Source organism: Falco rusticolus, chromosome 13 (genome assembly GCF_015220075.1).
Source record: "Falco rusticolus isolate bFalRus1 chromosome 13, bFalRus1.pri, whole genome shotgun sequence".
In the NCBI taxonomy this organism is placed as follows: domain Eukaryota; kingdom Metazoa; phylum Chordata; class Aves; order Falconiformes; family Falconidae; genus Falco; species Falco rusticolus.
The window spans coordinates 28275793-28419971 of NC_051199.1; the positions used below are offsets into that span (position 1 = coordinate 28275793).

At 42.6% G+C, this 144179-nt stretch overlaps 5 protein-coding genes and 1 long non-coding RNA gene across 8 annotated transcripts in view; 2 read left to right on the plus strand and 4 right to left on the minus strand.

Annotated features, from left to right (window-relative positions):
- Nucleotides 1–10927: 10927 nt before the first annotated feature.
- Nucleotides 10928–23515, minus strand: LOC119156550. 2 transcript variants are annotated; one of them, XR_005107191.1, is made up of 3 exons: nucleotides 23325–23515; nucleotides 11938–12184; nucleotides 10928–11813 (listed from the first exon to the last, which is right to left on the minus strand). It is a non-coding gene; the product is annotated as an uncharacterized LOC119156550 (long non-coding RNA). The 2 variants fall into 2 exon arrangements; XR_005107190.1 differs by having other exon boundaries at nucleotides 10928–12184.
- Nucleotides 23516–23619: 104 nt separating this feature from the next.
- On the plus strand, nucleotides 23620–35444 carry RARRES1 (retinoic acid receptor responder 1). The gene is made up of 6 exons (XM_037406386.1): nucleotides 23620–23952; nucleotides 30934–30996; nucleotides 31891–32065; nucleotides 32757–32893; nucleotides 33728–33790; nucleotides 33880–35444. The coding sequence occupies exons 1-6, from the start codon at nucleotides 23713–23715 to the stop codon at nucleotides 34036–34038; spliced, it is 837 nt and encodes a 278-aa protein (XP_037262283.1). The 5' UTR covers nucleotides 23620–23712; the 3' UTR covers nucleotides 34039–35444.
- Nucleotides 35445–37478: 2034 nt separating this feature from the next.
- GFM1 (G elongation factor mitochondrial 1) lies at nucleotides 37479–61404 on the minus strand. The gene is made up of 18 exons (XM_037406378.1): nucleotides 61302–61404; nucleotides 60557–60697; nucleotides 59762–59894; nucleotides 59338–59542; nucleotides 58500–58616; nucleotides 57765–57915; nucleotides 53459–53613; nucleotides 52448–52532; nucleotides 51591–51728; nucleotides 50806–50907; nucleotides 50080–50136; nucleotides 49536–49673; nucleotides 48490–48572; nucleotides 41489–41651; nucleotides 40260–40404; nucleotides 39595–39755; nucleotides 38701–38754; nucleotides 37479–37890 (listed from the first exon to the last, which is right to left on the minus strand). Exons 1-18 carry the CDS (start codon nucleotides 61362–61364, stop codon nucleotides 37759–37761), a joined length of 2223 nt encoding a protein of 740 aa, XP_037262275.1. The 5' UTR covers nucleotides 61365–61404; the 3' UTR covers nucleotides 37479–37758.
- LXN (latexin) lies at nucleotides 41660–48483 on the plus strand. The gene is made up of 6 exons (XM_037406387.1): nucleotides 41660–42390; nucleotides 43337–43399; nucleotides 44004–44178; nucleotides 44769–44905; nucleotides 46954–47016; nucleotides 48148–48483. The coding sequence occupies exons 1-6, from the start codon at nucleotides 42235–42237 to the stop codon at nucleotides 48241–48243; spliced, it is 690 nt and encodes a 229-aa protein (XP_037262284.1). The 5' UTR covers nucleotides 41660–42234; the 3' UTR covers nucleotides 48244–48483.
- An 832-nt stretch (nucleotides 61405–62236) lies between the features above and the next one.
- On the minus strand, nucleotides 62237–79169 carry MLF1 (myeloid leukemia factor 1). Of its 2 annotated transcripts, none has more exons than XM_037407084.1 (7): nucleotides 79042–79169; nucleotides 73664–73826; nucleotides 68289–68375; nucleotides 67270–67398; nucleotides 66029–66188; nucleotides 65302–65434; nucleotides 62237–64353 (listed from the first exon to the last, which is right to left on the minus strand). In XM_037407084.1, exons 1-7 carry the CDS (start codon nucleotides 79086–79088, stop codon nucleotides 64251–64253), a joined length of 822 nt encoding a protein of 273 aa, XP_037262981.1. In that variant the 5' UTR covers nucleotides 79089–79169; the 3' UTR covers nucleotides 62237–64250. The 2 variants fall into 2 exon arrangements, with proteins under 2 accessions (XP_037262981.1, XP_037262980.1); XM_037407083.1 differs by having other exon boundaries at nucleotides 68289–68378.
- An 11120-nt stretch (nucleotides 79170–90289) lies between these two features.
- The window catches only part of RSRC1 (arginine and serine rich coiled-coil 1), a 168588-nt gene continuing 114698 nt past the window's right edge, over nucleotides 90290–144179 (minus strand). Inside the window, exons 7-11 of the mRNA XM_037406974.1 lie at nucleotides 120896–120964; nucleotides 107370–107408; nucleotides 93301–93407; nucleotides 92225–92371; nucleotides 90290–91406 (exon numbers count right to left, since the gene is read on the minus strand). Of these exons, the coding sequence (XP_037262871.1) occupies nucleotides 91314–91406; nucleotides 92225–92371; nucleotides 93301–93407; nucleotides 107370–107408; nucleotides 120896–120964 (455 nt within the window). The 3' untranslated portion in view covers nucleotides 90290–91313. The remainder of the gene's footprint in view (nucleotides 91407–92224; nucleotides 92372–93300; nucleotides 93408–107369; nucleotides 107409–120895; nucleotides 120965–144179) is intronic.

Consider the following 144179-nt stretch of genomic DNA (forward strand, 5'->3'; position numbering starts at 1 on the left):
CTAGTCTAGAATCCTTGAAACCACAGCGGCTCGTTCAGTTGCTATAGTTGCTCTTAAAAACAGGGGCTTAAACTGCAAGGCTTTGTCGTGAGAGCACCCGTGCGACAAACTTGAGGGTTTCCTTGCCGCTTGAGGGAGCTCAAAGGTAACGCGTGGCCATGCAGAGCACCTTGCGTTTCATAGGGGGCATAATTAAAGGCAGATCCTTTATATACACAGATAAAAGGGATAACTTTGGAAAGCAAAGGTGTCTCTAGCAAAAGCTTGTGTACGGCAGAAAAGTGTAGCCTTTTATCCTGGCTAACTAGCCCCATTATTCCAGGAAACCACTGTCATATCGCCCAGTACTTTCCTAATCTCTGTGATCCATAGAAAATGGGTTTTGTTTATGCACACACTCTAGTTTCCCTCCAGGACACAAATACAGCTGTTGCAAAAGGTCAGAGTCCCCAGACTACTCTCTCACCGTCATTCTCCGAAAGAAAATGTTGAGAAACCTCAGGACACTGCTGGATCCATCGCTGGTGAGGGTGAAGGCAGAAGCCCCAGCCTGCTCTGATCATGAAGTACAGAGCCAGAGTCAACAGAACAGTGTTCTCTGTGGCTCACAGCTGCTTCCCCAAGGCTCTGCTGCTCCATTTCACAGATAATCTTAACCACAGGAACTTCAGACACATTATCTTGTGGGTCAGGGAAGAGAACCCTCACCAACAAGAAACGAACTGCACAGCCTGTTCAATAAAACGATAGGTACCAGTTCCAGGCTGTTGTACCCAGCAAAGTTCAGCTTAACAAATCTGCAGAGGGCCAGAATAGTATCACCCAACAGATGTCCCTGTAACAAGTTTTAAATGTCAGTTCAGAAGGCACAAGTAAATTACGGAGAAGTGGTAGTTAAAGCTGAAAGAGAGGTAATTGGCACACACTCAGAGGTGCTGGTTTAGTGCTTTGTTATTGCCTTATGCAGTAGTCCTTTGACTCTGTTCTTTATAATATTCTCATAACAATTTCAAATTAACCTCACATTTAACTGATATGGGCACTGACACAATGCCAGCACTCTGACAAAAGAATCCCAGTCTCCTCTAACTTTTGATCAATTTTATTGGTGAGAATATTTAAAGGAAGATCTAGAAAACCAGATTTTATTTCCTAAGTCTCAAAAAGGCTTTCTAGCCCCATAATCAAAGTGAGAGGCGAAAACATATAGCAAGTAAACATATTAAACTGCACTTTCTGATGTGGGATGCTCATATCATGGCCCGGATTCAGCTGTATATGCCGATGGGAAGAATGGAAGTGAACAGCTTTCAGAGGCTCTAGGAATATTGTCACCAAAGCTCTAGTTTGGGTGACTTCAGTTAATCAATTAACAACCACAAAAAATTCTGCAATCTTTCAAGCTGACTTGTGGATCAGAATTTCATCCTGGGTACTTTTGTGGCAGTGTTTTGTACACTAAGGACCAAAAAAATGCGCTCTGCAAAAGTATTTTTGAGAGCTTCTGACAAGCGTGGCAGATTGTCTCTGCCAAGTATGGTGACAAAGGATTCCTGGAAAAATAAATATTCAGCAAAGAATATCATCTTGACTCTCTGCAAACTGTGAGATTTTAAGCACCAGTTTGCCACCTTCTTGTCCCATTTTAGTTTATGTAAATCTCTGTAGCACTACAGTCCAGGTGTTCCTTACTGTAAGAAACTCAGTGTGCCACTGTTCCATAAATATGTAACAAACATGAAAAGACAGTGTCTCCTCCGTATTCCTGTAAAATCAGTGAGGCAAGGCTAGGTCACCACATACGACCTCAGAGGTTGAATACTGTTTAGTAATCTCTCTCTAATTTTTTTATTTAAACTAAAGAATCCTTTTCTTTAGTTTAAATATTTTAAAAATATATTTTTATTTAATTTATATAATATATATAATTAATAATTAATCTATTTAAATAGTAAATATAAATGTCTTTTCTATTTAAGTCCTTACCCAAATGAGCTGTGTTACCCTGAAAACTTCAAGACTTTGTAATGTGTTTTGCTTTTTCTTGTCCTCTCTACTGCCTGCTCTTGGGAGACCAGAGATCCATCTGAATTCACTTATTCTATGATTTTCTGAGAAATAAAGACATGACTGTTAACGTCTCACTCTGCCAATGAAGCTTTGTCATTCTTTCCTGATAGTATCAATTACATGATTGCCGCTTTCCAACACTCTATTACTATCATACAAATATATGCAAAGATGGAAGCTGTTTAAGCTAAAAGATACCTAAATCATTTTAAAATTAGTACTTTATGTTACTTTCAAGCAGGTTCCACTGAGCATAATCTATTCAATACCAAAACAGCAAATGTAATGTTGGGAGGAGTCCTCACATGGAGCACAGCCTTGGCAGGTTCCTGTACAACAAAGGGTTTCTGTGCTCTCTTTCATACATGGGGGAGTTTTCAAAAACCTGAAACACATGCAGTTTTATTATACTTAATTTCAAAGATGTCAGTGGGGTTTTCATTTTATTTTCATGGCTGTGTGCTTAAATATTTCATATTAAAAAGACTGGATTTGTACTTTATCTAGATCGGTATAACATAGGACTCTCTATAGTAAAGTAAGAAATTACTGCCACGTATCTGGAATATTTAACAGGAGAAAAAGAATATTTTTCCATTTGCTATTTCAAAATATTTGCCATGCCACCTCTTTCTTCCCAGCCACTTCCGTCTTCACCTTGGATATGACCTTGCTGTGCCTGAAACTTAATGGCTGTAATGTGCAGTGTGAGTTAAGTCTAAGATGATTCTCAAATGCATTGCAGGTGAGTGTTTATGTCACAAATAAATACAGTAGATGGCTCTTAAACTCATACTTTAGAATGTTTATTACAGATGCAATTTCTGTCTTAGCATAAATCAAAGTACTTAAAGTGCCATATGATACCAAATGCTTAGTTTAACAGCATAAAATTGAGCAAAAACTGTATACAGTACTTTATAGGTGCTATAAAATTCGTGTGCTTGTGGCCTCACCTTTTTGCATTGCCCAGATCAATCAAGTCCACTGAACACTGGATAGTAAATACTCACGTGAAACAACGATTAGCTTTCAGAGTTTAGTTCTTCTAAGTTATTACTGTCTTCAGTGAAGATGCTTCAAAATATGACAAAATTGCAAAGAAGCAGGAACCGCATTTAACATGATTAAATTTACTTCACCATCATTAGACTATTATCTATTCTTTGAAAGAAAAATCTTGTGCTTTGCCTCCAAGATGCATTAGCAACCTATTATGAAAATCTGTCACACACAGGCATGCAAACATGTGTTTTAATCACCTCATGAGGTGAGGAATGTGTTATTGTAAAGCTCTCTGTGTCCTGTATCACACATTCCCTGTCTCACTCAAATATTATTGGACTTGTGTACAATCTCCCTAAGACACGTCTGATTTCTGTAAACAGCTGGGAAAAGGCTAAGGAAGCATTTTTGCACCATAAATCTATCTGACACCAAAGATCTTGGCCTAAGGAACCTCTTGAGGTTTGAAAGGATACTCCGCCAAAGCAAACACCTCCTCCCCTCTCAGCTGAGTCAGACAACAGACCATGGCACTGAGCGTTGTGTGTTTATTGCTTTCTTTTCCAAGTGCTCTCATCAAGAAAGATTGCTCCTCTTCGTATTTCCCAAAATTACTTAAAGCCCCTAGCTGTTCCCTAAGGCAAGTGGGCACCAGGCTGTATCTCTGATAGTTGAATCTGCTCAGGTAATTACAAAAAAATACCTGCAGTGAGAGTGTAAGAGCATCATTAACGATGTGTAGCTTCTCAGCCAAACCAGTACTTACAGGAGGCTTTCTTTTAGTATTACTGTCTGGGTACTTTGACACAGCAGGATGTAAAAAAAAAAAAAAAGAAAAAAAAAGGAATTGGAGCACATTGCTGAAATACTTACTAATTTACTTTAACTTCCTGTGAACAGGCTGTCATTTGAAATAATACAATGCAGGAGACCTCTAAACCTTCACGTGCCGTTTCCTTTCTGGACCACGTTGCCCTAAGTGCTCACTTTCGACCCCTGGGGACCCGCTCCTCTTGTTGTCCACACTGCCCCTTCATAAAGAGGTGGGTGCTCAGTGCCTGCACTTCTGCAGGTGCTAATGTACCAAAGCGAGAGGCACTGACCGTGGGACTGCCTCACTGCCTGAGCCCCAGGGGCCAGCAGAAACCCCAGCAGATGCTGGTACCTGACTTCCAGCGAGGACACATGGGCCAAAGCATTGCTGAGTGGTGTAACTCTGAGTGTGGTGGCCACAGCACACATATGTAATAGCTTCTCCCTATAAAAGGATCATGGAATCACAAAACAGTTTGTGTTGGCAGGGCCCTTAAAGCCCACCTAGCCCCAGCCCCCTGCCCCGGGCAGGGCCACCTCCCCCCAGCCCAGGTTGCCCAGAGCCCCGTCCAGCCTGGCCTTGAGCCCTGCCAGGGACGGGGCACCCACAGCTGCTCTGGGCAGCCTGGGCCAGTGCCTCCCACCCCCACAGCACAGAATTTCTTCCTTTAACCTGAATTTCTTGCTACCCTCAATGTAAAAATTTCTTCCTAATATCTAGTCTCAATGTCCCCTCCTTCAGCTGAAAGCCATTCCCCTTTGTCCTGTCACTCACACCCCTGTACGCAGCCCCCCTCCAGCTTTCTTGTCAGCCCCTTCAGGCACTGGAAGCTGCTCTAAGGTGTCCCCGGAGCCTTCCCTTCTCCAGGCTGGACAACCCCAACCCTCAGCCTGTCGCACACCAGAGGGGCTTCAGCCCTCCGAGCATCTTCCTGGGCTCCTCTGGGCTCGCCCCAGCAGCTCCGTGTCCTCCTTATGCTGGGGGCAGAGCTGGACGCAGGGCTGCAGGGGGTCTCACCAGAGCAGAGCAGAGGGGAAGAATCACCAAATCACCTCCCTCTACCTGCTGGCCACGCTACTTTTAATGTAGCCCACGATGTGTTTGGCTTTCTGGGCTAAAAGCGCACATTGCCAGGTCATGTTGAGGCCTCTGGAACTATCACCTTCCCTCAGAAATCACCATTTCTGCATAGTTTTTCTGCTGTTTTCCACAAGTTCATCTGCACAGGTGTAATTTTTGAAGCCAGCCCATTTCTCAGCTGCTGGGTCTGGTTGCTTTATTGCATTGCTCTGATAGATCATTTCCCGGTTTCCCTGTGCATCCCGGTGGAGCCAGGAGTCAGCAGAGCTGTGCCATTTCAAGCAGCCTGCGGGAGGGCACTGCATGTGTACTCCATAGCTTAATTCAGCTCTCTCATCTGGTTGCTTTTCTAAACATAACCTAGAGAAATTCAAAATATTTTTCACTTTGGAACCAGCTATTATGTCTAACAAGCCTTCTAAGGGGAAAAAAAAATTATCAGAGGCTGCTCAGCACATACGTATGGGTCTAGAGCCAAATAATAAAGTGTCTAGAGCTGGGTGAGAGGGGAATTCAGAACTTTTGGCTTTTGGGCAATAGTTGAATTACTAGATAACGCTTCTGCCTCACTCAATGTACAATTTTCCCTTTGTGCCTACAAATGTTTTCCTCAGCATACACATATTCCTGTCTCTCACCACAGTAGCATCATACGTTAACAGTGCTAAGTTTTAAAAATCTCCAGGTTACTTGATTGAAATACTGAACCACAGATGCCTGAGCGACACTGAACTGAAGCATTTACTGGAGAGTTCATCATTGGAAGGACGCGTTCTCGTAACATTTTTTAAAACTCTACTGTTCCTTTCAGTGGGATGGACATGAAGCATTTTATAACAAAGACCAGCAGTTTCAGAAGGAAGCTTTGATTCTGAATCAAATGCTCAACAGTTGGTGCGACACGCTGGCCCAGCTGCCCTGGGAATGAAGGAAGTTCACACCCTTGACAAGGGCTTTGTTTCCCTCCCTCTGTCTGAAGACCAAGTGAAAGCGGTGCAAAGGCACCGTCACTAGGGCTGGACTTTTCATTCTTTTGAAATGAAAGCATATAGAAACACAGAAACAGATGGGAGAAAAATCAGTTCCCACCAACTCCATTGCAGCCCTTGCAGTGTACCTTTAAGAGCTCTGTAAATACAGAACGTGCATAGTTCACCGCATAGGTATCATTCTGTTCTTAAATTGTTGTGTATTACTACCACCCAAAAATTTGGCTAACAGGCTGTCATACATTCTAAGTATCTGACAAGAACCTCCTCTTTCAAACTGCAGCATAAAGCCTCATGGTGTCCCCACCTAGCTCTGTATTTATCTCCCTTAGCTACTTGTATTCCAAAAGCAGATCTCCTGTCAAGCTCACCCCCCGGCCTGCCCCACCCCCCCCAAGGCTGAGTATTTTATGCACATCAAGCAGTTCCTCATCAGGCATTTCCTCCGCCCTCAAGTCATTGAACTTTTCTGGAGAGTTTCCAAGGCATGGGTAAGGTGGGCGGTTTTTCTTTCCTTCTCTCTCTCGGCTGCAGCCCAGACTTGAGCAGAACTTTCCAAGCAAACAGATTTTATTCAGTGGCACCATCATTCCCTGAACTTTGTGATTAATTCCTTTGCCAATACACCTGATCACCCACTTTCCTTTCCTTGCAAATGAACCTCCTCACCTTTGTGCAATTCGCTTCTTGCCATCTCTCCTAGGCCCCGAATTGAGGAACTGCTTTCCACTTTTCACCTGTATGAGTGTTTGTTTAAAACATCTCTCCCATTTCTGCTTGAGGTCCCGTTTGTCTCCGTACAACCTGCTTCAGAGCATGAGCTCTTTCCTGACAACGCCCTGATAACTATTGCCCCGCTTTACACACAGTCTTATCCAGCAATTGTTATTCCAGGAGACACCCTGCCATCAGTTTTCAGTTTTCTGATTTATGGTCACTTCCTCTTTGTTCCATTGCTCCAGCATTTACATGAATTCTTATCCTAGCTGCAGCACTTTTAGCAGGTGGCACAGCACCAGTGGATATTTCATCCACTGCAGGAATTCTCAAGATTCAGTGGTCTTGCATGATTGTCCACAAAAAGCAGCAACTAATCAAGATGACATGACGTAGTTTTACCTATTAGTTTCTAAATATATATATATATTCTATACCCGTAGTTGACATGGTTATGTTAAATGTTCTTACTTGATTGAGACATTTCAAAATAAAACCAAGAAATGCCAAATCAGTACCATTCCAATAATTTGGAGTCATCTCCACATACCTAGCTTTATCTCTGAGAATATGAGGCTCTGCCCTGTTTCACGACCCCAAGAACGTGACACCATGGGGAAAAAAAAATATCACTAAAAGCTCTCATTTAGAAGAAAAAAAAGAGAAGGTGGGGGTTAAGCATAATGCTTTCCTCATTGGCAAAGAACTGGAAACTAGCAGTTTATCTGTCTGGAGAAGAGAGGAAAAAATTTCACAAACCAATAATCAAAAATAAAATGAGGACAAGGTATTCTGCCTAAGCATTTGTAAAGTAAGGGGCTGGAGATGGGGATGAAATGCATGATTTTCTTTTTTACTTTCCTTCAAAGAGTGAATGAAAAATTATTGTGCATAGCAAGAAAATAACTTGTAATATAATTCAGAAAATATATTGTTTCCTTTAGAAGCATCTTGCTCAACACTTGATTTCACATTTTCATTCCTTAGAGATTACAATTCTTTGCATTTTTATATCTCTGAGTTCACCACCTTGTGGTTTTGAAGTACAAACAACTTCATAAATATTATTCATAGCATCAGAAAAAAAATCAAGTAGATTCATGTTCTTCCACATAAATGACAAGTGAATAAATACAAGTTATATGGGTGACTAACTGAAATATTACACTAAAATTTCCTGCACTAGAGGCATATCATGAGTGCTGTACACAGAGATAACCAATACTGAGTAAATGTGTATTAAAGTTAACATTGTCCCTAGGCCAGAGTTTCAGTGAAAGGTCATTCTAGCTTTTTCAGTTTGGAAAATTTTACCTTGTGTTAAGACCTTTTGTTTCTTATGAGGCCTACAGGATTCCTTTCTATGGCACAGGGACAGATAGAGAGGATGATTTAGTGGCATGCATGCATCCCTTCATTGCATATACTGTATGCTTTGCATATACTGCTATCTTGTTATGTGCATGTCCATAGATGGTAAGTAAAATCTGTATATCTTTCTGTCTGAAGTTTTTAAATACTCTTGTTCTACACTGGAGACGTGAGTTCATATGCATATAACTGTCCGAAGAAGCAAACGCCACAGCCCCAAAGCCAAGCAAACACCATAGCTCCTGTACACCCGCTGGCGGAAAGTCACGGTCCCTCTCTCCCTCCTGCCTGGCTGGAGCTTGGGAACTGCCGGGCACCCAGAGCCAGGGAACATCCCCGGCACTGTCCGAGCTCGGGGCTGAGCTGGGAGGGCACACGCTCCTCACCCCGCAGCCAAGCAAGGTTTCCTTCCTTGACTTGGGCAGGGAGGAAGAACCATGCTGTACCTGTCGGCTGGTTGCAGCCTGAGTCAGAGCTACCCACAGCAAAGCACACGTGTTCTGGGCTCTGGGTGGTTCTTTTTGGAAAGGAGGAAAAGAACGACTTCTTTGAAAATAACCTTATTTGAGCATAAGCAAATGGGTGAAGCAAAGTTCTGGGATGGTTCTTATTGGAAATTATGCTATGCTTGTGTAACCTTTCACTTACAACTTTTTTTTATTTATATATTAAATTCTTCCACTAATCCTAAATTACATCCATATCTTAACCCCAGCAGTAGGGCAACACAACAAGAAACAGATCCCAGTGACCTTGGAAGGCTGCAACCTTGCTTCTCCCTGCTTCTACCAGGAACAAAATTCCCAATAATTGTAATTTCTATGTTACTGTAACTGGACATATAAACCATGATTTCACTTGAATGAGTAAGGCAAATTGCACTAAGCTGAACTGGCTGTGGACATCTCCTGCAGACTCTGTTTTGGTTACACACTGTTCAGACATTGCGGATACTCTTCCAAGCTGTAACAAGTTGTTTGCTTTTTTTAAACAGCGCACAGGGATGAAAAGAAAGCTAACCTTCAGAGAAGAGATGACACGGCACAGCCTGGATGGGAAGCTTCTGGGCACTCTTCTTGGTCCTTTGAACATCCTCAGTGGTCCCCATCGGCCTAGGAGGGAAGGCTCAGAAGGGCCTTGTACTGGCTTCACCTATCCCGAGCTGCTGGAATTCCTTCAGTCTCAGGCACTCCGTGTGTAAGTGGCTGCATGTTCCATGAGTAACAGCTTCAGCTTCCTCTCCTGCCCTGCCTGCATGCTCTGCACCTGCACAGAGCTTGGATGGGCACCAGCTCTCTGTTCAGAGAGTTCCCTCGCACATCCAGCGCCTTGCTCACACAGATCTAGCCCAGGGTCTGCATGGTAACCATTAGATGAAGTCTTAGTCTAGAAGAAATTGAAGAGAAGAAAAAAAAAAAAAAAAAGAAGTTTTCTTCTTTTATCTGGAAAGAAAATGCAAATTTTTTTTCTGGAAACTTGAGCAGTCAGTTCATGCGATATACCTACAATGAGATCCACAACCACAAAGCATTCAAATAAAATACAAGACAGTGAACTGCTGCGACACTTTTATTTCAAATATCTAACATCTAACAACAAATGCCAAGCGTACTGCTTTGTAAAATTATAGGGAATGTAAAATGGAAAGAGAAAACTGAAGTCAGGAAAGGGATCAGATAAAAATCCTGCTTTTGCGAGTGACGCCAAGTAATAACATCCCATCCTGGCCCCCACACAAGATCTGGAGTGTTTGCTTCCCTTGGCAAACTGCATGAAATCACACTCCTTCCAGCTTATAGTTACACTCCAAACAATAAGTGCTTTGGGGCAGACTTAGACTCCAAGATCTCCAATTAAATGCCCTGCTGTCCAATTTACATATAACCCGCTGGTGAACAAGGACTGACTCTTAATTTCTTTGGGGAATGCGTCCCTTGGAGTCTTTCCAAGCACTGATAACGACTGTTATTTTGGATGGCTTTTCTGTGCTGCATGGGAGTCAGGATCATATAGGTGGGTTTTTTTGCAAAAAAAAAAAAAAAAAAGGAACATTTTGCAATGATGTTTTTGATGTCATTAGATTTCATAAGAGGTGACATTGTCCTTGGTCATTTCTCAGCCCAAAGTAGCGTGTATATACTTCCCAAAGATTACATTTTTCTCCAACAATTCAGTCCTGGACCCTGAAAGGCACCTCAGTGTGACTGCAAGTCTGAGTAAGATATTTGATTAGATTAAGATGATTTAATGAACAAACATCACAACTATTCACACTGAGCAAAAACATAGCTATGACAGTCAGGTGTCCAAAATCTGCAGCACTTCGGAGTCAAAAATCTCATTTTCTGAAGTCAGTTCACATGTACCAAAGTCACACTGCAAGCTAATCATAGTTCTTCATCTTCATATAAATTTTTGCCTAGAATCTACATTTCCAAATTTTCTCTTTCTTTAAAGGCTGCCTATTACTATGCCCAGCTCTGCTTTTCTTGCTAGGCATTGATCAAATTCTTGTCGATATATTAGTATGCTCGAACAGATCCATTAAAGTCATTAAAAGTATTACACATGCCAAAATATTTTGACTGACAAAGTGAAAAACATTTCCAGCACTCTGAGATCCCTGTCTGCGGTAAGCCTTGTGAATAACTGGCCCAAAATAAAATTACGTTGGTGGTTATTACCACTACGAGACTGCTAATTTGGTAATTACTAGGAAGCACATCAGCCTGGGCAGAGCTACAGCATAAAAAATCCCCAGCGTGAGGGGTGGGATGCAATACCAATCCCTGGGCAGCAGCAGTGCTTTAGGCAAGACATGCATGACACACAGCACTTGGGTACAGCCTGGATGCAGGTGACATGAACATTACTTACTGGCTGCTGAAAACTACTTTGCCCCACAGAAAAAGAAAGCAAAGCCAGGAACCCTGCACTCATAACAATAACCCGAGGAGGACTCTACAAAAGAGGCTCTAGCAGAAAACAGAGCCTCTGAGTTTAGGCTTCCACGCTTTCCAGACTTTGCTTTTTCATGAATGCAAATAACAGCAAAACAAAGCACTTCAATATAAGCTCTCACTCAAGTGTGACTTCTTACATGGATCTTTCATAAAGGACCCTCCTGCCTCCATCCCTAGCTGTCCCAACATCGCTGCAGCTTCTACTCCAGTTTTCCCTAGCCCTGGCTCCCATTTTACTGCACTTTCTGCTCAACAAGCAAGAACAAAATTTTATGTTTTTTTATTCTGACACGTGAAAGAGCAATGCTGCTCTCAGTACACTCCCAGCCTTTATTCCCTGGGAATACTTCCCACAGCCAGCCTCACACCCTGTGTCCTCCATAGGAAAGGTAATTTTCCTACAAAACTGAAAGGCTGGGATTTTCAGGGGGATTGTCATGGACGTTACACCCAGCAGATAACATTTTGATAGTGGCTGTGGAAGGCGTCCAGCAGTGCCTTGTAGCCCAGCAACCTGTCCCCAACAGCAAGTGCTTCACAGGAAATGGAAAAGAAACACAGCAATTTTAACAATGCTTTCACAGGTCCCACGGGACTTGGAAGAACTGGTGGATGAATCACTGCTCATAACACATCTTCAAGGAAGTCAACAGAAAAATAAACGGACTCCAAATGTCATAATTGGCTCTCCAGGGGCTAACGGGGACCTTTCGCTGAAGTCTCCAACACGTTTCAGCCTCCAACCATACCACCCCAAGCTTGATGTACGCAGCAACTGGCATAGTCAGAGTTTGGGCAGGGGCTCTGTAAGAAAAGAAACAGCGCCCGGCAGTAAACAGACAACCATGCTGATGCAACACAATGTGTTGAATCTGTAAGAATATCTGTGTGCTGTTGCAATGCTTGCCTCACTTATGTGTGCATTTACCCAGTACTCAGCAAATAGATTTAGCAACCAGGCATTGTTAGACTAAGATATGCTCCTCCTTCAAGATTTATTTTGTATTCTTACTATTAACATCTGCCACAGCAATCTTTTGTCTTAGGACAAGCCACGGAGCTCAACAATGGTTCATCAGAAGTCCAGCTCTCAAACAGCAGCTCACTCCTAGGGCTTGTCAGATGCTCCTGTGCTCTTATCTGAGGCGCTGCTGGTTGTTCTCATCATCTCTCAGCTAAGGGATAAGCAAGAAAAAACAGGGGTAAAACCAAAGAGTTAAGGACTGCAATTCCTTTCCTGATCAACACCTGCAAAGCTGCTTCAGACCCTGGATGTATGCTGGCTTCATAAACAGAACTTTGTTTTAGTCTGAGAAAATTCTACCACAGCCTGCTTCAGAAAAATGCAAAAACATCCAACATCTTTTTCAAGTCTCTGTTTTTATTTAATAAAACAGGTTGATTGGGGAAACCTGAATTGCTTAAAGCATCAGCAAGACTGTCCAAAATTCATGCTCCCTCTTCACTTTGCTGGCAGAGGGAAACACAGCAAAAATAACTGAAGGGAAAACAATTTGTTTCCCTAATATTTCAAAAACTAGTGGAAAGTATTATCAGCTAATATTGAAGATGGATTCTAAATATCTCGACAGGTTAGATTGTACCTTTGTTTTCACTGCTTTGCATTCCCTTCTCAAGCTCTCTGATGACCCCATGGTTGAAAGTGGGCTTTTAGAACAGGACATTGTCACACAAAATCCTCACATCACAAACCTCATGAACAAAGCAGGGAGGAATCGTATTGGCAGGTATAATTGTACAGTGTCTAACAAAGAATATAAACAGCCATGGCTGCCTACAGACTTGACAGTACCTGTAGTATCTGGTATATCCATATATATATGTTTACAAACATGCACAAACACCCATATGCAGATCACGCCAGAATCACACAAACTGTGGGCCAAGGTCAGGTGCTGTATCATGAGTGAAGGTTTTTATAACTTTTAACTTGACAAAACCATGGCTTTTCCTGTGTTAAACAGTAAACTTTATTCTCAGGAGAGTCAGTCAGTGAGAGATTGACTACATGACTTCTCCAGGTGCATTCCCATCCCAATGGCTGTGATTCTTGGCATTGATCTTCCACCATTTCTTTTTTTTTTTATATATATATATATAAGAGCAGATTTCTGTTACCTTCTGTAGCTTATGTAAACTTTAATTTCAGTGATGTCATTTCATGATATGGTATTCTATTTTCAGGTACCTTTGTTATTTGTATAAGAAAATGTTTTCTACAACTTACCATGAGCAGTTAGACCATTCCTGCCAAAAATCTGTTTGAGTTAAGAGCAGGTGCTTGTGACTTTTTCAGTGGGATTGCCAAGCATTTCCTCGTTCAATCAATAAGCTGCCTTCATAAGGGAAATATTAATATCAAAACCCCTTCCATGTTAAGAAATGAGTTTTTATGCCTAAGTCAAATTTGCTCTGCTCCTTCTAAAATTCTGCATTCACTACAAATATGCAGAGTTGCTTATTAGCATCCAGAAGGCTAAAAAAAAAAAAAAAATCATTAAAGGTAAATACCTAAATCATAACACCTCTATAATCTCAGCAAAAACTAACCTATTCCAGTAGATCTTGTTTCTCTTTATAATTTCAAGGTTGCATACAGAAAAATATTTTTTGTCTACACCAAAGTTAGTAAGGGCACCTAGTTTGTAACGTCACTTGTGAAAACTGGCTAGAGGTGTTTACTTCCACCTTTGTATGTAGTGTGTTTCTTTGTGCCTTTTTGTTCCTAATTCCTCAGTTATGGTAAAACACATGCAGGTTTGAGAATCCACCCTGCCACTACAACCAGGCCCCTGAGCAGTGCCAGCATTCACAAGGCACTTGCACAACTGAGCCTTTGGGTTTTTTTTATCCAGGTCACACACTTCACCGATTTAATACTACAAAACCACATAATTACACTGGACTCCACCTAGAAGGCTGAATGAAAGCTCTGCATGAGCAATATGAGGTTAAATCTGTAGTCTTCTGCACTGACAAATGTTCAGAGTGCAAAATAGGGATTGCATTTATGCCCATGAGGAAAACATGGGTTAAAAGTACCGTCCTCCCTGCTTTTGCTGTCTCCAGTGATGCATTACCAAGCAAAACTACATCACTCTTGCAAGTGCTTTATAAAATCCCCTGCCTTCTCCTCTGTCCATTAACGCATTTTGCCTTGCCCATGCTTTATCTGTGCAAACTTGCAATCTGCACAGGGTCAAGCACCGACTGCTGAAAATGCTCAGCTGCTATGAAAGTACTTTATTTTCTCCATCTCCGTCTGCAGTTTGTGCATTATGGCAAAGTTATAACAGTTAAAAATATATGTTTAACCTTCTGAAGAAAGCCTCTAGCCTATGGTGTAGCAGAACACACAGAATCCAGAGCAATAAAAGCACTTGTATTCAGCTTCTCAATTTAAATCATGACTGTGCTACATCAAGTTACTTTGGAAAACACTTTCACTTTAACTCAGGACAGTACAAAAGACCAGTTATTAAAATTAAAATTGATCTAGTATCATATAGAAGCCAATATATAGCAGACTTCTTGAACCTGATCTCATTTCCCAAAAACATGAGGAAAAATCCAAGAACTATACTATCAGCAGTGGTTTTATTCAAAGTGAGCATTAGCAGTATTTAACCAAGCTTTCATTAGAAATTAGACTGGAAGATGCTGCTGAGAGAAACCTGCCGTTAAAAATGAGTGCACCTGCGTCATAAGCAGTGACCTATGAATGCATTAAGAAAGCCTATCTTAGCCTTGCTGTTGTGAGATTTCATTGTGTCCTTAAAATGTTACCACTAGAATATATGTGGTTTTAATACAGATAACAGTTATTGTAGAGGCTCACGGAACCAGAGGCCAGTAGTGCAGTGGTGGGGACAAGCCATAGGTTTTCCCAGGGGAAGGAAAAGGACCCAGTGGCAACAGGAGCATTTCCCATTATTGTGCTTTAAATATGCTCAGCATTCACCCCCCTGCTATTGTTTTTCACATTTGCATTTGGAAGCAAGGTCAGCCAGGACTATTTTTAAAAAGTCAAAACAAAATGTCAATATAGGTTTGAGCTATCTGCATAGGAAACTTCAATAATCATCATATCTTACACAGAAAAAAAAAAGTAAAATTTCTCCTTTTTCCTTCATGCAGTAATTTCCCTTAAATCTAGATTTTTTTGGACAAGACCATGACTGGAATACTACCCCCAGTTAAGAAGTCTTTCAAAAGGAAAGGGTGGATGTGATCAGGGATTCAGGAAGGAAATCTTAGCCGCAATATTCACAGCAATACTTCAATCATGTGTTACACCTCTGTCAATACATACATTTTTTTGCTTCAAATACATCTAGCAATATGTTTCATTTGTGAACATATTACAGATCTGAAACCCAGTGCTGCCTAATAGAAGATTATAGCATCAAGTTTTTAAACTGCCAGTAAATAATTTCATCCGAGACGTTGATACAAATATTTCAGCTCGTTATAACAATGCCTAAACCACTGATATCGGGAAGAATAAAATTCCACAACTGTAAATGTAGGATTTTTCCTTTAAAAAAAATTAGCCAAACCATCCTGAACATAGTTTTATATTGTAACCCAAGCTCCACATCTCCTTCTAACCTTGATTCAGTACAGACAGTCTGACATTAAAAAGCAACTCCCCCAAAAGAGGAAAATGGCATACAGTTTTGTTTGATGCATCACATACAACTTCCGATCAGAACTTGCCCTATCCCAGGCTTTCATTGCTAATGTATTAGTGTCAACAGGAGAACCAGAGATCTTCCAACAGAAAATGTCAAATTTGCATCTGTAAAATAGAAAATATTAATCTGGGTTCTGCCATAAATTGCATTTTCTTAAATACTGGGGAGGGTATCAAACCAAATCCCTGACATTTCAGTTTCATTTAGCGAAAAGGCAGAACAATTTCCCAGATCACATTGTCCCTGTCAGAAGAAGCTTAGCTAATGAGTTAGATGTTTTTTTCTGGTGATAACAGTGCTGGAAAGGCTGGTCACCAGGTAAACAATATTATGTTCTACAAATTGCAGGAGAAAGCTGGTGAGTGCTCAGTGCCTTTATGTGTGGATCTAGATATGAAAAAACCCAAACCCAACAACAACCAAACAAAAAAACTCGGGTCTGTGGTTTGTGCTGGAGCTGCACATAAATATCTCCTGATCCGTACTAATATGCCAGTCAGTTCCACCGAAACTGATTTAATATCACATTCCCCATTATTAAAACATCAGTAAAAATCCGTAACATTCTTAGGTCTTGCTCTATCAACCTGCTGATGTGTAAAAGTTGAGACCAGGGTGTAAATTTTAAAAAAAAAATAATCTGATAAAACATATTGAATGTTTGAATATACCAAAGGCTTATTTTCCCAGACCAAAACTACTGTTTAGACTATACATGACACTAAACGTTTCCCATTTTCATTTGCTCTGTTTCTTATAGAAACTTTTAACATAAAAGAAAACCACCAAATGGTAATGCCCATTTATGCCAGCATTTTTGACCAAATGCATAAAATCCATTTTTACGATGTCATAAAGCCCTTTTTTACAATGGCATGTAGTGAGAGCTGATGGCACAAGTGGTGAGTTCACCAGCCCCACCCACCCCTTGTAGCACGATGCAGTTGTGCAGCATTCAGCTTGTGGCAGTGGAGGTTTGCCAGATTACACAAATTCACTTAGATTTAATGGCAATGAAAGTTGAAGAACTTTCTCCTTGTAGTCTCTCCAACTGGAATTAATGTCACTGAAAATTACTGTTTAGTGCTCCTCTACTGTTCTTCACAAACTGTTTTTTCCTTGAGCTTTGAACGGCTGAAAGTCTTTTAGTCAGTCATTACAGGATCAAAGCCACCGCTGAGATCATAGCTTTCGGTTGTCACTTGGATTTTTTTCAGTATAAACAGTTTTTCAGTGACTATAATGCTCATGAGAAGTACCACGTTGGCCACACTAAAGTCTGTGCTTTGTAAGCAATGTTATTTCTCCATTTTTCCTTTAATCCTTTAACCTAACAGAGAGATTTTCATTTTGACTCCACCATCATCCTGCTGATTAAGCCCTCTACACAAGATGAAGAAATAAACGCAATAGTTCTTATTCATTTACGTGAGGAAACAAGTACGTATTTGTCAAAACAGTATGACTAAGCAAGAAAAAAAAATCGTTTTCTCAGAAGTTCTGGGAACATACGGTGATGCAGAAAAGGAAGAAGAAGGAATTCTTCCTAATCAGAACTGAGAAAATGAGATTATCATGACATGGAGCAATGATAAGAAAACTGTCATTGACCAATGAGAGACATGCTGAGAAAACAAACCATCCGTTGGTATATAAAGGAGATAATAAATATATGAATTACTTAAAGAACTGGAGACAGTTGCTCTATCAATTTTAGTCCATATTCATCTAATGCTCAGGGTAAAAACCTAACTCCAGTTTGTTAAGGCACATAAGTAATATCTGCAATAACCAAATATGAACCTCACAATGGGGGAGTGGGAATCATAATATGGATTTTGATTTGTTCTCTGAGGTAGTTTAGAAGCTACGGTAAAGTAACCTGCCTTTGTTGCTATCAAGGTGGTCAGTCTGCCTTGGGACTGTGTCATCTGGTGTTACAGGAAACCCTGCAGAAGGCTAAAATCAGTGACCTGCAATTTGTTACCATACTGACTTATCAGTGTAAGCTGCAAACTGGGTAATATATCTACTAACATAAAAACAGATTATAATATTTAACTTCGAGCAAATCTTAAGAAAAAGCAAGTACAAAATTCAGTAGGTGAAGATAAAATGCCACACATAAATCAATTTAATCTCTGAACTGTCTCCCTGCGACAAAACTTTGTCTTACCAAAGAATTAACAATAAATTCTACCTATTTTCCAGCCTAAATAACATCCCTAGCTAATAAAGAAAACCCTTCAATAAGGAATACTTTTTGAGTGTGTATCATCTTTTGTCTGAGAGGTGTCATAAATTGGGGGGGGGGGGGGGGGGGGAGCAGAAAAAAATATCAGGATCATCTTTTAGGTCTGTCTGCTCAGAATGGTCTGTTCAGCAGTGACAGCGTGGGACTGGCCCTAGCTGTGCTTCTACCAGTGTTTTCCCTGTTATGGCTTTCAATCATAGGAGCCAGGGACCTTAGAGCTCAGCATCCATGGCCCCTGGGGAGAGCAGAACCTTGGAAACAGTCTCTGCAAAGGACAGAGAGAACAGCGGTCACAAAAGAGAGGGTAAATGAGAGGACACAGTGAGCAAGCCATGGAAAATGTTTCCTCTCAATTGTTGCTTCTGATGGATCCTTTCAAACATGTCACCTTGCAAGGAAGATAGTTTGTGATACAATGTTGTGGAATTTATATAAGAATTCACTCATTTGTCCTCACCTTACTTAAAGCACTAACTGAGCCGTCCTTCCCTTAGTGTGCAAATATTTAATGCCTTGTTTAAACATTGTGCAACTAAACACTTCAAAAATTATTGTTCTGTTGCAATAGTTATTTAACAGTGACATACACTGAATCTTTATGAAACCAGTATCCAAAAAAAAAAAAGCTGGTATTTCAAGGGGATTTCTATTGCTATCAGCTTGAGTAAACTTTACCCTCAAACAAGTTAAGATGGTTTATGTGGGTTGAGGGGTGATGACTTAGATCCACGTGGGATGCAATTAATATAAACAGTGCTTTAGAGGCTTCATTTTAGACCCCATCTTTTGGAGATCTGGAGCGCTGTCCAAACACCTCTGGAGAGTCAGCATGGCTGTAAGAGCTGTACAAAGGAAGGGAAGACTCTAATAGGGTTACTCCTGTACTGACCCAAATAACTTGCATTTAAGTGATGGCTTTCAAGTCCTTTCACTGTTCTCCATTTCCTCCATCCCATAAGTTTAACAGGAGACCACGTCAAAGGCCTTGAAGGTAATTCACCTCACAGTGAATATTTATTGGCTTCAACTGCTTTCTCTCTTTTGTTTATTTTTCTGTTAGTTCCTTATGGAACTATTACAGCTAAACAGCAGACTTCCCCATAGGCCAACTGACACATAGGATACACAGGTTTTTAGAAAACTCACCTACTGTACACTCACTCAAAATGTTAAGAGACTTCATTTTGGCTTTAATGTAGCCTGCTCTTTTGTAAAAATGCATCATACCATGCATTTTGAGTACTAACACCTGCAGGAAACACAGTCTGTGTTGGGTCACATCTATAAAATCCATTGGGAAAATTCTGTCACCTAAATGTGCAAGAACAGCATCTGTTGCCACTGGTGCTGAACATATAAGTTTGCCTTTTAAAAAGAACCCTGTCCATAACCAGAAAGATTTAAGAGTAGCCAGAAGCTTTCAAAACCAAATTTCCCTGAAAAAAAGCGAGCCACACTAAAACAACATACATATTTTTATGCCTATGCTTAATGGCAGGCAAGGTCAGCCCAGCAATGCATTAAAAGATCACCTATCCAAAGCTTGATTTATCCAGCAAAAAAATTTGGAGACCAATTACACAGAAAATAAACTCTTGTGAGTAATTATCTGGAATAAAATCAAGCCATAATTATTGATAGCAGGGGGGAAAAGCCATAAACAATTCACTTAAAATCAAGTAACACAGCTTGTTTTTAACTGCAGCAAGATGCTGAGGTTAGAACGGGAAAAGTTGCAAAACAATGTAAACTGAAGTTTGTCCAAATTCATTGTATTATATTACAGTCATCTGTTAGTGATTATGAGCCAGTGAGGTCTGCTGTATACAAAGGATATAGAAATAGTCTTCAAATATAAAACAAATTAGGAATAACTGGCCTCTAAGCAAGCATTTGAAGTATGAAAAAAGATGGTAAGAAAATGAAAAGATCAGAATGCTGTTTAGACCAGCTGCCTGAAACAACCCTCATTTCCATCTCTAAAGGGTCCAAGTCAGATGTGACGTTAGTGTGATGCAAACTGCCACACAGTCTTAAAGTTGGGAAATTTGCCATAAAGTACAATTTGCTAAAGTAGAACAGAGAAGGGAAGAGTGAGAGAGGTTTATTAACACGTAACTTACATCACCACCATCTTCTTTGAATCTGGACCAAGTTAACTAGGATCAGAGGTAGACAGATACAGAAGGACGAAACCTACATGCACCACACTCAAACTAACTAGAATATATACAACACACTCAAGCTAGATCACTCACTGTTGTTCATTTTGTTCAGATGTTACATGCTGTAGAGTTTTGGTTTTACTATCACTAGAAAGTCTGAAGCAAATAAGCAGAGCCTATCTTGAAGCCCAGCTGTTAGAGGATGCACTTTTAAGGGCCCCATAAAATCAGGGCTTAAAAGAAATACATTTTCTAAATGCTGTGGAAGCAGCAAATGCCTGTGTTTGAACGTATTTGAGAACATCCCCGCAGCCCTGACCTGGACCAGTTCAGCATTTGAGCTTTTACTTTCCCCAAGTCAAAATGCTTTGTAAATTCAGAGTCATGTTTGATCAACAGCAAATTACAGCAACATAATCTCTGCAGCAATTTAGGAAATCTCCATGGAATGGTCCCTGCTTTGTGATACAGGTTCTCTGCCCTTGCCGTACTGACCCTTGGGGTCTTGCCTACTCACAGCCTCTTTGTTGCACTTGGGAGGAAGGAAACAACCGTATCACTCACAGCAATGCTGACCGAGAAAGCAGGAAAAGGAGGAGAACATAAGAGGGAAAAGGAAGTACATAGAAAGTCAAGGATAGGGTCGGAGCCTCACAGCTCAGTACCGAGGCATCAGGGGATTACAGGCTTTTCCAGCACAAGTGACAAAGATCCAGATTTATCTCTTTTACCAGCTTTTACCTCTTTTTAAGCACTTACCTCTCAACTAAGCTGCTGAACGCCCACAAAACCTAAGGTACCCAAACAGTAAGCGTGAAAGCTCTGTGCAGGGTAGTTTTACCTTCTCTCCTTGAACAGGGATAGCTGCAGCACATGAGTAACACTAATGCCATGAGTTGGAGAAGCCGGCCCCTAGCCTCCTCCCTCCCCACCCTCTGTTACACAGCCTGCACCAAAGCTTTTCTCACCAGCAATCCCTGCTTCATCTTGCTGCTTGCCCTTCCACAGCCTGCGCTTCCTCCACTCCCATCATGTCCTCAGCCACTCGTTCTACCTCCAGAGTGCTGCTGTGAGAAATGAAGTGCGTGCAGCAAACTGATAGCATCAGGAAACAATTGGCACTGCTCAGACCCCTCCAGTGTCAGCTAAGGGGAATCATGCTTTGTATTTCATTTGAAAAGTAACACTGGAGCTGTCATCACGGTAAGGGTAAATGAGGAAAGACTGGATCTTGGTTTCTTCCAGCTAAACAGAAAATACTGCAGACAAACATGGCAAGTGTCCCAGTAAGGAAAAAATTAGCCTGCTCCCTCTGCAAAAATGTATAAACACTTTCCCCTTTAAAATATATGAAAAATGCCATTACCCTCTAATAAGCAGCTGTGTGACTGCAGATATGATGTTAAGTAAAGCAGTGCATTGTAAAACTAGGAGAGATGTCAAATTAATCTCAAGTTAACCTTTCTGTATAGAATATAACCCAGGTGCAGAGGAGCAGCTTGGTCTCTAAATTAGATAAAAGAAACTTAATTTGCTGCATAAGTTATTGACAGTTTCAATTAAAACTGAAGTAAAAAAAAAAAGCAAACTGCATAGCTGCACACTTTCTCTTGGATGCTGAACTTACTGAAATTGAATTTACTAAAACTTTACCATCTTCTAGTATGAATGGTATCTACCATCTTCTAGTATGAATGAGAACAAACTTTTATTTTTTTCCTAATACAAGTCCTGGATGAAACTGCCACACAAGTTACACAGACTCTCTGAGGATGAAGACAGAAAGCTAAATAACATCAAAAGAAGGGATGGGAAAAGAACATGTTTGTACTTCTGTCTGGAACAAAACATAGTGTATCACAGGAAAACAATCATTAGACTAGGGTAGGAGTACAGTCACAAAAAAATATATAAAAATTAAATAGTGTTCAGAGCCTTGCCTGTGCCTGACATGGGCTTATGGGGAAACTGCGGAACAGAAATCTACTGAAAGTTTACTAACAACTCAGAAAGTACCTCTGCCGTCTCAGGAAATCAGGGAGCTGTACATGGCGGGAAGCTGTGAGAGCACTCCTGAGAAGCATCACTTATTCTTGCCTTGTTCTCATAGTCTTTGCAAAGCAAAGGCACTGTCAAAGGATACTGGGCTAGATGAGCTCTTGGCTTGACCCAATACGGCTGTCTTTGTCTTACATTTTCACTCAAAACACGGCCCATTTCTCTTGAGGTACTTCAGTATTTGTAATAAAGAATTTGTTAACAAGCAACATAAAGGAATAAAGCAAGCTGCAGAAGGGACAAAACAGAAACCGCACAGAGTTTCTGGGAAGGAAAGGAAAAAAGAAAAGAACTACATTTGCATCGGCTACCCCAATGGAAAGAAAGAAAACAGCACACCACAGAACGTGAAGATACAAACTATTATTTATTGAAAATATTTCAGGTAGGAAAATCATAATCACCAACAGAGTCAGGGCAATTAAATGCATTGGGTAGCACAGAAAACAGCGTAGTAAAGAATGTTACTATGCCTTTTTCGTAATAATTCTTTCCCTCACTTAGGAAAGCATCAAAGATACTGAATTTCAAGCTCTATGAAAAAGCGTTACAGTAATAAAGGTAACCTAATGCTCCATGAGAGACAGTTTGAGTCTCTAACTGGAGTTCTGATTTACCTCTCTCCCAGCCCAGAAGCGTGCCCCAAAACACATGCAGAAGTGTAAAAACAGATCCCCAGCTGCGCATACTAATACCCATCTGCTCGAATGGTAATGGAGTAGGTCATTAAAAAAACCAATGCTTTAACCCAGGAAACATTGCTGCCTTTTATGTTGTACCACATTCAGTCTCTCCGAAAGAGATGCTTCCAGGAGCAGCAAGGCAGCAAGCCCATTTCTGTTCTAAAAATCACCTTAAGGGAATCAGGCTACCGGGCTGCTGTCTGGGTTCATTTTCTTCACCGTATGAGAGATGTGACCATACCGGTCCCAAAAAACTTCACTTTGTGAGACTTACTGAATGGAGGGATGCTTCCTTCTGCTTTTCATGCATCGTTTTTGGAATATTTCAGCTGCATCTCAGGGAAAGCATGTCTCTCTCTAAGCAGGTCTTTAGTTGTGGGAGGTGTTGAGTTGTCAAAACGCTAAGCAGATAATTAGGGGTTTTCCCACATAATTACCTGTATCTGTGCTGATATGTGGTGTTGAGATGGTACATCTCCCTCGGAGCAGCCGTCTCACCTCACACGGCACCTCTCCTGGCTGAGGGGGCCGGGGGTTGTCTGAGGGGAGCCGGGGGGCCTGAGGCTCCCCTCAGACAACCCCCGGCCCCCCTCAGCCCCCCTCAGACAACCCCCCCGGTCCCTCTCAAGCCCCCAGCCAGGCTGCAGCAGGTGGGAGGGATGGGGAAGGGGAGCAGCCGACACGCCCGGAGTTTCCCCGAGCGCTTCCCGGCACTGACAGCAGGCGGAGGGAGGGCGGGAGGTAGCGGGCCGGGCCCCCCCTGCTATTAGTACCGGCCCTCAGCGGAGCCCGCCTCAGTGCGGTCACTCACCGCTTCTCAGCACCATGCAGGGGCTCAGCGCCGCGCCGCCCGCCGCCTTCCTCAACCTCCTCCTCCTCCTCCTCCTCCCCCTCGGCGCCCTGCTGCTGCCGGCGGCCGCGGCGCCCGGCGCCGAGCGGGAGCTGAACCCCAGCAGCCGGCTGGCCGCGGGCACGGCGCGGCTGGCGCTGCACTACCTCAACTCCCGGGAGGCGTCCCCCGGCGCGCTGCAGGCGCTGGGGCAGGTCCGCAAGGCCACGCTGAAGGTAAGGGGGAGCCGGAGGGGAAACGGGGCGGCTGCAGCTCCGTGGGAGGGGGTGGCTCCCCAGGTGGGGTCTTTAAAGTCACCCTGGGAAAAGGACAATTAGCAATAATTATTATAATAAATCAGTGGGACGGTGAGTTAAGCCGCCCTGAGGTTAGTGCGGCCCCGCGCTGGGCACCGGGCGCCTTCCCTCTTCCCTCAGGGGGCTGCTGTCCCGCTGCCACTTCCCTCAGCGGGTCCCTGGCTCCCCTCAGGGGGCTTGGTGTCCGGCCGCCCCTTCCCTCAGGCGGCTCGGGGTCCCCTCGGCGGGGTGCTGCTCCCCTGCCCCTTCCCTCAGCGGGCGCCAGGCACCCGGGTCCCCTCAGAGGGGAGTGGGGACCCACCTCTAAAAGCCGTGGTTTAAATGTCCCCCAAGTCCTGCGCCATGCATGTTGGTGCGCTGTCCTGCAACCAAAAGCAGCACGGCACAGATGAGGGACGGAAGAAACTGACACATGTGCCAGGCATATGATGGAAAACCAGTTTCATAAGGAAACATTTCCAGCAAAATCACTTCTGGAGTGACCATCTGCTTTGTGTGAATAGGGACGGAGAGGACTTGGCTTTCTGGAGTCTCTGGAGCCTGAGAGCTTCAACGAAAGGCAGTGCAGTTCCCATCAGAAAACATGCCTTTCTTTATCTTCTAAAACACATGTCAAACTAAGGTGACAGAAAGGAGTGGGAGCCCCAGATAGGAGCAGCTATCTAGGCAGGCAGGCTTGCACCTCACAGAGAGCTTGCCAGGGATGCTCGAGGCAGTGCTCAGGGCAGGTCCATCACCCCGCACCCCGACAGGCAGGGCTGCTGCCTGCAAGCACTGTCCCAGTCCCATGCAGCACTTTTTTCCTCCCTATGGGTTTGGGTTTTGGTTTGTTTTGGGGGGTGTTGCAGTTGTGGTTTTGTGTTTTGGGGTGGGTTTTTTTTTTTACAACTTAAGTTTCTGAAAGAGAACAGGTAAACATTTCTGGGGAATGCTTCCCCAGGGCTGTAGATCCTGGAAAGAAAGCACTACTATCCTGGAGAGCTGAGGAGGATCTAAGCTATCCCAGTGGATGGGACTTAAAAGCAGCTCTCTCATCCTAGCCTTTCCCGCTAGGTTAGTGCAGGGCAGCTCCCTGAAGTGAGGGCTGGTTGTTTTGGATTCCCTGTCCGAAGCGCCAAATCCAGCACTGGATTCCATGGGATCCTTTTCATGGTTCTGGCATCTGAGAAGGAGATCTTACAAGACTTGTCCTTCAGCATCTGCACAGCATGTTCAATTCGGGCCTTCACTCCTAAAATTGAGAATAAGATGGTTTAGTGTCAAGTCTTCACTTTCAAGAAAGAAGTTCCAAGCCAGCCTAAAACATTTAGGATGTACTATTGCAGTCCTTACAACACTGAACTTGAGCCTCAATCTTTCACATATATCCCAGTTGCCAGTGGTTCCAAACCAATCTGAAGCCTGTTTGAGTTGCACACAGTATTTAACAGACCACCAGAATAATTTCCAATTAAATGTGACAAGGCACAACCTACTGCATAACAATTCAGGATCTGCATATTACTTTGTGTAATGCAAGGCCCGAAGATAGTGTTAGTTGTGCTGCCTGTCTGGGAATGTGGGGAACATGATGTTCTGCTATAGATTTATCTGAGACCATACCCTTAGGTAGCTCTTTGTTTTCATCATCATTGCCAAAACCGTCAATTAACCATGTTGTTTAATAGGTGCTGAACATGGACATGCTAGTGTGGCATTTCAGTCCTCCTATGAAATTGCTGCAGACACCTATGACAGAAATTACTATGCTATTTGATACTTCTTTCAAAACATACAAGTTCTCCTTCTATAGTTACTGGGCACTTTACTGGGTGGTGTGCTTACGTCTATATTTACATACACAAAAGCTTGTGCGTCTTCTAAGGGCCACAACATGGCCTCTGGCAGCAGTGTGTGCTGCTGGAAGCACTGCACTTGTCTAGTAAAGAGACATATCAGAAGTAAGGGGTTGGTGCAAATCCTCCTTCCAACCCCAGTGTAACTGAGTATTTTGCAAGGTAGTTTTGGCTGTAGGGAGGGAAAGGAATTTTTTTCCACTGTCAGCAACCTGCCTTTTAATATACGAAAGAAAAAAATTGGTTCATTACAGAGAAGTGAAATGCCTCATTACTTCCTCCCAGTACTAGATGCTGTAGGAACTCCCTGGAACCACTTTCTGCAGTTTATTTCCCCTTTTCCTTAGCACACACTGAAAACAAGAGGAGAAATGCACTAGACATGGTCACTTTCTCCTTTCCTGTCCTCCACTGCAAAAAAAAAAACAAAACCAAAAACATCCCGGAAGGAATGTGCTATATTATGTGAATGCAAAATACAGAAATGTTGGGGGATTGGGGGTGTTTTGCTTTTTTTTTTTAATTATTTTTTAAAGAAAGCTAGTTTCCTGTTGGTTAGTAATTTAGTGAATCTAGTAAAAATAGGACAATTTTATCGTGGAATTTAATCATAACCACTGTATTTTAAAGCTAACATTATTAGCCCACTAGCCAGTGAAACTGCAGTAATTAGAAACAGGACTGGAGACAGCCACCAGCACGGTAACTCTGTTAGATGCAAAAGAATTTTCAAGTTCAGGTAAACTGGGACTTCAGTGCTTTTCTCTCCTAGCAACAAATAGCAGAGATATGCCAATCATATTAATGCCTGCCTTGCCATTGGCTGCAGTTTTCTTTTTGTTGTCCCTTCTCATTCACGTGTTTTTTTTCCTTAAGTGAATATCTTCTAGGAAACAACAGTGTGCATCTCATGGAATAGTTGACAGCTGCACTTTGAGATACATTTTTGATAAGAGAAGCTTTAGTGTGTGCCAATTGAGATCCTAGAATTCAAGAGAGAAACTTCCAAAACGCTGATGTAGCAGTCTCCCATACCAAGCTGTCCTGGAAATCATAACTGAGCAGTGGGTAGGTGAAGTGTGAAGGTAAAGCTAGGTAATCTCTTGGCTAAACTGTAACATTTGCTTAAATTGGACTACAAAATAAAATTTTACAGATGGGTATTTCTCTTCACAAGCTCACCTTGGCACAAAACAGTGTAACACCAGAACTATGGTCCTAATATTAGAGGTCAATTAGAAGATTTCTACTTATTTCCAACAGTCAGGACCCCATGTTAGGATGGGAAAGGTAGAATCAGGGGCAGGGTAGGTAAATTGTCTGGGGAAATCTAGACACAGAGAGGTCAAGAAAATAGCCATCTCTGCTGGCTTTTCCCTCTGGTCTGGGCAGCCCGAGAGCTCACCTGGCTGTCTGTGGATGAGACCTCTCCAGCACATCCAGAAGCCACCAGCCACCTGAGCTGGACAGTGGCAGGGCGGCGAGGTGGGAATGGCAGAAGGCAAGCCCCCAAAGGACACCTCTCCCTCCCCTCTCCGCAGTGCCAGCTTCTCCATGCTTAGTGATCAGGTCAGCAGTCTGATCTGGCGACCAAAAGCTGGTACCAGGGGAGAAATGCTGGTGGGGAAACACACGAGAAGAGAAGGAAATCTGCAGCAATGAGAGAGGTGATCATCCCTTTCCACCCCAGCAGGGAGTTAGAGCCCTGTAAACCGATTGCAAAACCACCTCCTTTGGGACCTGGAATGAAACTGCTCTTAAATTGCTGGTTTGGCCTTTATAGTACTAAAAATCTGTCGTGAAAGTTACATTAATTTTGAGCCCGGAAATAAAACAATCCTGTGACCCAGATATTCAGTGGAAAAATGAATTACTCACTTGTTTTCTTCTCTTTTGGACACTTTTATCTCTGGCTGCTTTCAGCCAGTCATCATTGTGCCATGTCAAATATTCCCGAGCTCCGATTTAACTCTATGTGATGGTTTACACTGATGCACTTTAGACTGATAGCGGAAAATAATAGCGGAAATAAAAGTGGTGTTTTTCTTTGAAACAAGGAATACTTTTGTAAAAGTTAAAATTATTTCATGCCAAATGTACCTTCTCCCTGGCAAGATGAAAGCAGCCCTCAGGTATGAATACCCAGATTGAATATGTATTTTAGCTGCATAGCTCCACTTGAAAGTAGGTGAGCAGTTCTGCTGTGGTGGAGTTGTTGTGAATGAAGAGAGAATATCTACTACTTCAAAAATCATGTCAGCACAGAATTATGTATTTTTTTTAAAGAGAGTATTTATCAGGTCACTAGTCCCAAAGCTTTCTAGCCTTCCACTGAGAAGAATCAGAGACTGATAATTAGTTTATAAAAAGTTCTGATTGCTTTTTTCTTCGTTAGTGCTCAATAAGCAAATGCAATGATACTGCTAAAAGGTTGTGTCAAAATCTGATTACTATTCTCAAAATTACCACAGCTATAAAAATGATTTTTTTTCTTTAACAGAGAGAACAGGTGACACCAATGCAAGAACAAATAATTTTGGAAGAATAGTTGAACATATTTTAAATGACTGAATATGCTGGACAGAAAAGATCCAGCTAAACTATAAAAGAATTTCTACTAGAGAGTTTAAGACCCTGGGTTGTAACTGGGAGTGTCCAGTCAGGCTGCTGTACTGTGCCCCTTGAGGAGAAGTTTCAGCAGGAAACAGCATCCGCTATCATCAGTTAAATCGGAGCTAAGTTTCTCCTGCTTCGGGTTCTGTTTCAGGTTCTCTCATCTGCAGTACTAATAACAAGAAAAGGAATAAGCTTAGATCACTGTGCTTAAAACATACCCCTACTTGATCAAACAAAGCATGTTAGAAACAATAGCAATAACATCTCTTGGGTAGCTTTGCAATAATTAGAAACTTAGACTTAACTGCTGTGACTATTGTGAGAGATTAGACCCTTCCTTCAGCGCCATAAATTAGTTATCCTTTTGTAAATCTGCGTTTCAGAAAGCTACTTTTTAATATTTTTCTACGCTAAGAGCATCTCCTCATGTCACGTTCTCTGTCATTTTGAGGACAACATTTTAGCCAATACACAAACCGGGGGCAGGAAAAGGGGAGAATAAGGAGGTGGAGAAAAAAGATTACAAAAGTTTGAATTTATCCTCCCTCTGTATCCTCTGTTCCCTTCATGGTCTGATCTGGGTCCAGCTCCAGACTTGTCTCATCGTAAAGCTTCAAGAAGGGATTTTATAAAAGTAGAGCAAATGACTAAAACCAATTTGTCCTCTTACCTGCAGTGTGTAACTCCGTGTATGTACTAAAACCAGGTGCTGGGCTGATACCCTTGCCCTGGGAATTAAACTTCTTTGCTGACATTATGCTATTAATGGCTTCCTGGAAGCACGTATGATGGGAACACAAAGGCCCAAGTTTAGATAAATAAAACACACACATTTGCTTTGGGTTCTAATCTTTAAAATCATGCGAACAGCCAGAATTCTCCTCCTGTTTATCTTAAAAGTATTGCATTTAAAAAGCAAATAAGACTTAATAAATCGGTGCTGTGCTGGAATACGGTAATTTGATGTAAACGTACACTTTAGAAGGCAGCTTGCACTCTCCAGTAAAATGCATTTTCTAGGTATTATCTCACACAGGCCATGCAAAGGAAAGCCTGTGTAACAATATACCCTACACCAGTAGCAAACCGAAGCAAGAGGAGGTTTAAGGCAAAGGAGAATACCTTTTCTCAAACCAGGTAATATATGCAAAAGGAATAAACTTCCAGACACAGAAGTGACCTGGCTTGCGTATCAGAAAGCTTGTCTAATAAATCACAGTATAGCATATAAAAAGACTTATTTTCTTTCATTTATTTCTGGCTGACTTAATCAAAGGAGAGGCTTGGAAATGTATCAAACAGTTTGACGACACGTAGTGTCATTTTACAAGGAATTAGTTGAATAAAGTTTCCCACACTATTTGTTACTTGGACTCCCCACTCAAAAATACAGAAATTTCAAAAATGAATATAACAGTTGGTAGGAAATGAAAGACTGACTTCTTTACTTACTTCATGAAGTAAAGAGCAGATAACGCAAATACTTTTTATTAGGCTCTGCGCTTACACTATTGAATAACACATTGATCCTGTTCCAGAATAATTAATATTTTTCATGGCCGACATTAAAAGCTAGTTTCCTTTTCACTATGGGGCCAGGACAGTCTGTGATATCCCATGCCAAAAATCCTATTGGTTAACCAAACCCTTTCTGTCAGCAGCAGGGGGAAAAAACCAAAAACTAAACAAAGCAACACCCCCCCCACACACACCCCCCTCAAGTCCAAGAAAATGACATATTTCAAAGGTGTACATTTCTAAGGCTTTTCTGATGTTTTGTGCTACAAGAGGCACTACTGGCTGCTTCCCATCAGCAAGGAGTATTCTTTTATTTTTCTTTAACTAGTCGAATCTCAGATAGTTGATTGGGCAACTTAATGACTGGTATTTTCAGGACAAAACGAGAGCAGACAGACCACAACCCTGCTCTGACACGCTGTGTAGCGAAATCAGTCTCTTTCCAGTCACAACAGAAAAAAACCTAGAAAGGTTAGCATCCCCAAGCTTAAATTAGCCTGTGTAATTCCTGTTCAGCTGTGAATCAGTCAGCAAGACTTGATTCATTTAAACATTCAAGGGCACTCTGATAGCTTGTGCAAAAAATACCTCAGAAGCTGAACGCTGATGTGTAATTTTATTATTTTTAAAGTTACTCAGTATCAATCTGTCCTGTGAAGGACTGTGAGCAGCATTTTTCTTCTTGGCTATCTCTGTGAGGAAATGATCTAAAACATCCCTTAACATAAGGGTTATTTACTGTTGTTAAGACCCTTTGTGTGTGCTGCTGGCACCATCTCAGCACATCTCATCCCACCAATTTCCTGATGCCACAAGGCCATGAGGCAGCCGTGGCATCCTGTTTCCCTCCCCAGCGCCCACGGCAGCTCCTCAGCAAGTCACAGTCCGTGAGCTATAGTTACACTGATGGCTGAATCCTTCTCTCTTCCAGAGCATCCCAGACTCAGGTCACAAGTATTACCTGCAGTTCACTACTGAAGACTACAAAAGTGGGGTGAGTTTATGGTCCTCTACATTTTTTCTGACAGCGTGTGTTACAGGAACTTCAACATCTCCAAAGCAGGATATATTTACGCACTGTCGTAAATAGATCTTTCATATGCTTCTTCTCCCTGCCTGTCCAGAATGGGGTATGGTTTGCTCTTAGGGTCACCCGAGTACCCCATCTAATAGCTCCTCTGCTGGGGTTCGAGCGGTCAGAGCACTGTGGTTACCCGCTTCGCTCGGTGCCTGACAAGATCATCTTGTCACAAGTCACATCAGGCAACCGAGCACCTGAATGGAACTTGGCAATCTCAGTGTGGCAGCACGGCCCTCATTAGCCAGTTGTAGCTCCTGCTGTGTCTGCACACCAGAATGAGACGAAAGAGTTGACAGTTGTGTGTTCTTTTTAATTCTAACTCCCCCCTCTGCATTCATTCTGTCAGACAATTGTCATTAGCAATGTTACTGTAAACATCTGCTTTTCCATTACACACGTTTTATGAAATTCAAGTTATTTTCAGAGTTTAATATAAAGCATGAGATTATTTTTGTTTCAAGGCTGAAATATCATACAGTGAAAGTCCTTGTTATCAATTAGTGTTGTTTCTTGAGGATACTCAAACGTATTTCCAAGATGACTTAGTGCATTTCTGCTACAGTTTAAGATCTTCTGCTAAATCACTTTAGCCTTATAGTTTTAACCTATTTACTTTTCTAGAAAAAAATTACATCCTTCTAAAGACTTTCTTGACCCCTGTACAGCTTCATACAAAGTGTCTCATGAAGGCATATACGTGATCCATACATACAATTCACATGTTAACACCAAAAGCTTTTTTAAGAATGCGTTGCTAGCAAATAAAATCTTGGTTAAGGATAACAGTTTTAAATTCTACCTTGACAGGAAAATACTGGGAGCTGTCTTGCTACGGTGTTGTATCTGAAGACAAAGTCCCTGCCTGTTGTCAACATCAAGTGCACACGTACCAAAGACCAGAATCAAATCCAAGAAGAGGACAACAGACTTTACCAAAAACTTAGGCACCAAACCAAACCAATAATTGGAAATAATATTCCAGGTATATTGCTCCAAATAATCGACTATTCCATTTTATCTTAAAGAGCCTAGGCACTTTTAAGGACACGTGCATTTCAAAAATGAGACACGTGTTTACAGTAGCACCCTAAAACTATAGAGCTCACTATCAAAACAATTCCACCGATTCAAAACTATTTTGGGGGAGAAAAAAAACCTGCTTCATTTAGCAACAGTGGTTATCGACACAACATTGTGAAGGCATTTTGCATTTGAAAGCAAGCCTATGCAATTTTATATTCAAGTAAATGCTAAATGTCCTCAAGTAATAACAACTGCCTCAGCCCACACACCTTCCCCAGCTGCAGGTGGAAATTCACAGGGGATGACTAACAGAGCTTTTCCACCCTGGAAACAGAGCACCCCAGTCCCTCTCTTTTCCTCCCAGCTAGGTAAGGATTGCTGTTACCAAGGATATCGGGCTTCTCCCCTCCTTGTGGGGACCCGGTGACTAGTGTCTCTTGGTAACTGCAGTTCTCTCATGCTTTCATACTTCTACTGTGACCGCAGGTTTAGCATCATTCTCCTCCCTGTTCAAGATTTTAACATACTGGAGGGATAAGTCGCTTCCCAGGAACAGTACTATGCCAGGCAAAAAAGCTCTGTGGTTTATCCTTTTTCTGCCGAACAGCCAGAACTAATAACTTTTATACTGCTCTCTTTCTGCCTTGCAGACAGCTATGGCAATATTGAACCTGCGCTGGAGCCAGTGTGGGCTCTGGCTGTTGTTGGCAGCAGTTACATCATGTGGGAAAAGTCAACCGAGAACACGGGTTACTTCATGGCACAAGTCAAGTCTGCGAAGCAGTGGGTAAGTAAAGTGGAAATTACACGTCTGCCTTACAGAAGCTAACAGCGTCTACCAAGCAGCAGAGAATAAAACACTCACCAACAGCTCCTGCTCTGTCACGGCTGTGATTCTCCCAAAATCCCAGTGCCTTCTCCAGACAAGCGTCTCCACCTTCGGACAAGTATTTTGTCTGGGTTTCAGTGGAATAATTTTACTCATTTGGACAAAATCTGGGTTTCCTTGTTTGCAGGGGTAGATCTGTTGGCTTCTGCAGGTTTGATCAGGAGACTGAACAGGTGGCCCTGCCGTTCCTCAGCCCTACTAGGGGCTAAGCCGCCCCTAGGACCCTGCTCTCCCAGCCAAGCCCACGGGCAGCACCAGTCCAGCCCCTGGCAGAGGAGCACGCCTCACGCCTGCAGCCTGCGCCTTCCCAAAGCTTTGTTTCCCTCAGTCATCTGCCATCAACAGACAGTGTTCGGTTTTTACTCCCTACTTACTTCAAATGAGATTTCTCTGGAGAGATTAGTCAAGTAAGATTCTCAAATTTATTTGAGAGTTAAACTCAATTAACGAGCACCCGAGTCAGCCCCGTTTCATGTCAGAGAACAGTCAGCCTGCAGAGCCACGCTGCAGTTGGCACCTTCAAAGCTTTTATGCAGGAAACACTCCCAGTTCCCTCTCTCTCCACATACAAAACCTGTCTCGCTGCAGCCAACAACCACAGCCACCTCGAGCCCTAGCCATCTCGTCCCCTAAGCAAGCTAAATACAGATAGGTAAATCAGAGTAGATTCTGAACTTCAACAACATACCTTATGTTCTTGATCCTTTTTTCTTCTTTTTTATACATGCTCAGATAAGGAAAGATGATTTTATTGAATTTGACTACACTGTCCTACTCCATGAAATTCCAACACAGGTAAGAAAACATGTACAACAACTCCTTTTATCAACAGAGGAACGGTATAAAGTTCATAAAAGATGTGTATTTTTAAATCTGTTCTCCAGGAAATTATTTCATGTCACATGCGCCTCACTTGGCTTCCTGGTCACCCTCTGAAAGTGAAATACTTCTGTGCTTCAGAGAATCAGAAGGTCGAAGACGGATCTGGAGTGGAATCTGGATCAGCTGCTGGGATTTTACACGAAGGGGGAGCAAATTTTTAGAAAAGAGATGTTAGCTTTATGTATTAAATGAGAAAATCCTTGTGTTAATAGACCTGGAGTTGTGATCATTCTTCTGTACAAGTTGAACAGTGAATCTGAATGCTTTCAGTAGGCTGGTTTGTTGCAGAATTATTAATTCTTGTATTTCTTAAACTGCAAGACTCATGTTCTAGGGTTGTACCTAAAAACTTTGCTACTACATATATACACAGATAAACATACACAATTTGATTGTCACTAACCGTTACTTAGAGTAACATACTTTGTAAACAAAGTTGGTATATTTGGATAAAAATCTTGAGAAAAGGATTAATCTGTCACTAAGAAATACTTGTCTACTGATTTTTTTCTCTTTTTTTGGGATAGATACATGCTGATTCTTAACTTGCACCTCCAATAAAACAAATACCATTACGCAGGGTTGAGATTGGGTTTTCCTTCACAATGCTGCTGTTGGACCCCAACCTTCCATCTTCTCCCAGTGTCTGGCCTTTAGGAGGATGTGGACAAGAGTAGGCAGCGAAAACATCTCCCCACAAGGCCCTGCAGAGGCCAGTAACCAACGTCTGCATGGCCCTAGTCCTGCCAGCGCGCCACCGCTCCCTGCCTGCGCTGCCAGCTGACATCAAAAGCAAGTTTCTCCTCTCGTATTTATAAAGGCCACTCCGAAAATACTGATGCAAGGAAACCACGTTTTGTTGTCTCCCCGCACCTGTCACCCGTCCAGAACACTGCAAGGCAGCGTCTGTCAGAGGGAAACTGCGGATGTCTGTTTGCAGTTCTCGCACTCACCTCAAACAGAAACAGAGCTGCTGAGAAAGGAGGGCTCTGCACAGCCAAGCTCACCTTGGGCCTGGTGGGGACCAGCCCGCTGCCGGAACGCCCCCAGACAGCCCTTACAGCAGCGACCACCATGTCCTGTACCGTCCGACACACAGCAAAGCCCTGCGGCAAGCGCACGTGGTCATCCTTCCGCACCGAATTCTTCACCTGGGCTACAGCAGACCTGCCATCCTGCCACCGTGCGCTGAGATTGTGCCAAACTGGCTCCAGTTTGCCATCAATTTTTTTCCCCGTTCGCAAGACTTCAGCCAGGTTAAATTAACTCCTTAGCAACACGTACCCCTCCCTCAGGAAAAGAGGCGATGGTCTCTGCCTTCCGGAAGGGTGACTCCCTTTATAATTGTGGTATATTGTGCTATCATTGGTCTGTAATCAGTAACAATGATTAAGGTATTTAACATGAAAGCTTTAACTGGGGGATATTTAGGCCGGGTGATCTGCTAACCCCCCAAATTCAGGCACATTACACCAGTGCATTAGACTCTGATGCACTTTTACTGGCTGAAGCTTTTTATACCAGCACCGAATAGGCATTGCAATAAATTCAGTGAAGCAGCGTTTCACTCTTGGTGTTTTCTTTTGTTGCTGGTAACATTTCTCATCGTCAAAAGCATGAAATCAGAGCTCAGGATGGCAACATTTCTTAAAAGAAATTGGTGACGAAAGTATTTTTTAGAATTAAAACAAAGAAATAGTATGGATTTAGCACTTTGGGGTTCTACTTTAGCAGCGCACTTAAACCACAGGTTTCGTTTCCTTACCTTGCTTTTGCCACTGCTCTCCAGACCTAGAACACAGGGTCAGGTACTTCCAGCTTGCCAGGTCGGTGTAACTTTGACTACTAATAAGCAACACAAACTTACCCAGTTAGGAAACTGCACAATAACTTCTGGACAAGTAGCAAACCTGCTGGAATTCAAAGGCAACATTTCCACCAGCTTCTTTAGGGCCAAGATCTCAGCCAGTGGATCAGAACCCGAAACGGTGGGGTCTTCACGCAAGCCCGAGTGCTGGGTGCAGCACTGCAGATGTTATTAGAGTCGAGGCTCAGGCGGGTTCACAGCGAATTCTTGATGTGAAAAACCCCACGCGGAGCCTGCTCGTAAGAGGTACAGACCAGAGACAAGGAATAGCTCTCTTCCAACTCTGCTGCTGGGAGGAGTTCCAGAGTCAAATACACTATGACCGCAACCTAAAATTTAATTAACGAGAAATACCCCCATCTCACGCACAAGGAAACAAAACCCAGGGCACCCCAAACCCAGGCCCTTGCTAGTGCATCCGTCCTTCCTCTGCCACCCCCCCGCAGGTTTTCTCCCTGGCGTTGCAGTTCAGCAGGTGCCGCAGCTGTCCCCACACCGCGCTCCCATCGCCTGCGCAAGGTTGGTGGAGAGCCAGCACACACCTGGCAGAACCAATTCGCCAGGACTGGCCTCCACTGAGCATAATATAAAAGCCGTAAATAAAAATAAAATCATAACCACCCCATTTCATTTCTGCATTCATACTGCTTTTGTAAGACACATAAATATGCTGTATTTGCTTAAGAAAATCTCCAAATGTCTGAGAACCTGCAGGGCTTTGAAACAAGGTCCAGCCAAGTATTTTCACAAAAACAAAGCTACAAAAGCAAGGGAATCAAGACAGCTTGGCACAAAGCATCATCATACTCCTATACAGCATCACGCCTGTGCTCAGCTAGCATTTGCATGCCCCTGACAAATCTCCTGACACTGGACTTTTTTTAAGCTTAAAATAAATAATTTCCAGCATCTTTCTGGGAAGGCTGAGGAGAAGCCCGGCCATGACAGTTCTGGCTGCGGCTGGTAGCCATCGAGCACAGCCCTGTGCCAGGAATGTAGATGGTTTTGAACTGGAACCTCATTCTCTGTTTACTGCCAAGTCTGCAAAACCACTGTTAAGCTGAGTAGGTCATGAAGAGAGAGCACGCAAAGAAAACACAGCGTGGATCTTCTGGTAGTAATTAAAAAAAAATAATAAATAATATCTTCTCCTTAATTGTAAACGCCCTTGTTTTGTCTCTCTTCCATGAGTCAGCAAGATCTATTCACTGATTCCCGAGCTAAGCATCAGCAGCAGCACACCCTCTTGATTGTAAGACTCTGGGAAAAGGAATCTTTTGTTTGGTTTTCTAACAAGAAAGCAAGCCCATAAAATAAATCCATGTTGTTCATAGTTTTGGGAAGAGTTAACTTCTACTTACATTCCCATCAACTCTTTTCAAACGCCTTGTACCACCAACAAGAAGCAGGTTTGGTGACCAGCAAACAGCACCAGCGGATGACTCTGCCCAGCTCGCTGGGACTTCGGAGGCGCCGGCACCGTTTCCGAAGGACGCGGAAGGCAAAGTGACATTCACTCTCTGGGCTGGATGCGCTACGTGCCGGTGCTAAAGGACCTGTGCTTGTAGCACGCCTGTGAAAAATGCGCAGTACTGGATGATGACTCATCCCCCCATGCCTGACCAGCAGTCAATAGTTAGCAGAGTCTACCGAGTTAAACTTTTTAAACTTTGAAAGCCAGAGAAACAGTAACTAGCCTAATTATAAAATAATGATGTAGAAAATATAAAGTCAAAAAATAAATTATTTTAATACAAATGGATTAAGACAAATTTCAAGACAAATTATCATCAGTTTTAACACGTATGTATTTTGATAACAAGTAGCATTTGCATGTGAACAATTCCATTGTAATCTCCTGGTGTCTTCTGAGAACACCACAAGGAAGGATACTGTAACGAAATTACCAAGCCCCCCTTATCCAGCCAGCCTCGACTGCTTCCATGGCTTGGGGAAAATTAACTTTTTGAGAAGACTGTGAAAAACTATTCAGCGTTCTCAAGAGGAAGAAAACTCAGGTCTTGGCTTTGCCCTTTTTTGCAGGAAGTCGCCCTGTTGCTTCAAGGTATTTGTTAATTATTTCTTCTTGAGTGCTGGGCAAACATGGCTGGTATTTACAGTATTCCATTGTGTATTCACCCTTTCCCTGTAGGGTTGGAAAAAAAATCGTCAAAGTGAGGATGCTGAATACGTAAACCTATTCAGCAGCAGCCCACACCCTAACCTTGAAATAACAAGCAATAATCATTTACAACGAAGTATATGAACACCGCGTGCCGGGGCACGTAGGTATGAGATGCACACCCATACGAACAGTATCTGAACGTTGTTTCTTTGACACAAGACTGTAAGATTGCCCGTGGCTGCCACCTCAGCAGTGTGACAGTTCTACTTAAAAACTGGAAATGATCACAGTATTAGTAACAACCCATTCAAGTGCTCACAGAATACTGGCACCTGTGCATCACGAGATGCAGAATAGCAAATTGTATGTACCACACAAAACTCACCCAATTAAAATGCATTCAATAAGCATGTACATACAGGCACATATATTATTAAAGGACATCTTCGTAACGTGAGCACTGCTGTCAAAAATTCTGTCTGCTTGCAGACATTTGTAACTGAAGGAGCATACCTAAACTTTTCCTGCCTGTGAATTTAACACTTTTACTGATACCCACCGCCTTCTATTACTTATGACCCTGAATCTCTTCCCTCCTCAAAGTATGAAAGAATCTTTTGGCCAGAAATGGCACGGTTAATGATACCCATGTTCATTAAAAAGCAGCTGAAGTAACAGTAAAGACTCCAAGGTTATCTTCCTATTCTGCATTTGTTTTGATTTCTATTGCTTTTACTGCTGCATACACTAATATGATGACGATGATGCAAATTAGCACACTTTATTTACAGAAATAAACACGTTGTAGCAAAAAGCACCGAGAGTACTTACCTCTGTGCAAGACCTCAGCTCAGTGGCATATCCAAACATATCATTCAGTGGCACCTAAAATCCAAGCATACTGGTCTTGTAAAAACAAGGTATTTTTCCATCAGCTTTGGGTTATCACCCAGTTAATTACGATATAAAGGGGCAGTAAAATCCAGTGCTCTTTGTAAGCAGTACTGATCTAATTATCTATTTTTGTAAAGTACCTCTTACTTGAACTAATTTATATTCACAATGTGTTTTCAGCAAGAAACCCCCAAAATCTCAGAGTCTGCATGCATCAGGTACTGGAATAACCCAAATTCAGAAATCTGTGTCACCCAGCAAGGGATCATAATGTCTGAAATATCTCAAGACTGCAACTCTAATGAAGCCGAAGTGACAAAGTGTGTAGTTTGTCCTTGGCTAAGGCTTTGCTGAGACGATTTACCCTACCACCACCTAACATGAGAACATGTAGGTTTTTAGAAGGCGCATAAAAGAAGGAACACTGAAGACAAGTCATTTGCATTTACCTGCAATTACTACAGTTAATGCAGCTAACAGCTGAAGGAAGATCTTCCCCTGCGCTCCGTGTACCTGTACTGCTGTGCAGGTTTGTGTCACTCGGAGGCAGAACAGTTTGCCCAGCTCAAAAAAATCTGAGTTCTGCTCCCTTCTCTGCCACCGTATGATTTTAGGTTAGTAAGCCAGATTTCTAATAGGCTTACCAATCCTGCAGCACAATACACTGCCACGAGCTGAAAATTAGTGTAATGCTTGTCCACTGAAAAACTAATGTGATGTTTATCCACTGAAAAACCTGGCTACAATTACACATATTAGTCAAGAAGCACAACAGTAACAGAGTCAAAGGGCAATGCAAGAAGAAGTCAGGAACCAGTGAATGCCACAAACCTCAGCATAGAGAGTAAAGTAACCCTCGGTGCCGTCCTGTCCTGTGATTACTCCGTGACGGCGATTAATTCCAGCTATCACCACTCCTTGGAATTCAGTGGGTGCCACCACCTCCACTGCCATAACGGGTTCAAGTATACGCACAGTGGCGTTTTCCATAGCTGGAGGAAAAAATACAAACAAAAAAACCCCAAACAAACAAACATCAAAGAACAGGCCTGGTATAATTCACAATACCCCTATGCATAGCAAAGAAGCGTTCGATGGTTAATGCCAAGTGTTTCTCGCATCACTGGGGGAAAACAACAATCGACCATGTGGAATTCCAGCTCCCCTGCCTTTTATTCCCAAGCCTGTAATGCTGGGAGGCACACAGTTTCATAAAATGTTCTCTCCATACCTGTGTAAGGATGAAGCTGTTGGGTTTTCTGTACTATATTCCAGGCAAAAAGGCTTTCCTTCATACAATTAAAGGAATTGTTGTGCCTCCCCAAGCATTTCTATAAACTCTTGCATTTATTCTGCTCTACACAACTGGCCAAACTTTGAACGTATGTACAGATACACCAGGATAACAAATGAACCTATGGAGATGAGGCTGTTAAATTCAGCTCCAACAATAAGGAAGGCAGCAGGACTACACATTCAAATTACTTGCTTTATACCTTGCTTTAGGGCTCCTTCTCCTGCTCTGATGAAAGCAATTTCATTAGAGTCCACCATATGATGTGCACCGTCATCCAGGACAAACCGGACTCCAGATATCCTGTGCCCCGACACTGGTCCTTTTTCACATGCTCCTCGGAATCCCTGTCAAATAACATCTCAAAGTTAGCAATCTGTAGACCAAAATGAAGCTTACAAAAAAGCAGCATTAAAAACAGTCTATAAAAGACATTGCGCTTAAAACCCAAAACAACAATAACAAAAAAATTAACCCCAAAACCATTCACAATTTTTAACAGCAATCCCTAATCTACGCAATGGGCCTTCTTGCTTGATGAGCGGATGGGAGAAGGTAACAGCAGGGAAAATGTTTCATTCCAAAGCCTTTGAAAACTGTGTACTATCATTCTGTGGCACCTCAGTCTGATACTGTTATTTTTATCAAAAACAGAAACCTTGTAACAAGCTCAGCACAAGAAATGTACCCAGGATTTTGCTTTGTTAAGGGGACTGTATGATCAAAAACCAAAAGAATGCTCTGTGGAAAGAACTGCTCTAACCACCTGACCAAAGAACAAGATTCTTTTAAGACTGCATGCCGCTTCTAGGATTTGGCAAAAATCTCTAGGTATTGCATCATGGAATAATGAAGTAATTGTTTTAGGTTGATCCATTATTACAGGAATTCAAAGATCAAGGTAGCTATTAATTAAAGTAGTACATAGTAACTTAGTTACAGAGAGACAGACACAGAGGAAGCCCACAGATGAGATGACAAAGAACGAACAGTTGGTAATTCACACAGGAAATCTAACTTAATTACAGTTTCCTACATAACTGGCCTCAGAGAAGTCACAAAAAAGTTACGCATCTCAGGGTTAGAGATGAGAATTCTGCGGCCACAATCAAAAGCAGAAGAGGGCCATTAAAAAGCGGATTCAACAGGAGGCTTGTTTGGAAGAAAGGAAAACCGACTTTCTGCACTGCTATGGAAACGGAGCAAGCAGACACCACCAAAGAAAACAAACAGCAGCTTCTAAATTAAGTGGAAAACCTAGGAATGTAAGATATGAAGGAAAGCCACGCAAATTTGGTTCTGCCTCCACTGAAGTAATGGGAAAAGCCTCTGTGCCTGGAGCAAGACAATCACAGTAAATGTGGACAGTATAGCAGGGAAATAAGAATCAGCATTTTTTTATATTATACACACAAACAAAAGGCTTTGTACCTTTTCAATTGCAGGCACAAACTGTTTTGGAATATTTGTGCCAACAGTTCTGTCTTCAAATTCTAATTTTGTGTAGTCCTCTGGCTCCAGGGGCTCAAGCACACCTATAACTTTGCCGTATTGGCCTGCTCCTCCCGTCTGCTTCTTGTGCGTGTATTCAAACCTAAAAACAAACAAATGCCCCCAGAACATCAGTTTGTGTTACTCGTTACACAAACCATACTCTAATCACGGTTTTCTAAGGACAAAGTTCCCGTTCTGCATTTTTCTTGGCTGTGTGTAAAACCAGCCACACGCCGTGACAGCCGAGTACCTGCGATGCCCAAAGAGGGCGCACGGCGGTTCTTCATCTTGCAAGCGGGAAGCAAGGAGTTAAACCTCTCAAAACACTGCAAACCCCCAGCTGCTTCCGTGTGCAGCAAGGCACGCCAATAAAGCCAATAAAGCCTGCTCACTCCCCCAGTAACGCCGTTTTTCTGCTGCTCCTGCACATACCTACTGTTCCACCCACAAAGTGCTTCGCTGTGAAGCACAGGCATGGAGCGAGGGGATAACGGGGGGCAACGCTTGAAGACAAACTGTGAAATACTTTTTGAGCGAACCCGGAGGGGTGCGAGGTCCCTCCGAGCCAAGAGCCCCCATGCCACGCGGCGGGGGCAGCCAGGCTCTGCCGGGCGTGGGAGCTGGCGGGGCGCCCCGCTCCGCCCCGGCTGCTTCCTGCGGGACAAGGAAGCAGGACCGGCGCCATGGAGCTGCCGCGGGGACCGGCCGCCACCGAGCTGCCACCGAGCCACTACTCGGCCACCCGGGCAGCAGCGCTGGCCGCCTGCTACATCTGCCACCGGCTGGGGAGCCCCGGGCACGGGCTGGCGCCGAGGACTGTCCGTCGCGCCCACAGGCAGGTGAGGGCTGCAGGGACAGGGCTGCCGGCCGGCCGCATCCCCCACGGGCAGCGCCTTCGCCTCTCACAGGGCCACAGCCGTGGGCAGCCTCAAGCGGGCAACGGAGCGTCCCACACATGGGTTTCTCACCTTCCCTCTTTGCTGCGACAGGTCGTCTCACGGCTGAAAAACCAGCTCTGTCCACCCATGCAGTTCCCTCTGCCATGCCGCGGCGGCAAGGTGTGCCAGGGGCACGTGGTCCTGGTGAGGGCCGTGGGCAGTCACCCTCGGGTGGGTGGGTAACGGCGGGGCAGCCCTCGCCGCTGCGTGCTTCGTGCTTCCTGGTCTCGCCAGCCGCGACAGCACCGCCGCAGGAGCTGCGCCCTGCCCGTGGCATTTAACCGAGGGTCGGTCCCTACCGAACCGCCCACGCAAACTCAGGAGGATGTTCTTGCCACAGCTACCCACACAGACTGACCTGTTCTGGATTTGCTAGTAAATCTGCTAGAAGAGGGGTTACAGCAAAACTAAGCTGCTTGCTGCAGTCATTCGTGAAGATATCCAAAGTATCTGGGACATGATACAATCCGTAACAAAGGGCTAAATGGACTTAAGACAAGGAACCCAGTTAAGACGCTTCCCTCGGTATTTAACCAAGCAGCACACTACCAGACAGAATTGTATGGGAAGCCCCAAATCAGCAATTAAATATTTTAAAATGTTCTAAAAAAATTTAAAAATACAAGATTAAAAATGGACGAGGAGGTACTAATCAGATGCTACACCAGGTGCACATCAAATGAGCTATCTTAACACAGCAGGAAGAAATAACAAAGAGTACCCTAGCTCTGTACGGGCCCTGCAGAGTGTGACACTGCTGCAGCATCTCACAAGAACTAGAATCTTTTCTACAGTGCAAAGTAATTCAATGTTTTACAAAATAAGTCTTCATGTTTTCCTTATTTAGGACATCGATGGTGTTGGGCATAAGTACTATCTGGAATTGGTGTTAGAAGACATCACTGACAATGTGAGTTCAGATTTATTTAATTCACACATTCTGTGGGCACATAATTCTGTGGGCATAAGTTGGCACTGGTGATGTGTAATAAAAAGCCATCACTTTATGCTGCTGATCCTAGCTGAGGCCAGTGTACACACCAGTTAATAATACTTGGTATTGTTTCAGATTTTTCTATACTGCAACTCAGAGAAAAAAAAAAAAAAAAAGCTTAATCTTACCAAAAGGGAACCCCCATTTCTTACACCATAAAAGCCCTGAACACCTGGTACTGACCACAATGACACAGGAAAATGCATGAGGGATGACAAGGACATTTCAGTGTCATTCAATTTCAAGTGGAATTTATTTCAACCTATTACTCCACCTGAATACCACAAATGACATTCAGCACCACAAACATTGCCCTTTCTGTCACTGTAGAAAGATAACTGCCCTTATGGTATACTCACAGAAATACTTTGAATTTAACCTTGTCTTAAATAATCACAAATCTCTATGGGCCAGACCCAGAGAAAAATGCAACTACATTAAAAAAAATTAGAAGTGCAAATTACCAATATCATACATGTGTTTAATTGAATATTAATATGCATAATTTACTCTGTAATAGGACAGGACTGTTAACTGCACTGCTGAGGTTCTTTATCATCTGGGCAACAAAAACATTGCACCAGATGTGCAATTCACAACTGAGGGAGAACTTCAGAACACAGATGAAGCAGATAACATATTCTACAACCGAATCAAGAGCCTGGAAAAAGAGCTTGTGGCAGAAAACATACCAGGTACAAAGAAAGGGTTTGGGCAAGAAGGAAGTTTTTGAGACAGTGTCCTCCATGGCCAGAAGCAAACCTGAGCTCAGCTGGTGGTGGTCCACAATCCATATGGCAGCCCTTCCTATAGAAACCAGGACCATGGGGGATCAGGCCATTAGACCTGCTCTGACACATGCCGCTTTGCTTTCCTGACTCCAGGCGGTGTGTCAATCACAAGACTCCTAAACTTATTATTTCTGAAATCCAGAACCGATACATGATTTGCACGTGACTGTTCCAGAAAACCACCTGCTACTGTCACCTCTTCCTTAACCAGCATCCTGCTCACTGTTTGTGGCTCAGACACCCCAACTGTAGCACTAGGGTCTGCTCCTAATTTAGAGCAACCCCTGCCTTGAAGACCTTATAGAACACGTGTTAGGAGAAAGCAGTGGAAGGAAAACACAGTGCTGATGTAGCAGCTCCTCCAAGATTATATGGAAGATCTGTGACACAGCAAAGAATGCAAACGAGTGACTTTAGCGCTGAACCCTACTATTAGCTGGTAAGGTTTTGCAACTCCGTATTGTTTAATGTGCATTATTTATTTTGTTTGTCAGACAGCCACGGCAACGTGTCCCCAGAAATGCAGCCCATCCAACTGTTGGCGTGGGTTGCCTCTGGCTTTGTGATATGGCAGAACTCAACCGAAAACACCAAGTTCCAACTTGCCCAAATTAAACACGTGAAGCAAGTGGTAAGTTACCATCAATGCCCTGCAAGAAAATTAGCATTTAAGAGCCTGGCAGTTGTGGCAGGTACTGGAGTATGGCTGAAGCTGAGCTCTCAAGCAAGAAACCTCAGTTGTGTCTGAACTCCCTGGTCTGGTTCGTTCTTAACCCAGTGTCTGGTTTTTGTTCCACCTATCCCTTTCCTCTAGCAAATCATGAATGCTTGAGTGTTTATTCAGATCACTTCTGCTCTTCATAAATTCTGCTTATAGAAGCCATGCCTTCTTAGCAAGAGTAGTATCCCATGCTTATTTAGTTAAGAAAATTGACTCTTCCACTTGGAGGTCATCACACGGATTACAGTTTTGTATTACTTCCCTGCCTTTCATCTGTAGCGTAGGCCCAGCTGACAGAAGTCTTTCATCTGCGTAACATGCACTGGAATATCGTCCTTTATCTCTTCATCTACACCATGATCTAGCCATCAGTCACGGTGATACTGCTTGACATCTCTGCAATAGCCATGTCTAGACAAATAGCAATGGGCTGCACCTCAAATTCAATAAAACACAAACTACATTGCTTTTGTTTGCAGTATGGCAGTCTCCATCCATTTTCTAGTTCACCTCAAAATGCTAATCAAGAAAGAAAACCCTGATGTAATTCTACCCTCATTATCAGCTTTTTTACTCTGTTCTTCCCAAACTTACTTTTACTAATTTTTAATTACACTGGCGGATGGGGAACTTAAAATTAATTTTTAGTTGAGCTCTTAGACTTGTATTAGCATGATGAGCATCATTTAAGTTATGGTAAGAAAACTGAATTCAGGAAGACTTGTCACAAGACAGAAAGGGAACAGAATACTTCAGGACGAAGTATTTTCTATTTCTGCTTAGTTCTGAGCGGTTACAAGCGATGTGTTTATTTTGAGCAGATCTGGGTCTGCCCTAAGCTAAAAAATAAAAATTACTGGCAAATCTCACTATAGTTATTCAAACTGAGTCATCAGCTGCCACTGTCAACAAGCCTTGCTGACTTCTTACCTGGAACAGGCTTAACTGATAAAGCAACTTGCTTTCAGAAAAGTTATTTTCAAAACCAAAAGCTTTGCTCTGATTTAATAGAATTGTATAGATTCTCCCAGTTCTTCTCTGTTCTATTTGCAGAAAATACACTGTAAGGTAAGAATAATTCCTAAAGGGATGATCAACTTGAAATTCAAGGAAATTTGGTATGTAAACTAGGATAAAGAAGCAGGACTTCGTATTTAGAAACCCCAATGTATCAGGAGTCTTCAGAACAGACTGTCACCATTGCTGGAATGTTTTGCCACTCAGAACAGCTAGTTAATTCCCATGGAGCTCTGGGTATGAAGGAAAGGCAGAAACTCATTCTGAGCACACCATTTGTTAACGTTTTGCTCCCTCTGATGGCTATCTTAAAGCAATTCACAGATGCTGCAGGGCTGTGCACAAGCATGATTTCAAAACCCTCTTTTAGGAACAGATGACTTTCAAGGATAAGGCAAACAGAAGACTATGAAGCTAAACCAGTTGCCATCTCTCTTTAGTACTAATTTTGTTCCTTTTCTTTTCCTTGAAGAATAGATACATAAAGAGTATGTTCCAAAGGCCAGTGTATATTCTGTCCCTTACACAATCACTGATAACCTGTTACCTGCTGTAAGGCCTCTGGAGTGTGTTCCAAGTCTTATCCTATTGATGATTTTATTTAGGATGATTTAGGTTAAATTGACACCTTGTAGAATCAGGTATTCCCTTTTCAGATGAGTTCCTGAAAGTTGAGATGTATCTAGCTCCTTTAAGGGAGGAATTAGCACAGTTTAATTTTCATTCCATCTCTCCAATGCAATTTTGGCATTCACAGAAATATAAAACGGTATCTTTCTGTTTTGTTATAGTGACTAAGCTCCACCTATTAGTTAACACAAGTTGTCAGTTTCATCTGAAGTATCTCTGAGAACGTTTATGATAAAAGAAGTGAATCCATTCTCTTTGGTTAAGGCAGGGGGAAGGCCCACATTCAGCCCTTTTCAATCTTGTCTTTCCAGAAAAGAAGTGATGAGTATCTTGAATTTGACTACAAGATTCTACTCCATGAAATGGTATCCCAGGTAAAGTCTGTATTTCTAAAAAGCCTTTTTTTTCTGTTTTAAGACTTCTGTGTCACCTCTAACTGGGACATGCAGATGGTGGGGCGGTCACAGATCTGACGCCTGCAGGTCAGTTAGCAAATAGGGTGAGGTTAGGGCAACAATCACTATCTGTCTCAGCACTGTCAGCTTCTGCCCCAACGCAGGCAGCAGACAACCTCTCTAACTTGTCAGCAGACAGTGATTTTCAGCTATTTCTGGGCCTCCTTGGGCCTGGCAGAGGTTCCATATACTGGTCATATACAGTTCTCTCCACTCAGGAGATACTATTGCCAGACTGGCCAGGGATAAAGGCAAGATGCAGCTATCAGCATCCTGGCTTGCTTAGCTGCATTCCAGCTGGAGCTGCAGGGTGCTTCTACGTGAGAGGACAGCAGTGGTGGACCACTACATAGAGGCACTGTCTACCCCAGCAGCTCACAGAAGCAAGCAGCAGAAACTTTGGTTCCCAAAACAGTACTTACATTGTGTGCTATTATCCATCAAGATTTTGCCATCTAGGCAAGTGTTTTCATCAGAAAAATGCAGAAAATTTGAAGTAGTTCTTAATTGTGCAACCTCCTGTAATAGATCATTCACTGGTAACAGAGATCTTACCCCCACATCTAGGTCCACTGCTTTCCACTCCGCTGCGCTCTGTTAAGTTGGGGCATCTATAGTGGGTTTAGTTCCTAAATTTTCTATGAAGAAAAGCTTCTGATAAGTAGTAGCTACATAACTGCAGAACAAAAGCATAGGTTCTTCATTGTGCTATTTGGTGAAGGGCACCGTCCCAAAATATCAATAGCACTAACAGTAAGAGGGTAACCCAACAAAGACGTGCTTGAGCTGCAAAACTTGCCCAAATCAAAGAAATTTGTAATTGCAGCAGCATGGAGCACAACACAGGCTGAAAAAAGCTTGCAGAACTTCAGATATTCGGACAGGTCATAGGACTGTGTGTTGCAGTGCCTACCCTGCACTGTTACTGGTGCTTCATCAACCTACTTATCATCAGCCCACCTATGGCTGTATTACAGCAGTCAATTCCCCTTCAGCATCGTTCAACAAAAACACCTTCTGACTTTCTACGGTTTTGTTTTCTACCCACAGGAGATCATTCCCTGGCAAATGACAGTTCTCTGGCACCCACAGCATGGTGTTCAAGTAACACAGGACAGCCGTCAGCCAAAACATGCATCGGAATGACGGACCACCTGATACCGCAACGGAAGAAGCTCAAATGCTGCAATAAGCATTTGAAGGGAGGGCAGATAAATTGATAAGGGTGGATAGACAATCGAGGTATGAAGAAAAAAAGTTCTTCCTCAGTTAAACTTCTCCTGTATGATGTGCTTTGATCTGATAATCCAAAAGGCACTTTCTCTGCTATGTAATCAAACTCTGCATCAAAATACATTTAAAAAAACCTCTGTTACCAGAAAGAATACTTACGGCACAGGTGCAGAGATGTTCTCCCTAAAGGCAACTTTTGGCTTTCCCATGGTGCAAGGGCAACCGTATTCCCTTTCCATTCGCTGCAGGAAAAGGAAACCAGAATGAAATACAGAGTTGTTCCGCTGGAACAATACATTGGAAATGATTTTATTTATAGATCTTTCTGAAATGAGAAACTTAATCAGGGTTAACCAGTTTTTTTGTTTGGGGTTGGAGCTGAGTTTTGGGGTCTTGGTGGCGGGGTGGCTGGTTTTTTAAAATGTTATAATTACTCATTCTGCAGTCAACCTTGTTTAGGGCCTATAGCTTTAGATACAGGAAAAGGGAGCAGCATTAATAATTTTATTCAAGCTTAAGTTTTTCAAGACAAAGCCATCTTTTCCTCATTCTGTCAACATTTCAGATACATCTATTGTGTTAAGACTAAAATACAGGCATCAACTTGAAAGAAACAAATAAATCACTGTAAGTAACTATTCCTGCCTGCGTCATCTCTTGTTATGGGAATGATACATCTAAGAACACAGAAACAAGAGTATTTCTCTCTCCTGTAGGAAATGGCTCATGGTAAAATTAATTACAAGCAAAGGCTGCTGAAGTGTAGTGCTTAATAAATTTTTTTTATGGATTTGAACCAAAAAGTAAAAATAATCCAGGCAGAAGTTTCATTTAAATAGTTTACAAACCTTCAAAACAGAACCGCTGGAGACAAAGAATCTTCAGAAGTTGACTAAGAAGTTAAGCTCTTCCCTAAGCTGCTACCATGGCTCACATTAATGCCACGGTGCCTTCTGCTGGGAAGACCTCAAAATAGTTGTCCCATGATAACCCTGATTTACAGTAAAGCAAGTGGAGTTGTACACCTCCAAACACCTTGTAAACCTGACATGTGCTTAGGCACCCAGTGACAAAACCAGGCGTAAAGGCTGGCATCAGTTAGCCCATCCACAGACAGATTTTGGTCTCAGCCAGGAAGGAAGGAGAATTCTTGGTTGGGAAAACAGTCTAGAAGCAAAGTCCATGGCATCTGTTCTCCAAATTACCTGGGAGTAGATTTCCAGGTGCAGCTCCCCCATTCCGGAAACAATGGTCTCTTTGCTCTCATCGTCAAAATGGATTCTAAAAGTGGGATCTTCCCTTGTAAAGCGGCTCAGGCCTTTTGAAAATTTATCGAAGTCATTCTGAAAAACAATTACAGGCACAAGAAAACATCAAGTCAACATCCAGAAGTCACACAACAAAAAGACCTCAAATTTTCCTATCAACTGCTTAGCACTTCTGTTCTCATGAGGTTATTTCCTGGAACACAGCCATACATTTATAGCTGTATTTATCCCTCCAGCTACTTCAAGTCCACGTTTACCCAGGTCAAAGACATGCATCATCTTTACGGCTAAGTAATACCACCTAATGCAGTCACATGCTGCGTTCCAAATGATATATTCTTAAGTAGTTCAGAGAGAACATTTTAGAACACTGCTCATTTTAGTCTGTGGTTCCATATTTCACTGCTAACCTGCATAAAATTATAAAAGCAGCAAAGGAAAGGTAACTCAGTCAGGAAAAGGCTGATTCATAGGTTCCTACCTTGTTGGAAGGCTTCATAGCTACTGAAACGACAGGATCAGGGATGTGAATCGATTCCTGCAATGGCCATAAAGGAAAAGATCATACAATCGAGTGCCACTACGCCGGGTGATGTTAATTTCTCAAACAACAGTCTGGTCACAAGGACTCGGGGTTACAAACAGGGATGACTGTTTTACTTATCTAGCTTGTATCTGATATAACAAACTTTTATATATATATATGTATATGTAACTCTGCTGACAATTACTACAAGGTGGTAACATAATGCATACCGTACTGCCAACCACAGTATATCCAACACTCTTTCCTAGATGCAAAATGATACTTGGATATCACACTAGTTAGAAGACTGCTTCCTATCAGTTTCTGTGTGTGTATATATATATGTTCAAAAAAGTAAAAATGATGTATTTAAGTACACACACAAATGCACAGCAAAGTACTTTTGGGTAACAGCATCTACTTCTCACAGCCCAGAACAGATTTTTAACACTCACGTAATACTTGATGTCAAGCATAGTAAACAGGTGTGTATCTCTTGCACACACCATACTTCTATATATTCAAGCTCCTTGAGGTATAACAAACAAATAATCACAAAAAATATTTGCGGTTGCATATACATCAAAAAATATTTACACTGAACAAATGATTACAAACTTATACAATGAAATCCCGGTGAATTCCAATGGACGAGGCCTATAGATGAAAAGGTGTACTCACCATGGAAACGTCAGTATTAGTTTTATCAGTGAACGTATCCCCGCTTGCACAATCAATTCCAAAGAGTGCACATATGTCTCCGGCGTAAACTTCATCTACATCCTTAAGAAAGAAAAGTTTACTATTTATGTAACACTGAAAGATCTATTACAAACTACACCTGGCTTGAAGAAGACATAAATACTGTGTTTAAAAGCTTGAAGTTCAGCTCCTTTGAAAATTTCAGCCTTGATAAAATGCTCTGTAAATCTTCTATCTCTTTATTCAAAGCACAAAAAGGAAACCTCAGCTTGGGTGCTAATTTATTCTAGTTTAAGAATGTGAAGCAAGCAACATGCTATACCTCAGGCAGCCCTGACCCAGCTATAGAGTTCAGGAATCTTAAATGGGAAAGGGTTTGCAGCAGTTCAAGTCAGTTTTTAGTTTAAGAATTGTATTCAATAATCACACGGAGGAAAACTTTTTGTGTGTATTTTGCCAATCCAATTTCCCTCTCCAAGAAGTATGGACTATGGGGTTAATCCCACAACTGGCTTTCTTTAGCTATCACCTCAAAGACGTTTTATAATGCTTCTTGGGCAAAGACTTCCACTTCAGGGGAAATAATACACCAGAGATCATTCCAGTTTCTTGTAGAGCTCTACTAAGCGCTACAGGCAAGTATGAATTAACAACAAAAGCAGCAATCTGACATATCACATCGTTCAGAGATAGTTGAAAAGTGAGAAGCTTACAGTAAGAGCGGCTCAAAAGGCAACTGTGTGGATGGTATCTCTCACACTCACCTCCATGTTGTCTGAATGCATACGGACAAGTCTTTGTACACGCACTTTCTTCCCAGTCCTAGTGTTATATATATAATCAGATTTCATCAGCATCCCCTGATAAACTCGAACATAGGTTAATTGCCCAAAACGGCCTGCCTGGAATCAAGATTCATTAAAAAATCAGATACAATCATGCTGGGAGTCAAGACCACTACTATTCAAAGCATCATCTGCAGTGACTGACTAAATGTTTCTGTTTCGAATTTACATGGTGGTCATGTAAACAAAACTTTTTTTTAATATAGCCTCAGCTTTCCCTTGGCTCTGGAATGGAACTTGGCATCTCCTGGCAATTTTCCTTATTTCACCAATTCGACCACTCCTAAACCTTCTCCACAGGCATACATTAACTAGCAATTTGGCCAGCCACTTCCCAAGTGAAATCTGAACTGCTGCTCTCTAGGTAGCTGACATCTTGTTTGGTTAAAACTGTGCATTTTTTTTTCCTCTCTTGTATGCCACTGTTTTCAACTTCAAACAAAACCATGATTTTTCTCCAAAAGTATTTGAAGTAAGACCACAAAACCCCCCAAAGTTCAGGTCTTAACTAAGTAAATAATGAAGTATTTGAGGCACATAAAACCATTTTAAAGCTTCCAAATTGGCAGCATTTCATACATTTGTGAATTTTATGGTTGAAACCAGTTTTTTAAAAGAAATTAAATTTAAATTAAATTTAAACATCAACTGATTTTAAAATTTGTTCTACCTAAGTTCTGGTAGTACCATCTGTTTGGACTTGCTTTGTTTTCTACTCAAATCATAAATAATAAATCTGGACAGATGCATTAGAAAGGAAAACAGTAACGGCTTACCTCCAGTTTAAAAGCAAGGCCTACAAAAGGTTGGGAATTGTCTCGAGCAGAGTTCAATAGGAACTTGGTTTTGTCCTCAGAATCCCTTAAAAACAGGGATGGAGAGGGAGTTTATATTATGAAGCAAACATGGCAGCATCCTCTAAACAGGAGCCCAACCTCAGAAAGCCCCAAGGGCCTTCAGTTTCACAGGTTTATAACAGCAACTTAAAGATGCTCAGATACGTAGCTCCTGTGTGCTCAGAAAGTATCTCGGAGAAACCGCAGCCAATCCCAAAAAGGTCAAAACTATGACAAACATCATTAGTCCTTCATATCATCCAACTGTGTTGCCACGAAAGCAATTACATACACTCAGACACAACTCATGAGTTTTAGAGTGAAGAAAAAGACACTGCAGCGACTCCTCTGACAACGCTCATAAGCCACATGAGAAGTTTTAGTCTATCGTAGTGAGCAGGCATTAGGACAGCAAGAAGCAGCAGCAGTGAGGCGTCAAAGCGTCAGGTAGCCACTGGGAGAAAAAGCCATAAACTGTATTTATTAGCATCATTTCTGTTTAGCTACGATTATAGAGCCTGAACAATTCAAGTACATCAGGAAGACCTGAGAGCCACCCCTAAGCCATGGCTGGAACGTTAAGGGCTACTTACGGGCCCTAATGCTGGGTTTCATGCTTCTTAATTGTGAAGGCACATCTACTTTAACAAATACATCCAATGAATAAAATGTTGTTTATGTATTTCAGATGCGCTCTCTCCTTTACTGTAGGCATGGTTTTAAGGGTTGCCATTAATTTCTAAAGAGCTATCTCACCAGATAACGGTTTTTCAAATTTAACATTTAATGTGTGTTAAAAATGCTGGTGTAAACAGTAACCCTCAAATAACATGTGTGCTTCTTAGTTTTGGAAGTTTGTGAAAAATTATGATGTCATTATTTAATACAAATGGTAAATGATTGTGTATTCTGTTAGTAATGTTTTCTGCTACATATTACAAATATACCTACTCCTGGTTAAGGATAGCGTAGTTCTCCACCTCAGAAGGATTGGGGAGGTATTCCAGGACGGCATCCAGCAATGGCTGTACTCCTTTGTTCTTTAAAGCACTTCCCAGAAGTACTGGGGTAAAGGACTTCTTCAGCGTTGCTCTTCTGATAGCAAGCTGAAAAATACCAGGGCATTACTCTCCTCCTGCAACAACTGCAGAGCCTTGACGCAGTACCAACCAAGCAGCGGTCTAGGTTCTCACTCTCCCTGCTGGTCATCTCCACTCGTGGAATGAGGTTCCCACAGAGTCTCCAGTACAACGCCCTACACAAGAGCTTCCCATAAAATTTGCTCACCAGAATTCCAGAGAAGTGTGAGATATTTTCCTTCTCCCCCTATCTTAAATCCAACTTAAAAATGAAAATGTCCAAGATAAACATAATGAGACTCCCAAAATCCACAGAAAAAGGTATCAGCTCTCTGCTGATAGAGTCAGGATTCTTCATTTCTGTTTCAGATGTCTCATTCCCCCTATGTAGTTACGTTGGGAAACAATACCTGTTTAAATTTGTGAAAGTAAGATGAGATGCTTCAGTATCTTTAAACTACGGAAAACTTCTGAAAGGGAAGTTAGGTAGGGAAGGGATATTTGGGTAAGTGCCATCCTCCATGAATCGTCATTTTTTGATGAAACATGTTTTTAAAAGCACAACAGAAGAACCTATTCACATTCATTGACAGACCTGCTGAAGTTGCACTGTCTTGGGAATCTTTCCAGGATGTCCCAGCAAACTGAGCAAGATAAACTAACAACTTTGTGCCTTTCACCCAAGCATCACACGATGCTGCAAAGACAACTGGGCACCAACAGCTTCCCTAACAGTGATCTTAGCCATCTTCCGTAAAGGTGGATGGAAGTTATCTGCCCCCCTCCCACCATGCAATTAATTACCGAAGCCAAGATTGCCACCTCAGTCCCACCTCTCCCTGCCACTAGAGGATGCCATCTCCCTATGCTTACTGAGGCCATCACTCCAATCAAAAGCAACTCCTGTCTTCTTTGATAAGCTAAAAGAAATGAATTCTCCTTGATAGAGCCAGATAGCTAACCACATCATTTACTCTGAGAGTTATTTAGAGTACCCAGAGACAGACGGTTAAGCTATCTTTCTAATTAACAGAGCTATCTTTCTAATTAACAGAGAGAACAGTGGTTCCTTAAATTTGTTGATGTAATGACTTCACAAAAATGATGCAAGGGAAAAATCCTACATCAACAATTCTGCTCATCTAGCCCGTGTCTGTTCTCATATAGCAGAGCGCTGGAAATACGGCTGTGCTGATGCCCGGCATTTTTATTTGGCCACATGTTTTCAAACGAAGCAACATGCCTGCAATTCATCCTCACCAACAGTTACCTTGGGGAAAAAGTAATTTTATTTTCACTTAAAATTCACTGTAACTGAGTGCCCCACTGAGTACCGGGGGCACATCCGTTCCACGATGTGTAGCATTATGGAGAGCAGCAGATTAGGTGATGTTTAAGCAGCTGATCTTCAGCAAACATCATATGCTACAATTGTGGCATCCAGGAGTGATACTTAGCATCATTTCCACAAAAAGATATTTTCAGTGGAAACTTGGCTGCTGGCCAATGAAACAAAATCCATCTTCAGGGACATATTAGTACAAATTAACCTGCATCTGCAATACTATAGCCATTAGAGCTGTAATTAATTGGCTTTCAGAAGTGGGAAGAAGAGGCATGCTGAGTAGACAAATTTATCTTGGTAACAGATTTCCCTCTCAGCAGGAACTATCAAAAATAGCTTCCTGCTAAAAATCTCTCACCTCTTACAGCAATACAATGTATTCACACGGGTACCACTCCCTCTGTCAGGTGAAGGACAGATCCTGCCAGGTCTCTAAAACTGCTATAACATTTCTGTCTTACCAGAGCAAGAAGGGCTGCTTTGTAACAGGAATAGCTCAGGCTTCATCAAATAATGTTTAATTACTGAAATAACTAAATGCCTGGTTGCCAGTAAGATACACACGAGCTGGTGCTTTCAAACAAAAAATCTCGTGCTTTTGTCTCGAGCCAAGCTGGGATACACAGATTCTTGTGTATTCTTCCCCAAGACATTAAATCACCAGTAAATCACCTGCACAGCTGAGCCAATGTAAAAAACCAAACAAACAAATGAACACCTCCAAACCCAAGGTTTGCAGCAAAGTCAGAAGCAATCAAAATTTACGGGTCAGGAAGATTCAAATAAATAAACCTTAAAGGGACTTGCAACACCCATTGGCTTTGAGAGTCTGCCAGTCCTCTACATCCCGACAGCGGGCAACTTCAGGAAAGCAAGCAGTGCAGAGCCTAACAGGGCAAGGGCTACTGCAGGGGCAACCAGGTGCTGCTAATGAGCCAAATCCTTCGAACAGGACTTAAACATCAAAGCTATGTTTAAAGCAGCAACCTCAGTGACCATGTCTCACTAACTCAGCTGGCCTAGCCGGCTCCACTCAGAGGAACAGCTCCTGCTTATAACGTTTATGTCTCAGCCTGTCTTCTCCAGCTGCCAACTGAAGCACCCAGCTGCCAGCAAAGAAAAGTAAAAGCAGGCAGCAACTGTCGTGTCAGGCAGGCTCCAGGCCCCAGGGAGACTCAGTGCACCACCACCGCTCAAAGACAAGCTGTTCTAGCTCCAACAGCAGCTCTCTTAGAAAACACAAGGCTTCTCCCACTGCAACACACTCTTCAGGCGTCATTTTTGTATTTAACCTCAATAAGCAACTGATCTCCTGTACCAGAATCAATTTTTGACTAATTACTAACTATTAACAGTGGGCACTAGAAGATTACTGCTCAAGGTAACTTCCAACACAGCGAGAGGTGGTGGCAAACAGTGAGAAGCATCACACAAATCCTTACACGCAGCATGCATTAAGGACAAAACCCAGCCACGCCGAGATCAGGCTTGCCAGCCACAGAGCCCTCAGTACGGTTCCCTTCACTGTCACCTGCCATGACACAAAGCCCAGCAGACTGCTGTATGTCAACAGCCACATGTCGTCTTGAGTTATACACCTACCCCGTGGGGCTGTGCGGTAAATGCAAACCAGCTTAGAGCTTCTTCTCTAAGGGTACGTGTCCTCAGATCGCCTTTATGCTCACGGCACAGCAGGCGCAGGTCCACGTGCAGGACAGGCTCCCTTATGCTCCCACAGGAGGGCCAAGCTTTTGCACCTGTCCTGACTAAAGCTAATACCACAGTAACTCAAGAGGCACCATTAGTCAACTACGATCCTCAAAGAAGGGATTGCCACCCCATGTAACAACCTGCCGTAGTACATGCAGCTTGCCAAGTCTGACACAGAACACTCTAAAACAAGGAATTACAGAACCACAGAAGGGTTTGGGCTGGAATGGACCTTAAAGTTCATCTAGTTCCAACCCCCCTGCCACGGGCACTGAACACACGTGTCTGCTGTCCAGCCAGACAAGCAGATCTCATTCTGGAGTAAACAGTGGCAGGATATCCGTACTGACAGAACAACTGCAGCTGATCTTTCCAGGCCTCCCTATCACCTTGTATCATGTGGACATGCACTTGAAGAAACGGCGACATCAAACTGCCACGAAAAGAAGTAACTTACAGTCTATGGCCATCTGATGTTGGGAAAATGGAGTTATTCATTCCTTCTGTGAGCATCCCTTTCTGTTGGCATGTTTGCCATTTGATATCTGAAGTACTCAATAAAACTAATGACATATCATTTCCCCCCCTATTTCAAGAAATGCAACTCTTGAAAATGGTATTTTGACCTAGATTCATTTCCTCTGGACTCTCCAAGTCAACTCATTCCAGTTCCCTTCTAGTGTTCTGCTCTTTTCACCTCAGATGGATGCGATCAATGCAAATACAAAACAAGGCAGGGTTTCCTAGGCACAGAGAGGACCTACAGCATCTCAACAACTGACTTGCTGTGGGACGTGAAGCAAGTCACAACCATCAAGCTGTAACACAGCAAGGCAACAAAATGACAGAAATGACTAGATGTACCTTTGAGCCATTTGCTGGCCTCTACAAGGGCACACGCAAGCTCAAACTTTCCAATGCAAATAAAAAAACCAAATTTGGAATGGGGCCTCAACAGGGAGTGAAGTGGGAGTGCACCCGCAGCCAGTGACACTCATACCAGAGAACTCAAGCAAACAAAATTTCTTCAAGACATCAAGAAATTTTTATTGGGCCTTGAAGGAGAGGGACACGAAAGAGCAAGATAACAGTGCTACAGGAAGAAGAACTGCAATGAAGTTACCTTTAACTCAGTAGCTGTAGGAATCTGTTCTTCCAAAAACAGCTCCCCCAGTTGATCATCCGAGTTAGCAACACATTCGATCAACTCCCGACGTCTCTCTGAAGCCTCAGCTCTAAACTCAGCTGGAATTTCATCATAACGAAGAGTCTGGCTACACATACATAAATAACATGACCACCCTAGGTTGAATACCACATGAATCAACATTTCAATCACTGATCATGGTGATGACCAGCCTAATCAAGAAAAATTCACCGCTGACACAGATAGGGAAAAAAAATCACGTTAAGAATATCAACACGTTATCTCTGATGCTTTAGCAGGAGAGGGTTTCTTCCCACTCACGGCAGGAGTTTGCACAGATGCGGGATAACCTGTTCAACAGCCTTACCCATATCGTATCTTCATCCCAGTACGCTCAAACCAAACGTACACTATCAGATCCCGTTATGAAGCAAGTCTCCTCTTTCTCAGGGTGGCAAGTGTGGCTACCACCCCTTCACACTACTGCAGTTGCCAAACAATTCATGCTGTGGCTACCCACCGCTAAACCTGACCCTGCAGAATCATTTTGTTGTCATTTGGGAGAGCTGAAGGGCAACACCTCAGCCCTAGCACAAGCCACATCCCTAACCTTCCGAACAGCAAGCTTTTTCATCTCTGAAGAGAAACAACAGGTAGTACCTCATACCAAGACTATCTGCAGCAAAGAAATATGCAAGTTTCAAAACTTACCCAAATGCACCATCAAAATATATAGCCTTTTCTTCAATAAGATCTATAACTCCTTTGAAGTTTCCCTCCAGCCCAATTGGAATCTGAACAAAAGCTGCATTGTGGTTTAACTTGGATCTGAAAAAGTGAACAAATATAAATTAGTTCAAGAAAAGACTCATTTCTATATGTGTGCTCCAGATGGTCTTTGAACAACATCCCACCCCTACAAAATCACCACCTTTTGTTCTTTGGACAGTGCCAAAAATCTACCAATACTGATGAAAAACACCCTGCTGCATTTTAACCTGATGTGACTGCCAGCCCTCTATATCCCAACAGATACAGTGAGCAACTTCATGGGAAAGAAGGCAGTGCAAACTGGTTTCAGATTAATTACTTGATTATGGGAGTTGCTTCTCCCTTAACGTGTATTAATGCATGTATCTCACAGATCAAATTACACACAAGAAAGAGCAAGGAGGATTGCTGGTATCCAAACTAGAAACTGCCCAACCCTATGTCATTTCCCTGCTGTAAGCTAGAGCAGCTTTGCTACCAGGATCCACAAAAAATTAAAAGGATGTTTCCAAAGTGGCCCCAAATATAGTTCCATCAGCCAACTAAGTATCAACCCCCCAACTCAGTCACTGCAAGCCTGGGTTGACACTAACGCTTGGGGGTTTTGAGAAAATGGAAACTTGTTATAGGTCAGGTTCAGATTTAACCTCATGTCAGGTATTATCCTCCAACCTGCAACTACAGACCCTACAGAAGAACCCCTTTCAATATTCTTAGTCTTAACCTCCTATGTGCATATTTCAGAATTATTTCACAAATAACTTTAAATGACAAATACCTCAATTGCTGTACTGCTCTGACTGGACTAGAGCCCTGTCTGTCCAGTTTATTGATGAATGTTAAAAATGGCACACCATAACGTTTCATTTGCCTGTTCACAGTTATTGTTTGGCACTGAACTCCTCCAACAGCACAGAGAACCAGAATAGCTCCATCAAGAACTCTCAAAGATCTCTCCACTTCAATTGTGAAGTCCACGTGTCCTGAGTAACAAAAAAACCCACCATTATTCATCATGACACAAGGTAATGTGACACTGTTTTCTCATACATGCAGAAAAGAGCAACCGCCAACAGAATCAGTCTCCAGCTGTACAGAGTCACATTAGCTCAGCTTGAGCAACTAATGAACACGAAGATGGCACCATGTCCTTTGCGTACACGAAGGAACAGGAATCTTAATGCATTCAGAACCACTGTTACCTGGTGTGTCTATGATGTTGATGTTGGTGTCTTTCCATATGGTGTATGTTGCTGCAGACTGAATTGTGATTCCACGCTGTCTCTCTAGCTCCATTGAATCCATGACAGCTCCAACTCCATCCTTACCTTTCACCTTAGGAAGAAAGAAAGAAAGAAAAGAAAAAATACTTAGCCTAAGGGAGTTTACTAAGAATTTTGCATGTGCAGGAGGGATGCTTTATATACTGAGCATCACCTTTCATGCAGTGAAGAAAAACAGACATGGCAGAATCGCTTGTAATTCTTGAACTACAAACAAGTGTGATTTATTTTTTACAGTTTCATCTGCAACTATAATGTATTTTGCTCTCCTGAGAATCATTCCGGGAAAAGGTTATCAGAAATCTGTGGGAAATTGTGCCTCACCGTGAATTTAACAAGATAACGTACCTGAAGCTAAAAGTGACATCCCTGTGTTCTGTTTCTCAGAGTCATCTTTACACATCTTCCATTGTATGTTTACCACGGAGATGGTAAGGGCGTAGTAAGTCTTGAAATAAGATTTGAAGTGTTCTGAAAGTGGGAGAACACTGCAGCAAAGGAGGGACTGCTTTCTATTCCCCTGCTCTCCACTTATTTTTAAACAGGTATCAGGGAAACTAGTGTATTTTTAGGATTCCTTCTCCAGCTTGGCCAAAAGAGCCTCACTGGGCCCACCAGGGGCAACTCCCTCACCCCATGCACTACCATGTGGACAAACAAGTCCCCGCAGCGCCGCAGTGGCACCCAGCACGCCCAGCCCTCTGGAAAACCAACCTCGTGCATTTGCGCTATCCTGCCCGTATAGAAGAGGATTCGCTCCGTTAATGTCGTCTTCCCCGAGTCAATGTGGGCCGAGATGCCAATGTTGCGGATCCTCTCATTGGGAAAGGCTTCCGAAGAGCAGCAGCGCAGGCCCTGGAAGGCAAGGGAAGGCTGGTTTTAGCTGGGAGCGGCTCACAGGCAGCTCACGGTGCTGCCAAACCTCCAGCCAAGCTGCTTTGCTGTGGCTTCCAGTCACTGCGCCAAACTGGTCATTTAAGGCACAATGGCCTTTCCATGCTCCCACGGGGTCACCTCAAAGCTCTGCCCCGTCCCCCGGGGAAACCGGGCAGCCCCTCCACGCCGAGTCCCACGTTCCCATCCCGCTGCACATTCCCGGTTTTGCCGGGTTTGCCTCCCGTTCACCTCAGCCGGCGGTTGCACGTTTCCCTGCAGCTGACGCGGTGCCTTCGGCCAGGTCTGCATTTCCCTGCCACCGTGCCCTCCCCCCCGGCCTCACTGCCCGGCCTCGCCCCCGCCCGCCGCCTGGACAGCGGGGAGGCCGGCACCGCCACCGCCCGGGCCGCCTCAGCCGCCCCGGTAAGGGGAGGTCGGCACCGCCGCCTCGGTAACGGGGGGGGGGGCCGCCATCCCGCGCCGGGGCTGCCTGCGACCAGCTCCCCCAACGGCCGCGGCCGGCCCCCCCGGGCCCCCTCCGTCGGGCGGCCGCCCCCCCTCCAGGCGAGGGCGCGGGCGGTACCTGGTGTCGCCGTCCCCGCTGCAGCCACGCGGCCCACAGGCCGCGCCGCAGCGCCCGCTGCATGGCCGCCGCCCTCCGCCCGCGCCGCTTCCGGGGCGCCGCGCATGCGGGCCGGGCCGCACCGCCCCGGGGCAGCGGGCGGGGCCGGGGGCGCGCTGGGCCCAGCCCCGGGGCACCTCGGCCGGCCCTGGCCCTGCCGAAGCGCGGGGGTGGGTGGCGGGAGGCACTGCCTCGCCAAAGCACTGCTGTAACTGCGGATAAACCAGCTCTGCATTAAAATTATAATAATAAAACCGCCTGGAAATCTGGCGTCGAGAACAGGGCCGCTCCTCGCAGTTTACTAACTGGGCTCCTGCCCCGCAGACCCGTAGGAAAAAGGGCAATTCCAGCCTCTCGCTGCCCGGGCGCGTGGGGCACAGGCAGCGGCCCTCGGGGCGCACACAGCGCACCCAGCTCGGGGCAGGGCGACGGGGGCACCCGCAGGACCCCCCGCAGCACCCAGCGGGCCCGGGCGCTCTGATACTTGGGGTCAAGCAAGGGCACACGTGCCCCGGCTGCTCGTGTGCCACCTACGGTCCCGGCCACAGCTCAGGGAAGCTGTGGTGTGTGTACCTATACTCTCATTTATACATTAAAAAAAAAACAAAAACAAAAAACCCTTGCTTTTATGCTTACACCAGGCACAGCGACCCTGCATACACAAGAAGCCTCCAGGAGAGTTCTGAAGCAGAGGAAGGGCAGCCATCCCCATGCTCAAGTCCCATCTCATCTGTTTCCTTCTAGCAAACTTACGGTAAATGCTTGTTTTCCTTCTGGAAAGAGGCACACTTTCCCTCATTGCCTTGTTACTGAAACACTGTAATATGTTACACCAAAGTGGCCCAAAATAAACAATGCACAGGGCATGTTGTGGTGAGAGTAAGCCAAACAAAATCCATAAATAATAAATAACTTTATTAAAGAATTACAGTTTCAGATGTTTCTACACAGAACAGCTTCTTCTGGATGACATTTTAGAATATTGTTTTGCATAATCTAATGAATATTAGCCTCTTCCCACTATAATTTTAAAACCAAAGTATTGGATTACTGATTACATGCATGTATCTTTTTAATCTTTGTAAAGCATAGACAAGAATTTTTAAGTTGTCAGATGAATACTATTTTCTGTTAAATAGCATCCCTCAGATTTATCTGAAGTTACAACATGAAAAACTTTTCTGCCATTTATTACTGGGAAATTTAAGTGACATTCCTGGAAAATACCTTATATGCTTAATGACATTAACTGCAAAAATCAAAGTTGCCTTCAGTGTATGGAAGATCAGGCTTGTTCTTTTTTTGTTGTACTTTTGCTTTTTAAGGAGAGTAAAAGCATCCCTCACAGCCAGGGTTCTGGCAAGCACAACTCCAGTATCACGGTTTCAGCCTGTTCCCCCTGTCAGAGGTTGCCAACCCCCTACCAGACACTTACACTTACTGCCATTAGTATTTGTTCTAATAATAGGAAGAGACCATTGCATTAAAGAAGCAAATAAACAATTGCCTTCCCCTTGTGAGTCAGAGTTCAACAAAAGTACTTCTGATTATTTCTGCACATTAATAAACATAGAATTAAATAATCTGGGGAATTTGCAGAGAGCTTAAATATGATTTAAAGGCCATTTTCTTTTTGGCAAAACAAATATTAATCTTACTAAACCTATTCTTTTATCATATAAATAGTGCCTTTTTTAGGGCTATGCTATAATGTTTTAGCCGTGAAATATATGCTAATGCTGTAATGTTATAGCCTACAGAAGTTATTTACGCTGCAACATAGGGATCAAGTCTGTGTAACAAAACAGCATAGGCGCAGCTGTAGTACAAAGAGCTCTCCTGTTTTCAGCCGCACAGTTGGCTTTTCTCTAGAACATAAGACTCTTTAACCAAACTAACAACATCATCAAGGGAGATCAAGTGTTAGATTTAGGATCATTCTACATTCACTAAAACAGGACACTAAAGAATAGAAACACCATCTCGTCTCATCTCAGCTGACGGGGAAGTGTTCTCCTGTATGCAGGGCTCTTTTAGCTTTTTAGAGCAGAAATGGTGTAATCATTCATTATCCAGTTAACTACTGCCTACTCAACCCATTTCTCCCACATATTTTTCTGATTAATAACTAATAGTTACAGCTGAGTTTTAGGACACTGGTATTACTACAGAATAATTAAGAGCTACTACAGGGGACCTCCAAGAATGAAAAATAATGGGCCACCTCCAAAGGAAATACACAAAGGATGAAAAATACAAAGTTGACAGTTGAGGCACAGAAAATAAGAGATGCAAGCACAGCCTATGAACATAAGAACACTGGTAAACTAAAACTAAAAATATTTTTCATTTTAGTATTTCCTCTCACTTTTCCTCATGTTAAATCAAGGTGAATCTGGGGTTTCTGTAACAATTTACAGCATGGTTTTAAAGAAAAAGATATAGAGTGGCTACAGTGTATTCAAATAGCTATTAATTCCTGTATCACCTAGAAAATTAATAATATTTCAGCCACACAAAATAAAAAAGAGAATTTATTTTCTGTGCAAGTTTTCGAGTGTGGGAAAAATTAGTTCCATTACCAGGCTTAATAAAGTGGGACTGGTGCAGCTGTAGCAGAAAAATCTTGCAAATCAAACCTTTTTTTTTTTTTAAAACAGAATCAGTGATAATCGATTAAAGTGCTTTTAAGTGGAAAGTTGTGGGGTTTTTAATTTACTGAAACTAGTAAAACTAGTAGTTTTAAAGAACATTCAGTTGTCAAACAATCAGAGTAGCAAGGCACACTAATGCTTACTAAAACAAAAAACAGAAATTGGTCATATATACGTGTATACTTATATGAACATAAGCAATGCAGCACCATTATCTTCCTGAAGAAACTCCATTCAGATGGAGAATGGAATAAATTTATTTTTTGCTGCTTTTGATGGGGACATGCGTTCCTTTCACATTGAGATTCTCAAAAGAAACTCTGGGCTCCCTGGAACTTGTAATTGCAAGTGGTTTCTCTCTGAAATAAAACAGCAACAAAAAAGTCACAACCACCATATGATATGGGTAATATACATTCTGTTAATTACTTATGCAAAGGTACAGTTTATTTGTAAGACAGATTGGACTCTCCCTCCAGAACTACTTCCACTGTTACCACCACAGAGTTGGACTGTTTCCTCATCTTGCACACTGAATGAGTAAAAAGAAAATCGCATAGCCTGAAAACTGAAATTGAAGGTAAAGTAGCCTCTGTAACTAGCCTCTAGAACTGAAGAGGTGCTGGAGGGGAAGTGCTCCATGTAGTTTACAGAAGAGGTTTCCGTTCCGTAGCATTCTCTACCAAACATGCAACTGATAAAGGCATCACAACTTACCCTGTGACACCATGTCAAATGGAAGAGGTAGAAAACCTGTAGCTTGGCAGAATGCAGCCTATGGAGGGGAGCTCCTCTATTTACGGATAAAGTCCTCATTCCTACACAGACTTCCTGATTTTAAGATTAGGTGAGGTCTCATTTGAAATCTAACCCTCAAGAGAGGGGTGTTTCCATCTCCAACTATATGGATGGAGTCTTTTGTTTGTTCACCCAAGAGAACGGATCAACCTAGCCCTCAATAAGGATTATACCTTAATACAACTAACAGTTTCATGGCTGGGGGGGCAGCTACAACATTTGTACATAGCTGAGCTAAGAGCACTGGCATATTTCTCTAGAAAAAACACTCACTGTTTTAGCCTATTAATTCACTATTTTCAGAGTCAAAATACCAAACCTCTTCAAAACTTGGTTAACAAAATACTGCCTTACACTGTTTATTGTGGCATCATGAGAAACGGGGGAATAAAACATACTATTTCTACGCAGATTGCCAATAAGCATTGTTGGTTTATGAACAGATTGCTTCAGAATTGAGTTTTCATTCTGCTGCTAGTATTTTGTTATGCTGATAGGAAACTTTTTACCTTCTTAATCCATCCTCTTTGGGTATGTGGTGAATACTTCTGTATTTTGGAGCTTCTAAAGTATACCTAGCTCTAGATGGCTTGAACTTCATAATCTGTTTCTGCCACTCTTCATCAAAGGTCTGGGCCTCAGCTGAAAGGCAGTTAAAGTTTACTTTTTACTTTTAATAAATGCAAACAAGATAGGAGAAAACATGTAACGAAAATCAGGGGGGGGGTTAGAACAGTGGTTTTTTAAATTTGTGGTCCATTATTCTCCGCATGGCCTGCAAACTACTTCTAGGGGATCTGTAAAAGACAACTGCCAGTAAGATTGTGTTTGGAAGATAAAAGTAAAAAAACCCTGAAAGTCACTGGTTTGTAAAAGTATACACACATTTTAACCACACATCCCTTAAATATGTATATTAGCCACAAACACACACAACAAATAGTACAATTCTGTAAAGAGCTTGCTTGAAACCATAAAATATCATTAAAAGTATTTTCAAATATGAACAGCTGTTGTGCAAGCAAACAATACCAGCTGCACTAGAATACAACATTTTCAAGTTGTAACCGGTTAATTTAGGTTGTCCAAATTTCTATCAACTAAGGAAACCTGATTTGCAGACTTTCAGACTGTCTGAAAGACAGTCCCTTTTAAGAAGTCTCAAGCTGGAAATTCAAAATTGGTGTATGAAAGAACAGCGTAAAGCCCATTAGAGAACTGCATAAAAAGACATACTTTCATCCAGGTTGATGAATTCTTGGTTCATTTCTTCATCACCGGTCTTGCTGTTCTTTGACTTTTTAATGACATGAGCACGATCATGAATATGATGACCAATAGCCATTTTTTCCAGTCCACTTTCAGAATCCTTGAGTGCTTTTCTTGTCTCCTTAACCTGTACAACGAAGAGAAATAAGTGTCCTTCTAACCAAAAAAAAAGTTTTTAAAAAATCCAACTTCCTTCCCCAAAGGTTTTATATCTTTCTTTTGAAAAAGTTAGGTTTTACAGGCTTTTCCAATTGTCTCCTTTACTGTGTTGGCTGAAAATACATCAGCAAAGCACAAATCAAGTCTATTTTTTTTTCCTTAACAGACAGGAAGATTAAGCAAGAACACCTAAAGTTTCTTAAGTAACATACATACTGGATATTAATTGTTGTTGGGGGGTGGGGGAGCTTAGTCTAAATATACTACACACAGACAAGTCTTTAACATTCTCCTTGACAACAGAATGAGTAACAGCCGATGCCAATATTCTCAGCATGAAGGGACAACTAATTACTAAGTTGTCATGTTGACTGGCTTGAAACCCAGGCAACCACTTATCACTGTGTTCATAGGTATATTATTAGAATCTTTTTGATAACTAAGTGTCTGCTTGAGCTTGAACACATCCCACAGCCAATCATGCTCAACGGCCTTTACTGCTCACATATAGTCTTTCATGAACCTTGCTTCAGGGTTCAAATTCAAATTCAAATTTCTTAGCAGAATTAGATGCAACAGCTGCAAGGAAGTCAATGAAAGGGCATCTTCATCTGAAACGTTACGTAAGCATTTAAAAGTGCTTGAGTAAAGGGGACTATCTGAACACATGTTTTGCATAAACAGACTACCTCTTGCTATCTTGTATTTTAGACAGAATTTTAAATGTACAAGAGGATTAATTATAGCCAAGCCATTGGAGACTGCCTTGAAGAATCACCTGTTCCAGCACTCAGTTTTTCAGTGTTTGATAGGCGTACAATTCATTTAGATGTTTACTTAGAAACATACAAATTACAAGGAAGAAAACTGCGCTTAGCTAAAGAAGCCTTTAATCTAGAACAGTATTTAAACAGGCATATATTTTACAAAATTATAAGAGTTAACTGTCTCTAGTAAAAAGAACCTGAAGAAAACTGTGGTTTGGTATAGATGAACTTCAATTCTGATAATTACATACCACCTTTTTGCTGCGTCTCAGGACTACTTACACCTCCTGGAGCTGTGCGTGTCTGAGCTGAAGCTTGGAAAACTTTTGGTGGTTCATCCCCTATTTTGGAGTATGTCATCACAGAGGAGGAGCTGAATGTGTGTGCATCTGGATGGATGGTCAGGTCATCCTACAAACAATGTAAACTTCTTTTGTTACTAAAAGTTAAAACTTGTGGATAATAGGTAAGCACATTCTGAAACCATCTTATTACAAAAAAGAATACCCCCCTGAAAAACTAACCCTCAGTCCCAGCACCATAAGTATGGCCTGTTGGAAAGGGACCTTGGCATTTGATAAGCACTCGCTCTTGTCCTAGCCTTGTCTGGCCACAGGCCTCCCCATGCCAGGGAACGTGACAACAAATAAAAAGCATGGGCAGCAATAAGTAAACTGTTCAAAGGTTTTCCCTGGCACAGTTTGGTTCAGTAATGAAGATACAACCTGTAACAGCAGTCCTGTCTTGCCACATATGGTATATAATAAGGTGTGTAAAGAGTTCAGGTGAACTAGGACTTGAGCAACAATGGTTACAAGCCATTTTACAAGGCCAGTAAAACACAGTAAATACCTATTGAGTGTTGCTGAGTGTATCGGTTTTATCTTCAAAGACTGTGAAGAAAGAAGCAGGACTGAAAATAAAATCAGAAGAAAGCCTATATGCAGGGTGCCATTTAGGTGTTTGTGGTTTTGTTGTTTTAAAGTGTACAGTAACACTTTAAACTGCTCCTTCACTTAAGGTGTCAGCTCTGGCAAGAGCCAGAGACCAGATAAGTTACAGCAGTTCTAACCCCTAGAGAATCAAGCATGTATTTAAAGCACGGTTGTTAGCAAATAATCAGTGACAGCACAGAGAATTATAACCATCATACAGTCTGAGGAAAAAAGCCAAAAAAGTTCTTGCTATCTGCTTGAGACTAGTAACCTTTTCCTTGGCAGGACTTTCCGAGTAGTATTTTAAACAACTGTAATTCTCCAATACAGTTAATTTTAGAACAAATTTTTAACAACTTCACTTACAAATTTTCTTTGCATTTCCAGCATACTGTTTCTCATATTTGACATCATCCTGTCCATTGCAAAAAAAGGCTCCCCAAAATCTGCATCCTGCTAAAAGAAAAGACATCAAAATTAAGACAGTCTTCTGACTCCTCAGGTTCTGAAGCTTTTTTTCTACATGCATTTTTTAATGCAAACCAGACCATCAAAAAGGTTTTCTTCCACAGATTGCAATTCATAGACATAGACAAGCCAAAACGCATCTTTTCAAACGGAAAATTGCAAGCTAGCACGGGGAGCTTGGTTAAGTTGGAGAGACTAGAAGGACAGAAGTGAAAGATTTTACTCTCACACGTCAAAATAAGCTCATATTGTGGCCAGTTTACAAGAAATATTTTCATATACCTTCTAACCTAACCAGCTTCTTCTGTAAAATAGTGTGTGACCCTCCATGCCTTGTAATCTATTGAAGATAACTTATCTCTCTTACGCAAATCCCTTAATGCATAAGGAATCACACTGAAAATGCATCCCAGCAGACACAGGTGTTCCTCTGCAAAAGTAGTGTACATTACTCATAAAAAGACAGTGTAGAAAAATCGGAAAACCATAACTTGGTATTTTAACAGCAGCTTAATTACTTGACACTATAGAGGTATTAAACAAAACATTCATTTGTTATTTCTACATGAAAGCAGGAGATCCAGTGGTGTTGCACAAAAGACAGATACTGATGGCATACTGATGAAAGCTAACTTTGGAAGAAAAAACCCCAAAGAAATAATAAAAAAATAAATACAGGGAGATGAAGTAGAGAAAGGGTGAACTCAGGATCCTAAGTGACCATCTGGGAAGATAGCAATGCTGTCCCAAATGAGCATCCTTCTCTGGGCTCCTCTCCAGTGCAGCAGGTGGTGATGATAAAGATGATTTTCACCATGCTTTTCCTCTCTTGCTAAGAGCTTTTCCTTAGGACCTCTTCAAACTCCCTATGGGGCTGCCTGGTTTCCAAGACAAGCAGCTCTGGCTGGAGTATGATGGTTGAGAGCAAACTTGGTGGCTGGTGGGCTTCTGGACACAGGCATGCCTAGCTGCTTCCCAGGAGAGCCACTGTGCCAGCACCACACTCTGGTCCACGTGAGGCCTTAAGAAAAGAAAGGAAAACAGCTCCCAGGGGCTCTGCAAAACCCAGCAGCTTTGGCAAGAGGCAGGCTGCCAGGCTGCACAGAGTAGCCCTTCACACAACTGAGGTGCGATGAAACACCAGGATGCTAGTTAGAATAGCAAACAACCCATGTTCCTCCAACTATGGGAAATATATAGAATTAAATTTAAGTAAATTCATTTAAATAGCTATGTATTTACAAGTTTAAAAATAAAATCTGCAGTTTAAGCACAAAAAACAGTAAAATTCAGGTATAGAAGATCTTCAGCTTCTTTCTTGAGTAGCAAGAAATCTGAATCCTTAAGGGATATCAAAATCTCTGGGCAACAACTACAGACAATTTAGAGGATCAAATGATTTAAAGTGTCAGTAACTCCAGAAAACTGCCTTCAGCTTGAATCTGGGCAATGACCTATGCCATTACATAGTAATCAGCTGTACCTATGGAATTACATACCATACACTGGGGTGGGGGGAGTAAAACCATAGCCTGTGCAGTTAATAGCAAAAGAACTTTGATTAGCTAAAACACTTTCTGCATACAGCAAGTTGCCAACTCATGCAACTGCAAAAGATGATTAAATAAGTAACACTTTTAGACCTGAAAATTCAAGACGACCCATGCTTATTTTTATCTGCTCTGTGAGAGCCACTCTCTTAAGCTACTGGTTTTCGATCTGAGGACTCTCTAAAGCCTTCCAAAGGAAGCAAAAAGCTCCACGAGGGTCATAACAATAAGTTTTGTTTCCCTCGGGCACTTTTTACAATTTTTTACAAGATATTCCAGACACCACCCCCCAACTATTCCAAGTTCCAGTGGAAACTGTCTCCAGAAGTTGGCCTGTCTCAGCTGTGACCAGCGTTACAGGTCTTGCTGGTATTACACCCACAAACACTCCAAGCCGGTAGTGTCCATCTGCAGGGAGCACCCAAATTTGGATTCTCTCTCCAGGTATTATTTCATTCATTTCCATCAGAGATCAAGCACCAATAGATACTTTGCCAAGTAGAAAAGCCAGCTGCTCAGTAGTAACTTCTCCAATCTTGAGATCAGCATACTTAGTCTATCCCAGCATTTTTGTTTATTAAAGGGGGGGATATCTTTCTTGAATCATATTGTTCCATATGTCTAAACACCAACAAAAGCAGTTTGCAGGCACACTGAGACTAGACTTTGTCCATGCGTTAGTTATGCAGACAGTATACACATACTAGCAAGAGCTACACGGTTATTGCTCCTGGGATACTAACCACTATACCAAAGCCTGCAAAGGGCATAAGGGAGCAGCTTGTTGCCTGGAAGAAAAAGTACCAGCATCTTTTAGTTGTTATACTCGTTATCAGACACAGCAGAAGTAACTTGCATATACAGCACTTACACAGTGTGCTTTCATATACAGCAGGTGATATTAAATATTTCCGATCAAATAAAAACAGTCACTCAAGAGGACCTTGGTAATTTATAGCGTGCTATGACCGTATAATATGAAGCAGTCTCTGGGTATATAGAAGCAATATATTTATACTAACGATATTGGAAAATGATAGCTGTCATCACATTTAATAAGTCATATTCATATGTATGTACTAGAAGCACTTAAAGCTAGAAGTTGAGAAACATTTGTATACCATAGCAACCTTTGTACTAAAATCATGTAAAACATGACAGTGCTTCAGACATCACCCACTTCTCTGAAAACACTTCATTCTAGTCATGCAATAGAAGCCCATCACCGAAAGTTGATTAAAATCAACAAATCAATAGTCCCCTTAATGTAAATTTATGTAATTAAATTTCAGAAGGTTGGCATCCAATTTTAGAGCTTAAAAAATTAAGTGATGCAGCTGACCTGTTCACAAGCACTCTTTATGTATTACAAGTATAAAGGTATTTCTTTAAAATATCCACACATCCCTCACGACAAAAAAATCAAGTCTAACTTGTCAGCAGTTTTAGAGGTCACTGCAAAGAAGTTCTAGGTAAATCTATCATCATATACAGAATCACCCGAAGACAAATCCCCATGAGCAAATTATATTCTTCTGCAGTCATATAAATAGATGTGGCTATAAACACCACAAATACAGTTCCTGTTAGACCAACTGATATTGAATATCCCTATAAGACAGGGCAATGAGATGCTAGAAAACACATTGATGTTTCCAGGAAACTAAGATTGGAGAGTTATATAAAAGCCTACCTAAAGAAAGACTGGTTAGACAGAATTACCAAACACTTTTCAGTAATTTTAAGTACAAAAGGAAAGAATTAGCCAATTCTTGAATACTTTCATGAACTCTTTCAGATTGCAGTTCTAATATGTAGTGACAGAAAACAGCTTAATATATTTTTTCTGTATATACCAAGCGCAAAAGGATATCCTCAGAAATACCAGATACCCAAACAAAACCAAATGACAGTATCCCTTAAGATGTTTTACTCCATTCCTCCTGCTCATATTCTTTCCTCCTCCTCCCCTCCCTCCAAGAGGCTAAAACCTGATGCTGCAAACCTGCTTGAGAAAGGAAAAGCATTTCCAAATTTGAACGCTATTATTGACACATTCTGCTCCTCCTAAAGCAGTTTTAGGCATGCTAGTTTGCTTAAACATAGAATTACAGTATCAGTAATCAGTATGGGTCATTTTAAGAAAGTATATTTTACATGGCAGTGAAGACAATTATATTTTTATGTAGGAAAAGATGATTATTTCAAGTGTTTGAATCATTTCTGGAGGGAAACCAGTCAACACAGTTTGAGACCACAACAAGGCTCAAGTACTCAGTGCCAAGTCTTCTGTGACATCTGACAACTCTTAGGTGAAACATGAGGAACATGAAAAGATACTGGAAAGTTTTTAGCATGTGTGGAATTCTTTTGTGCTTATCAAAATAACACAGCACTCTTGTGCCTTTAACTTCTTTCTGTAACCACAGATAAATGTTTTCCATGCCTCACATTTATCCCCCACCGCCAACAACAAGGGACATAAACCCCTAAGCTATTAGGATAAGGTTTGACATTCTTTTTTTTAAAGGAAAAAGTCTGATCTGGTTTTAGGCATCTACTGAACCAAGGCCTAAGAATCTGCTTCAGCAGAGGAAAGATCAAGCCCTAATTAGATCCAGCAGCATCTATATTTGAAACTAACTGGCAATGTATGAGCACAGAGGAAAGAATCTGACAGTTACCCTTTTGACTTGTAGGTGATAGTCTGTGTTTCAGCTGTGTTTATTAAGCTCTAACTATCTAGGTTTGAACAACCACCACCAAATTTGGCTGAGTTCCACAAGCCCCTGTAATCTGTCTTGTCTTTCAACTGTTTTTAAAATCAAATGTGATTCATTAAAGTAAGAAATCATTCAGCTGCAAAATATTTAGCCTGGTGGAAGGAAAGGAACAAACCTGAAATGTATATCCTTTCTAAATACAGCAATTAGATAAGGCTTAGCTACAGAAGTATAAGATATAATCGTCCCACAGGCCGAGAAAGTTGGAAAGATACTTTACGTAAAACATAGATCACTGTCAACTTCTCAGTTTCAGGTGGTAATTTACAGAAATACTAGGTTTCCTATCAACTTCCCTGATCTTTAATTCTTAGTCTTATATCTAGAGGAAACATTAAGAATCAGACCAAATAAAGAATATTAAGCATTTATTCACAGTTGCCAAGTTGAAGCAGGGTTTAAAATACCTGTGTAGATACTGCTTAGGTGGCTGAACCACAAGTTTGTGTTAAATCAAGCTAATAACTAGACACAAGATACTAAAATGCAGAGTGAAGGCATAAATACATCAAGGTCCCTTTTTAAGTTAAGTTGGCATGAAAGGGAAATAAGCATTCAGAGAAGGCTGTCATTGGGCATTTTTAATGCCTTTCTGCAACAGAAACATTTAATACATAATATTTATTAAACCAAACATTTGATAAATATGTTTAGTTTGTTTCATTAAATATTGCATATTCAATGTTCAATAACATACAGGTTTTGTTATTAGTCCTAACAGAAGCTTGTCAGTGTTAAGTCATAGGCCATTAAGGAACCAAGAGAGACGTTATTTACATTTAACTCGGCAACAAAACAATCTGCCCAAGGTTGCAATAACCCAGCCAGACCTGCGTTTCCGCTGGACCAAATCTAACAGAAATGGAAATGTGAAGCCAACTGTATTACCAGTAAATGTAAATTCCATGTAGCAATCCCTAGAGATTAAGAAAATACTTACTCTGCGATTTCCTCTTAGAGCAACCTGAGAGTCCTGGCGTGCTCTTCGATCTACTGTTCTCTCCCCACCATCTGTTATACTGAGAAATGGATCTCGTCCAAAAGGATCAGAAAAGCCTCTCATCATCTGCCGCATATATTCATGGTGTGCAACAAAAGGATCACTGAAAAAGAGATATTTTGCATAGGAAGTCATTGGTGTTTATTCCAAGCTATGCAAAATGGCTCTGAAATTTTTAAAACTCAATTTTTAAATCATTCCATACAGTTCTTTATTAATATTATTTAATAGCACCCAACTGGGCAATCTTCTGTTCCTCACAAACTCTCACTTCTTTCACTTTTCTTCCCACCTCTCAAGTTGGTTGGGTGTTTAGGGTCTTTTGTCTTCTCAGCTACCTTCATCGCTTTCCTCTGGTCTTGGGTGCCTGTATTGCTTTTTCTCTTTCCTCATCTTTTCCAAAAAGATTCCGTCCTTTACAGCCACCTTTCACTCCAGCCTGCATTTATTATCTGCCAGAAACTATAAAATTGACCTTTTTTTTTTTGTCACTACTTCTACCTCCAACCCCTGATGTTAAAGGAATTCTTTCTTTTTCCTCTCCTTTTTTCACTTTCATCTTCCACAGCTTAGCATGGTACCACTCACAGAATGTCATCATGTCCTACTATGTTCCCCCCCTCATCCCTCAAATTTGAGTGGGAGCAGCCAGCAAGATAACTTTTCATCCTCCTTGACCCACATGCTCAATAATGCACACTGTCCTCTGAACTCAAGCCAGCTCCATTGCCTTTACTTTAGTGACTCGCTATTGCATCTTTGCCTTCCTTTTCCTTCCCCTCCACAAATCATGTTCCCACATTCCTTTTCTCTGCTTAGGAAGAAATATTCCTACTGGCTTTTTGCTTTCCTGTTAAGTTTTCCCCCTCTTTCTTCCCAAAGCTTGGCTTGCAGGTAAAACATTGTTCAAGGTGCTCTCCATTACTACTCACTTCATTCTTTGCATTCTCTAATTTAAACAAGAATTAAGTATTTGTAACTGAGGCCAGAGGAGGAGCAAAACAGGATTTTGTCAGAAGCACAATATATGATCAGTACTGTTGCCTGTGGTCCAAGGCTACAATTACTACTTCATACAAAAAACATGCTTCATTTCCTCCTCCCTTCATCTCCATTCTAATTTCCCCTTTGCTATTGCGCTGAAAGTCACTTTATTAACATTTAACAGTCATTTCCAAGGTATGTTTACTTAGAAGCACCTCATCTTCCTTCCTATCAATTTCCTGGCACTCCCCAGATGCCTCACACCCTCATTCTCTCCAGAACGCCACAACCTTTCCTGCCACTTCTCATGCCTCTATGAAGAGAAGCCTCAGATCGTTCCTCTGACTTCTTCAAAGCCCAATCATCTCTTTAAGGCCTCCTGAACAGTTTTTTTATTCTTCCCACCTCGTCTCTCCAGTCCCATGAAAACTAGTTTCCATGCCACATAGCCACTTTCATCTCTTCACTTTGTACTCTCTTCTTGTGCCAAAGTTACATACAGGTTGTTGGTTTGGTTGGTTTTTTTCCTTTTCAATTCAAAAAAATAAGGTTCCAAATATAACACTGGATTAATTTTCAGACAAGGCTTTTTGTTTAGCACATTATCCTTTTAAGTTACATACATACTTAACTCTTCCAGTGCAAATAGACCCTTATAGTTTAGAATTAGTTTTACCATTGTCATTAAGCAGACACTAATCTGCCCCACTCACATGACTGCTAGCTTTAACTTCAGTCCTAATGTGATAAGCAGCTCGCACAGCAAGTGTCCCCTCACTTTTCACAGGATGAAGAACAGACGGAAAAAATGCTGCTGAATCCAAGATGAGGGAAGCACGCAAACACTACCACAGTGTATACATACTTCCATCAAATCTATTTTGGCACCACACACTTCAGTTAGATTTGGTTTTCAAAACACAAAAAAATATGAACTTCATTCCACCAGTAACTTAGACATAAAAAAATTTCTCCCTGCTACCTTCCAGTTCAAAAGAAGAAGGACAGTCGTAAAATAAGCTCTCAACAACACATCATAAGCAAAACAAGATTCCATATATTTAATGTTGGTAAGAAAAATTGGTTTAGTGTGCATAACACACTGTAGTACATCTCATCTGATATAAAACAATGCTTTATACCTTCTGAAATTGTCCTTTTTGCCTTATTTCAATTTCTCTGGCAACTCCTCTTGGCTGCTTACCCTCTGCTACATCTGTTTGACACACTCATACCTGCATCTAAAACTGTGAGGTTTTGTTGTTTGTTTGGGTTTTTTTAATGAAAAATCTATGACACAATGTAGAAATACAGCTTCTTACTGTCAGTGACAGGGAAGCAAGATATATGCTGTGGAGTGACAGATTTAGGAACAGAAGTCTCCCAGTTCCCTAGGGACATTTTAGAGAACCATTCATGAAAAGATCTAGCTTTGTCAAGCCTTGAAAAAAATACTACAATTTTTGTATACTCTGGAGTAGGGCAAAACCAATGGAAAATCAACAGAGAATCTGTCTGGAAGAAAAGGCTTCCAAGGAATTAAACCTACCACTTTGACAGCTCTGATGACTGAAACTCAAACTATAACTACAAAAGGGAGCATGTCACCCTTACAAACAAACAAAAAAATAATCATATATATGTGGGGTTTTTTTAAAAAAAGTCAAACCTTTTCCCATAGAGGATGCAAGATCTTAAGTTCTTTGCTCCTATCATAGTTTTTATAGGATAGCAGTAAGTGTAGAACCCTAGTTTAATTACCATTGATTACATCTGACTTAAAATATGACCTTTTTTAGGGGGGAAAGATAGATACATTTGATGAGAAGGACAAGATTTTTGCACACTTTTCACTATTACAGCATAATAGTGATGAGGAAAAAGAAAGGAGGTTCTAGAAGGGTTTTGCACAAAGAATTTGTGCCCCTCACATGTTAAGCACCATAAGTTATTTTCCAGACTAAGTTCTGAATGGAGACAAACAATTTATGCGTTTGTTGTTCCACTACTCTGCAGTAACAAAATTTTGTGTAATAAGTAGGTAATCTGATGATCACCTGACATCCAGGTGTTTACAGAGATCAATAAAGAAAATAAAAATGTTCAGCCTCCGAGACTGTTACAGTCACAAACAAGTATGTCTACTGTATGGAGAAAGAGACATTAAAAAGGCTGATGCTGCTAATGCACTTGCAAGTGAGAATTTTCACTGAGATGCATCTCACTTGGAAAGTTCTTGCACAATTCAGGCTTAAACTCCAAAGTTTAAGGCTCTATGGTCCAGGTTGAAATACAATGTTACTCCTTCGATGTATGTTTCTGGTCAGTTGAAAAATCAGTGTCTTAGAATAATCAAATAAGTTTATTATGTTTGCAAATTGTACTTCATGTTAGTTTTTGTTTGGTTTGGTTTTTTTTTTTCCTTAGGAAGTTATGTAAGCCTGAAGTTGCAGAACCACACTGGAGATAACACCTGGAACAATAAAGCAAAAGCTGTGTATTGGTGAATTAAAAACAGAGGCCAACTGCACTTGGCAGTGAAGACACAACTTCTGCACCTGTCCAGGCTATTAGGGATGAAACTCAGCTGGGCCTGAGCAGCACTTTGGCTGGCTGGCTGACTGACTGGTGCTTCCCCAGGACAGCTGCTCACAGATGGAGACCTTTCTTCTAAACCAGGCACTATTTCCAGTTCAGCAGTCAAAAATCTCTCCTTAAGAGGCAACAGAAGCCTATTACTACACTATTTTGGAAGCTAATCTTATCTGAAGTAATAAGCTCATTTCCTTAACTATACGCAAAACAGATTTACAAGGGCAGTGCCAAGAAAATTAATCTCAACATCAGTCTCTCTCATCTATTTCACATACACTGCCTCCCTCCCTCTATCTTCCACAATCTTTTTCCCCCAACAATTTTAAACTGCATCGGTGGCTACAATAAAAAATTAATAAATCAAATTGATAAGTAAGAGGAAAGCAACCAAGACTTCAAAAGCATGCTACAAATAACTACAAACAAAACTTAATTTCCATTATTATTCTACTTTCACACAGAGGATTTGCGTAGTGAATTTTTCTACATAGCGTATCCTGCATGTAACTGATGAGTTGTTACAATAGCATGCATATTCCTAGAAACCAAGGGTACTAATCCATCTTGCACAGCTTTAAAAACTAGAAACTGTCCCACTGCTAGGAACATGCTTTTGCAACTAAGCAATCGATTCTTCTTTAAGAGCTACAAACACAACCCCAACCAGAAAACCCTGTAACTAAGAGAGACAGTCAACAAACCTGTATCACAAGGCCTGATGCCTTACTGTTCCTCAGCCACCCACCAGCACTACCCCTTATCTTTCCTTGTAATTAAACCCCACATAGTTTTTTCTAAAGATGCGGTCTTACTAAAATCATTTAGGCTCCTCCGAGTTCTCAGATCCCACTCTCACGCACTACAGGTTACAGTTTCTGGCAAAAGCCGTGAAATGGGGCCAGGCTAGATCCTGCAGCAGTTTCAGCTATCCCAGCACGCCAGGGGAGCACCTGCACAGCACACTACTTTGGTTTAGGTTCCAGTGGTAGAAGAGAAATTTATTTCAGAGCTAAGTACATACACATGATCTACTCCAAGCACTATCATTGTGCTCAACATATGGAAAACGCCTCCGCTGCGCTAGTGTCACCATCGGCTCAGGAAATCGGCACGAGGAGACAGCTTGCCTTTATTGATCTCATCCATGCGTTTGCAAAGTTTTAATGCAAGAACACCTGGCGTTAGCTTTAGTGCACTGACATGAATTCAGAACAGTCTGTGGCCAAAGGAAAAAAAGTATCCAGAAAAGCTGTAACATTCAGCACCTATCCGCTTTTTAAGAAACAAGAAAAAACAAACTGAAGACACTCAGACCAGCGGAGGTGAAGGTTTCCTCTCGGTAGACCACTATGACATTACGATTAAGCTCCCCACCGCGCTATGGGCGGTAAGGATCGAAGCGTTACTGAGGAGGGGGGTAAGAGACAAGACCGCGGCCTTTAACACCCACGGGCAGTTTCACCCCCTGCACAGCTCTAGAGGGCACTGCGGACGGCCACGGCCCTGGGGTCCCTAGCGGAGCGCGGCGGCCCGCCCCGGCGCTGCCCCCCCGGACACGCGCGCTCCGTCCGGGCCGGCACCCGCTGAGGCGACAGCCGGGGAGCGCGGCGGCCCCCCCGCCGCCTCAGACCCGCCCGGGCCGACCCCCCGCACCCCCCCGGCGCTGGGGCCCCAGGGCCGCCGCCCGCCAGCCCGACCCGGCGCCCCGGGGCTGCGGAGGGCCTGGCCCGGCCCCTCACCGAAAGAAGGGGTCCTCCTCGAAGCAGCGCCCCAGCCCGCCGAACATGGCTGCGGTCCGCGGCGGAGTGAGCGCCCCAGCCCCGCCGGCCCCTCGCGGCGGCTCCCGCGCCCCCGCATGACACCTCGCAGCGCCGCCACTGGCCGCCGCCGCTCTGACGTAAGCGAGAGGGGCGGGGCTCGCCGCGAGCCACCGTTGCCGTGGCAACTGGCGCCGCCGCGCGGTCCCGCTCGGGAAGGCTCGGGCCGGGGCCCAGCGCGGGGACCGGCGCGGAGCGGGGGCGGCCCCGGTCGTGCGGCCCCGCGGCGCCCCTCGGGCCCGCTCCCTCCGCACCCCTTTGCCCGGGCAGGCCGCGGGGTCTGGCCCGGCGCGGCTCGGAGCGGTGCTGTCCGCGGCAGGGAGCCGGCCCAGCCGTCGCCTCAGCTCCTGGCGGGTGGGCGCCGCCGCACGGCTCGGGCCGCCGGCCCGGGCTGAGCGGTTTTTACAATAATTGCGGTTTTTCCGGTAGGTGGCAGCAAAATAAAGCGCCCGTGCGTGTGCGGGGCGGGCGGCGTCCCTTCCCCCGCGGCTGAGCCGGCCTCTGCCCCGGCAGGACGGGAGCCTCCGGCCGAGCGGCGGCCCCCAGCGGCCAGCGCCCGGGCAGCCGCGGGCGGTGTCAGCGGGACGGGGAGGCGGCGACAAACCGCGGCCGGGGAGGGTGTCCGGCCGCAGTGCTGCCCTGCCTGCGGGCGGCCGCCGCGGCCGCTGGCGTCCCGGGGTCACCTTTCCCTCCGCACCGGCTGAGCACTGGCGCGGCACAGCCCGTTGCTGAGGCTTCGCGGTAGTTGCCCTCCATTCGGTACCGCTTAACTGTGCCGGCTTGGGGAGCGGGGACTGTTAGCGTTACTGGTTAAACAGAAAGGGAAAATGAGCTCTTTGCCTTCTTGGTGGGCAGCGGCAGTCCCACGGCCGGCTGTCACGGAGGAACCCCTCAGCAAACCCTGTGGCTGGGCACGGCCCCCAAAGGAAGGTTTCAGTATCAGAACGGAGCTGCGGTTGTTGTCTAGGTTTCCTGCAGAGCAGCGCGGTTGGGAACGTGTAGGGGTGTGCGTAAGAACAGCGGCCACCTATAAACTCGCTCCTGAAGGAGGACAGCTTGAAAGAACCAGAGGTATAAGAGTCTTCCCTTCATTCTTCATAAAAGGGGAGAATTGTGGAGAAAAGCATTTATGTGTTTGGAAAAAATTCCCCTGGTTTAGAGGGCAAAGCTTCTCAGAGCTGTGAGCCGGAGGGCTGTTTCCTCTCCAGCATCTCCTGTCGAGAGACAGGTGAAGGCTCTTCCCCCCTCTCCTCACATCTCTTTCAATATCCCAGTTTTTAGGGGAAATATAGAAAGTGTGCCCTGGATAACCAGGTGGGATTAGAGAGCATCGGAGTATTTATATGGTAGTCATGAAAGTAGATCCTTTGTTCCACTAAGATCCATCATCATGCTGCAGAAGCAGCTCTGCTGGTATTTGGCCCAAAGTGGAAAACTGACATAAAAGATGAATGAACGGAGCCTGCAATATTTTTGAAAAATATCTGTAATCGGGTGAGCATTGATTTTGCTGTCTACTGATGTAGACTTCTCTTTAGACCTTAGCAAGTGGTGATATTGCAGCCTTAAGATGCACTCCCAAGTTCGAGCACTTGTTACAGTGAAAACGTTTATACTGACTGACTGGTGGGCAGGGAAGCATGACAGAAAAAGGGTTACCCATTGATTATCCAGGTGAAGTCTGTGAACTGTTTGTACATTTCTGATGAAAGATTAGCAAATAAAACAAATCAGGCGGTAGTCATGGAAGTGAACTCTGCCGCTTTGGGGTTTTTTATAACAAAATCTTGTGCCAGTTATGATGTTATCAAAGAACTTTTTTATTGCTCAGAGACAGAATTCAAGCTTTGTTTCAAACCGCACACAAAAGTATTGCAAATGTTGTAGTAGTATCATCCTCTGCACTGTAGTTAGTCTTTCAATCCACAGATTTTAAAGCTCTTTAAAACTCCTCTGAAGCTAGTGTTTTCGTACTAGAAATGCAATAAACAGTAGCTTTACCATAGTGATTAGGTCACGTACAGTGCTCATTTATTAATTACATGCCATTATATTTTGATTAATAGACAGATGCCCTGGATCAATTTGGGTTTGCTATTACAGCAGTTCATTAATATCCATGACATGGTATACCAGAACATTCACTTATTACTTGCTACAAACCAGCAAGGTGAATTTTCTTTAACATAATCAGCATGCCAAATACAAAATCCTGCAAATTCATATCCTCCTGGAGCTTCATCTTCTCAAAATATTTGTTTTGGTGTGGTTAACTTGTTTGCAGTCTTCTATCAGTACCTACGTAGTTTTGGTGTTTTGTTTTTTTTAACAATATTTATTTAACAGTTTCTGCACACGGATACCAAACAGACTACAAGTTCAGTTAGCACCATGCAGCCTTTGTACGAATTCAGCCTTGCAAAACCAAACCTTCTATACAACGATGAAACTGAAACGTAGAGCTTTCCGACAGCCATTCAGAGTACATCACATCATCTGCAGTTTGCTGTTTAATTTTATGCAGACCCCAACTCCAAACGATTAAATTTCTTTCCAAGTAAGAGCAGATCCAGAGCTGGATTACTGTGCAGAGAACTAAGCAATATGAGTTCCAGTTATTGTTAATTTTTTAGCTTCTAGTGGGAAGATGGGCCCTGTTAGAAGTGAGCTCATTATGAGAGGCTCACTAACACGATAAAGTCAGTACTCTATTTGCACAGAGTGATATCTCTAATTGCTCAGGCCTTCTTATGGTTTGTGTCTGCTTCAGTTAGATTTCTTTTGTGTAGATAAAAAGACTTCTGTAAGAAATCACCTCTGTGCTACAGCACTGTCAGTCTGGAGGGCATCTCCAATGAGATTAATGATGTCTGCCTTAATATAAGAAAACTTTGCATAAATGAGATTATGGTTTCTGTTGAAACCTGCCAACTCTTATTCATTTGCAGTAAATATTATCTTTAATTAAAAGTTTTAAGGTATCTTGTTCCTGAAATAATGAGATCTACAGTGATTTCCCTTAGGAATTAATTTACCTTCTTAATTCTTATTCATTTCGGTGATATGACTATTTAAATCTGATTCAGACTTCAGAGCTTTGTTGAACATATTCATCTAGAACAAAAGGTCATTTTGCCATACTGACGTTTTGTTAGTATTTATAATTCTCTGTTCTCTCTTGATTCCAAAGATACGGGTTTAGATTCCTGCCCCAAACATTTTCTACTAACACTTCTGTTCATCTTAACTCTTTATGCTGAGTGGCTCTTTTCCACAGCTGTTTCCCTTTGGCTTATGTTTTCTGTTATGTCCAGAGTACAAATCAATTATAGTGACACTGCAAAAAGATCCTGATTGTGATCGACTTATTTAGAATAGCACAGCTATGTAAAATATTCTAAAACACATGGAAAACATTTGGTGCAATTGCTGAGAAATGCAGGAATATTTCTGCCTTGATATCTGGGTAGTCATCAGCTATACTTTCTCTACAAGGATTATTTTTAACCAGTAGGGATGCTTAACACTTGGAAGTGAAAATTGCATTCCTGCATCCCTGTTGAAATAGGCAAAGTGCCAGCCAGCAACTGGTTTGTGAGAATGAGAGCCAGAGTCCATTTTAAGATTGTACACCAAGGGCCAATATTTTGCAAGATTTTAAAATATGTAATCATTATAACTAAATTGCAAGGTTCCCTTGTTTTAAAAATAAATATATACCAAGATTAAAAAGTAATATTATAAAGAAATAGTCAGTTTGCATACACAAAGGTGGCACCAAGAAAAAAGAAAGCATAAATACTCGTTAGTTCATTATCAGGAGACTTTTCTATGAAATCTAATCTGAATCATGAGGCATCCTCTCCATCCCTTCATTGGTGCTCGAAGATGCTGGGTCTGACACTGATGAAACATCAGATGGTTTAAAAGTGGGGTAATTATAGTAATGAAGTAAATGGAGCAAGACAGAAGAAGAAATGTCTCTTGGTGTTGACCAGAGCTGGTTTTGTTCTTGTCTCTGATGTATTTTGTCAGTGTTAAGCAGATAAGTTGAACCATGTTTTCTGTAAGATGCAGACTGGGAAAGATTAATTCCTGCTTTTTATAGGAAGAGATTTCTGTCTTTTGCTGTTATTGCAAAATTTTCCATTTTCCTCCCAAGAATTTGTCATAGAGAATATTTCTCTGTTCACTCTGAGACTCCCTTTGGACTCTGTATATAATTAAAAAATATCCTTAAAATCTTCTGTTCTGTCTTTGAAGTTGATTTAAAAAAAAAAAAAGAAAAAAAAGACGACTGTTATACATAGGCAGCAGTAGAAACTCATGGCTGCAGGAGATTCCTAACCCTGTACTGGCACCACTGGCAGGTAAGAAACATGTTTTGTGGCATCAGCGGAGCGTGCGCTGGGACTAGCTATATATAGAATTGTCACCGACTTCTACAAGTTGTTGATAACCTTCCATTTATAACTTATTTGCAGACCAACTTCCTCCCATCACACACAAATTAGAGGATTATCAATAATGTATGAACTAATAAATAATGCTTGCGTGCCGTTGTCAGGGCAACAAATATCATTTAGACTGCAAGAGAGATCCTCGTGTTGTGTCAAGTATATTTGAAGTCTTCTGTATCTGTGAGGCTTCAGCAAAGTAAAAGAATGAGATTTTTTTTGTGTGTTTCTTTGAGGCAGCTGAAAGAACTGGTGACATGTATTCTGTTGGATTCACAGAAACATGAGAGATCCGCTCCCTTTTAAAAATCAATATATTATTTCATTTACTTATTTAATAGCTGTTTACAAAATACCAATAGAAACAATGTGGCAATTGCCAGATGGGATTACCTGGTAAACCTGCATGGTGTCTGGTGTCTTATTTACGCGTTACCTGGGTAGATGTTTTCTAAGATACAGCTCTTGGGCAGGCTTTAGTAGTATGTGACACAGCCTGCCTGGGGCCTCTCGCATCTTTGTAATACAAACTCATTTCCAAGGCCTGCACAATCAGCTTCTGTTTCTTTTACAAGAAGTATTTGCATGTTACTTTTCAAATCCTCTACACACAAGAAAAATCCGTTAGAGAGTTTCTAAGTTTTTGGCTTTAATTACATCTTGCAGCAACGAATCCCCAAGTTTAATTTTTCATCACGTGAAACAGCATTTCTTTTAATCAGCCCTAATTTTGCGACCTTTCCCTTTATCTTCTGTTCTTGTTTTTGTTTAGCAGAGTGAAAACTGAGACATATGAATATACATATTGTCATTCTTAAAAAAACATCATAACCAAAAAAGACTCAAGACTAGCCCCAGTGGCAGCTTTTATCATTGATTCCAGGATTTGATCCAAAACTAATATTGGTTTAAATGGTCTCCATTGCCATCATGTACAGTAACTATTGATTTATAAAACTTTGGCAGAACACGTTAAATTATTAGGGAGCAGAGGGAGTTTTGTTCCTGAGTCACTTGAGTAATTTGCAGCTATCTCATTTTGCCATTCCCAATGGCCAAGCAACCAAAAAATACATGTTGAAGATGCTGAATTTGAACAGCTTTCCTCGAGATGATCTATTTATTTCTTAAATCCTGGCAACTTCTCTCTGGCAGTGGAAGGGAGACAAAAAAATTCACACTCTAAGTCTCAGCATGGCATTCACAAGTTGTTTTTCCTGATGCTTCCTTCAGCAGTGCACGGGGCTAACAGCAACATGTGCAGGGGAGGGCTGACTCCTTCCCAAACCCGTACACCGAGAGGTGAGACCCTGTTCTACTGGGCTGCGTGTTGGGGCATTTCTCTTGAAATCAGGGAGAGATAATAGCAAACTGCTGGCACCAGGAGTAAATGCAGCAAATGTATTCATGGGGCAAAATCTTTATCAGGTTAACAGTGAAGACTGCCAAAAGTGAGCTCAGAATTTGGCTATGGCCTCAAGCTGTAAAATCAGACAAAGAAAAATGCAAAACGTATAGCAACACACATCCAGGGCTATAAATCAGCTAGGCAGTGAGAGCTGCTTGATTTACCCAGTGCCTGCAAGAACGAATTTCCATAGGAACTCAAAAACAAGCTTTCCTGCTTCAGGTGATTTGCACCAGGTGAAGCCAAATTTCTCTGCTATTTAAAATTTGCGACCACAGTTCGGACAGTACTGTGTTTGTTCAAGTAATTGAACTAATCTGAAAGGTCTTGCCTGCCTTAGGCTGTTCGTCTCTAAACCTAAAAATTAATCTTTCTAGTTGAGGCAGACATTATTAAAGCCATATTTAAATCAGTCCTGTAGAAAACAAGTATATTAAATGCATGACTTATCACAACATCAAGTTTATAGAGCCCAGAATATGACAAGTTTCAGAGGTAAGGCAAGAAATAATTGTTGGTTTTAATTGTCAAGAAAAATTTTCACTGTTTACCTAAAAAAATAACAACCCAGCTTTTACTACACAATTACTTTTTCATCACATTTGTTGCAGCCCCTGACTTTCAAAAGCGCACGAAAATGTTTAGCTCTGTTTACCCAACTACTGAGAAAACCAGCACAGTACATAAAAATAGGTCCTTTTCCTGAACTATTTTGGAAAAATACTGGTAACAGAGCACTTGCGGGCTCGGCTCAGTTGCGCGCTGTGTATTTCCATGTACTGCCGAGCAATGTCAGAAGCAAGGTTGAAGGTAATTTGAGAGGACTCAGACAATCAGTGCTCAATCCCCAGTCGGTTCTGTAAGGATCAGCAGTTACTATTTAAATTTAAAATATATTGGCATAAATGAGGTATCCTTACTTCTTACAGTTAAGTTCTTTTACAGGTAGACTTAAAGATGCAGTGCAATTTCCAGAAGCTTAAGCGTATTTTTAGTGGAAGTGGCCTTTTGACAGTGTTGTTACAAAGCTGATTACATTCCATCTGTAACGTCAGCCCAGTGCAGTCTTTCGCAAAGGCAGTTTGTTATAGATTGTTCGTAAATGTCAGATAAAAGCATCGTTCTACTGCAAGCAACTAGAGGTAGACATGTAATAACATTTATGGTAATATTTTATTTAAATATATATTCAATTCACATAGCTGCCCAGCTCTGTAACTTGTACGAATGCTGGAATAAGACGACAATATATTTTTAAAAAAAATACTCTGAAATTCACTGAAGAGGAATCAAAAAATGCAATTCGACATTTTTACAAATGTTAGCTGTATTTAGTATCCATTAGTAATAATTAATGAGACTTGTTTATGCCTTCCTTTCAGAACTGTAACATGGAAATCCAGCTGCTCACTCCAGGGATGTGGAGAGCTGCAGTGCCCAGGGAAGGTGCCAGTCCCCCCGCAAACGGCTGGGCTCTGAGCGAGGGGCAGCATGCCCTCAGGCAGCTGATTTTGCTGATGAGGGAGGGCAAGAGTCCACTTTTCCTTCCTACAAACTCCCCCAGAGACAGTGCCACATAGTAAATATTTGGACCTTACCTTTTTGAGTGCTATTTTTTATTTGAAAAGATGCAGATTGGAGGGCACCAGAAAACTATGAGACAAACGGCTCCATCTTGTTACCCTAACTCCAACTCTGGTTAGGGTGTAAAAAGGCAAATTTGTTTTATCTGCATCCCATCCATGCGGCCTCCCTAAGCAGCACCGAGGTTCAGAGCAACAACTGCTCTGGGACAGCAGAGACACCTAGTGGGAATGACATTTTTACTGTGGCAGCTCAGCAGAGGTGACAGCTTTTAAATGACAGCCTTTTCAAAACAGCGCATTCAAAAATGATGCCCCTAGGGCTGAAAAGTTTCTCATATCATTACTGTCCCTACACCCATGCAGCCCTGGTCTATATTGTGTTTCTGAAGAAGCAAAACGATAGCCAAATAGCGATTTTCACTTTCACCTGGGTTTCAATCATGGCATAGCCATGTCCAGCTCACCTTGATGAGGGCAGCCCAGCTGAAGTGCAGCACAGCGCTGGTGTTAGCACTGAGCTCCCTCCTCCCCTCTCCGGGCTAGGCTTCAGCTCCCGCTTCCTTCCAGAAAGAGCAGCCGTATCGTGTCACATCTCACCCCGGAGTGACAATTCCAGAATGACTCAGTGTCTAAGTCTTGCTCACCAGTGTCACAGAATCTGGCCCAGCCACTGCTACTCTTTTTTTCCTAGGTCTTAGCAATGGAGAGAGACAAGGAAGGGAGAAAACAGGAAAAAAGAAATCAGGCAATGCTGCATTAAGTCAAAATTACAAGTGGTGAACATTTTAAAGTCTGGAGTAATAATACTTTTAGCATTGCTTTTCTTTACTGCTGGAAGCTGAAGAGCCGCCGCAGCTCTGTGTCATATGTGGATTAAGTCATAGGTTCAAGCTGCTCTCTCCTGAAACAGGTTTCTAGAGTTCAAGGATCTCCACTAAAAATAACTTCCTTCTTGTAACTTGACAAATGGAAAACTAATCATCGAGAAGGTTGGTTTTGGGTTACTGATGGAAAAATGGCCTTCGGATCATCCAGTCCTGCTCATATCAGAGTGCCTGAAGCAGAAGTAGCAAAATTTGATCTGGCTGGCAGTCTTGTCTTAGATACCGTTACTTTAGCAGCAAAAATCTTTCTAAAATATTACAACGGTAATAATTATTTAAAAACTAGCAACAGCTCCTTTACAAGTAATTATCATAATAAAAAATAGTTGTGGAGATGCTTAGATGGCTCAAGAAATCAGAAAGGGCTAGTGAACATGTTACCTAAAAGTTATCAAATAAAAATCAGCCTGGTTTGACTTTAATTGATGGTGGCTGTTCAGCAGGCTAAGTGAAATGAGTTTGCTAATGTAATTTCTAGGGGTAGAGGTCTTTGCTGACTACCAGAAGACTGAATGGCTCAAGTTACAGCATTATCTTTTCACTCCTACACACCATTTGTCTGCATCAGATTTAAGGTAGTTTGACTTTAGGAGGAACTTTGTGTTAGAGCCGATTGTATCAGAGACACCCCGTCACTAGTCCTGAATGATAAAACCTTGTCACTGCTGTCTCTACAGACTGCAAAACACAGCTAAAAGTCCTGTGTTTTCCTTGGATAACTAACAAACAGCTGTTTCTTTCCCCTTCTTAATCAGGAATCCATTCCCTTTCACCACGAGCACAGAGCAAAGTGGGAAATACAACAACAACAAGCTTTCCACAGGGAAGAGTCCCACATGCTAAATGTGAGCATATCAGAAGACCTTAAAGCAAAAAAACTAAGCAAGCAGGATTATTGTTGAAAGATGCCACTTTTTTTTTGATCAGGAGATGCACGGGTTGAGAGTCAGCAGTGCGTTTTTCCAAGTTAGTGGCAACTGATTTGTACACATTGATAGGGGTTTCATGTCCATGTTATGACATGGGTAATTAAATTTGTCTCTGGCTGATTAGGTAACACATGCTATCTTTTCCTTAAGCAGAGAGGCCCCACACGTGGAATGGTGGACTGCAGGTGTATTTGGATACAATCCATTTATAATGCATCCAAGTCTTGTAAAATAATTTTAAGCAGTAAGTTTGTCAAAATTCTCCTTAGTCGTGCATAGCTGGTTAAAGAGTGCAGTTCATTTCTGATGTTGCTGCCTTCATCTGTATTTCATTTCTCATACTCAAATGTCTGCCTACCTTTGACAGGAAAATGAATAATTTATCACAGGATGCTATTCAAGTAAAAGCAAAATAGTTTACATAACATGAATCAAGAGCGCTGCAGTCTAAACATTTACACTTAGAACCCTATGGCTGGCCTTATACAACCTTTATTTTACTCTACAGGAGCAAACGCAGTTGAACAGCATCTGTCTTTGCTGAAGGTTTAAGCTGTGGAATCAGTAAGATTACAACTCGCAAGACAACGTCTGGCATCACTAAGGTCGCTAGTCAGCTCCAGATGAGCTCTCACCTCCAGGACACACACATGAGCATCACTGACTTGCTTTGGGCATCTTTAGAAACCTGTACTCATGAAATGGCAGGTTTGTAACAACAAGGACAGTACATTGTCTGATTTGTAACAGATGGCATCTAGGTAAAGACTCCATCCTGACAATGCCTTCATAATGAATGTTCCAAGTAGGAACTGAGACAGGGTGACAGAATATAGGGCCGACACCAGAAAACCCTCCTCTTACATGACCTGTCTCCAAACAGACACCCGGGCAATAAACAAGTCAGATATTTCCAGAAAACTACATAGTTCTGAGTAATTATTTCTTGGTTATTCTGATCACTAATCTGCAACAGAAACTATAAAAATAAACTTTATAATTATTTGCTTCATGTTTCAAATTATGTTTGGCACGTTTCATTACATATTTCTATTCAGTTCAGATTACCTAAATGCTGTTTCCATTTTCTTTCCAGATCCTGCTTCTCTAGCACGGACTTGCTGGACAAATTTTATTGTTAACTGATAAACAAAAGTAGACACACCCTATTATTACCACCAAGTCTTACTTACTTATAACAGACCAGTTTGTAGCACTTTTTACTATCCAATAGGGTTTTGAATTATCTAAAAGGAACCACTCTGCATCCAATAAAAATACCAAAATTATCCAACATAATGTGCGAGAAGAGGAATTTACACCTGTACCTTACATGGAGATCAAATAGTTTTTATTTACAATGAAAGAAACACAGATGGAGATTAGAAAACAGAACAATGACAAATATTTACCATTTGAAAATGCTGAAATGAAACAAGGGAAACAATTTTTTTTCCCACTCCATTGCAGACAAGGTAGTCTTGAAACACAGATAGTAATTTTAATGCAGGACCAAGTAAAACTAACACTGTTCATAAAGAAAAAGTAAAAATGTGTTAGAATGCAAATTTAATACATTTTCCTTTTATAGCAGCGATCTAAAAAACGTAAGACAACCAAAGCACGGTTCCAAATCATCCTCCATTTTTTTTTCCACCACAGATCTGAGAACCAGGAAAAATAACACTAAAAAAAAGCCTTATGAATTTCTTCACTCACATGGTAAAGCTGATGCAGGTAAGTTCCAATGAGGTATGTCCAGAGGTGGGGGGGGCTCTGTTTAATCTTCTGCTGATGTAATCGTTTTCTCACAGCCTTGCTAGATACCCCAGAATAAGTACTTTTGTAGTTCATTCAGTTGATCTCCGGCATTTGGTTGGATGATGGACAGATTTTTTTTTTTTTGTAAGTCTACTCAGGCTAAATTTAGTATGTTCAAACAGTACTAATCTTTCATTATTTTAAAGTCACACCTAGACAAACAGAAGCTTCATAGACTGAAAACAGTTGTTCTATACAGAAATAGGTAGCCCATTAGTCTTGTTCGAAAAGGTACCATTACACACAATAATATTTACATTATTTCCCATTAAAAGTTCATAGAAAGCTGTCTTTTACAGATTATCGAACATTTTAATGTGCTTAAAATTGCTCAGAAAAGGGTATTTCTTGAAACCTGCTGAAAACATTACAATTTTGTTTAAAAGGGTAACATACTATTTCCTTATATCTACTCCTGGCTGCTAACCGTAGTGGGTAGATGTTCAAGGAAATGTAAAACATTGTTTTCCACTGAAGCCCACCAGAAGTGGGGAACCAGGCTAAGGCTGGGGCCGGCAGGCAAACACGTCAAGTGAGAAAAGCCCCAAAGCCCCTCAGCAAGGAGACCATCCACAGATGTTTGGGATTCAAAAGCTGCCACCGCAGCACAGAACGGAAGGAAGAGATAACAGTGATACCGCCTGCCCTGAATCCTCCTCTGGCTGCAGAAGATGTAGTGGCCCAGGGTGGTGTCGCTCGTACTCCTACCGTCTGAGCACTGGTAAATCTGAACTCTGGCAGTCTTGTTTTTTCATTTATCTTTAAACTGCTACATGGTTATACATATTTTTTTGATTGGGAGGTATAAAATTACATCTCCTTGGGCTGTCAGCCTTTTTGTGCCCCAAGAGGAAAAGGAAAAAAGGGGAAATTACACTGCTGTGATAGCCTCCTCATCTACAGCAGCGCAGCGATACAAGTCACCCAGCAATGAGCTCAGGAGAAAAACGGAGGATAGAACATTCTTGTTTATTCAGATGAAATATTTATTCTCTGTACAATTCATATGGAGTATTAAAATCCCCTCAAAAGAGAAAAATAAAACAATTTCATGGTAGGATTTCTTAGCATTCGTGGAGAACTGGTATCTGATGGTCGCAGCAGTTCGCTCAGGCCACTGGGCTGCCCATCAGCCTTTCCTGGCGAAGAGCAATCAGCCTCTGAAACCACTTCTCTTCTGCTTCTGCCTTCTCGATAAACAGCTGAGAGACAAGTGGGAGAGGAAGAAGAGTAGGCACAACTCATTAACTTCATTTCTTATAATCTGTTGAAATATATGTTGACTATTTCAGCACCCAAAGAAAAAGCCTAGCTGCACAGGGGTGTTAAAATACAAAGGTGATAAAAATACATTAGTAAAGGTGGAGACTTTTAATAACTGGAAAACCAAGACATTCCAATTTCAGCCTCCTCCTGAAACGGCAAATGCCTCATACTGTACAGGTCCTGGCCTTTGTTAGCCATGTTTGTCATACAGAATTCACATTAGTTTATTTACTGCAAATAATTTCTAATTTGCTAATTCTTAAAAAACCTCTACTGTAAGCACTCCTATTTCCAATTACAAGTGCTCACAGAGGAATTTGTGTACGTTTAGCCATGATGATTTAAAATTATCTTAAGTTTGTCAGGTATTTAAAGCTTTACAATTTGGCAAGGTGGGCATGTCTTACTACAGAAACCAAAAGCAATTTTTCCTGAATTTTTATTGAACGGGAATTTTTACATGAACAGGATCTTAAATTCCCCTCCAGTAAATTAGTATGCTAATTCATTATAAAATTTGTTTGTAACTCTAAAACCACATCACTGGTGAACTACTTCTTTTGTAATTATTCTCTGTGGGCTGATGCAGGGAGTGTGATTCTTTCTGAGCCCGCGGAGCGGCCCGTTAGCTAACTGTCTTCAGCCTGCAGGGTCTGATGAGCAGCACAGCCAAATGTTTGTTGGGTCACGTGAAGCTGCTCTCATTCAATAGGCTGCCTTGTTCTAAAGATAAAGTAAATATCAGCGCGCTTACGTTTGGATGTGCTAGAGAATTATCATCTTGATATTTGATAGCAGTAGGAATATTGGCAGGCGGTGGTTCTTTTTCAGGAGCAGATGCCTCAACAGTTCCGATGTCGATAGTTACAGGTTCGTATTGCAGTTCAGTAGGCTCTATTGACTGCAAAGAAAGAAACACATCTGAGTGTTTGTTTTATCCTCAAACTCCCAAAGGTGGCACTACCTTAACCAAGCACTCTTTCTTCCCACTGCAACATGTGCCTAGGAAAGGATCCTCATGCAAATACTTCTCAGCGTGCTTAGCAGGACACACTGGACATGGACTAAGGTCCAGACTGAACTCATGAAGTGGAAAAAAAATAAAAAAGGTATTGCCAAAGGCAATGAGAGAGCTTGCAGAACTGTAGCTTTGCGTTTTTGGATTGCTTTCTGAAGCAGCTGCATGCGTTTCTCAAAGACTTCTGAAAAGGCAAGAAAATGCATGTTCCTGGGGAAACAAACAATGCTAATTCAAAACACCTCACCGTCACATGGAAAAACTGAACAAAGCCTTTGTTTGCATACTTCCAAAGACAAAAGCATCTGAGTTCCCTAGGAGACTTGGCAGCCAAAATGCAGGTAGAATTCTGAAACCTGGATGTCTCCTGTTAGTTTTTTGTAAAACTGTCTGAAAAGAACGCCGTTTCGTTTCAGGGAGTAAATATGGTCTTAAAGTCTGGCTTCAGTTAAGCTTTATTCAATATACTGATCGCTACCTTTAATTACCATGTAAATGACTACTTTTGGATTTTAATTCTTCTGCTTTTCCTAAAAAGAATCTTCATGGGTTTATATAATTAAAAATATTTTTTACAAAATTGGAGTTGATCAGCATAGATAGAATATACTGTCAAACCAGCTGATTTCATTGAAATTCTAACACATTTAAATGTATTACTCTTTGAACACTACACCAAGAACATAGGAGAGTCGGTGGGATTTAAGATTGTCAACACTGATGCTCTTTCGTCAATGGGAACTGTATTAATAGTGCAGCTTCCACCTGACTTTGAAAGGATTATGCACCAAGAAAGGATATTGAAAACTTACCTTTTTGACTTCTTTACTTGATCTGAATGTCTGTGGAACAAAGGAGTCACTTTCAATAGCTTCAATTTCTTTTACTCGTTTCACTTGCTCTACTAGGGTGGCTTGGTCTACAAAGAGAAGGTGTAATGTCAGTATACATTAGTGTAAGCCTATGATAAATGCCGCATCTAAGCAATGCCTTGAATATATTTTACAACAGTACATACTAGAAAAAAAAACCCAAACCCAACATGTAATGCAGCCTAAACCACTCTGTTACAAAGAAAAACTTTCTCCTTTAGTAAAAATAAAAACAGTGAGCTGGCCATTATTGTTCAACATACATCCTTCAAGATACTAACGTAAGAATTTGCTAGAGATGTCCTCGCAGGATAACTGATAGATTTATGGCACGAGGATTTCCTGGAGAAGTTCAGGATTTGAGGTCAGTGCAGACAACTCAGTGGAGTACCATCTGTATGTAGCAGCATACTACAGAACTACTGCTGCTGGTATGGAGGCAAATTTGGCTTCAGCTGCAGATGTCCCAAGAGATGTGCCATCAGCTGTGTTCTCATGACAAGCTAAGTGCTTACTGTGGCATGAGAGGTTACATCTTCAGGTGAATTTCACAAACAAATATCTTAGAGTCTGGTAATAAAATAGTCTTAACATACACAGTAAATATTGTGTGCTCATACAATTCTCAGGTGACAAAATTGCAGCTGTTTAATCAAACGAGCAAAACTGCTTCTCTACTATACTCTGAGGTCTTACAGCGCACATAGATTTCACATGATATTTTTGAATCCCAGGCTGAGATTTTATTTTGGTGAAGCGAATAAAGCTCCCACTGATGTTACGGGGAAGAACAGCAGCTCCTGCCAACCGTGGTATGAACTATGCTGAACACGTAACGGAGGTGCTGTCAGGTAGGTTTTGCAAGTTCTTTCAGTGCTCAGTCAGAAAATCTTCTGGATAGATTAGACTGGTAGGAAGCTGAGAGCATTCGTAATGCAAGATATACTTCGTTTTAAAAATCAAACTACTGATGGATGACAGTGAAGTTTCATATTACAGCTATGTTGATCTAGTTGCCAAAGGGATGGTCTGACTTCTCTCTCCTCCAAGCCCCTTGTGCAGCCTGGCATTACTCCTTTTGTCAAAACCTAAGTGATTAAATCAGCTGACTTGTAAGGTGAAAGCTCACGCTCATGCCACCGTCCACCAAAACGGGACATCATCCCCGAAACTGCTGCCAGACCCAGCACACGGCAGCGACGTCACACACAGGCTGATGTGCTGTGAACTCCCTTGTAGCTCAGATTTGTTTTCAAAAGGTTCTGTGGTGGTAGGCTTGACGTCAGAGCAGGTGCATCCGCACCAGCCGAAGTTCAGAGGCCGGTCTGCTAACACCACCAGTACAAACCCCGGTTTTTTTTCTGGTCAGCTTGAAAGCGCAACTGTGTCTGCCCATGCCTCTGTGTGGCTGAGCAGTCTGCTACTCAGGAGGTGAGCTTAAGGGTCACAGAATTGTGGTCTCGAGTGACAAAGTAAAAAGGAGATTGCCAAAAAGATGAGAAAGCAACCTGGGATAAAACAGTGTTGTCTTTTCAGGTATTTGAAGTTTGATCAAATATTTCATGAATACACAAGAGCATGTTAATCATTATATAAACCACAAATTTAAATAGAAGAGCAATTGTAATTATATATTTGTAGACATACATATGCATATATAAAATATTATTTTTCTTGTTCTAAAGAAGCCAAAGTATATTTAAATTCAGGAAAAGTGCTTGCAGACGGAAGGAACTTGCAGAATTATTCAGAAACTCAGAAGTACCAAATTCTTTCCCTCTATAGAAAATTCTAAATCCAAATCCATCTAGATACACACCTACACTGCAAAATATTTTCTATTTTGTGCAAGAAAAAATAAATGTAACTTACATCCTTTTGCAATGACTAACCACTGAAAACTCAGTCTACTAATGACAATTAAGTGGAGCTTCAGATGAGCAAATAAACCAATGGCAGCTCAGAAAGACTCCTGGAACGGACGTGTGCACGCTAAATTAACAACCTCATTTTTTACCAACAGGTTGTACCGCAAAACCTTTTCTTCTCAGCACTGGGTAGCACGGCTTGTTCATTACAGTACATCTGGCACAGAAGTATTTCCTTTACCGTCTGTTTCATTCTCTGCTTCTTCAGAGTCACAGCTCAGCTCATCTTCCTCACCTCCCTCCACATACTAACTGCAGCGACAAGCAAACCTTGCATTCATTCTGCTAACTGCATGCTTTTGTTTATAATTTTAAGCAATTTATCTCCATCTTATTTACTTCGGAAAACCATTTGCTTTTACCTAGTACACACTGGGGCCAGCCCAAAATTGTCGAGGCACGGTATGAGGGAGTAGCGGGCAGCTTTCGCTGAGAGAGGCATTTATAAAATAGGTAAGGCAGACAGAAGATAGGAAGAGATGTAACTTCAAGCAAACAAGAAGCTGCCTCATTGCTTAAAAATTATTTGGGAATATTTTTTAGTCTCTATGGATATGATGAACGGAAAAATCAGGAACACACTACCTGTTTCTGTGTATGTGGAATGTGCAGAAAGTCAAATACTGCTGAGGCTGGGGAACTGCTCTCAGCACTGCGACTGCTCCAGACAGGGGACCCGTACTGACATCCTAATTCCCCCCACTGAAGCCAAGCGCGAGGTTGGCAGTGCTGTGGGGAACGTGCAGGGAGCAGCGAGCTAAACCTCGCGGGGCAGCTGGGTCGGAGAGAGGTGGGAACAGGGACGGTCCCTGTGCGGGTTCCTCGCACGCCCCTGGAGGGGTTTGTGGGAGCCTCAGTAAAGCTCTGGCTTCGGCAAAGCTTCGGAGAAGCATTGCACTACGGCAAAGCACACAAGTACCTCTTTAAGCCTGATGCTTTTGAATGTAGAAGGAAAAAAAATCACTTGCTTACACTTAAGCTTGTGTTTAAAAGTTCTATTGCCTTGCTGCTAAAGTCTTCTTTTTAAAAAAAAAATTCCTAAGGATCCCATAGGAAGTCTAAACCCAAACATACTATTGTCCTACTAGGGAGAGGAAATCGTAATTCGTCAGGCACCTGGGTACATCTGCTCCGAGGGTAAGCAAAGGAATGGGAAGGGTCCCTGGTAGTCACAGCATCAAACCAGGTATCAGAGAAAGGCAGGTGAATGTGGATGAAAATCAGTTGCTCAACTCTTATTTCACAAAACCTCTGGTCAGTTCCCAGCCTGTTACAGTATCTCACATGAATCTTACGCAAACCTATGGGAATGACAAATTATTAAGGGGGTAAAAATCACTAGATGTTTAGAATTACATCAGTGACATTAACTTGGGGAAAATGGACTGGAGGAAGCATAACCCATTAGCGTATGATTTTTTTGACAAACACATTATTGGTAGATAAAACTACTTCCATATGTTGTTTGTCAGATGTCAGTAGAAAGGATATGTATTTCATAGTAAAATCAAAAATAATGGAGTCAGAAAGCTAAAAGGCTACAGACAAAAAAAAAAAAAATCAATGCTAACTCATTGCACAGCAAGTCTTTTTACTGTGTTACAGTGAAAAAAATAAACTAAATATTGTATTAGGGCTTGTTGAGGCAATTTTTTATGAAAAGGTGATTCCAGCAGCAGTCACAATTGCCATTCCTGTTGCCAGCTCTGTCCGGCCGTGGCGATGCCCTCCCTGCGGGGAGCTGTGGGGTGCTGAGCCAGGCCCCAGCACCCCCCCTGGCAAGCATCCCCAGCGATGCCTCGTGCCATAAACCAGATCCTATTAGGCAAACGTTCAGTCAATGTAATTTTATAGTAACCTAAGGCTTTTTGCCCCAGATGCCCCAGATACCCCAGCCATAGAGGATTATTTACACCTATTTACATCTTCCCATGTACACACATATATAGATAAGCATATATATACATGCACGCACATCTTTTATAGCTGCTGTTTTCATATTGAAATAGTCTGTATTAGCAATAACTTGAAATGTCACTTTAGAAATAAAAATGTGTATTAATCCTTTAGATGCCATCCAAAAATTTCACACGCACAATAATTAGAAACACCAGAGAATCAGCTAAAAGAAAAAGTAACTTGCCGCCAAGCTCTGTGTAGAATATTCCCATTTCTTTGCTTATTTCTGAAGAGGTGATGAAGCCCACTAAGAATTTAACAAGCATTGAAACTGAAGCATTATATAACTAATAATAACTTGTGAATGACCTGTGAAATACAAACATATTTTAAATATTCTTGTATAATATTTAGGTGTAAATTTGTCATGCTGACTGGATTCATTGCTAATCTATAATCCTGACCATGGAAACCAACCCATGCCTTTACCTAAAGAGTTTTCTTTCAAGTGGATCTAACTTAAGAAACAAAGCAATGACATAATAAACCTCAAATAGTCCTCAGAATATGTTTCTTCATATTTTACTAATTATATTTAAAAAGCTATAGCTGGCTAATATCCTTTAGAAATATAACACATTCTAAGTAACACGCTTTGAAATACAGAAAAAAGTTGCTATTTTTTCTGTTCTTTTGCTTATGAGCTGAGGATTAAAAGAAGAAAACACAAACAGATACCAGACTAAACAAACCAGCTGAAGAGGGAAGTATTTTCCCTTTCATCCCATTTTATTTAGGGTTAGCTTCAGTAATACTGTGTAATTTTTATACAGCTGCATATGCATAGAGCTGTACGGACACAGTAACAACTGCATTACAGAACTGTGTGGGTTTTTTCAACAGAACTGTGGGGTTTTCACATGCCCAGTGCTTTTTAATTGCTGCCTATTTTTACTTAAGCTGCGCAAACTCACATACTCAAAGAAAAATGAAGTTTTAATTGAGACAATTTGCAGCAGAAGAGACCAAAAACCTACATGGCTTTGAGGCACATTGTCTTCTATAGTGCACTACACTGAAATATTTATATCAAACAAAATGAAAGCACTGGGAGGAGGAGGGAAAATCCAGCAGGATAGGTGGGATTCGCTTCATTTTTGTCACTTCTAGACTTTACAAAACTTGGAGCTCTGTTTTTTAGGGGTTTGCCCCCCTCCTCAAATCTTCTCTCTGTGCAGGAGACCACGAGCCCGTGGGTACCTGCAGAGCCTTCCCCCCAGCCCGAGCACCTTCCCCAGCATCCGAGGGATGCTGGGCTCACCAGCCGAGCTGCGCGGGGGACCTCGTGGGTGCCTCCACCAGCCACCTCGGCCACCTGAGGCGGGACCCCTGCACCAGCCAGCCCGGTACAATCATTTTACAGAAAACCAGAGCAAATCCGCCAAGAAACGAACCGCAAACCGCTCCTGAGAGCTTTTGTGTTCAGGCAACGCTCCCCCCTCACCCCACGTCCCCTCTCCTCCCGCCTGGCTCGAGGCAGGGGGAGCCCTGGGGGTGGTGGGGGTCCCCGGGGACGATGGGCAGCTCCCCCCGTTTTCCCACCCGGGGAGGCGAGCAGCCAGCCGTTAGAGGGAGGCACCGCCACACACAACACCAGCCGCATCCTGCCTTTGTCCGAGGCGCTGGAACGCTGCGGACCCGAGCCCCAGAGATGCTGCCGGCCGAGCATCCCTGCGGGGGCACGGGCAGCCGGAGGGGAATTCGGGATTAGTTCCAAACCCACCTCTTCCCTCTCACAACTCCGAACCTGCTCGACGCCGCGAACGGCTTCAGAGCCCCTTAGCTGTGTCAAAGCCCCGTTTCAACACTTGGCCACACTGTTTCCCAGCTGTTGAGATTTCCAAAGACCGAACTTTTTCCAGCCCAAGTCACAGGAACAATAAAACATACTCCAAAACGAGCAACTGTAGCCACAGAAAGTTTTCATTGTTAATTTGTACTCTTCAAACTTAATTGTAAGTACTCTAGTACTGCAATTATAATGTATTAAAGTAGCGTGGTGCGCATACTCCAGTACTTACTAGAGAAAGAACTACAGCACAATTTGCTCTTTTAATCCATTATAATTATAACTTAGCATTCATAGTATTTTTAAAACATGACTGGACACTAATAGCTTTTTCTTTAAAAATAATGGAAGTATTTGGTATAAAATCAAGCAGAAGACACAACGGGAAACTTTAGCAATTGAGTTCTGAATTTAAGAACATTTAAGGAATTTAACAACACTCGGATTTCTGCTTTAGCCATGCATTTAACCTGCATGCAGGTTACCGTCACCATTGCACTTTTCACACGCATGCTAGTGCCCAATTCACTCACATTTTGAGCCATTTTTGAAAATATTCTGGGAAAAAGTCAAACTTGGCTAATAAACTGGTAGGAAACAGCCTGAATACACTTAAAATTGCCCTTCCCTTAACAACAGGAGCAAAAGAAACGACGGCCGGGGCAGACGGGACGCAGGCTGAGGGAGGGGGTGTGTGTGTGTGAGCCGGCTGGTCGCCCCCACCACCCCAGAACCACGCACCGGGAGAGCCAGCGCAGCCGGAGCAGGGCACACCGCGTTTGTCACCGTGGCTAATATCAGAGATATGCCACTCTTTTTTCTCAGCACACAAAAGCAAGATACGTAATTCAATGCTCAATTTACCCTTGTCTCGTAGGAGATTTTTCCCCGCTAATTGATAGAAATTAAGCCATTAATCAAGCCACTAGCCATCATTCAAACCAGGGAAGATGAATACAAACTTTCATCATAACCACCTTCCCCATTTTAGTGTTCATTAGCATTAATTTTTAATGCAATTATGCTATTCTTTTACGCTGAGCTCATAAATTACTGCTCTTTTGTTGCTCGCTGGCCTTGTAAAATCCAAGGTAATGCTTTGTGCTCTGATCTTAAAGGCAATTACTGGGTTCTTCTATCTTTTATATATCTCTATCTCAAATAAACTCTATATTGTATGTACAAACTAACGAGTGTATATATTACATAAACGTATAATATATAACAATTTGTCAGTGTTAAACCTATACACATATCTATTATACACATTCAGATAAATAAAAGTATTTCTGCATCTAGCCACACCCCGCCGTATACAGGGATCCAACTGCAGAGAAGTAACAGTAAAACATTATCGCACACTGGATGTACAGGAAAAACATGCTGTATCGTGGGCTGCAATGGAAATCAGATCAGCAGCTGAACTGGGGCTGTGGACAAGGCACACTACAGCGTGCAGGACAGCACGGCTGAAACTTTGCAGGTGTTCAGGCTTTTGCACGGGCTGTTTTTTATTTACACTTCAAAAAATGATTCTGAAAGCTGAAGATGGGCGATTGCATGTGCCCAGCGATACATTTTTTTTTTCCTATTGCATGTTAAAATGTGTGGTAACACCCGCAGAGTCTTTCCAAGATATGGTATTTAACAGTTCCATAGCATCCCATGCTGACACACGGTGCCACTGTGATGCTTGGTGTTGGTAACAGTAAGTTCCATGCTTTTATTCCAGTCCATATATTGATTCTCAGTAACACAACAGGGGAAATGCACAGCAGCTACAACCACCTCTGGTTGCCCTCAAACACTGAATACAATCTAAGTGGCTAAAGGGAAAATGAAATGTAGATTAGCAAATTGCTGTTTGTTTGTTTTTAATTATTTTTCCGCTTCTTTCCTGGGCCAGGCCTTTAGCTGGTACATGAAATAATGCCATTCACACCAGCTAAACATCTGTCTAGCACCAATAAAATATGATACATGTATTTAAAATCCCATTTCATCTAGGCCTTAGCCAGCATAAACAAGACAATTCGCAGTTAAGTCCTACGCTTATCCCACAGATTCACTCCGGTCCCTCAGATAAATACCCATTTGACATGCAGTAAGAGCACGTGTAATGTGGCACAGCCACCGAGATCAACAAAAATCCGTTTTTTTAACAGAAAATAAAAGACTTCACACAAAGGATTGTGCTTTAAGCAAACGGATATGATTTCTGTTGTATTTAATCAAAGGACCAGTCTCCCCTAGCTTCACAGGCTCCTCAATTCATCCCTTTTTTTTTGGGTGAGCGCGGACACGGGCTCCACACCAGGATGTTCTGACTTGCTCCTTCGCAATGCAGGCAGCCAGCAAAGCACTGAGCAGTCGCGGTGCTGGCACAAATGCTGCCCGAAGCAGCGTGGGCAGCAAAACACACATAATCCAGTAAAACCTTCAACACGATGCTCTTTCTACATAGCTCCTCACTTTGCGGCAGGCAGCGCAGAGGCAGGGGTGTGAATATGGATGTGGCTGTCACATGGAAACTGCAGCCGGCTGAATAAATGAACGCATTTTGCAATTTAGACTCTCTCCCTTATCCCCAGTCTATCAATCTGCCTCCGATGGAGCTTGTAACGCTACATATCCTGAGATGGTTTTCAGAGACTCACTTCATGAAAAAAAAAAAAAAAAGAAACATTCCCCCCCCAAAGCAAACCCGACCCAAACCAAAGGCAGGCAGCAAGGCAGGCTGCTTCCAGAACGCGAATCCTGCCACTCGGGCTGATTACCTTGGCCTACCACGATACCCACAATCCCAAACATTTTTCTAGCATTCCTATTTTTTTCTAACATTCCTATTTTTCTCCTCTGTTTTGCAGAAAACAAAATTTGAGAGCCCAAAAATACACCAGCCAAAGTTTTTGAGAGGTCTTGCAAAGCCCACTTGCAAAAGATTCTTTTAAATCCATATTGATAACCCTGTCGGGCCAGTGCTTAAGATTTCTTTTTTAAACATATATGCTCTACATTGCCTGGGTAACAATACTTCTGGTGAGGACTGCCTAACCCATGCTGCTGTAGGAGCCTGCTCTGAGTTGCCTGCAAGTCTGTTGAACCTGAGATGTTTTGAGACAGTCTCCCGTGCTCCTTGCGGAATGTTTCGGTCCTTCTGTTTCCACAGCCATTGGGACCAGGCTGATTCACCAGTTACAGGCAAACTTGGCTTCTAAAGATTCAGTTACTGCTTTTGCCCTCCTAGTCAAAACCCATCTTCATTTAGTCAAATCATAACGCCTGGAAGTCCCGTCTGCTCTAGCTTTACCAAGGTTCCTTCTCTCCCAGCCCCTAAAGACAGGCCTCACACACACCGTGCTGCACGGGTTTGTTATAGCGAACATGTACATGCAAGCTTAAAAACCGCAGACTTTAAACGCTGCCGCTGCTCCAGAGGATGGTGAAGACAGATGGTTTCCCAGAGCCAGGTGTCGGTTCTGCTGGAGCTCTGCGTGGCTCCCGAAGCAGGGGTGGCACCGTACCACGGGGAAGCAAAAAAGCCAGGAGGGACCAGGCGTATCGGACAAGCAGGAAAATGCAAGGCAAAGGAGCTCAGGGTAGGAGAGCTGGTAGCGTTAATTGCACTTAATGTGCCCTGACGAACTGCATCCGATACCAGACTTTTCCTCCATCTCATGGGAAGAGTTGCAGCGTGGCCATTAACCACCCATTTTCTGCAGGAAATACCGGGCTCTGACCCGGCTGATGCACCAGCCAAATCGCATGTGGAACAGGAGTAAAGGGGAGCTGGCTCTGGGTACACAAAATGCAAAACTAAGTACGCTGAAGGCAATATTCTGTCTCAAAAGTTCTCCAAAGTTGGAACCCTGTTGTACTTCTGCCCCTGCTCTCTTCTTAAAACCCCAGAATTAATAATACTTGCTCACCTCACGAGGGTGTTGTGAGGATAACAGCATTAATGTTCGTCACACGTCCAGATCCTGTAGTGATAAGCCCCCAGAACAGCCCGTGAAGAAATTCATAATGCTCCTTTTAAGACGAGGTTTGAATAGCTACAGTCAAATAAAACACAGATCTGCATATTGAATAATGAGAATATAAAATAATTCATAGTTCCTATTAACTGAAGTCTGTCCAAAATGAAACAACGCTGGCTGAGGCAGAGACCCTGCGGAAAATTTGCAAGTATGCACTTAAAAGTCACAATGCTCAATTCTGGCTTTTTCCTTAATTTCCAAGGGTTTGATTTGTTTCACTGCAGAGGCGCAGTTTCGGGGAGTGAATGTATGTGTATGTACACGCATGCACGGATGCACTTCCTTCTAGAACCAGCTCAGAACAGGGCCACAGAGCTAACCCATGGGCTCAAACCTCCCCGCTCATGTGTACGTTGCTGAACGAGATGCCAAAATGAAAAAAAAAAAGAGTAAGAAGGGATCTCACATTTGGTTAGCCTTTCTTTTTGTATTCTTTAAGACTATTTCTCCACTCCAAACCTCTAATTTAGCTAATCCCATTCACCCACTTGGAGGACCGAGCCTTCCCAAGACACAAAAAAAATAATCTTTTTTTTCCCTTGTGCCCTCCCTTTTTACACCACAGCCGATGCTGCTAGGGGAGCAGAGCCCCCAGCTCCCGCCCGCTGAGGTGCCGGCAGGGTCCTCTCACCCCACACGCACCCTGCACCAGCGCCGAGGCTGGAGAAGCCCAGGGAGGGATGCTGGCTAACTGGAACGGGCTGGAGGCAAGTCAAAGGCTAAAAAAAGAGAGGAAAAAGAAATTCATACAATTGTTACTGGAGAAAACAATTATAATAAATTCCTTCCCCAGGGAATATGTGTAGTGAAGTAATTTTCCGAACGTCCCAGTACCTGGAGCTCCTGAGGGCCCCTTTCCTGATGGAAAAAGGCCTTGGTACCGATGGAGATGGGGTGAAGCTCCCTCCCACTTTCTGTTGCTGTTGGCACAGGGACTTTCAGCCAGACTCGGTCCAAGACAACCTAAACCCGAAGCAGCTGACTGTCCCATTCAATTTTTTATTTTGTTTCTAAGCAGCACAAATGTTCAAAGGCAGGGCGTGTGGCCGGTGATTTCGGCGGGGGCGGGAGGTGTGGGGGTGGTGGGTGGGTGTTCATCCGCAGCTGGCCCTTCCCCAGCCCGTGTCAGGGCAGCCCCGCGCCGGCCGCCCACCCAGCTCCGGCAGCGCTGGAGCCAGGGCAGGACGCAGCGCCAGACCGATGGCCGGCGGCTCAGCCTCCTGCTGCGGGGCACCAGGCTCCCCACGGGGCAGGACCAGCCCGGCCCCGCAGGACATCCCCTCTGACTGTTTGGTTTGCCCTTGGCTTTTTGTTGTTTTGTTTGTTTCTGTCGCATCCGTTGGCTTCTTTCATTTTTCACACATTTCTCACATTTCAGAAACAGCGTTCTGTTCATCCTCACCCCGAGAAAATTTATTTGCCCCGTATATTAAATATATTTCTGTTTAAATTTTAAAAGAAACTGATGATTTGGAGACAAATACAAAGTGGTATTTCATTGCTGGAAGAAGCCTGTGCATGATGTGGTTTTACTGTCAAAATGTAGATCTGGGAATTTTGCCATGTTAAATTATAGGAACACAGGCCCAGGAATGGGGTAATACCTTAATGCTTCGACGTGAAGGAAAGAAAACATAACTCAATTAAAATATATACTTTGGGGATTTTTCTGACACTACATACTTGGGAAAGCTGCCATCTACCCTGACCTTTCTGTTATAATTATGTATGTCATCTTAAGTATCATTAATTTAGTCCATATTTCACTCATCCTACATGTTTATCAAGTGTCTGGATTTTTCCCTTGACTTTAATGACCTATCTTTTTCCAGTGAAGAAAAACACCAAAATAAAATGAACAGCACAACTTTCTTGCAAGTTCTTTGGAGAATGGGAATATAGACTTAAAAACGAGCAAATATTTAGATGTTTGACGCTTTGAGCGTATTTCTTTTAGATTCAGTGTGATGAGTCCCACGTGAACTTAGAGGAAATGCATGTTTCCATGGGATGGTAGTCGGAACGAAAAAGATGACTGCAAATAATTAATTCATTTAAAGTCCATGGTGCCATTTCTCATTTACATTGAGCAACGTATTCGACTACTCCTCTGAGTATCCATTTTAACATAAATCAGGCCACAGTTCTGGTGTCCTGGCTGACACATTGGACTGTTCCCACTTTTCAACCCATCATTTGGTAACGTTTAATTACGAAGCGCGCGCCTTATCACTAAATGGCTAAAACAGCTAAACCATCTTAAACAATACACAACTTTTAAGAGGTATCCCTTTAACATACGGGTGATTTTCCATGCCGTTTTTCAGAAAGGCTGGCAGACACCAGGAGACAGCACCCCACGGCGAGCACAGCGCCAGAGCAGAAATCGCTCGGATCCGCTTCCACTGCGCTGTATCGACACAGAAAGAGACCGAGAGCAGCTGCTCACACACTAATGATTAGTCCTTCGGTATATTCAATCAGCACATCAGACGTTACGTAGCATGCGCATAGTTCAGTTAAAATAATCATTAATTTTTTTGAACGGAGTCGTGGGCAGGTTGAGCGCTTGGGCGCCAGGCTGGCGGGGCAGGGCCAGCCCCACGCGCCCCGCCTGCAGCGCACCCTTTTCTGCCTTAACATACGGACCTGGGGACCAGAAGCCTTCATTTGTAGTTCACAAGGCAACTATTTGCAAAACCTCAGCACTGGCTAACCACGCGCTGACCCCCGAACACCGTGGTACAGACATATCCAAACCCGCCTCTCGGGTAAGTCAGGGCAGCCGCAGCTACACGACAGCCACGGCTTTTGAGAAGAGAAAAAGCAAACGAAGATTAAAATAAGCCTCTCCAAGTTTTGCCCACTATAAAGATGTACCAAATGGAAAAGAAACCCTCTCCCCAAAAACCCACTCGGCATTTAAAAGATTGCCTACCTTCTACTCAGGAATAGCTTTGCTTTAAATTTTCACAGCTGACAACCCAGAAAAGTGCCTGTGCTATTTAATAATTTTCCAGCTGGTAAATTGATTTATTTCTTTATTTCCTTCTAATGCACTGGGAGCGCCACTCCAAATTTCAGCATCAGAGACACAAACAATACTGCCAACGGCTCTAGGAAATTGTCCTTACTGCTAGAGCCAAAAAGCAGAGTTTCTACTTACCAGATTTGTTTATATAAAGCACTCTAAGTACTATAGCTATTTTTAGGTTATACTTTCTAGATACATTTAGATTTTGTAGCCATCTCAAAATTCTTCAACTGCGTGCAATTAATGACTTGACAAAGACTCTTAACCTGAAACTGTAAATACCGTATGCTTTTCCTGAGAAAAAGAAAGGAAACGTATGTATCCTCTCACACGTACCCAAGCCTGAAATCTCAGAGGTGCACCTCCTCTGCTTCACAATTCCCTTTTTAAGTACAAACCCAAGGAAGAACAACCACACACTCGGAGAATGAAAAGCAAATTATGGGAGTATTTCAGGAAATCAAAGAATAGGCTCTGCTCTGGCTCACGTTGTGAAGGCGGTGCCTTCCCCCGGCCGGGAGCTGTGATGTAAAGGGGTTTCTTTATTTCTTCATTTGCTTCTAATGCGATGGGAGCAGCGCTCTGGCTTCCAGGTTCTCAGCTTGCATCAGAGACACCAACAAGATGGCTCACAGCTTTAGGAAAGTTTTGTTACTGCTAGAAGCCAGGAAGCAGAGTCTTCACCTAACCCCCCTGTTCATCACCGAACACCACGCCAGGACTTGCCAGAGGCCAGCACGCCAGGAGCCACCAAGCCCTGCCGCCAGCGCCCCAGCTGCCCCCCCACCTCCCACTTGGAGCCTCCAGGACAAGAGACCCCAAAAAGTGTGATTTTGCTTCTAGAGCCACTGTGGCAGCTCAGGTCAGCTACCAGCACGCCAAAACATTATGAAACAGTTTCTGGCGGTGATGGTGTAATAGTTTTTGACTGAATTGATTGTTCCCTGACAATACGCAACTCAGCCTTGCAAATGCATCAACTCTGTAATGAGGAGCTATTAAGTCTATTGATTTTCTGATTTCAATTGATAGCTAACAGGCCAAAGCTACACATCAATATTTGCGTAACTAATACCCAAGAGCTAACAATTTTGACAAATGAAAACCTCAACAGAACAAACAGTGCAAATTAATGGAAATTTAAAGACTAAACCTCAGAATTTAAGTGAAATATTTAATGAATAGATAAATATGCCTTATATTTCTGGAGAATTCTGCGTTTTAGATGGGGAGGAATATGTAAACACATAGAGACTCACAGAAGGATGCTCTGCTCTTGGTACCTAAACCGGGGAAATCTGCAATACAGAACAGCAAACCCGAGATGTCAGCCTCTAAAAAAAAAGACAGTTTCAAAACGAATAATTGAAAATTGAATACTTTTGAATAATTTGCTGAGTCAGACCAAATGCATGCATATTGCAATGGTACAAACACATCTCCAGGCTGCACGTTTCTGTATATAGTTATTACCACAAGCTGAAGCCGATGTCTCACAATCCCCCCTGCCCCTGAGCTTTCTTCTGGGTTTGGGGTTTTCATTTGGATTTTTTTTTCGATAAAGTTGGAATATCAAAAAGGAAACAGTAAAAATACACAGTAAAAATTACAGCTTTCTCCTAAGCAGGATAAATTCTCTTTTTTGTTTTGTTTTGTTTTTTGTTTTTCTTTTTAACAGAGAGAAGTCATGCCTCAGGTGGTGGGGGAGACACTTACGCTGGCGTGCCCAGGTGCCCCCTTCCCGAGCAGCCCCATACCCATGGCCACGCTGGGACACTTCGCTCCCCCTTCCATTTCCTTCGGACGACACAAACCCAGCCCACCACGGCTCTCCACAGCCCGTATTTTCCAGATCTCTGACCACCCTCCTCACACTCCATCTTTGCTCCTGGGGTTACTGAAGGGGCTGATGAGGGGGCTGAAAATCGGATCTCTTCCCTTCCCAAGACCAGAGCTCCCATCCCCCTTGCTGCCCGCCCCTTTCATACATTGCGGTTTATTTTCCCTTTTAGAAGCAGCTTTTCAATGCGTAGCTATAAATTTTTTTTTTAAATGACTGAAGTCAGATAACTAATTACGTGATTGCTTTACAATCCCATTACCTTAACTGATGCTTGTCTCAGGATTATCCTTTAGCACAAATAAATGCCATGACGACGACAGTAAAATACACAACATTAATGAAGTACAGGAGCCATTTTTGGTTTTCATCTGTCTTAAATTCAGAAGACAATTTCCAAGACTTTTAATTTGTAAAAAGTCATAAATTGCCCTGTGAGAGAGACTGTTAGTTTATCTGTATTTTCACTTTTAGAACAGTAGTTAAAACCTGAATATTTGACGGTCTTTTGCAATTCGCTTGTACAAGGGCGTCCCGCCTCAAACACCTTTCCAAAGGCAGCAATGAAACAGAACTAAGGTGCCAATTTTTCATCTAAAAATATGTCTCTGAAAGGAGTTGAACAAACGCACTGACTTACGGTACATACCCAGGAAAGGAAAATACCTTTTTATTTGTTAGTTGAGGGCACAGCTTGGAGCCAGCACTGCCTTAGGGATTGAGAACCTGCTAGCGCTTTACCTGCTTGGGTACCTTTGCAGATGTGAAAGTAAAACTTTAATTATACCTGCTGTATTTCCTCAAATAAAATTACCCCAATGCCAGCTTCAAAATTATATTCATATTTATGCACATCTTGGTGGTGTTGCATCCCTCCTTAAAGGTTCCCATGTATTAATGTGCTTCCTTCCAGGAGAAAATTTATCTGATCTTTTCCCTTCACAAAAAGTGTAGGAAAAGAGACAAATGTTGCTTTGTATTTTAATACAGAGGCAAAGCAAGACACTTCCATAGATGATACAAAGGAAGTTACTATTTTTAATCTACTTTTCTTTTAATTTCCTTACAATTTCCCTGTAACCATCCGCAGGCTTCATGTGCTGCTTCAGCTAACGCATGAAATAAAGCCATATTTCAGACCATTCACATGCAAACGGAAGGATTAAAATAAAACTTCTTTCTTCTTTCCAGGTGAAGTATGCATGTTCGTGGCACTGCACAAGAGCAGCACTGTTCCACACAGCCCCGCTGGCTGCACAAAGTGCAGCTGGCTTCAAGGCAGACACGGGCCAGCGCGATGTGCAGGGGCTGTGCTTGTGTCACACAGCCAGTATCTCTGTCTCCATCATTTCCCAACACTGAATTGCAATTGTGGAAATTTTTTTTTTTTTTCCAAGAGGCCACGATGTTGGGTGAAATCCTATCATCTCAAGAATTGTGAGAACAGCTTGCTAAAGTTCAGCATTTCCCCAGATTACGCCTTGTAAGCAGCCCGCACCCGCAGTTTCATCCCCAGGAGCCCTATTTTCCATCCATCCACAGCGACTCTGGTTCCTATGGATCAGGACCGCTGTCCCTGTGGGTCTGCACGCTGGTGCACCGATAGGGGCAAGCAACCTGAGAAAGACCATCCCAGCCCCCGCATTCATAATGCAGTGCTGGTAAGCCCCAAAATAGACCCCATTCACCATCAAAAATTTATGCTTTCTTGCCATTTCCTTTGCCATTTTTGAAACCACTGAGGATAAACTTCTTAAATTGAGAAAGAGATCTGCAAGTTGAACATCTTGCTGATGGTCAGATCACTTCTTATTAATTTAAATAAATCTAATCAAAGGAAATTACATCTTCTTTTCAAAGTCTTCCTCGAAAACTTAGTTCTGCAGAGTGCAAGAATGCATTAAAAATCTATCTAGAAGAGCCCGTCTCCTGCATGCATGAATCACAGCAAGCACTCAGGAAGCCTCTACAGTCAAAGGCTATTTCATACCAACACAACCCTATTTTCTACTCATGAAATTTCCATTCTGGCTCACATTTTTTACATAAACCCAGACAGCAAGTGGGTAAAAGGCATCCAAGACATTTTGAGGACAGATTGGCCATCTCGCGCAGGAACTCGCTGCAGTACATAATGTCTCCTAGTGGGAAACGCCAGGGACCTTTCCCGATCAATAGAGCCTTATATTAGCACACTTCTCATTTTTACAACACCTAAACTGGAAAACAGCATTTAATGGTTCGTGTAGGTTTCCTGACAAACAGCCACTCCATCTATTGTATTTGCTTTATTCCCTTTAGAACTTCATCTTCAAAACCGTATTTTGCACAGACAACCTGCAGCCAGAATCCAGTAAGCAAAATTTGAAAAGCACAATGCAAACGGCAGCCTCGGAAAGGCAGGACCACAGCGAGCTGCGCAAGCACGGGCTTTCTCCAGCAAACAGGTAATTTCTGCAACACGTAATATTTCAAGACCAGTTTTCTGCTCTCCAGTGATTCCCGCCCCCCCACCCCCCCAACCCCAAGGAACCCCCCGTCCTTGCAAGCATTTGATGCCTGCGATAAACCAGCCAGGTTCCAATGGTGATTTCATTGCATTAGGTTAATGCACACCACCCGTAACAACCTTTGTCTAATTAAATCACAGTGGTAATGTTTCTAACGGCTCCCAATCCTGCCTGATTGTGAATAATCAGGCTTGTTCAGCCTGCCAGCAGACGGAGATGCCACTCCAGGTGCCCTGGGGTGGACGTGGCACTTGCCCATCCCACTGCTCCCAGGACAGAGCTGGGGAAGCTTAGGGACACCCCAGCCCCAGGGTCACCCCACCAGCCCAGCCCACCTGCCGCAGCAAAAATTGACTGAAATTTTCTTAAAATTATGACAGGAAAAAAATCAATGTATCCCAGTTTTTTCCTAAAACCCTCATACTGTTCTTTTTACGGTTTATGCTTAATGTAGTTTTTAAAATGGCTTTTTAGGACTGTAAGGGCACTGGCCGAGGGCTGCATGCTTACCCATGGCTTAGGGCTTAGGCTACAAATGTAACATCTTTAAGTTAAACACATACATTTTCCAATAACTTTGCCACTCTTCTAGCCCTGCTACCAACAGATGACTTTATTGATAAAGGGACATTTTTACCCAATGCACCGTGTGACCTTTGCAAGTTAACAACACTGAGCAGCCAAAGATCCCTGTCCTTCCCTGCATCCTTACCGTGTCCCCTGCTCTCCTCCCCCTGCCACTGGCATTCCCACTCCTGAAAGATGCCACAAAAATGACATTGCCACAGCCAAATGGGACAGAATTCCCCATATCGTGAACTTGCCGAATTACTCATGATTTGAAACTTCATTAATGTCAACTTTGGATTTAAATGAAGTCACACAACATAGATGATGTCCTGCATATAAAACTCGAGCATGATTTTGCCAGCGGGACTAGGCTCTGTCCTTTTAAATGCCTGAACCGAAATCTCAGCTCTGCTAGAGCCATCCACGGGCAATTTCCCTCTTTATTTATTCCCTCTGTATTTTCAAAATGATACAGGTTAGACAGACATTAGCTCCAAGGAGCATTACATTAGCAGTACAAAGTTTTTTTCCTCTAAATAATTTCTTTCTGCACAAACTGAAAAATGTTGGTATTTTCAAGTACTTTTACAGCACAGCCTCAGTGCTTACTGACAAATGCCTTACAGAAATGTCCTGCCCCATCACAGGGGTCTAAATGGCATGTGAAACCAACTCCAATTCCTTTTAACTCAGTACACAGAAAAAAAATACAAACTGTAGTATCATGTGAGCAGTGTTATAAAAACACACGTGCCTAAAATTAACCCTGGTGAAGACAAGAAGAATGTGCTGTTTCACTGCACTCATGGCCCCCAACTCAAAATTACAAAAGAAAACATATGTTTTAAGTGAAAGAGCATTTTTTTTTCCCTTCCTTGCCAAATCTTGCCAAGAAAGCATCACGCTGTTGCAGCAAACCTTCCTACCTACTCCTCTAGGAACATTGTTGGTGCTGTGAAAACATGGAGATATTTTTGAAGTGCTCAATTCAGACAAAGCTGAGTCAGAGCTTCCAACTCCGAGCTACCCTGGCACATGCCCAGGCTGAGGTGGGACCCCTTCAGCGCCCCCGAAAGCTGGGCATCCCACCCACTGTGCCCGACGGGGAGGCACCTGGAGGCCCCCGGCTCTGGCGCAGGGGGAAGTCATAGAATCATGGAACGGTTTGGGTGGGAAGGAACCTTTAAGGGCCAACTGCTCTAGCCCCCTGCCCTGGGCAGGGACATCTTCAACTACAGCAGCTTGCTCAGAGCCCCATTCAACTTGGCCTCGAGTGTGTCCAGGGGTGGGGCATTGACCACCTCTCTGGGCAGCCTGGACCAGCGTCTCACCACCCTCAATGTTAAAAATTTCTTCCTAATATCTAGTCTCAATGTCCCCTCCTTCAGCTGAAAGCCATTCCCCTTTGTCCTGTCACTCACACCCCTGTACGCAGCCCCCCTCCAGCTTTCTGGCCGGCCCCTTCAGGCACTGGAAGCTGCTCTAAGGTGTCCCCGGAGCCTTCCCTTCTCCAGACTGGACAACCCCAACCCTCAGCCTGTCGCACACCAGAGGGGCTCCAGCCCTCCGAGCATCTTCCTGGGCTCCTCTGGGCTCGCCCCAGCAGCTCCGTGTCCTCCTTATGCTGGGGGCAGAGCTGGACGCAGGGCTGCAGGGGGTCTCACCAGAGCAGAGCAGAGGGGCAGAGCCCCCTCCCTGCACTGCCGGCCATGAGGGTGGGCTGCAGAGGGGCGGGAGCGAGCCCCTCAGCCGGGTTAGGCCAGCCGGGAGCACCAGCAGCACCAGTGAAACCGGACAGCAAACCCCAGGGACTGACCTGAAGTCTAAAATTCAAGGAACACATTTAAAAGTGATTATTAATTACGGAAGCTTTAATAAAAAGCCTGGAATTGATCAGTCCAATAGCCATTACCTATGGGGGTCTATCGATCCCCTTTTCTGATGATCAGCTCTGTTGAGGAAGAACACGGCTACAGCGGGTGGCCAGCAAAGATGCCATGTTTCATACTGCAATTCCATCCTTCACAATTTTTATTGTTATTTGGATGCTCTTCCTAATTTGCTGCACTATGCCACCGCAACTGTGCAAAACTTCACATTTTTATATTACCCTTGATTTGTTTCTGCTTACTTTTAATTATAAAACGTCAATAAAAAGATTAAACACACATAAAAAAAGATCACAGTGTGTGCCAGATGCTGAAACATCCTCCAGAGACTGGAAGCGCAACACCAGGTGTTTGTGTCAGACTAATGAAGCAACATTCACACACAAGGGACACAAAGGGTGAGGCTGCAGAGACTTACACTTTGCTGAAAATCTGCCATTATGAAGGCAAAACTGGAAAATTTGAAATTACAATTTTAGTAAGAAATAAAAATTCATGCATCTATACTAAATATATTAGCTAGACTAAATAATTTGGAGATTTAACAGGCTGAGTTCAAGTCATTGCCGTAACAATGAACTTCAATAAAATTTACTGAACATAAACTATGACCTAAGGCAATAACTGATGAACTTAAGGGCATCCTGATATATTTCTATATCATTGAGTAAAGCACTTTAACTTATTACAGCTACATGGCCTGACCTCATGCAATCAAATCTTTTCTTAGCAGATTCAACCTGTGTTTTTAATACCAATTACCTCAAGGTGCAGTCTTTTAACTTTTACTAAAGGAAGCATTAAGTAAAACAGCTGCTTTCCCATGGACAAACTACTGGTTAGATCCCACGACGTGAGAACTCTTGCCCAACAGGTTAAAGATGAGTATAAAAAAATAGAGCTTATCAGCTGGGATATGTGCAGACTTTATAATTAAGGGATCTTCTATATGTTGAGCCCTCCAGGCTTTCTCGTACGTACTAACTTTTGTTTTGTGACCCCCCCCCCATCACTCCAAATCCATGTGGGCTGTAAGTCCTCAGCCTTTCAGGCACCTGCGTTTGCCGAGGTGCTGGGATGCACTCATCCTGCTCGTGAAGCGGCGCGCGCAGGAGGCAGAGGGGAGCGCTCCCTGCAGCACCAGCTATCTGCGGAGGGGTTTGGTAGGAAATTCTGATCTTGGTTTGTTGCCACCAAGAGTCCCGTAAGCCAGTATGAGTGTACAGGACAGCGCTAATTGCATCACGCCGGTGAAACACCAGGCAGTAGCCACATGCAGAAACCACGGTAGAAGAAAATCTTCTGATGCTTTCAATCTCTAATTAAACAATCTCAGTAAAACAGCATTTTGTTCATGCTATTTAGTAAAAAGGGAGTTATTCTTCATTTCTTCTTCTGAATTTCTAAGACTACTACTGAGAGACGCTGAAATGGTAGGACAGGAGACTTCCAAATCAAAACTGCAGCTCCAAGACCATGCGATGGACAGGGACGATTCAGGACAAGGGTCTGTGCTGGTTTCATGATAACACGTCAGCCAAACCAAAGCCAGACTTCGGGGCACTGAAAATCTGGATTCAGATATTACAACTTGGGCCCACCACAGTTATAGAAACCACACTTCATACATTTTCCACCAAACAGAAAAACCTTTACCATTGCACCTTCTCTACCGTGCCTTCATAGCAGCCCCTCACTGACGCTGCCCCTTTGCAGTTCTGAGCTCAGCGGCAGCAGGTACCTGAGACACTGTTGAGATTCTTCCCAAACTGAGCAAAATGACCCCTTAAGTACATGCACGTTACCTTTCCTTCCAAAAACACTTTAGATTTACATATTTGATATGAAATACAAAGGAGAAAAGATACTCAAAAGCCACCTACTGCGTGCACATACCCACCGATTTAACCAAACCAATTAAGCATATTGCTTTAATCGTCCATTTAGGGTACAGCAACACGTCATGTGAGCTGTGCACAGCACAATTTTCCTGCCCTGAGTTAAATCCTATTAACGCACATGTCCCAAACCCTGCCCGAAGGCTGCAGCGCCTGCCCTGCCACGGGAAGGCTTCAGGTACATCCTCATCTTCATCCCCCTGCGAACACCATCAGGGATTTGCTCTGTTTCTCTGTTTAACGGACAATTGTCTCCCAGCACTAAATGCTCTAATACCTCTCTCGTTTGCATTCACCTGTTCCTCCTGCCCACGTGGGCTTCATTTCCAAGCCTATTCAAAACGATATTTTCCAAGCATGTGCCACACGACTTGTTCATATAAATGGAACAAATTAAACTGTCTCCACATATATCCTATCACATTTGTAGCCCTGATTTCTCTCCTTAACACGTGGCCAAGACACCGTATTATCTGCCTGCAGAGGTTGACCTCAGGGATATTAGATTCTGCCACATAGCTCTCTTGTACTAAACCGAGGGGAAACACTTAATCACCCCTGCCTTTTCAGGAAAAAATCAACTTTAAATTTGCCATGATGAAAAATCAATAAACCAGTAATTGCTTGGCTTATCATTGCGTGGAGGAACAAATTGGGAAGCGAAGCTTAGCGTCCACACAGATTTCAGTGAAACACACAGAGTTTCAGGATCACTAAGCCAGAAAAGGAAAAGGTCTCAGAGTGATAATTAAATCTACTCATGCTGATTTTCTGCCAAATTTATTTCCCCAGAGTATATAAAAATGTTTCACTGCTTACTGGGTAGGCATAACTAATCAATTCAACACCGGGCCAACACACCCGAGAAACAGAAAATGCAAATTCCAGGATAAAGGCATCAGAACAATGCCCGCCCCAGCACCAGCACCACCATCACATCGATTTACCTATTGAATGATGTCAAAAGCACAAACCATATTTAGCTGCACCCTGGAAAACTTCTTTTCCTCGTGATCTGCCACAAACCCTTCCGTACGTGCATGCCCAGGGTGGGCAGCACGCCATCCCAGCGCCTGCCGTGCCGCAGCAGCCCCAGCCCCCCCGCAGGGTGCGCGCCACCGTGTATGTGACATCAGAAATTTAAAAACACTGCAATGCCTGGTGTACTAAGAGAAACGACCCGACAAGCTCACAGCAATGCCCTCCAAGGCATGTGAACGCTCCTCTCGCAGCCCACCGCCTGCTTTATTTTGGCTCCGGCTGGTACCGGCCTCGGCTCCCTCGCACTTGCCAGTCCGGCGAGAAGCAGCCCCAACAGCAACGGCCCCGTCCCAGTTTTGATGTAATTTCTCAGGCAAGTCCTGAACGGGAACCAGTAAACAAAAACAAGGTAGAAAAAGCCCTCCACTGAAAACACTCTTGTAAAAAAGCGCATTTTTTGTTAATAGACCTAATTTCGTGCAGCACATTAGCATAGCTCCAATGGAAGTGCAAATGTAATCAAACTGAAAAATTCAAATGAGACGGAGGGAGCCTTTTTCTTTCTTTCTTTGCTTTTTTGTCACCAAAAAAAAAAAAAAATACCATTTTGCTCTGTGTCCTTCAACTGGCTATAGGGACTATGGTAATTAAAAGATTTAAAACAGCACAAGCCCCCAGTCTCTAATCCGGAGCTCAGGTCAGCTGTCTGTAGATTCTAATTTGTCCTCGATTTGTATTCATGACAGGCAAACGCTGCATATTTAACAGCAAACCAGCAGGAGGGGGCATTGGTGGGCTTGGAGGTCAAATAATTTGATTTCTGAGCAGATTACATGTAACATCCAACATCTAATCTCACACCTGATTTGGCAATAAAATTACAATAAGCGCAATGTTCAGACACCCTCACTATAGGGTGGGGGCGATGCCCAGCCTTCATGGTTGAGGCCAGACCGCAGTGTGCGCAGCGGGTGGCCATGCAGTGAGGATGCAACTGTCCGGGGCAAAGGGTGCAACGGTGCTGCAGGCACCTGCTGCCCGCAGAGCCTGGCAGCTCCGGGATGGCATTCCTATTGTAAACCATAAGATGGTGAATATTGGAGAATTAAACCTTTTTTAAAAAATTTAAAATCTAGAATTTCTTTGAAAATTCACTTACTGATGAACCTACGGGTATAGGAAAACACTTGTCTGAAGCTGAACAGACAGAATAAGGGTTCATTGGGCAACAAGTGCCAAAACACGGGGCAACACCTGCCTAACTGGACATTACAGGAATTACACAATTTCATTATTAACTTTTCAACCAGAAGGGCTTGGGGAAGCAGGCAGGGAATCACTATGAACAATTATGCACATAATAAAATAGTTGTGTGATTGTATGAATTAAAAAAAATATCAAAAAGAATTGATTTTTCATACCCCCTCCCCTACTCATGCAATAGAAGCTAATCTGGTGAGAATTTAATGATCAAAAATACAAAATCGTTCTCTACGTAATCCAAAATAGAAAACAAACCCGTGATCAGTCTCAAGCGTGTGAAATAATCACAACGCTTTTTTTCCCCAAGCATGGGGAAGCCGGGCACAGGAGCAGAGGACATAGCGCTGCACACCCGGGTCACACCTGCCAGCGGGCGCCGAGCTGTCAACCACAAAGGGCAGCCACAGCGGTTTGGACGCGGCTGCAGAAGCTGCGTGAGGAAGCGAGAACCAGGACACGCTGCGCCAAGCTCCCGCGGTGAGCACGAGGTGCCCAGGGCACGGTGGGGCCAAGGGGCAGGGGCCGCGCTCCAGCACACACCCGGGTGAGTGCCAGGAGGAGAAATGTCTTCTTTGTAAGTGCATACGGGACACAAAACTACACAAAACTGGTGGTTTTCATTGTACAATTTCTCCAGGTATCTTGCATGGCCTTGGTATGCTTAACACTTGATAGACAATTTAATAAGACCAGGTATTTTGGGGGGAAAATAAAATATTTCATTCTTAATTGGTAGCTAACTCCTCTAGACAAATTGATGGGTTTTATTTAACAAGCTTCTCTTCAGGAAACATTTTCTATTCATTTTAGAACAGTGCAACACCCTTACAACTTTTTCAAAGACACCACAGGACAGTTTCTCTAGTGCTTATTAATAAACCAAAAAGAAGTTTTCCTCCTGCTTTCGCTGTCAGCCACCATTGTTTCTCACTCATTAACCAACACTTTTTTTTTTTTTCCTCCGCCCTTCCACAGCCACCCCTCCAGTGGCTGTAGCAAAGTGGCTGCCAGCACATGAGCCATCCGCAATGGGACGCCACGCAGGACACCACGGAGGACACCACACGGGGCTTTTTCAAAACACCCGGTGCAGCCCTGTGCCAGGTCTTAATCATCACCCAATTTTATATTCATATAAATCCACTCTGCTTGCTTTATCAACAAGACAAATTAGAGGCAGTACATTTTATTTTGCAAGTGTTCTGGACACTATTTTAGATACGTTGCAAAAGGAATCATCACGCACAGCTGCACCAGAGCATCACAGCTCTGAAGCACTGTCATTCCAAACTTGGGACTTTTTTTTTTTTTTTTTTTTTTGGGGGGGGGGGGGGGGGGGGGGGGGGGGAACAAAACAAGCAAAACAAAAAACAGATTAAGGGAATCAATCACATGCATTTTTAATAAAGATTACACTAGAGTTTTGAAATACATACTTAGCATACTTCACTCTAAGTCCCACAATTTGGAGCTTATTAAAGACATCTGAATCTAGAAACAAACAGGGGGTGGGAAATCATGTAAAAACGTATAAATCCTGTAGGATAGCAACCAGCTGAATCACACTTGCAAAGTATACTTAATTTTCTCATTCACACATGAGGATTTAAAGAAGCTTGTTTATACCTGAAGTGCAAATAAGCTTTAAACTGCCTACAGAAATTATTGAGGCTGGAGTTCCAGCTGAAGAAAAAAAATCGGTAAGGAAGAAAATCGGAGAAATTTGATTGTAACCAAAGAAACAGCACCTGAAGTCAGTACATAAGAGACGGCAACGTGGGAACAGGTAAGATGGATTTTTCTAACCCAAAAAACTTGCTAACCACCTGTTCCAAAATCAAATATGTAAAAGATTTCCATAAAATTCAGAGCTTTTGGAGCCCTGAAGGACTTCAGCGCTCAGACTGAGTATGGTATGGCAATTCCAGGAAAGAAACATAAGCAGAGATTACCTGTTTGAGACCGCTTGGTCATTAGGAAGGATTCCTGGAAAACAAGGATGTCAAAGCAGGATAAGGAGGAAACTTGCTGCCAGGAAACTGGTGAGATTCTTAAATAGAAGGCAGTGCAGTGGGGGTTAAATACAGCACGTGTGGAAGGGGACTCAGGCTCTGGTACCCGGATGGAATAGGAGAGATGAGAAGAGACGTAGCCACAACAGATGCAAAAATACAGTTCCTGTCCTCACCTTGGAGTTCAGCCTGGCATGCTCAGGAAAAGAGAGGGCAGACGCAAGGAGACTTTTCAATAAGATCAGAGAGACTGGAAAGAAAGGTGGTGTTTTGGAAGGACCGGAGGAGATGGCATAGTAAAATCGCAAGCACCGCTACTGTCCATACAACATGTGGGGGTTTCTTCCCTTTGCTGTATACTCCAGCACCCTACTACCTCTTCCCTTTCGTATGACTTCTCCTGCTTTGGTTTAGCCTAATGATTTTGTTATCATATGACACAGGGAATTAAAAATATCTCAGCCTCTTAACTTCTCCATAAATTTCAAGCTGTCATAAACAGTTTTACTTCCTATCAGTCTCCTCCATGTATGACACCCAGGCCCTAACCGAAATATGATGGGTATTGGGGCACAACACTGATTTTCATAGTAAATTAATCCATCAAAAGGCCAGCTCTGAAAAAATCATAGAACAGTTTGTGTTGTCAGGGCCCTTAAAGCCCACCTAGCTCCAGCCCCCTGCCCCGGGCAGGGCCACCTCCCCCCAGCCCAGGTTGCCCAGAGCCCCGTCCAGCCTGGCCTTGAGCCCTGCCAGGGACGGGGCACCCACAGCTGCTCTGGGCAGCCTGGGCCAGCGCCTCCCACCCTCAATACACATGATCTCCTCCAACATGACATCATCTTCAACCCCAGGTCCCATTTATGGGGTGGTTAAAACACTGAGTGAACATCCACGCAATCCCAGGCAGGCGGGCAAGGGGCACAGTGCCAGAAGAATCAGGAACACATTTACGCGGAGACTGTTCAGTGTATTAAGTACCAGTTGCAGCCTGAAATACATCATTTAAACCAAATACGCTGAAGAGAAAGTTCACTGCAGTGACCAGTGTGTGGTAACATGTATTTCCAGAGTAAAACCACCGCAAGGCAGTGAAGATCTTCACTATATTTTTTTATATTTAAGTCAATGCAAAAATATAATGGATGTCACCGACAACTAAATGATTAATTTTAATTTGAATAGCTAAGAAACTTTCTCTGTCTATCACAGCTGAAGTGAGAACTTTGAGGATCCTCAGATTGTTTGCATTGGCTCCGTCATGCTGTTGAAAATGTCTCTTCCCATTACTCCCCAACATACAAGCAAAATACATTTGTTTAATTATCCAGGCATTATACATTAACTTTCCACCTACTGTATAGCAAAGGAAAACAGCTCAGACTCTGCCAGCTTTCAGTGCACCAGATTTCATCAGGAAAGAGATTAGCTCACTCTGACATCACACAGACTAATACACTGGCAAAATTAATTGCTGTGCTTTACTGATTTAATCGAGCAGCATAGCCACAAACCAGCGGTATTGGCTGGCCATAAGGTCTTAACATATAACTTTGTCTCAAATTATTAGGTTGCTTTAATGGCAGGTAAAATATTTTTTTTCATGTGGCTGAAATTTCCGGTGCCTTTAACAGTTCTTGTTCATCTGACAGGTCAGGAGCAGAAAGCTGCAGCGAACCTGAGGAGTGCCAGGCTGGCCACCTCGGCTTCAGATGCCCTTGTAAGAAAGTCACGGAGCCCTGCTGGAACCTGGTCCCTTAAAAATAATAGTTTGCCACTTACTGGATTTTAGTTTCTTATGGATTTAAAAACACACGTTACCTTCTTCCTTCCTTTTCTTTGCTTCTTCTTCACTTCTCTCTTTGGCCTTTAATGCTTCATCTGCTTTAGCTAAAAAGAAAAGAAACACAACAAGTGTTATAATTAGTTAATTTATCTTGCCAAACAAGATTTCCTGGGGTTTAAACCAGTTTCCTTTTTGTAGGTCCCACAATGAAGTCGATGCGCATGAAAGAACAGAATTTGGTTCTTAACGTGTTTTCTTTGAAGATATTAATACGGTGAAGGCAACAGCACACGTGGCATTCTGGAGGGCAGCTGCTGCGCACAGTACTCGCTCAGTACCAATCTCTGCACCCATTTCTTGTTACGCAGAACTTTTAAGAGTTTTTTTCCTTACACACAAACCTCCCCACCCTACCTGCCCCCAAACAAAACCGTACAGAAACAAACACAGTTCATTTGGAAACAGAAGATTTGCTGCCATAGCGAGTAATCCGTAAGACCTCTTTTGAGGATAAAACAGAAACAAACCAGTGTTTTCAGGGATGCAGAGCTGCAGCTAGCATTTAAAATGGGAGTCAAATACCTATCACTTAGTGTTAAATTAGGTAGTATACAAATTTCTCTTCATTGCAAATCACAGCAGTAGTACTTTATTCATATTATGACAGTATTCTTTAAAAAGAATCTTTTTCCCTCCAGAAACCTCTTCCCTTATTACTTAATTATCTACTAGTTGCTCAACTGCAGGGGTTTTCAAACACTTTACTACAGATGTTAAAGAAGATTAAAAATATACAGCACAGTAACAAGGGACTATCAATATACTCTGTAAATTAATTAAATTTCTGTTCTAGCACATCATTTATTCCAAAGCATTAATGTCTCAAAGGAGCCATTCTCTTTTATTGCCATCTCACTGCCTGATGAGTGAACTAAGCGAGAATAAGTCTCTAATAGCATTATACTTGATGAAATATTAAGTTTTGGAAAGTATCACCATGTCAAAAGGAAAAGAACCAAAAAGCAACAGAATTTAGAACTTAAACCAGGCCTTCTTATGCAATAAAATCACTGTAAACGGCGGCACAAATAGCAAACAATTCAGTTTTACAGATGCTTAGTCCTATCACCTACTGAATCAACCAGTAATTTATGAAAATCAAATTCATTTCAGGGTGGGTGTGAAGGGGTCTTTCCGACTGGTGTCCCTCTGCAGCCAGTAGCTACAGATTCTTAAAATATACAACTTAAACAGGGGTGTTACAAAACGATAGAAGTAATTACATAGACATCTGTTTCCATTTACATGCTTTTACTCATATTTAGACTACATTTGAAGTCATGAAATATTAAAACTTTTCTGCCAGTGAAGATCATTACAAGAATCTATTAAATTAAGACAATAAAAACAAACTGCTAGTAACTCTAAAGACTTTTACTTCATTTACACTTTATTCTCCTTGGTAAAAGGACAAGGATAATAGAAATCCCATTTAAATTCAATTTTGGTTATATGTGTAATTGTAGATATACCCCTTGAGTCATGTAAAATGCTCAGCTTATGTTTCTTTCAAATTATCCCGCTCAGATTCACATTCTACTCCTTACAACTGTCTTCAATATGTATTAGCAGAGCTCATTAGGCTGAAATTTAATAATGCAAACATCAGGTGGATTTCAAGAACCTCCATTATCAACACAAGATGGATTGCTTATATAGCTCTTGGGCCAACTGGGCACAATTTAGATTCAATAAACTACCATGCCTAAATTTGATTTATCTATTCCACTATGCTACTTTGTTCTTCCTCACCGATTTGTTGCTGCACAGGAGCAATTCATTGGATATCTGAATGGTTATCCAAGGCAGAAAAATATTAAAACACACATAAAAGATATTGCTGGTCTGTGACTAAATCTCTAGTTTGTGTTCGTTAGCTTTAAATTGCTAATTTCTAACCCCTGTAACTACAGTGGAAACTTCTGCTAGCTGAAACAGAGCTGTCCTTTCAAGTCCTGGTTAATTATACGGACAATCTAGCAATTTAGGGAGTTTCACGAGGACAATTCTCTGCTCAGAACTGCTCATTAACAACAATTTAACTTACCCCATAAATCTACAGAGCAGCACATCTCTGAGGTTATAGGGCACTGTCCATTACAACCAGCTGAAGTCACTGAAACCATGTGTCGCTTGAAGACTTTAATGCTAAAAATTCTCTTGAAATATTTTAAATTTTCTGTCATTATTCACTGGCAAAGCATTAAAACCCCAGATTTAATTTGCTCAAATCAAGTTTGCAATTATGAAAAGATTCTAACAACTTATTCCAAAATATAACGCACCCTCTCCGCTGTGTGCGCTGCTACGCCCTCACCCCGCATTTTAGGATGTTAAATGACCACAGACAGCCCACGCTGACCACTTACAAGACCTGGTGTGTGGAAAAGAACCCAGTTCTCCTGCAATGCGCCTTCCTTAAGCCAGAGGAGGACAGACAGCTGCTTATCACCCCCAGCAGATCAAAGAAGTCACTTCAGCAAAAGTCTGGTTTTAATTGATCCAGGTAGTTGGAGTGCTGAGATTGCTCCTGCAGCTGGGCTTCCTGCATGGATAAACAGCTAGCATGACAAAAGCCTGGGTGCTTACAAAGCTTTCTAAAATATAAAATAAATAAATAAAGAGGTGCTCGAGCTTGCAGCATTTAAGAGCTCGTCCGACCCCAGATAAAATTACAATTCTATTGATTTTTTTTTTTTCTCTGAAGGATGGGAAAATGATATACAGAAGATGTTTGAGATGTTTACCTACACTAAAACAATAAAGTTGTGAAATGCAGATATTTGGTAGTAGCCAGTGGACTATTAAGACAAGTATAATGGGATGAAAGAGCATTTTAGTAATTTCCAGGTGCCCCCTATGGAAGGGCTTGTTCCAGCCTGGGACCAGCAGCCCATTGTGCTGGATGCAGCACAAAGGAAGAAGAAATAAATCCTGTCTTTGTGCTGGGAATAAACTATGAGCAAAGACTACAGACATGCTACTCAGACAAATAAACACAATGCAGAAGTGGAACAACATTGCTAAATCACAACGAAGGCACTAACATTTAATTAAACTAATCTAGATTAAGGACCTTCTCTATTAATAAAAAACCCCAAACAAACTAAAACACGTTTCATGTTTCCATATGCACCAATAACCTAAACTCTGAACGTGCTAATGCGTGTTGAAGCTCAGGCTAGCTCTTTGGTCAGCTTCATTCCACCTGCTTCCCAAACCTGACAACCACCTAACTGGAGCCGGCACCCCCCCCCCCGCCCCGGTACCCCAGCCCCCTCCAGAGCAGCACACACGGTGGCCATGGATTTGGGGAGCGCTGGAGGCAGCCGACAGTCTGAGCGGAGAGATCCCTAATGGAAACGTAGGTTGCCTGCCAGACCTGCAACTTCGGTTCCTGTTGAGGAGCAATTATTAAGTACAGATCAGCAGCTGTGGATCAATGAAAGGCAGGTCATTCCCCAGGGCCAGGGCTGGGGGGATGAACAGGTCCACTCCTTTGCCTTGCTTTAACCCGTTCAGTGCCGACCTGCAATGGCAGCTGATCGTGGGCTTACGCTAAAAACTGGGGTGAAAGGAAAGAGAAGAAAAGAGAAAAGAGAAGAAAAAATAAAAGGAGAAAGACAGAGAAAGAGAAAGGGTGATTTTGTGTGTTTTCCAGTTTGGGAAAGGGAGAGGATGTTTATATGTCTCCTCGACATTATCACTACGCTGACTGTAAAATTTGGAGATGGTACGAGACATCAGAAATTAAATGTAAGACCCGAGAAGAGCAAGTTGAGAGCTGTAGAGAAGCACTGGGTGATAATACCAGGTGGTGTAAATCAGCAGAGCTTTACTAACTTCATTAGCTTCCCTGACCTGTACCACACTTTGTATTACCAATATTTTGCAGAAATTTTCTGGTTCATGCTCAGACACCCTGCCACTCAAGCACTCTACTTACCTATGTACCACACACTCACTGACACAGAATTTCAGGTTCCTGTCCATTTTCCCAGCCAAACTTTATATACTCGCCTAGCTTTTCTTCGCTAATTCTTTCTTCTTAGCAAATGCTATTAATTCAGAGCCCTCTTCCCTCTAAACTGTTACTCTGTTACAGAAAAGAAAGTCTCCCAAGATGTACCCTCTCACTTCAGGAACTTGATACAAGTATTTTAATAAGCAGTTAATAATCTATGTCCCTCCTAAATCATATGACATGTTTTCTGTTCTCCTATAACATTTTTTTTTTTTTAAATGACAAACAAAAGCCAGGAAAGCAAAAAGAAACTAAAAAAAAGAATTCTTCTTTTAAAAAAGAATGAACAGCCTCGTAGGTTTTGGAAAATACTTCAAGCTCAAAACATTACAAATGGTCTTATTTCCTCACCAACACGGTACAACGTCTATTTAACGTTTAACAGTGGCACTACTACTCTGTGCCTTCTGCCTTCCAACCAGCCACCTCCTGGCACTATCTGATCAGTGCGCTTCATTCAAAGCCTGCTGAAATCGGCCACACCACCCACTAACTATTTAGCTACACAGTTTGCACAAATAGTTATGCAAACAGTCACACTGATGAGAATCAGCGAGAAAATAAAAACACCCTGTGTGATGCCGCACTTGGCTGGCAGAGCACGGGAGAATCCTGGCTGCCGGCGGGAGCACCAGGGAAGCCCCAGGAGAACCTGAGGTTCAATTACAATTTTGTTGTCTAATCCCAAGTTCCGCCACACCCTACACGGCTTTGAAGACACCACTTGCTCAGCCAACTAAAACTAGGGTCATGCCCACAGATAACGGGTGCATTAAAGCCTGACAAAAAATTCTCTAATCAAAAGCTCTTGGTGCTATGATTAAAGGAAAAGGCTGGTCACCAATGAGCCTGACAAATTTCAAGGTGGAGTGAAAAAAAGCCTTTATGAACAGAAGCAAAAGTACTTTTTATACTCCTTTTCAAAACTGAAATGAACGTGCTTATACAACAAAAATGAGATAAATGATTGTTAAAAATGTACAGCCTAATGACACTGCACAAAGGAAAAACAAAATACTGACATTTGATGAAATGCAAATTAACGTAATAATAATTTGAACAAGTTCCCAAGTGCAACACGCACGGCTCCAACCAAACTCGCAAATCCTAACAATGCCCTCAGGTTTCTTCCATCCGCTGCATCAGGTGTTTTCTAAATAATTTCAGAACCACCTCTTTAAAAAAAAAAAAAAAAAGTTTTACTCAGCCAGCTTCCAGCTGCTGTCACGCTCCAACACGGGAGCCTGGGGCACGGGCAGGATGCCCCAAGTCCTCACAGGGTCAACCCGCATCGAGTTCACCAGCCCGCGTCACTAAGGCAGAAAGGCGAGTGCCTTATCAGGTGAACTGTTTGTGTGGAAACGGTCAGCACTGCCCCAGAGCGGCATACTTCAAATGGCGATGTGGTATTTCAAGTGGCAGAGCATCCAGGACAGTCACTGTGACAGGGTTCTGTGGCTGTCGGACTCCTCAAGTTCGGTCAGAGCCCCAAGGACCTAGCACAGCGTGTACCGGAGCATCTCAAACCCGGCGCATGGTGCCCTGGATGCCCACGCGGCCCTCTGCCATGGGCCAGCAGCGACCTGCTCACGCGGTGGGCGAGCACAGCCTGGGATGGACGCCAGGAAGGGGGCAGATCTTCCCTCTACAAAGGACGGTAACGCACGCTCACGCTTGCTTGCGCTGCAGCCTCCAGCACAGCAAGAGAGCAAAGCGAAGGTAGTTAAGGCATGAAAATGCCCTAAATGCAAGTGATAACCAAGAGAAACAAACAAGAGCACGTGGAGGAGAGGCATCACGCGCCCGTGGGAGCAGGCAGGAGCAGCCCAGCGCTGAGCAGCCCCGTGGTTTCTGAACCAGATACTTCAGCCCCTGTTTGCACAGGGTCTGGCAGCAGAATTCTGTCGGAATCCCTGAATTTGCTTCTCTAACTGCAGTCTGTAGCCAGCAAATAGTTTAAATGGTTCAAAGTACAGTGTGTGCAAACATGCCTGCAAGGTTTATCTTTGCCTAATGCTACATACTGAAATAAAAAAAAAAAACCAAACATCTAAAATATCTTAAACCTGGACAAAAAGTACTTGTTTAACTATACTGTTAAGCTATAACCAGTTAACTCTACTAACAATACCTTTTCTTTGCTGGTCTCTTAGCCCTGCTAATACTTCTAACATTCTAATCAGTTCAAATGGCACTAGGAGCCAACGGCCACCCTTAGCTTACCATGAAGATGTACAAAAACATGCTGCAAAAATCAATAGATTCTGTATTAAAACATGCTGTCTTACTGCTTGACATTATGCTAACAGGAAACGCTGGTACAACCTCTTTGGAGACTACATCTGACAGAACAAAAAAAAAAAAAAAAGCAGCTTTTCCAGGCAGAGGAAAAAAAAAAGAAAAAAGAAATGAGAGAAAACAAATGGTCTTCACAAATAAATCAACTTCTAAATAGCATAAGTGATGTGCATCAGCCCGTCTCCGCTTGAGAGCCACTGATACTAGTGGTTTTCAATGCTTTTGTAAGGACTCGATGTATGGGTATCATCATTCCTGCTACAGCTATGAGGAACATGGCTCCCAAGCCACAGAGACAGGACACACTCCTACAGCATATGTATAATATTATCTTCTCTTAATTATTGAGTATTAGAAAAATGGAAAATTAACAGCAACAAAAACGAACTTCAATTTAAAATCACAGCAGTTTCTCTTCATGTATTTTGCAATACAGAGAGAGATCCTGATTTTCCCTCAGCTTTCACTATCAATTTCCCTCTGTAGGTAACCGCAGCGTTTGTCTGCGTTGATATTTTTGTAGACATGAATGCAGACCTGTTCACTGCTTGTGGGTACCGCTCAGAAAACGCCTGGACACACGGCCCCGTGGCCCCCGTCTGCATGCACCAAGCGGCACGACGCACCTGGAGCCAGTGCAGGAGCCAGGAGCATTCCCTCCCGTGCCTCAGGTGTTTCAGCGTTGGTCAAAGCCATACCTACGCTCTACGGCAATGAGACTGGCAGCAAGATCTGGCGCCGGAGTAGGATGCTCCAGCGTGGTTCAGCAGCTCCATCAGTGAGCACAGGCACTCGCACCCTCCGGGGCACAGAAGCGAAGCCCTGGGGAGCTGGAAGCGCTTGGGGCTTGGGAAGCATGGAGCCATTCCCCAGCCGGGGGGGCACGGTGGGGCAATGCTCTAATCCTGATCAGCCTTGCACTGGGCCAGGGTAAAGTGCGTTTCAAGCAAAGATGTTAATTAAAAGGAATCAGGAAAATGTGAATTACTTCAAGGTAGAAATAAGGCAGGTGCTGTTTTGGGGGTGCAAAGGGGCTGGGGCTCGTGGAAGGCCCCCCCAGCACAGCCCTCTCCCACCACCACGGGAGATGCACAGAAGAGGCTCAGCCCCACACTGGGATGCAATTTGTTTTACTGGTAAAATTACAAGAAGAGGAGTGTCAGAGCACCCACCAAAGGCAAGATGCAAGCTGCTTGGGGAAAAAATAATAAATAAAAGTCCAATGTAATTGTAGACTTTCCAACTCTTCAAACTTAAAAATCCAGGCTATCCATTCCAAGATGCATTTGGGAAAAAGAAAGCACACAAACTCAAAAAAACACGTATGGGCATCACATCCAAAATGTAGCCAAGCCGACCACGATGCTAATCAGAAAGACTTAACTATTTTTTTAAACACAAACATTTTTGCATTTATAAAATATTCAGGCAGCTCACATATAAAAATAAAAGTATAATTCATTATTAATTTATAAGGCCTTATTTAATTTACATGCTATTTTTCTCCAGTATATTGAATTTATCGAGGCTTGTTGAGATCCTCTCTGCTGAATATTCATATACTGACATGTAAAGTTAGCGGTGATACAACCTGAAAGTGCCAACACAAATTCAAACCAACCACTTTCCCTGAGATTTCCTTGGACAGGAGCAGAGGAGCCCAGCCCAGCAGCCGCTGGTTCCAAACCAGAAGTGACACCACCACACACGTTTGTATCATACCGGATCGATGCCATTTTCCTACATTTTTCTCTTTTCGGTCCACACTAAAATAACATCTCTCCAAAATGTAAATAGCACAAGCATTGAGGGGGCCACTTAGCTGTTCACCCACGGATAAGGGCGCCCTGCTCCCACCCCGATGGCTTCATTTAGCCCCATCCGCTCTAATTACACGGCAGCCCGGTAATACCGGACAATACTTGGAGAAGTTCCTGCCGTCGCTGTCCCAAGTATTATGGGTCCTTTAACGATGCCACCGACGGTAATTACAGATACTGGAGATGCTGGAGCGTTAAGGAGGGGCGCAGGGGCTCCCTGCTCGCTCCCCCAGCTCTGCGGGCTGTCAGCACACATGGGGTTACCTTCAGCCTCGCAGCTCTCCCTGGGGAGGGCACCCCGCACCGCCTCGCAGGGAGCGGCTATCCCGCCGTGCCTCCCGGCGCAGGGGGTGCCACCTGGCGCTTTCACCCCACTGCTGCTCAGTTCCCTTCCCTTAGCGATTTTGGAAAGAATTCCTTTACTTCGGTGTAATGCCTCCCACGACAGCACAGCTAGCCAGCTCGCGGCCACACGGGTTTTCTAGGGCATTAAACATATTTTTGGTAGTTACAGCAATTAACGAGCAACTCACCTCAAAAACCACAAGTGAAATGCAAAAGCTCTCTCCCTCTTGTTCTAACCATGGGTACAACCAGCATATTTACGAAGGGAAATCCTTCAAAGCCAACCAGGCATTTTTTCACTAATTCATTTTTTTTTAATTGTTACAATTTTTGAAATGCAGTTTGGGGCAAGCCTGCTGGATATGAATGACGCAGGTCTATGAGAAAGCACAACACAAAAGAGAGAATATCCGAAATCACATAAGCCCGCACACCGCACAACAGCAGAAGTTGTTCTTCAATCCAAACGGGTTAAATATTAAACAAATTTCTCGAGAAGAGAGAGAGGGGAGCACGTGCATCCTTGTCCGGAGCATTAACATGCTGGTCAGAAATCTGGAAGGAAAAACCACCCTGAACAGGGACACGAGGTGTTGGGAAGCAAAAGGTGAGGACTGACAGATACAGCCCCGTGCCGGCAAGCGGGGCCGGCCTCCCCGAAGGCTTCCCATATCCCGGTTACTGCCTACTGTATTAAGACTGCCTTTCTCATCACTTAATGCTTATTTTCATCACTTTGCTTAAAATATTGATAATCAATTAGGGCTACGTCTGTTTTGCCACAGAATCTGTGTCACAGTCTATCAGACTGTCAGGGCCAATTCAATCCTCATTCAAAGTTAATTTTTTCTTCATAAATCTGCCTTTGGAGGAGTCATTAGGCGCAGAACATAGCCCGAGGTGCAATCACCTATTCTCTTTCATTAGCGGCAGGCAGGGAAGGTGAGGGAGATTATTAGAACTTTGGAATGATCACAAAGCAGCGTGCTGCCTGTCAGATCCCCCCAACATTTAATTCATCTCGCCAACTCGCCAGCACGCACTGCCAACAGTTTTAAATGGACATTATTCATGAACATCTGTGACATGCTGAATATTCTGAAGCGGGAATGATGAAAAAGCGGTGCCCTCCTTTGACTGGGAAATTAATTCTATGGTCAAAACAATTAGGAATATAACAAACTTGTTTTGTGATGTTATTTTTAGTCCTTCAAGATATTCCACTTAAAAAGCTATTATTTCAGAAATCTAGGTATTTAAACCTAAATGTGCACACTCCGGATGGGCTAGCACAGTATGTTACAGTACTGAAGAACAATTATTACTATGGAAATAACAAGTTGTTGGGTTGGGTTTTTCAGCAATTACAGAATTAGCTAGCTTCACTATCTGCTTTGTCGCTATGTTTCTAAAATGTGGCCAAATGAGATGACACGTTGGATTTTAATACGCCACCACATTAAATTACAGCTCGCTTTACTCATGGTGGACAGCCAGTTGCAGTGTGTGAAACAGATTCCCAAAATCAAACATATTTATTGCTGCTTCTGTTGGTAAAATGAGCATGCTGTGGCCCTTATAGCATTTTTAAGGTAGGAATGGCAGACAGGCCAGTACAAGAGATTGGCATTCACAGAAATTAAATAAAAACCCTACAGTCTCTACGCCATATCCCTTAACACATGCAAGGGTTTTAACATGTAGATACTTTAAGGAAAAGTAATTTACATCTAATGAAATAACATCAAGTAGTTCCTTGAATTTCATTACAAAAGTCAAAAAAATAGCAGTTTACATTTTTTTCCTGTAATTACTATGAAAACGGTGTTATCATTAGCAAACTTCTCACAGCGCTCGTCATTCTCCTCCCAAAATATTCTCATTTTCCAACTGCAAAATTAAGGGCCAGATCCTTAGTGAATTCAAGCTGGCACAATTCCATTGACTTCAATAGAGCTAAGCAAATTTACTCCAGCTGAGGATCTGGCACTAAATATTTATGATCATAATAATAATAACAATAATAATAAAGAAGACTTAATCAGTAGACCTTGGCTAGGTACATTCATCTATTATTTAGTGTATCTCTAATTTCTTTCTTTCTCACATGCTGTTTCCCACACATGTCTGATAAAAGATTCAACTGAAATATGTTTTAACACTAAGGATTAATTGGCTTAAATCGCTTCCGTGGCTCCTGACTCATTGCAGTGGATGCTGTTAAATATTGCAAAGATTTGCTTCCATCTCAGAAAAGGCTGTACATTACCAGCTTCGACATCTTGTAATCAACTAATGTTTCACCTAAGACCCACACCCCCCAAACTGCAGCTGAGCTCAGGAAAATGGCATAATTGGATGCAATTCTTGTCTTGGCTGATATTTAGTCTTGGAGAGAAAATTATGTCTTAGAATAATCCAATAATTTCAAGGGAAATGTTAAAATGGCACCTTCTACCCGAGTTACTTTCTCCTGGGGGAAGGAGGTGGGAAGAGGAAGGAAGAGCTCTGGCAGGGAAAAGGACAGCCCAGAGCTGACGTGCCCCTGCTCTGCTCAGTTTAAAAAGGCAGCGACAGCTGGGAGAGAAAAAATAAATTCCACATATAAAATTCACAGAGTAGAGGATGATTCTTTGCAACATCCTTCAGGAACATTTGTCAGCTCAATGGGAAAACTGAGAAGCGATCAATATGAAAAACTCCAACTCTGACTCAACTTACTTAAATCCCTCTGAAGCCAATGTTTGTTGCGGAGCTCTTCCTTGCCCCTCGCGCACCACCGGTGGAGACACCAGACCAACGACGCGTCTCCTGAGGAAAGAGCTGTAACGGAGCTGCCCAGCAGGTGAGAGGAGGGATGCTTTTGTCTAAGTTATTCCTCAGTCAGCTTCAGAATTGGATTTCTGCTCATTGGCCATTTGTTGCCAGATGGAGAATCCTCCTGCCGGTGTCCCACCTCGGTGGCGGCGGGCTGCGCTCCGCCTGCGCCCAGCCGTGGGAGCAATGCCGCCCCTGCTCTGCGGGGAGAGGAAGGGGGGAACAGCCCCAGGGGTGCTGCAAGGTGGGGGCAGGACTGCCCCTTCCCGGGGGTACCGGGGAGCCTTCCTCCCGAGAAACAGGAGCCCGAGCCCCGGGCGGGAGAAACGTGGAGCTGCAAACGCCACAGAGTGAGGGCTCAAGAAAGCACCTTGGCCTTCCTCCACCCTAATTAGATTTTATGCAGTCAAATTAAATTCATAGCAAAACACCAGCTTTTATCCAATCTTTAAATTTACATTTTCCCTTTTTCTTTCTTTCCAGCCAGGTTGGAGGGCGCAGTTTTAGCAACTTCACATCTCCCAGGCCAGCACATCACTGCTACTCTAATGAACTAGAATACTTTCATTAGAGGTTTATGCAATCTGCATGTCTAATTGGTGTTAATTTCTCTCTCAGAAATAGGAAAAATACTTTTATGAATGCATTTTCTAACCAGCACCACATGAAACTCAGCCTGCAGGGTGTACAGCAGTGCAGGGGCTGAGGGCCGCTATTGTTCTTGTTGCTCTCTGGATTTCGGCAGGCAGGCTGGATCCTTCAGGTCGCCCTTTGAACATCTAGGAATCGCCTTGAAAAATGTAACTCCTGTGTTGACCACAGAAATGAAGAAGGTGTAAATTACTTAAGTGACACCCAATTAACCTTACTCCAAAATGAGACCAGTAGAAATTACATGCAACAAAGAGGGAAAAGCCATAAAATACAAAGAAAAGATTCCAAAGTGGAAGAGCTCATATGCATTCCATATGGTTGAAAGCCAGCCTTGAAAACACCCAACATTTGTTCAAATGTCAGTCTCAGGAGGAGGGGAGCATTTCCAGAATGCATGCAGCCTAGTTCCAAGGAAGTTCACATTTTTGGGAATAGTATGGGAAGAATCTCAGAGCCTCGGAGAAGTGTCCAACAGAGCAGAGCAAGCTGCTTCAGAACAAGAAAACCTTAATGGCAACGATGTCGTCTTAAAAAATGATGTTAAAGCACAATCAAATATTAACATAAGAAAAAGAAAAGTGAAGTTAAGAACAAAGTACACACAGGTAAAGCAAACAGTCTATAACAGCACTACGTAACGGACTAGAGGTAACTTAACTGTTGCAGCTGCTTTGACATTTTTCCATTGACATCTGCATTATTTTTGAAATAACAAACACAGATGAGCTGTGTATCATGTAAAAGTAAATAAACTGCGGTACTTCAACATCTTCTCAGCTCATCAAGAAAACACAATGTCCGCATTGCCAAATGAGCAGCGTAACCCACGAACCCCCACGGATGCTCCTCCGCCGGAGGGGTCCCAGGCTGTCTGCCCGCCATGCCGGGGGGCGAGCACCCAGAGGGGGGGACAGCCACCAGGAGACAACCTCCAGGCTGCTCTTCAGGGCTGACTTTCATCTCCCTACTCCCCCGCCACCTCTTTCTCCTAAAATCTTTCTTTCGGGAATCATGGTGGGAAACTGGCTGAACACACAGGGGATTTTAGTACCGCGCCGGCAACTTGTTTTGACGCTTGTCATGCAGAATTAAATGAGAAGGCCACACTACCGACACAGGTTTGCATCTTAAGTTACAGTCTCTTAAATGCAATTGCAGCTCTAAACCGGAACATAAAGGGGCTGCCTTGAAAAGCAACAAGTGTGTTTCAAGTTACGTTATGCGCTTTTGTGAAAATAACATTTGTATATTATGCGTATTACAAAATAAATTAATACCTGTGTTTTGGATGAGGATTTTGAAAACACATAAAAATATTGAAGGGCACTGGTATTCTTGTTGGTAAGAAGGTGGTTCTTTATGGAAATTTATGAAAATCTGTGAGCTTGCTACCTCACAGAAGAAACAAATAATGAAAGAAAGAGAAATAAATCAGTTAATTTAGAAAAAACCAAAACCTACAGGGGAGCTGAAAATCCTAATTATAAAAGTGCAAGAACTTTTTTTTCTGTGATAAAACTCAAGCCAAATGAGCCAGAAAGCTACAATATTAATCAAAAATGGCTGTGGAACATGCATATACAAAAAGCTGTCTTCTTCTAACCCCCACTGCCAACAGACTGGTTCTTTTAATACTTCGGTAGATCTTTTTGAGTGGTCTGCTTCAAAAATAAACTTTGAGATTCCTCTAAAACTAATCAGAAATAACAAAAGGTAGGCAGGACTACAAAACCTAAGTCTGAAACCCCATTGCTAAGACAGAGGACATGCCTACATCTCTGGCTTTGAAAAATCATCACGCAAATTACGGAAGACTAATTTAGGTTGGGTTTTTCCCTCGTTGACTTCAATGCTACCAGGAACCAGCCCCTTCACTTGAGGATATAAAGTTTAATTCATTCCAGATTGTCATAAACGTGCATCTCCTCCTGAGCTGAAAGGGTGATGTGAAAATCAATTAGAACCAAAAGCCAACACATACTGTTCTCTAAGTTCCACAGGATAAACGCAAGGATTACTCGTTGTTGCCTCCCAAAGGCGCTTAGCCGCACCCCCCTCGGCAGCTAGGTGGTTTGGAGGACCACCTCACAGGAGCAGCAGGTTCAGCACCCTGCGCGACGCCCGTTGCACAGCAGATCCCCACCAGCTCTCCAGCCCCATGGGCTGTGCCCCAGCCTGTGTCCCACCCCCCCACTGCTGATGGGGTCTGCCAGCCACTCCGGTCCAACTACCCGCTGCAGCTGCATGAGAAATTAGCTTGATGTTGTACTAACCATGCACCTTTAGAAGAAAATATAAGGGCTCCACCATATAATTTCACAGATAAATTACGTTACTTTGAAAAAATACTTATTTGCTTAAAAATAATCACTAATAAAAATATTTAAATGATTTCTGAATGAAACCTGGCAATGCATTTCAAATACAATTGCCACTTTAGTCTGCATATTGGGAATGACAGTCAGCTTTTCTTTCTGGGGCTAACAGCAGAATTCAGCCTGACAGCTTGTCAGCAAACTTGAAAAATCCAGCCACAAAACTTAAGATTCTAAACGAGCCCTTCTTTCATCTGCCAATTTTAAAATGTCAGGAATCACCACGTTAAGTGAAAATCAGGTAGATGACAACTAATCTGGCTATCGAAAGGAAGCAATAAACCATGGAGTACTCATTACAAACGAGCAGGGGGAACACCACCGCCAGAAGCCAAGCCAGCCCCGGGCACCTTGTGAGGGCTCCCAAAGTTTTTGTCTGATGCTTTTGAACCGAATTAAAATATAACAAATAAAGCTGTGTAAGTGGCTCCTGTAAGCAACGCTGTCTTTCTGGCTTGGCAGTTTCACATCAGGTCTTACAGTAGCCTCTGAAAATAAACCTTCTTAATATGTGAGTTTATTTCCCCTAATTTACTTCTGGGCACTGGCCCACGGCTACCGCCTAATGATCAATACTCCTTCTATTAAGAATAATCTTTGGCCGCTCACCTGCACTGGAAACCACCCATAAACAGAGCAAGATCTGCTGTACCACACAGTCCACATACCAAAAAATTGCAAAGATAATTATCAAGATTCATTTCTCCAGTCTTACTGGTGCAAAATCCAAGTATCAGCTGCAGCCAAACGATGGGACGTGTCGGGAAAAAACATCTGCGGTTGGCCCCAGCCGAGGTAGCCAGGGGAGCGCTCCATGGCACATACACCTGTTGCACATCCGAGCCCAAGGAGGTGACGGAAACAGCACCTACTCATTAGAAAATGCTTTTGGGTACAACAGATGGACAAGCTTTGTGCCCTTCTCTGTGACTTTCTCAACAGAACCACTTACTAACAAAATAAGAGAAAATTTAAATTTCCTACTGAAGAACAAAACTACTAATACCAAAATGACAACACTTGTATACAGCAAAGACAACGGCTGATAACATACAAATCTACAACTTTTTCCACTGCACAAAGATCTAAACCTTAGGATACCTTGTATGGTTATTTGCCATCATTATTTACCGTTTATACAGCATCTGTGCTGAAGGCACAGGCAAGAGGACATGGCTAAGGCTGGCCTAATTTAAATTCCTGTTAATACTGGAGCCCCAACGCCTACTCAGACTGCCACCTTCAGAAATAAAACCCAGTAACCAAAGAGGTGGCTGGAAAAGCTACTGGGGACACCGCAAGGACTCGCTGCTTAACCATCTCTGTTGAAAACTGATTTCTTTTCTCCCTCTTCTATTTGCAATGAAGTTCCATTTAAGGAAGAAATAATAGTTACTAACTTTAGCTGAACCCCAGCTGCTAACGGGTAGCGCTGTGGCAGACTATGCGTTTCCTACTGCCAGGCACTGCCCCAAGGCAGCGGGGCCAGCCGGCCTGGCGCGCTGGGCAACCCATCCCCTGGGAAGGCTTGGCATCTGGCCTGTGGTCAGAGGAGCCCAGAGCTTTTAAAAGAGGTTTGGACAAGGCTCCAAGAAGCTGCCTTGTAGATCTCAATCCATCGCAGCGTTGGTCCCAGGACATCATGGGCTACTGGGAAGCGATGGAGCGTCACCCGCCTGCTGCGCGAGCTGCCTTGCCGGGATGCTGAGGGACTCCCCTGCACAAACAGGAGAGCCATGCAAAACACACCCCAGCCTTAGGCTCCCAAATGGGGGAGACATGATTTAAAACTTCCTGATGGTGATATTTACCTCATTCCCAATATTCCCACAACTACCATCACTGTCCCAGACGGGAATTAACATCTCTTCAGTGAGAGCCAGTGACAGCACAGAGCATGCACCCCACTCGTCTCAGTTACCCGTTTGTCTTGGTGCTGGAGTGACTGAGGGGTGAGGACATCATCACCCACGTCTGGGGGAGCTGAACATGATGACTGAAATTGCACTGGCCCAAGAGATCCTCTGGATTTTCAAAGCGTGGTGTCTTAGAGCAGCAAACCCTCCCTGTGGTCAGACCCCAACCACAGGCATGCCAACCCTTGGGAGGTGCCACCACCGCTTTGCTGCAGCAGCTCTCCTCTCACCAGGCCTGGCCACCTGCCCTAACTTGCACCCTCACCATCAGAGATGGGGACGCATTCACTTGGGCGACGCAAGTTTTAATTGCAAGTATAGTTTTACTGTACTTCTGATTGCCAGTGATGGAAAACTGAGTAAAAATTCTGAGCTCCTGAAGCCCTACAGACCTGCCTGAAGCCCGTTTAAAGAAGGAAAATAAAAACCTAACCCTTCACAGAAATTTTATATATTTTTAAAGAGATTAAAATTTCTTTTTAATTTGCTATTTCAACCAGCTACATAAAAACAACGCCCCCAGTGATGAAGATAATGCTTTGTGTAACAGGTTCTGGAGCTACCAGATTATTCCAAGAACCAAAGGCTGGAATAAACAAAGATTATTTCTTCTACATGCAGTCTGGCTTCTTTGACTGCGTTGGAGTCCTCGCTCCATCAGAGCACCTAAATTTAAGAATATTAGGAGCCCATTTAACTTCACACAGACTATTCTACCATGCTTAAAACCTGGGCATATTCTTAAAAGCCTTGAATAATGGCGTGAGAGAACATCATCTGTTGCAAAAAAGAGGGAGCACAAGTTTCTCATGATGAAAGTTCTATGGAAAAAGGGACACAGAGCGTGCAGCCAGCACGGTATGACAAATGGTGCGCACCAAACAGGGCCGTAGCAAATTGAACTAACTTCTAAGCACAAAATAACAACTGCAATTATAGTTACGAAAGTACAATACAATGCAAAGTTGAGAATGGAGTACAATTAATATACAAGGTGCAAGAACCAGGAAGAATTTTAGAGGATTTTTGAAGAAAGAAGGAACTTTGTTCACCCTACTCATGATAATTTTCCACTTTTACCATGATGTTAATGAAAACAAACTTTGTGAAACAATGGAAAAGGATCAATTTTTTTTTTTTTAGAGATCTATAGTAAGTCCATAAATGCCAAGACAGCATTAAAGAAAAAACTGTTCTCAAGTATTATCATCAAGCAGTGTTAATAGGAAAGTTCCACAAAGATAATGAACAGGGCATTGGAGAATCAGGAGACGATGAGGTGGAAAACTTCTGGGTCCAGGCATGGAAAACTCGCAGGATTTACTGCGCATTAACTGCAGAATCATAAGACAGGCATCCAAAAGAACTTGACATCTGGCACCAAAAGGGGGAGTGTGTGTCAAGGAAAGATTTGTGGGAAAGACTTATTGCTGATGCCAACACACACTCAATTACACTTCTGATAGCCTTGAAAGCAAGGCGCACAAAGCCCAGCGAGACGCACAGTTCTGCATTAGAGAACAGAACTCACTCTGCTGGAAAAAAAAAATATGGGAAACTATACGTTCTCAGCTTGTATCATTAACTACTATAATCATTTACTGTACAGAGCATTATTAAATATTTCCCTAGGATAAAAGGGGTAAATATATTGCTTAAATATTCACTGGCTGACTGTAAAATTTCATTCCAGATTAACCGATGAAGATGAAGAAATGCTGCTGAAAACAAATAATTTATCTTCACTATGCACAGCAGATCGCTCTTGGAATTACGCCAGAGGCTATGTGGGTTTGAATTCAATAGCTGCATTAAAAGAAAACTACACCCCTACTACACACCAGGCTGAACATCACTGAATAAACAGTTTGCTGCAGCACTGCTTAAATAATTCAAAAAGGAATTGTAGGTATCAAACATTTTTCTGAAGTACTGCATTTCGTAATGTGTTTCAAATAAATGCTTGTTTTAAAAAGTTCTATTAAAATCCACTAAAGTAAATGGGAAAATGGAAAAGTCAAAGGCTGAAAACCAACAAAGGACTGATTTCTAGAAGAGGATTTAAGAAAGATTTGTCATCGGTGAGAAAGTCATCTCCAAGGGCACGTATCTTATAATATACACATGCATTTACACTTACTCATCTGCAACCTTGAGAGATTCCAACTGGCACTCATAAGTCTGGACAGCATAATTTTAGTTCAGACACACGTGCACCTATATATTTGTATAGAGCTATAACAAAGTAATAAATAAGCAGCCTTATTCAGCATCAGAAATTCCATACGCTTTCTCCAATTAGATTTCATTTCAGGCTAGCTTTAACTTACGATCGGAGTGCTCTGCAGAGTCTGCTTTTGTAGTTTACTTCAAGAGTGTATTTCTCTTGTTCTTAGAAAATGTAAATAATTTGAAATATTAAAAGCTCGCTAAATGTTTAATGGCATATAACTACAACTGTGAGGAGGGGGAATGCACATCAAAGACCTTGCTGAACTGGTGGCAGCGCAACTCTGCTGAGGCCTGTCATCCATCATCTGTCAAGAAGAATACTGTTCTGAACTTAGATGTGCACCTACACGATGTCCGTATATCACTTGCATAAAATCTCTTCTTTCAATGAAGATCTAATGGTTGCGTTAATTCACGCTCCTTAATTGCATTGCTCGGTAGCCTTCTCAGAGCTCCCAGTAGCCCAGAAAAATCAATTCTGGTAAAACTTCAGGTGACCTTCTATGAAAACTGATGAGACTAACCCTATGTCTACAATGGCAAATAATCCCAGAGTCATGGAATCATTCAGGCTGGAAAAGACCTTTAAGATCACCAAGTCCAACTGTTAGACAGTGCAGCACAGGGTCAATCCGTAAGCAAGGCGACTGGTCTCAGGAGCCAGTGCCCATCCTGCAGATCCCAAACAGAGCAGAACTAGTCCCCGTGAACCCCCCACCCTGGGATGGCTGGAGCACGCCTTCCGAATTAACATCCTGCAAAAGGAGCTCAAGCCACATGCTTCAAGACTGTCACGTGAAGCGCGCTGAGTGCAGCTAAACAGAGATGCTCAGAAGAATCATTGTAAAAGCATCCTTCTGGTCCACACGACAGTGCTGATGTACACAGCACAGCCGCACAGGGAAGATGCTTTTCTGCTCCATGTCTTATATTGGACAACTCAGGACAATCTGCAGGGTGAAGCTAAAACTAAAGAGAAGGCAGGAAAAGTCACAGGAAAGAGCATTGACTGATGACACAGTGTTACAGAAAGTTACAGTGAAGCAACAGCTCTAAGGACTGACACGTGCATGTCCAGAGCTGGCACTTGGGTATCTCTGCAATCAGCTACTGAAGGCTGAAGAACACCAGGTCCCAGAACCTCTCTCAAAACCACTTCTGCAATGGATTTATTTAGAATAGCTCAATTGCCGTAGCTGAAGACCAAGCTCATCAGTTCTTACTCTAAGTTAAAGGTGATGTAAAATATTAAATAAAAAATATTAACAGAACGATGAAAAATCACTAGAAATCCATGCCATTACTATCAAATGTTCTTAAATTTGGGGAAATCAAAATTATTTTTCCTTTTTTCCTTCCTGTATGCACTGTACAGCAAGAACACCAGCTGCATACAACCTAATTTCTTCCCTAGGATGGAGAGAAGGGGTGGGGGGAAAGAGATATTTGGGTTTTTTAGAGGAACGTTAATATACATCATCAGTCTTGCTTTAATATTTTCTGGGCTAGTTTAGTTATAAAGGGGTATAAACAAGGTGTTTAAGGAAGGGAGGTCTCTGTCAGGCATCTCACAGCCAGAAACAAATCCATGTACCCGACAACCTCCTCCCAGCTCGCTGCCTTTCTGGTCTAAATGTGTGAAGCAAAGACATCCTTCGGACCTCAAGCCACCTTACCTTTGCAGGGGCGATTTGCACTAAAATATATTATTTACTACGGACATTTAGAAACACCGAAATTCAGACATATAATTAAACCGGTACAGAAGAGAATTTTCTTTTCTCCCAGCAATCACGGGTATTCTAGACTGCTTCTACAAGCACAGAACTGCCCTGAAGCCAAGGCAGCATGCCACCAGACCTTTATTTTGCCTGGTTTGAGCATCCTGACAGAGATGCCTGGGGGCAGCAGCCCTGCAGGGCAGGATCAGTGCAGGCTCCTACAAGAATTCAGGGCACTAGCCACCACGGTGTTTGGTCTCTGCCTTCTGCAATGGGGCAACCAAGTCACGAACAGTAGCGTCAAACCAACCAAAGCATTCAAATAGGATGTACGACAGGTCAGCCCCACCTCACCTAACGCCTTTAGGGACAGCCTCCCGTTCTAAGGATGGAGGAAACTTGGGGGCTTGGCCTGGAACCCAGAAGGTTCACGGCAGATCTCCTCAGGGCAGAGATTTTATGCCAAGAGCTGAGGGTCGATAGGGGTCTGTGCGACCCGGCAGAGCGCACCATCAGCACGCGGGCATTTTCTCAACGATTTGGGACTGCTGAATGCTTCCACACAGTATAAAGAATGCATCCTACTCTTATCTCTCATTTTTAACAACTCTTTCCTCCGTATGAGGATGGCAAATAAAACCCATACGAGATCAACAAGACTGGAAGCCATACAGAAGTATTCCTGAGTCTGATGCAGCATCGCTCCGTGCACAGAAAGGGAGCTTCTCGTGCCTCTTGTATACACAGCTTCACATCGTACTCACGGCTCAAGCCTGTGCTCCAGCAATATGTAATATTTCTCTTTTACACTATGTCTAGCTATACATATTTTTTAAAAACATGGCTTTTTTTCAGGATAACTTTTATTGTAACTTCCTTTGAGATAATATCATTCTAAGATTATTTTTTACATTCCATACATACGTTGCAACCAGCTAACAACTATCTCTGGAAAACACATTTAACTGCTCTAATTTCTGTTTGCTTACAGTACTCGATTTCAACTCCTCTGAACAACCCGAGATCAATAACAACCAAGCTAGACTAGTTTTGAGCCTACATGGTAAAAATAGGTAATAAACCGCTACTGGTAGAGGGGATGTGCTGCACGTAGGTCAGCTCAAGGTCCCAGGTAACCACCTCGTCTGTGTCCTGGAGCCGTGTTTCACGCATGCCGCTTCCCTTTCTCAGGGTCCTCCCGCTCGGCTCTCCACATCGGGCCATTGCACCCTATTGATCTTCTTTAAATCTCCAGAATAATAAGTTTCAAGACAACACAGTGCAAGATGACTAAAGCTCTTTAATTACATCACTGCTGAAAGGAAATCATTGATCAACGGCATTATGGGAGAATCAACTGCCCCCCAAACCAGATCAAAGCCAATGAAACGGCTGAGTAGCTGCCCCATTTGGGACTCTTCCCAGATTAGTGCCCATGGACAAGCAAAAGAAACTCTGCTAACACATGCTGCTTACTACGGTTTTGAAGCTTTCCCTGGCAGGTGTCATGCTCTAAGCATGGTTTTTGATTACTCTAATTAAATATAATATCATCAACAGATCTTCGTATTGATCCCTAAACCCCCCTCCTAAACATAAAATTAAAAGCTCTGAGGAAGGGACTTAGAGGCTAACAGGTAGGTTTGACGGTTTTCATCTTACATCAGCTTTCTCTGTTATTTTTCCTAAAACTACTACTGATTACTTACTAGAGCAAACAGAATTTTAATATTTTCCTTCATTAGAGTAACAGTGCTAAATACATTTAAAATAAATCCTAACACCACGAACAGCAGCACTTTAAGAGACTAATAAAAATATTAAACAAGGTCAAATGAATAGTGAACTTGGGTTTTGATTTTAGATAGACCTCCTTTAATTAAAAACCCCATACACTTATTGTGTAGACGTAAGAAAATACTTATCTTGATATAAAGTAAACATTTTCATCAGCTAGTGACTAAAAATATTTAAATATATCTGCATATAGCATATACACTCATATGCACATTTCATGTACATGATAAAGAAAAATTGGAAAATACTCATGAAATTACAGTGAAAAGGATAAGTATTTTGAATTTTTTACTTGTTTTTTTTTTAAGTTTACAGTGCAGTGGGGACGTTTCTTATTACCAGGATCAATTACACATGAATCAGATCATAAATGACTATATAATCCCCCAACTTTGTCCTTTAAAAACTCATTTAGCCTTATTACTCCTCTCTGGCAGGAGCCGGCAGCGCTAATAGGCACACGCTGCCTCCGTGGCACAGCTCTCCTCATTCATTCCCTATTCCCTCAGGTGGTTCTCCTTGCTAATGCCCAAATGGCATCAACCTGTTGTTTAGCGCATCCATGAAAAGGCGAGCCTGCTGGCTAATTTACCAAGGGATTAAAGCCCTGAAACCACTTCAATCTGTTACTCTGTCTCAGTGTAAAAGCCCTGCCCCTGACAGTCAGGCTCCCAAGCCAAAGGGAAAAAAAAAATAAAAATAATAAAATCTCAATTTAAGAAAGAAAAATTCAAAGTGGGAGATGTTTAAAGTAATGCCTACATACGCCAAATACATCAGAAGCAGTTGCACATGTCTGCAGCCTAAAAGCTGAAAAATTGGGAAATACCGAGTGTTGTGACGGTGCTAGGGGGATTTTTGTGTTTAAATACACTGATACTGCAGCTGTCAACAAACCCTGACACCTTGATAATGTAAACCATGTTACATCGACCACGGTGGACACTGAAAGTTCTGCACAACTCTAGTTATTTCACCTAATTTTTTAGAAATTTAGTATTCATCTGTGAACATGTTGGGTTTCTTTCGATGCTCTTGTCCTGCGGGGACAAAGGGAGAGGGATGCGCCCCTATTCCTCTGGTGACAGTCGCTAAAGCCCCATTCCCCAAGGACATTCAGATTGTAAACTGCTATACTGGACACCCAGGGGACAGTTAAGCTAATAAAATGAATCGTGTTTGCCAACATTTGCAGGAGCAGGGCTGTCAGTGAGGGAAGCTGATGTCTGTACGTCTATAAAATCAGCTCTGAGGTTGCGC

What these genes read in the sequence shown, in the direction of transcription:
- RARRES1 (XM_037406386.1), top strand. Translation starts at nt 23,713, where the DNA reads ATGCAGGGGCTCAGCGCCGCGCCGCCCGCCGCCTTCCTCAACCTCCTC. An exon ending in AATTGGAAATAATATTCCAG is followed by an intron (nt 32,066 to 32,756) that starts GTATATTGCTCC and finishes TCTGCCTTGCAG; the next exon opens with ACAGCTATGGCAATATTGAA. An exon ending in TCCATGAAATTCCAACACAG is followed by an intron (nt 33,791 to 33,879) that starts GTAAGAAAACAT and finishes TCTGTTCTCCAG; the next exon opens with GAAATTATTTCATGTCACAT.
- LXN (XM_037406387.1), top strand. Translation starts at nt 42,235, where the DNA reads ATGGAGCTGCCGCGGGGACCGGCCGCCACCGAGCTGCCACCGAGCCAC. An exon ending in TCCGTCGCGCCCACAGGCAG is followed by an intron (nt 42,391 to 43,336) that starts GTGAGGGCTGCA and finishes TTCCTTATTTAG; the next exon opens with GACATCGATGGTGTTGGGCA. An exon ending in TAGAAGACATCACTGACAAT is followed by an intron (nt 43,400 to 44,003) that starts GTGAGTTCAGAT and finishes ACTCTGTAATAG; the next exon opens with GACAGGACTGTTAACTGCAC.
- GFM1 (XM_037406378.1), bottom strand. Translation starts at nt 61,364, where the DNA reads ATGCAGCGGGCGCTGCGGCGCGGCCTGTGGGCCGCGTGGCTGCAGCGG. An exon ending in TATTTTGATGGTGCATTTGG is followed by an intron (nt 57,916 to 58,499) that starts GTAAGTTTTGAA and finishes ATGTATGTGTAG; the next exon opens with CCAGACTCTTCGTTATGATG. An exon ending in TTGTGCCTGCAATTGAAAAG is followed by an intron (nt 40,405 to 41,488) that starts GTACAAAGCCTT and finishes GTTATTTGACAG; the next exon opens with GGATTCCGAGGAGCATGTGA.
- MLF1 (XM_037407083.1), bottom strand. Translation starts at nt 79,088, where the DNA reads ATGTTCGGCGGGCTGGGGCGCTGCTTCGAGGAGGACCCCTTCTTTCG. An exon ending in TGGAAATGCAAAGAAAATTT is followed by an intron (nt 67,399 to 68,288) that starts GTAAGTGAAGTT and finishes CATTGTTTGTAG; the next exon opens with GATGACCTGACCATCCATCC. An exon ending in AAAGAGGATGGATTAAGAAG is followed by an intron (nt 64,354 to 65,301) that starts GTAAAAAGTTTC and finishes GTTTTATTTCAG; the next exon opens with AGAGAAACCACTTGCAATTA.